The sequence below is a fragment of the Macaca mulatta genome, chromosome 14 (assembly GCF_049350105.2).
Source record: "Macaca mulatta isolate MMU2019108-1 chromosome 14, T2T-MMU8v2.0, whole genome shotgun sequence".
NCBI lineage: Eukaryota > Metazoa > Chordata > Mammalia > Primates > Cercopithecidae > Macaca > Macaca mulatta.
In genome coordinates this window covers 95,950,216-96,094,394 of record NC_133419.1, presented here as the reverse complement: position 1 = coordinate 96,094,394, position 144,179 = coordinate 95,950,216, and the positions used below count along the sequence as shown (strand labels likewise).

Genomic DNA, 144,179 nt, shown 5'->3' with positions numbered 1-144,179 from the left:
GCTTAAGAAGCAGGAAAAAGATAAAGAATTCATGAAGGGGCAGCAGAGAAATGATCAGAGTGGTAGAAGAAGAACCAGGAAAGAAATCCAGAATGTTGAAAATTTCAAGCAGATTGCCAACAATGACAAGGAAACACAAAAATACAAACCAATATAGGCCTAAAAGAATGTGCATTCCATTTAGCAATGTGAAAAGCATTTGTAATCTCTTAAGAAGCAATTTTAACGGCATGGGGGTCACAGGAGGAAGGAAGAAAAGCTATTGCTTAGATTGCACTTCTTGACTAAGAACAGGAGTTGAAGAAAATCTAAGTTGAGAGAGGACAGTTTTAAACGGAAAGAAATTAGACAGTATTATAAGATGAATGAAAAGAATCACTAGAAAGTAATATACGAAATATGTAAAGAAGATAGAAGATAGTCAAAGGAAATTCTGTTGAAATGTGATAGGTGGGGAGAATGAACTTAAGTAGAATGGTGCTCTTAATAATTTTGGCTGTATCCCACTGTAAGGAAAATATCTCACTAAATACCCAGTATATTCACAAAGATATACACATCTTCATATACATAAAGACAAGTTTACAAAGATAATATTTTCCCTTGCTACATATTTTGTATCCTGATATTTCCTTTCCTGTTCTATCTTATTTCATTAAAGCATGCTAGTCACGACCCACTAAGTTGATTTCATGCTCCACTAACCAATTAAGGCTTACAATTTTAGAGACCACTGGAATGAGAGAAAGACTATTCAATCTCTAAAACAGAGCAAAAGAGATAAAGTTGGGTAGAGATGAGGCTAAATATACACTTATAGGGAGAAAATTGAGGCATTTCAGGCCTGATGACCTCACATTTCTTGAAGTAGGACTTGAGGTCATGTGTTAAATATGAGTAGAATGGAGTCAAGGTAGAGGGTCAAATGAAAATGATGATGAATTGGAAAGGTCACTGAGGAAATTGAAGAGGACACTGAGCAAAGGCAAGGAAAAGGCTACACTGCACTGAGGCTAGCAGCACTGAGGACCCACTGAAGCCAGAAATCAATTACTTATTATAGTACCCGCCCAGATTGTTCTGCAGATCAGACACCCAGTTCCACCAGGTTTGTCAGTCTTCTTTGATACTCTTATACAGATAATCTAGTAAACTCTCAATACTTAGTTACTGAATGAATGTTGAATCCAAGATACTCCATCCATGTGAGCTGGTTCACTGCCTGAATTTGAAACCACACCACTGTCATTTCAATTCCTTTCTATCTCTCCCTTGTGTGGGAAAGGCACAGGGCACTTTTGTTACTCTCTTCCCCTACCCCTACACCATTAAGGCTTTCCTTTGGAGAATCTGAACTCAGGGAACTATTCAACTGTCAAGTTGACAGCACCAAGCATGGCACTTGGCATTCTATAGGTACAAGTCATTGATTGACATCTAGTTTGCAATGTATTGTAGAAGCATACTATGTAACCAGCTTTTGTGTTTATACAGTTTGTCCAACAGATTATGCAATTGTCCAACAATATTATGCAATGAAACTGTGACTGTTTGAAACAGTCTGTCTCCATTCAACAAATATTGATTGAGCACTGACTACATGCCAGGTACTATTCTAGGTGTGGGGACAGAGCGTGAACAAGAACAACATGGTGCCTGCACTCACATTGCTAACATCCTCTTTCAGGGAGGAATAGAGATGATTTTGTTTTGTTTTGTTTTGTTTTTTGGTGGGGTGAGGAGAGGGAAACAATAAACATGCAGGAAGAGAGAAAACCATGTGCAAACTTGAGGATGGGTACAACATGAAGCATGGTGCTGGCATGTCCCAGAAGCTGAGAGAAAGCCAATGTGGCTACAGCCCAGTAATGGAGAGGACAGGGTCCAGATTGTGCAGGGCCTTGTGTCGCGTTAAAGATATTCATTTCTCTTCTAAGAGCAAAGGGAAGCCATTTAGACAGGAGAATGATGAACAGATTGCCATTCCTGGATGTACCTCAGAGTCTGAATACTTAGCCAATTGTTTATCCTACTGAGGCATCTCTCAGCTGGCAGATTACTCAAAGATCTGGTTTCCGTTTGGCTTTGTTTGCTCTTGTCCCAAACACAAATATTGCTGAGCAGGGTCTGCATTTTGAGCCACTTCCCTTCCACCTTCACAATTCACTTTCATTGTCCGGGGCCATTTCTGCTTCTACCCCACTCCAAACTTCAAGCCAAATGGTAACAGAAAACTAAAATCCATACTATAAGAGCCTGGGGTTGACAGAACTAAAGCCACTAGGACTCAGAACAGTTTAAGAGAGTTTAAATTTCAATATCAAAAGATAAAACAGTACGAAAACATTTCCCTTTGTTAGAGTAGAAGGTTTTGCCTCTATTCTACTCCACTCTGCTGACCTAATTCCAAACTGGAAATCTTACAACTGCTAACTCTATTTTACCTTCTCAGTTTCCTTCTTGATTGCCTGTTGCCTGGAAGCCTCAAGATCCACATGACCACCTCCCTTCTTTTCCCTGCATTCCAGAGGTGGCTGTAGATCTGGACTGGTAGGCAGAGCTGACTCCATGAACTGTACCACACTGGGTGTGACAGGAGAAGCGTAAGCTTCTTATGTCATGCACATGTCTGGCAACTTGGTGTATTAGGCCATTCTTGCATTGCTATAAAGAAATACTTGAGACTGGGTAATTTGTAAGGAAAAGAAGTTTAATTGGCTCACAGTTCTACAGGCTTTACGGGAAGCATGGTGCTGTCATCTGCTCAGTTTCTGGTGAAGCCTCAGGGAGCTTTCAATCACAGTGGAAGGTGAAGTTGGTAGCAAGCAATCACACGGTGAAAGCAAGAGCAGGAGAGAGAGAGGGAAAGAGAGAAAGAGGGTGGGAGGTGGGGGTGTGCCACACACTTTTAAATGACCAGATCTCACAAGAACTCATCATCACAAAGACAGTACCAAGCCATGACGGATCCACCCCATGATTCAGACATCTCCCACCAGAACCCATCTCCAGTATTGGGGATTACAATTCAACATGAGATTTGAGCGGAGACAAATATCCAAACTATATCACTTGGCTTGTGTCTGGGAAGTGTGAATCCCCAGGCTGAATGATTAATTAGAATGACAGTAGAGGCCTGCTCAAGGTGAATGCCCAGGATTCAAGGTATGGCTGCATCACAGGCACAGGGAAGCCTGGTAGACTTGTCCTTGTGGCGTGGGCCATGGAGCCAATGCACAATGTGGATTTTATTGAAAATATCTGCCCTTTACTAGAGAGACGATAAACCCAGTGTGAAATATGCCACCCACCCCTACCTGACAATGGGGGTGGGAAGCTGTTTTTGCCTTACAAGTAAAAGCAGGAACTTGTTACTTTTGTAATTACCTCTACTTCATTTGCTGACCTTTGACTTCTACCCCTTATGCATTCCGAACCTCCCTGTTCGACCCCATTAAATCAGCCCCAATTTAAGGAAGTTTTGCATTGTCCCTCAGTTCTTTGTACTTAACAAATACAATCTTATTTAATTTTTTTCAAATCTCTGTGATGGCAATGCAATGCAATTAGCTCATCGAATAAACCTGATGTTGAGTCTAAGCTGTGTTTTCCTTCTTAAGCAGTCTAATCTCACAGAACCTTATTTTCTCAACTAGACAATAGTGGGAAGCCACCTCATTGGTGTTGGGAAAGTTAAATGAGATAATGCACAGAGTCTGGCACAGTGTTTGTGTGCAGTAAAAGTTAGCTGTTGTTATTGTTCCCACTAACCCAGGCAGGAAGAAATCACCAGGGGTTGGTCTTGTCCTATAGAAATCTTAGACACTTGAAGATGATCCAAAGTTTCTCTACTGCAGCTCAATTGAGTATTCTTTGCAAAATACAACAGACTGTATTTTGTTCTCCGCTCTAACCACCAAGATTAAGAGGCTGAATGTCACCTGCTAGACACAGCTCTGTGTTATACAGATGTTCTTTTGAACTGCATGCCCTTATAAACAAATGAATTCTGTAATGGAAGCACCAATATTTTTTATTTAGAGTCAAAATGCAGAGACAGGCGGATCTCAAGCCAATAAACCCAGGGTTCCAAAGTCCTAATTTCCTACAATGTGGTGAAATCCTCCCCGACACTGCTGGTGGGTGGGTTTGAAAGCAACATAATAATCAGTCCCATGCTTCATCTTTTGTCTGTAGCAATCCCCATGCCAGAGACCTTTCTTTTCTGTGGCTAAGCGATCTTCTCCCTGGGCTTCTGGATGCTCATTTCAAGAGTACTCCATTTCAGTGACTCATAGCTAATTTACTGAACCTTGGATGAGGTTCTGGGCTCTGTACAAAGTGTTCTGGAAACACAGTCCTTGTCCTTAAGTTCCCTTCAGTATTCTCTTTATTAGTAAAATTGTACTTCTCCTTTTCTCCAAACATACCTGGTTCTTTCCTGCTTCTATACTTTTGCTCATAATATTTACTTCCAGGAATACCATCTCCATTCCCTACCTTCCCTCCCTACCCATATCTTCTCTACTTGTCAATATTCTTCTTAGCTATTTTAGTTCAATTCAAATACCTCCTTGCAGCTTTTCTCCTGCTTTCCCATATCCCTCTTTCTCCTCCAAAGTCTCACCTTAGAGTTCTTATCTTATTCAAATTATCATTTTGGAGTGTCATTTCCTATTTACACATTTGTCTTCCCTAATTCAGGATAATATACTAAAGAGAGAAATCTGTTATTCCCCTTTGGGTCTCCTACAACATTTACAGAACTTCACAGTTGATACGAAAGTTTGAGTGATTGATTGAATTCATTTATTCATTCAACGTATACATTGACTACCTGCCCACTGTGGACCAAGCACTTTTGTAGGAGCAGGAGACATACAGACGATTAGATAAAGTTCCTGTCCCTGGGAAGCTCACATTCTATGTGAGTTAATTGCAAAATGATTCTAATAGTAGACATGCAGGATGTTAGAAAGAAAAAAATGGATGTTACCACAAAACAAGAAAGTATGGCAAATATTTAACATCTTTGTTATTCCTATGCTAATTTTTCCCATCAACTAATACTTACCTTTTTTGTTTGTTTGTTTTTTTGAGACAGGGTCTTACTCTGTCACCAAGGCTGGAGTGCAGTGGCACGACCTTGGCTCACTGCAATTTTCACTTCCCAGGCTCAAGTGATCCTCCCACATTCAGCCTCCTGAGTAGCTGGGACTACAGATGCATGCTAGCCACACTTGGCTAATTTTTTTGTATTTTTTTTTTAAGATGAGGTTTCACCATGTTACTCAGACTGGTCTCGAACCCTGGGCTTTGGCCATCCACCCTCCTCGGTCTCCGGGGATTACAGAACATGAGCCACTTTAACAGATACCATTTTATTCTATCCTTACAACCAAGTTGAGGAGCTATTATTACAGTTGAGGAGACAACAGCTCTTGCAGGCTAAATAACATATCTGAGCATGAGAGTGTAAATGAATGAGAAGGTTGAGATTTGAATTCCACTCTACCTAACTCCAAAGACGCTAGCAAAGAGCCGCAGTGCCAACAGACGAAGCAGCCTGACCCACAGCGTGCATCCGTTTTCCCCTCGGCATAGTTTCCCTGTAGCAGCCTTCATTGCCACAACTTTACACACCACTTTTGATATACATTATTAGCCGAAAACATTTTCTTCATAAATTTTAACAAATTCAGTTTCTACATTTAGAAAACTGTGTTGCCAGCCGTTCCTTTGTCCAGAGAGTGTAGGTTAGGAGAGCAGTCATCATTAATTTGAGTTTTGCCATGTCATATGCAGTGACAGCCCAGCTTCTTGAAGGTATTGCCATACCCCACACACCTAATAGGTCCAACCACTGACAACGTTTCTATATTCCACATACCCAACCAATAACTAACTTGTAAATCATCTTCTAGAAACTCACAGTTTCAACATGTGATGGCTCTGGTGACAGATGTGATTGTGTTCAAGGTCGCCCCTGGAGAAACGATTTGAATATAATCAGTTGACCTTCGAGGCAAAGTAACGCCGTCCTTAAAATAGAAAAGGCGGCCGGGCGCGGTGGCTCAAGCCGGTAATCCCAGCACTTTGGGAGGCCGAGACGGGCGGATCACAAGGTCAGGAGATCAAGACCATCCTGGCTAACACTGTGAAACCCCGTCTCTACTAAAAAATACAAAAAACTAGCCGGGCGAGGTGCCGGGCGCCTGTAGTCCCAGCTACTCGGGAGGCTGAGGCAGGAGAATGGCGTGAACCCGAGAGGCGGAGCTTGCAGTGAGCTGAGATCCGGCCACTGCACTCCAGCCTGGGCGACAGAGTGAGACTCCGTCTCAAAAAAAAAAAAAAAATAGGAAAGGCACTGCAGAGTGAGCTTCCTGAGAGGAAAAACTGTCTTGGAACTCTATCTCCACTATCTCTGGGACACACTCCTCTTTCAATAGGTGTTTGTTAAATAAAATGAATACATAAATGATTTCCTTTTTAACATCACTCTGGAAATAATTTAATATTATTATTATTATTATTATTATTATTATTATTGTTATCATACCACTGCACTCCAGTCTGGGTGACAGAGCAAGACCTTGTCTCAGTTAGTAATATAATTATTCATTATTAATGGCTCACTGCAGCCTGGACCTCTCATGCTCAAGTGAACCTCCCACCTCAGCCTCCCAGCTAGCTGGCACCACAGATGACTGCCATCATCCCAGCTGTTTGTTTGTTTGTTTGTTTTGTAGAGACAGGGTTTTGCCATGTTGCTCAGGCTGGTCCGGAACTCCTGGGCTCAGGTTATGCACCACCTCAGCCTCCCAAAGTACTGGGATTACAGGCATGACCCATCGCACCTGGCTGAAAATAATTTAAAATGAGATGTATAATGTGGCCAAAAGAATATTGACCTTGCAGTTAAAAAAAAAAAAAAAAAAAGAATTTGGTTCCTAGCTCCAGTACTTGATATTTATGCATGGCATGATGCAAATAAGTAAACTGCGTTAACATTTTTTCACCTATAAAATGAGCATAATGTTGTTGACACATGACTGTTGTGAAGAAAAAATGGGATAACAATGGAGTGCGCAACAGTGTCAGCACACAGCAGGTCCTCACAAATGTTTCCTTCCTCTGGAAAGCAAATTTGCACGATTGGTTTGCACTTTTTCGTAAAACATAGATCAAAAGAGTCAGATTAGGTCTGGAGTGTACCCTTATTATCCTTATTTGAAAAGTCTTGTGATGTGGACATAGCGGTTGTTCATAATTTTAAATGACCATTGATAGGCCAGTGGCAGGTCCTGAGTTACTGTCCTTGCCAGGAGTTGGCAGTAGTATGGTAGCACACATGGGACAATAAAGTGCCACTTGAAGTATCTCCCACAATATTCACAGGAAGGCTGTAAGTCCATTTAGCCCTTTAGTCTGAGAGCTTCATAATGAAAGGAGTTTCAAGGCACCAGAAGTTCCCATTATTCCAAACAGGTGAATGTTCCTCTAATTTCCCAGAGGTTTTCTGTCCAGTGATCTGATCTGCTATCTCCAGATATCTTGGTTGTTGATATCTGAATGAAAGGGAGTAAAGTGAGCAAGAGCTTCAGAAAGCACTCAAGAGTACTTGAAGCATGAGGTGTTGTCAGCTCATTTGAATTTTGCACCTATTTCCATAGGCTATGCCAACAAGAGTAGCTTCAAAAGCGACAGGTAAAGCTGTTGGCATATAGCAAACGATCAACAAATGCCACTTCCTCTCCTCCTAGAAGAAATCCTCCTATCACAGCCACAGTATTTAGGCAAACCCTCAAAGCTGATCCACAACAAACTAAGAAAGTATAGTGCAGTGGCTTTAGCAGCTACCAGGCAATGTGGCCTTGAATAAGGTTTTTCACTAGTGTCATCAAGTGACAACCACTTGAGTCAATTATCTCTACCCTATTATCAGTTATGTGAGACAGATATTTTCATCCACAATTTTTTTTTTTTTTTTTTTTTTTTCAGACGGAGTCTCGCTCTGTAGCCCAGGCTGGAGTGCAATGGCCGGATCTCAGCTCACTGCAAGCTCCGCCTCCCGGGTTCGCGCCATTCTCCTGCCTCAGCCTCCCGAGTAGCTGGGACTACAGGCGCCCGCCACCTCGCCTGGCTAGTTTTTTTTGTATTTTTTAGTAGAGACGGGGTTTCACCGTGTTAGCCAGGATGGTCTCCATCTCCTGACCTCGTGATCCGCCCGTCTCGGCCTCCCAAAGTGCTGGGATTACAGGCATGCGCCACCGCGCCCGGCTCATCCTCATTCTTAGAAATAAAGACAATGTCAAAAATGTTAGAAAGCTTCCCAAGGTCTCACAGCCTGTGAGTGGTTAAAACCCTAGATCCCTTTGACCGCAAATTACAGTTTCACTGTACTTCTAGATCTTCAGCTCTGACATGTCATCTAGAAAAATCTTTCCCAGTTCTAAATACCTACATTTTTATTATGCAATTTAATAAAAAATTGAAGTTCTACTACTCAGGTTTTCCTATGCTAGGTGTAGTTAGGTGATGTCAGGAAGAATAAAATGTGAAATCTATATTGACACACACATACAATAATCATAATACAAGACTGAAATGGGAACAGTCAAGAAGCACTAAAAAAAGGGCTGAGGGACTTCAGAAAAGCCAGCAATTGGGTCTTGCAATTGAGCGGGCCAAAGGAGACTTCCGGGAGGAGGAGGAAGAATACGATCTAGACCTCTCAAATGTCCACTCAGTGTTCAAAGAAAGATACTTCTATTTCATAGGCACCAAGACTTCTGTGCTTTTTCTGCTTCTCCATTTAGGTTGAGAGAACCGCTCTGTGAACTGAGAGCGTGATATTATTTTGGACAATTTAAAGGCAAGAGATTCCTAGTGCCCATAATAAGGCGTATTTCAAAATGCTTGCTTTAAAAGACTATGCTATTTAAGGTTCGGTTCATCTAAATCCTTTCACTTCATCATTATTGTCATTTCTTCTATAAATCATGCACACATGGACATCTAAATAATTCAGAGCCTTACTGTCAAACTTTTTTTCTTGGTTCAAGGTGGGTGGGTAGAGGGTTTGGATTTCAAACCTTGGACACTAAACAGAGCTCTGCTTGTTTAGAAATCATACAATGACAAGGGAAAACACAGGTTGCACTCACCGTGTGCCAGGCATGGTTCTCAGTGCTTCACATATACTATTCTCATTTAGTATATGCAATTATCTATGAGATAGATACTATTAATATTCCCATTTTACAGATGGAAAAGCTGAGACACCAAGAGGTTAAATAATTTGTCAAAGATCACTCAGCGATTAATTGTCAGAGCCCAGGTTTAAACTAACAAAGCCTCGTTCTTGAAAATGTGTTCTTCACCGCTGTTCCACATGGCCGCCTCCTATGTGTACACAAACTGATTCATCTGGTTTAAAAATCAATAAAAGGAGAAAAACTATCATGATTCCAACATTTGAGGAAAATCAAAAGTGCGTGTGTGTGTGTGTGTGTGTGTGTGTGTTTTACTGTAAATTTTTGGCTCAATGTATGATTCATAGTTTTAATGGTCTAAATTTTATAGGCTTAGATTTTCTCAATTATTGTTAAAATGTATATATTGCTATTTTTGTAATATTGAATGTAAATCAAGATCATTGCAGAAAAATGTTATACACAGTATAGTATAAAGAGGACAACAAAATCGCTTATGAGACTGCTACTTACATTTTTGGAGGATTTCCTTATAAATTTTGTTTTATATGTAGAGCTATGTATTTGCCTTCTCTTTGCACATATTGGAGACCATGATATACCCAGCTTAATATATTGATGTTTGTTCATGTTGTCACATCTTATTGAAAAATTTTTGGCCAGGCTCAGTGGCTCACGCTTGTAATCCCAGCACTTTGGGAGGCCGAGGTGGGTGGATCATGAGGTCAGGAGATCAAGACCATCCTGGCCAACACAATGAAATCCCATCTCTACTAAAAAAATACAAAAAAATTAGCCGGGCATGGTGGCAGGCGCCTGTGGTCCCAGCTACTCAGGAGGCTGAGGCAGGAGAATGGTGCAAACCCAGGAGGCGGAGCTTGCAGTGAGCCAAGATCACGCCACTGCACTCCAGCCTGGGCAGCAGAGCAAGACTCCATCTCAAAAAAAAAAAAAAAAAATTTGTTTCATCCTCATTTTAAGGGCAGAAAAATATTCCATCAAATGAATATTCTATAATATATTTAATAAAACCTCTATTTTAGGCATTCCTGTTATTTCCACTTTTCTTGTTAAAATAAATGTTTCAATAAACATCCCTGTACACTTTTATAACTGAATATTACTTTCTTAAGCTGTGTTAGGTTTATATCTAATTTAATTAATTCCATAAATTAATATATACTAAATGTCTATAAAGTACCAGTTGCAGTTGAGGGGCTAAGGACACTGTGGTGTCACTGGATCAAAAGGGATGAATATGGTTAAGAATCTTGACACATATGACTAACTACTTCACTTCAAAGTTGTTCCAGTAATTTATCCTACATGAGTTGTCTAAGATTTTGCATCTCACTAAATCCTATATGCATTAAGCATTATAGTCCACAATTTGAAAGGTGAAAAATTGTATCTCATCATTTCCTTTATATTCCTTTTACTTCTTGTGAAGTTATACTTTTTTTGTATATTTATTATTCATAAATGTTTAATTTTTAAACTCTTGTTCAGGGCCTAGTCTAATTGAAAAAAAAAAATCCCCATTCCATATTTCTTTATAGCTTGAGAAAATGCATATCAAAAATACCCCCTGAAAGCCTTAATGTTGCCTTTTAGTACCCATAAAAGTCAAGGTCAGGCTTTTAATACTTCCAGCTCTCAGAAATCTGGGTTATTGGAGAACATCAAAATGGGCTCACTGTCTGCATTGAGAGCTTAGAATGACCTGGGCAGGGACATTAAACCAAATTGGTAGAAGACATAAAATCTGTTGGCCTCAGCTCAAGAAGTTTAGCAGGCATATCAATAGTTAGAGAAGTTCTTTCTACAAAATGTTTTAAAAGACCCAAGTTTGTCTCGAAGGCAAATTGTTATTTAATGTAACTTGAAATAATGTAATAATGTTACTGAATGTAACATGTGCATCTCACTGAATCCTATATGCAAAAAGTGTTTCAAAATGAAAGTCTCTTTGTAACCTGTTCTTAGAAATAGCATCCTTTCATCTTTGCCATATTCTGTTCATTACAAGTGAATCACTAAGTCCATACACATCAAGTCATTATAAAAGGGCATGAATACAAGAAGGCAAAGATTGTTGGGGACCATTTCAGAAACTGCCAATTGCACTTTCTATCCTTTACCATATTTTATGTTCTTCATAGCACTTAGTATTCACTAAAATTATTTGTTTGCTAATATTTTTATCATCTATTTCCCTTCTCTAGAATGTAAGCTCCATGAGAGCAGGGACTTTATCTAAAGTCTTGTTTGCCACATTATCCCCAGAACCTCAACTGTATCTGGCATATAGCAGATATTAAATAAATATTTTTTAGTTGATTAATTAATTGATGAATCTGATAGAATACAATGGACTGGGAAAGCATGTTTATTGGTCAAAAGGGTCTGTTGAGTCAAACAGACTTGAGTTACATTCTTGCATTTGCCACTTACCAGCTGCGTGACCTTGGACACATCAGCTAACAATTTTCTATCTCAATTCCCATATTGCAGTTAGTTGACTTGCAGATTTAACTTGACCTTGACATAAGTCAGAGACAGAGAGAGAGAACTTGACACATAGTAAGCGTCCAATACATAGTCATTATCCTTATAATTCAAATGATGGTTCTGATCTGTGTGTAAGACTAAGCCCAGCAGGTCAGCCTTGTACTGGGACCCATTTGCAATGAGATCTGCTGGGGAGAAGTGTGTGCATCATTTCCCAGGAGGGTTCACTCCTTCCCCACCCACCTGGGGCCTTATTTGGCCAAACTGACCCATGGAGAAAGAGAAAGAGGGGTTACCAAAGCAGAGATCCACATTGCAAGGAGCCCATTACCAGTCACTACCTAGCTCCTGACCACTGCCCTCAGGCTGAGCTACTGACCAGCCTGCTGAGTGTGTGCTGAACCCTCTGTACTCTTTCACTCTGTCGCCATTCAAATGGAAGGGGAGGCCTTGCTCTTCAGAGTTTCCCAGTACCATCTAGTTAGTTCCCAGCTAACTAACCTCAAATAAGAGCAACACTGAGGAAACCAACCTTCTGCATACACTCTGACCGACTGAACTAAACCACTGTGGCCACAATCTGATTAAACAAGTCAAGTTGGTTGCGTCAGGGTTAAACTTTTTCCCTTACCTCAGATGAGTTGAAGCTTTTCACAGTAAACAACAGTACATCCAAACATTTTTAATAGTTAGAACTTGTTTATTATTTATTTGTCCATCCACACCACATTTATTTAGTTTAGTGCAAAGCACTATGCATGGATCTGGCAAGATTCACAGATGGGAGAATTGATTTAAGAAATTGTGACAGAGTGCAGTGGGATCTAGGAGGGAACACCTAACTCAGGTATTCATATTTTTAAAAAATCTTTGAAATGGATCTTGAAGAATAAATGATTCCTTTCTTCAACTCATACTTACCAAGTTTTTACTACATGCTAAGGAAAGTACTAGGTAATAGAGAAAAAAACAGTGAATTGAGGTCAGGTGCAGTAGCTTATGCCTGTAATCCCAGCTCTTTGAGAGGCTGAGGTGGGAGGATCGTTTGAGCCCAGGAGTTCAAGACCAACCTGGACAACATAGTGAGACACCATTTCTACAAAAAACAAAAAACAAAAAATTAGCTGGGTGTGGTGGCCCATACCTGTAATCCCAGCTACATGGGAGGCTGAGGCAAGAGGATCACTTGAGCCCAGGAAGTTGAGGCTGCAGTGAGCCATGTTCAGGCCACTGCACTCCATCCTGGACAACAGAGCAAGACTGTCTCAAGAAAACAAAAACAGGCCGAGCACAGTGGTTCATGCCTGTAATACCAGCACATTGGGAGACCAAGGTGAGTAGATCACTTGAGCCCAGTTCGAGACTAACCTGGGCTACATGGCAAAACCCAGTCTCTACAAAAAATACAAAACTTAGCTGGGCATTGTGGTGTGCATGGTGGTGTATGCCCAAGTCCCAGCTACTTGGGAAGCTGAAGTGGGAGGATCGCTTGAGCCTGGAAAATCAAGGCTGCAGTGAGTTGTGACTGCGCCACTGCACTCCAGCCTGGTTGACAGAGGAGACCCTGTTTCAAAACAAAAACAAAAACAAAAACAGTGAAAGAAACACGGTTTCTTTCCTCAAATTGCTCCTTGTTTTGTGGAGAATAAAAGGGCAGGTGGGAAGTCCCTAGAGAGCAAGTGAGTGTAGGATTTAAGAAAAGAGAAGTTCATGACTTAATATTTTAGTATGGCTAGAACATGTCAAATGTGGACATGAGGGGAACTGGGAGGGAGTTCGTGGGAGACAAACCTGAACAGAGATGTTTGGTCCAGATGTGAAGAGCTAGGTATCAAGCTAAAGAGTTTCAACAGGATTCTGTAAGCAGCATCAGCTGTAGAGGGGGTGTGTAGGGGAATTATGTTATCAGATCTCTGTCTACAAAGATTCCACAGGCACTTATGTTGTACCGTGAGAGAGTGAAAGCAAGAAAAGTTTTACAGTTTTCAAGGCAAGAAATAACTGGGCCCTGAACTAAGATATATGCAAGTAGAAACAGAGAGATGGACAGGAGTCAAAAGGTAGATCAGAAGGAAAGCTATAAAACACTGGGAGACACTACATGCTCTCAAAGGAGTTTAGAGTCCTTTTAAGTCACCTACTCTACTCCTATTTCACAGGTAAGAAATTTTCTTCCACAGGGGTCAAGTTATTTGCTCAGAATTACACATAGCTGGCAGCTTTTCCCAGTCTGGTCATTTTGGTTATTGCTATATATATTAGTTTGCTAGGGCTGCTGTAACAAAGTACCATAAATTGGGTGGCTTAAAATAATAGAAATTTATTGTCTCCTACTTCTGGAGAACTCCAAAATCAAGGTATTAGCAGGGCCAAGCTCATTCTGAAGCCTCTAGGGAACCCTGCCTTGCCTCTTCCTGGCTTCTGGTGGTTTGTCAACAGTCTTCAGTGTTTCTTGGCTTGTAGATTTACCAGTCCAATCCTCTGTGTTCACATGGCTTTCTTCCTGTGTGCACCTGCCTTCACACTGTCATCTTCTTATAAGGACACCTGTCATGTTGGATAGGAAGCCCACGCTACTCCTATATACGTCATCTTAACTAATTATATCTGCAGTGAACCTGTTCCCAAATAATGTGACCCTTCCAAGTAAGAAATTTATTTAACCCATGATACCATATCAAATTTTCTGACAAAAAAAGAAAAAGGACACTCTCTTGGAATGAATTTGCTTCCCTTTGCCTAAATATAGGTAAAGATCTCTTAGGCCCATATACAGAGATCCAATTACTCAAAACTAAGCAGGTCTTGCACTCTTGGTTAACGGTACTCATTTTAAACTTCTCCATTTGGACTTGAAGTGATTGGAATAATGGCGGTACTGTCTGGAGATCTCAACTTCCGGTTTCATTGTTTCCGCATTCAGTATCTCCATCCTGATGTCCTAATGTGATCTTTTGCAAGTCCCTGAGCTTACCCACAGACTGTCAGTTTATCTTTCTGTACAGCGGGAAGAAAGAGACTTTCTCTGTGTTGCAGTAAACTAAGCCTTGAGTGGACGGCGAATCTACGAAGTTATATCTTAGTCAGCAATTGCATTTCTCAGGAGAAAGGACCAGTAGCAATAGCAGAATGTTACCATTTCTGTAGTCTTCTTGATTTTTGACTAATGAGGAACCTAAGAGTCCAAAATAGCTGATTTGCCCTCACCCAGGAAATGCATCCCCTACCCGACTTCCTCCAGGAGTCTCTGGGTTCTGCAGCTGCTGTAACATCATACCTTCCCAGGGCTTTCACCTCTGTACAGACTCCTAGTCTGCTCTGCTTTGTCAAAAGTTTTTCTAAACTTCTCTGGCACCAGAAGCACCCCTTGAGGGATGTTCAGCTGAGGAAAGGGAATGGTGATAACAGCATTAGTTCAGATACTTCACATTTATGTCTTTCTTGTAAAGAGCGCCAGGGCCTTATAGAATCACTCAATGGCCCATTGCATTAATCTCAAGGCTCCCAAACAAGTGAAAGTTAGATCACACTAAAGCCACCTTCATTTAGAGTTTGTGGTCAATCAAACAGAGCCTAAACTGAAATTTAATTTTGCCCTAGCAGTGAGAATTTGCTAAGCAAATTAATGCTAGAGGGCAAACAAGGCTTCTTGAGGCTGCCTAAGAGCCTTTAAAGGACAACATGCTTTCAAGGGCTGGAAGCAGTCTTTTTACATGCTAATTACAAATCCTACAGTATTTGTGAAAGCAGGTCCCTCTGGGATTTCTATCAGCCAACAAGTTGTTTATTTCCAGTTTAAAGGAGGTGGAGGGTCTATGAATTATTGAGTAGCTACTATGTGTTTTGCTTGCGCTTGGTGGTGAGAGATTGTTTATCTTCATAACCATCCTTTGAGCTAAGCATTGCCCCAGTTTGTACCTGTGGAATGGAGAGGTGGCTGGAAGTACAGAGCTAGTAATGGGTGGAGCTGGGATTCAAACGCTGGGAAGCCTAACCTCTGGAGGCTGTGCTCTCTCCTCCAGCATATTACCAACCTTTGAATGTAATGTCAGCTTTTCTTTAAGGAATATTCTCATCCAGCATTCTTAGTATTTCAGAATAGCCCGTCCCTAATTAGTTCAAATTAGCTAGCTTTGTAAACCCTTTTTCATTTCAGTAATGAGGAAAACGAGGCATTCAGCCAAGAAGCAAACTGTGGAAAGATAGGTTGCAGCAGGTCTGAGCTAATAAATTGCAGTCCATGGTGCGTCCTGAGACCTACCAAGGACTCTGAAAGAAGACAAGATGAAAAATCACTCCCTCTGTTAGATATATATTTTCTTTTGGAAAGATGTGTTTTCACCACTCACAGGAAAGACTGCTTGCTGGCCTTAGATAGCACAGAAATTGTCCTCAGATAATGCCAGTGAGGAACCTGCCTGGGAGGTCTAATCGACCTGGGATATGTAATAGTAGGTTTAACCCTTCGATTGCACCCTTTTCCAATACTGCTGTCACTGCCTACCAAGATCAGAAAAACTGACAAAATATTGGGAAATAACTTCATGTTTTCAGAAATGCTACAAAGCCCTCTCCACTCCCACCCATGAGACAATGTCTACAAGTCACATCATACCCTTTCAGCTTAGACTTATTTTTAAAGCACACACAAAACACATTTTAGTGTAATTGGAGAATTAGCGCTTTTGCCCCAGAAATGAAACAGCTGTTGATTTCCAGGCTGCTTGTCATTAGAGAGAAGACTTGAAACATCAGAGGCAAATTCAAACTCTCTAAGAGGCAGTATTGAACTTTACTTGTAGCTCATGTGCCAAGAGCTGCCCAGCAGCACAATGCATGAAACAAAACAGGTTTCAAGCAATTATAAGACACAACATATAAATCAAGACTTCAGAATCTTTATTAATGCTGAATTTTTTATTACAAAAAAATACTTTCAGGAAAACAAATATGACTCATGACTTATGAGACTGGCTGCTTGGATGCAAATCATCTCAACTGCTTGCACACTCCTTGGTACCTTTTCAGCTAAAGAGTCATTCAGCCTCAGCTTCAAGTGCAGAGGAAGTGCAAATAACCCCTGCACTTCAGAGCACAGCTTGCTTTGCTAAGAGACAGTTGAGCAAAATCCCAGCACGCTCTGATTCATTCTGCCTGCTGATTGGTCGTTCTCCCTGGCTGCTGACATCATCCTGTTACTGGGTGGAAAACTTATGCAGCACAGCCCTGATGCTGACTTCTGATTCTTGTGAAGGGGACATTGTACTCAACAGCGAGATCAGATCGTAGCTCAAATGGAATTGGAAGATATCTTTTTTTGTGTGATCACTTCAGTCATCTTATGCCTCTTAAATTATAGAGCCCTCCCAACCCCCATGCAGTAATCTAGCAAATGCTATTGTGTGGCACTTTCCCTTCCAAGCCACCCAACCCCCAACAGCCTCTAGAATACAAGAGAATAAGAAAAAAACCTTATCGTTTGCCTTTGACTGTATATGGAAGATGTCTTACATGTCTTCTAGGTGGGGCTGGCCTTCTGATTAGTTCATTTGTCTTTACTATCAGTATTAAACTATGTCTTCACTTGCTACAAAGAATTGTGAAGCAATATTTAGGACTTTCTATAAAAAATGCCTTATTACCTCTCATTTATTTTCCCAGCATTCTGTAAGCCTTAGGTAAACTGGGGAAGTAATGGCAAAGGCCAACTTGTCTGTTGCTCTTTACAGTGTGCAAAGAACTTTTTTATATACAGTGTCTCATATGTTCTTCACAGCAGTCCTATGAATGAGGTGCTATTACTTCCCCCACCGTATAGATAAGAAAACAAACCCCCAAATATTAAATCCGTTGCCAGCCACATAGCTCGCACATGATGAAGCTGGGACGCAAACCCATGGTTTTTAATCCTAGTTTTTGAACTCTTTTCACTCCATAGAATCTTTCAACCTTGGGAAGCTAAGTGATTTGCAAGAACCAGTGCAAATTAAGGAGCTAAACCAGTGCCAGAACCCAGCAATTCTTGTTCTCCACACGAGGCCTTTTCTTCTAAACCTCTTGGTAGCTCTGAAGACAACATTAGAGATGCTCTTAGATACACATTTATTTTAGAAATCTTTGGCTTTCACAAGCTTTTACTGATTAAGTGCAGCTTTGAGGGAAAAAAAAAAAAGAAGCCTAATAATTCAGATGCACATTTGCATTTATTACATAAGGCTTCCGTAAGGGATAAGATTATCCAGTTGCAGGCTTATTTTAAGTTTTAATGGAATGATTTTGACAGAGCAGAAATAGCAGGCTTAGTAACTAGCTCGGTAACTTAGATGTCAGAGACATTTCCATGGTGGATAGAGGGGCTCCTCAGCTCTCAGGAGACACTGGATTTCTCTTGTTTATCTCTGGCTGGGATGATTAACCACTCTTAGCTTGGCTTTCATCTTTCCTGGCACAGCTTTGTCTTTCATCTCATTCATTGCTCCAAAACCTTCTTCTTTTTAACCTTTAATTCACATACAAAATATTTCAGCTTCCCTAAGTTATTTTTACATAAGCAGAGCAGAAAAACATGGATATACTTCACGGAGCCGGCCACATTTGGTTTGCTCAGGCGAAAACAATGCTCCCTTATCCATCTTTATTTTTAAATGAGACAAAGAATCCTTCAAAAAGGCTTAGGAGACTAAAATGTTGGAGGAAAGGAATGAAAGAATGGGGGGCAAAGATTAATCAGACATGGAGGTGAATATTTTTATTTTCTATCTTGATCTTTGTGACTGCAGCCCCAAAACACATAGTGGGGTGACTTATATTTCACAATGTGCATAGCTGATTCTGTGTACTTTGCAATCTTCTCTCATTTTCCCAGTAATTGCCTTTTTTCACCGTGGGGCTGTTTGTCCCCTTGACGCCCAGGTCTCCTACTTCCTGTGTATGACTTAGGCACATCTAGCTCACTCTAAATTTCAGCAAAATGTTCTCTCTGAAAGTGACTTCATTTCACACCACTCAGATCTTCACATTTTCACCGCCTGTGGAAATACAAACTTACTGATTTTTGTCTTTCTGTGTTATTTGAAGGTAACAAACAACTTGCTGTGCTGAAAAACAGAACTGTTGTCTCATGGAGTCCCCAGAGTAATGGGCAGTTCCCACATCCAGCTCTCTGCCTCCCTGTTCAGTGGACCTACCACACCTTTGCTTCTGCTATCTCTTTTGCCTGAAATGTGTGTCTTAAAATATGGCACAGTAAATGCTGAGCAAAAACAACAAAATCCTATGGTCACATAGTTAGTGGCGGTTGAAACTGAAATTAGACCTCAGCCTCACATGATTATTAAACGAACATTTTAATGATAAAGAAAGACATTAATGTAGGCTAAAAACAATGTGTGCACCATCCAATTCCAAAACTCCAGACTGGCACAGTGACTAACACCTGGAATCCTAGCACTTTGGGAGGCCAAGGCAGGTGGATCACTTGATGTCAGGAGTTCGAGACCAACCTGGCCAACATGATGAAACCTATTAAAAATATAAAGAAATTAGCCAGGTGTGGTGGCAGGAGCCTGTAATCCCAGCTACTCAGGAGACTAAGGCTTGAGAATCGCTTGAACTCGGGAAGTGGAGGTTGCGGTGAGCCGAGATGGCGCCACTGCACTGCAGCCTGGGTAACAGAGCAAGACTCCGACTCAAAAACAAATGAACAAACAAAAAACAAAAGTCCAGACATGAAAGTCCCTGCTGTGAGTCTGGGACTTGGAATCAACCCACCCAGCCCCACTCCTACTTCATCCATTTCTCCTACCTATTTTTCACTCTGGGAGATTCATTTTGCCCAGATAGTAGGAGCAAATCAGGCCCACAGCTAGACATTATGTTCTAAGCTAGATGATCTCTAAGGACGCTTCCAGTATGACATTCTATGACTTTGAGCCCTTTGCAAAATTGTGTGCCGGATTAAGAGTTCAGGCTGTGGAATCAGGTCCTATTAAAACCTCAGCTCTGCAACACACCAGCAGACTACAGGGAGAGTGGAAGAGACGGAAACCAAGATAAGAGTGGGGATGATTTAACCTCCCTCTGTCTGTTTCTTTCTTTCTTTCTTTTTAATAAACCAAGCAGAGTAACATACCTGCCTCTTATAGAAGAGGATTAAATAGGATAATACTTGTGAAATCCCTAACACAGAATTGGATGTGGGATGTTCGAAAATCCCAGTAAATGTTGCCAAGTATTTTTGCCAAACTGATAGAAACTCAGATACATTAAGAAAGAAAAAAAAAGATGGAGAAGAATTAATAAAAGCAAATTTCAAAAATCAGAATCTGTTGTCCTCATAGTTTAGGTAATCAAAGATAAAGGCAAAACATGTGGGGATAGAACGAAAACTCTAAATATCTGAAGATGGTTTACATCAAAAAGAAGAATTTTTATTTCTCTTTCAATGAGCTTTCCCAAATTAAGCTGTAGTTTTTATTATATTTATTTAGTATACCTGTTCACCATAGTTCTACTGTCAAATTCCAGGATCTTTCTACATGTCCTTCCCATGAAATTGGAGATCAGTGATAAGGGGGTTACACATCTCTTTTCTCCTGATTTCACTGCATCATTTGTAAAATCTCTGAGATAATCTGAAGACACTAAAAACTCCTATGACATATCAGGAAGTGCTCCAGAGACCAAAGTGTATGATTCTGTGGAGCCAACACCACGGCATGAACGTGGGACCCAGTTCCTAATCACATACAGCTAAACTGGGAACTGCCAGAAGGGCTACATTTTATATTTCAACCCTCAAAATTTATCAAATAGCCTGGCTGTTTTGAAAGTCCATAAAAAACCGGGTGCGGTGGCTCACGCCTGTAATCTCAGCACTTTGGGAGGCCAAGGCGGGCAGATCACGAGGTCAGGAGATTGAGACCATCCTGGCTAACACGGGGAAACCCCGTCTCTATTAAAAATACAAAAAATTAGCCGAGCGTGGTGGCGGGCGCCTGTAATCCCAGCTACTCAGGAGGCTGAGTCAGGAGAATCGCTTGAACCTGGAAGGTGGAGGTTGCAGTGAGCCAAGATCACGCCAGTGCACTCCAGCCTGGCAGCAGAGTGAGACTCTGTCTCTAAATAAATAAATAAATAAATAAATAAAAGTCCCTAAAAAATCATGCAGGTTAGGTTACTAAACAATGTTTACTGTCTGTCACGTGCAATACAAATACACTGTGCTCAATTTTGAGACTATTGTGATGAATAAAATAACAGCCCCATACTGATAGATGCATAACAACATTAAAATGTAATGTCATGAGTAGTGTGGCATAGGTATTCACAGGTCTGTGGATGCCCATAAATCAGGCACTTATTTCTAGCTGTAAAATAGGGAGAGGCTTCCCCGGGAAAAAACAGTGTATGGTACCCTACATGTACTGACCCATCAATTAAGAATCACCTGGAAAGAAATCTACTTGTGCCATGCTAAAGGGCTCAAGGACCCTCTGAGACCTGTCATCAAAATTTTTTTTTTTTTTTTTTTTTTTTTGGTACAGTCTCATTTTATTGCCCAGGCTGGAGTACAGTTGCGTGATCTTGGCTCACTGCAACCTCCGCCTCCCGGGTTCAAGCGATTCTCCTGCTTCTGCCTCCCTAGTAGCTGGGATTAAAGGCGTGCACCTCCATGCCCGGCTAATTTTTGTGTTTTTAGTAGAGACGGGGGTTTCACCATGTTGGGCAGGTTGGTCTCGATCTCCTACCTCAAGTGATCCGCCGGCCTCGGCCTCCCAAAGTGCTGGACCAATTTTTTAAGTAAGATCTTGAGTTAACAAAAAGAAGACATGTTCATCAGATCTGCATGTAGCATAAAGTTGGATGAAAGAGCTAGTAGCATGATTCAAAAAGATATAGCAGGCAGGGAGGATGGCCTGATACCAAGAAAAATGTAAAAATTTGTATTTAAAAAAATCAAACGTATAAGAACAGGAGGTGAAAAAACTGGTTCAGAAGCACTCCATGTGAGAAGACACAGGGAATGATTAGCTGGAAGTTCTTGGTTTGACTATTAGCTTCTTTAATGAAACAAAATGTCATTACTAAACTGTCATATCTTCAAGGACAGGGGTCACATCTTAAATATTTTAATATCTCTCCCTTGTCTAGCATAGGGCATAAAACAGAGTATGTGCTCAATATATCTTTCTGAAACGGAGTCAAAACTAAGAATGGCCAAAGGAACAGCCTCCACTAAAGAATGGACTGTGGTCAGAACCACCAGAGAAGGCTGTTGCAGTTCTCGGCTCATGTACAGTCTTTCTGACACTGCCCTAGGCTTTCTCCTCCCATTTTCTTCTTAAGATAAAAGTCAAAATCTTTTGCATGATGTAGAAGGTGGGACCTCTTCCCCGTTTGTCCTAAAGCCCCACTCCCCACTGCTCTCTTCCTGGCTCACATACTGCTCCCACTCTTTCAGTTCCTTCCAGTCTGAACAAGTGCCAGTCTCTTTTCATGGAACACTCCTCACCGGCCTCTCACACTCACACACATGCACATGCACACACACTCTTGTCTTTTTAACCTCCCCCTCTCTTTCTCTTTCTCCCCCTCTCCCAACTTTCCCCGTGTAGCTTCAGTGTAGGGGCCCCACAGGTTCAGCACATTTCTCCTCAAAGCAAAGAAAGGACAGCTGAGAGTACGGATGAACAAAGCCTCATAACCGCAGGGAGGGCTGTTCCCTGGAGGAACAGAGAATCACATACCAATGCGAGACCCACTGCATCTGGGGGAGGAGATTCCTAGAACAAGGACAGGGCTGAATACAAAGGAGAGGGGCAATTTTGCAGACCCAAGCTGGCTAAGAGTTACCCAAAGGATGACAAAAGTAGCAATTACTCACTGCAGCCTGAACACTAATTCCTATCCTGAAACTTACAACTATATTCAATATTACATTTACACATGATACATGATATAAATTTGGTTTACAACCACTGGTTATTAAAAACTCTTGAGTCATGCAACTCATATTTTATTAACCTGATAAGAATTCACTATTCTTGTAACAGATCAGATGACTTTTCTGCATGGACTTTATTTATTTTCTTCCAAAACATTATTGTATTGAGGATATAATGATGAGAAAAAGTGTCCTCATGAAGCATATAATCTCATGGAGAAGGCAACCAAGCAAAAAGACAAACAAACAAATAAACACAGTTGCAAAGAAGGTGAGAAGTATTGCAAGAAAATAACCCGTAACCATATTATTGTATCAAGATGTAAAATGATAAAGTGAAATAGTTTAATCAAGCTCCTTCATGACTAAATATCAGTTTTCTGTGTTAACTTGATGAAGATGGCAGAAAGGTTATTTTTACTAAAGTAAGTTTTTCCCTGGCATGTCTGAAGAGAAGGCATCTACTTACTTGGAGTTTCCAGTTTCAAACTCAGCAAAGGCACTACTGCAACACAGCAGACACTGAAATCGGCACCTTTGGAGGCACAGAAAATGTAACAGAGTAGCTCAAGTCAAACAGGTGGCTTCCATCAGTGGTTGGGTTGTAAAGAATAAAAAGGGAGAAAAGCGAGAAGATTGGCAATGTCTCAAATCCCACAACCCTCAATCCCTTATGTCACCCATAGTTCTGATGTGGGTCTTGAGTTTCACTTATTTTTCTCAGATTGATGCTTTCAGCTTTTCTAACAGGGTGTATGACCTCTCAGGTGTCACCTTTGCTGTGGATGTTCTTTTTTCCATGTGCAGTGATATGGCATATGACTTAACCTTCAGAATTTGAAGTTCACGAAAAGGTTTGGATGATCCCACTCTTCTCTTGGGCAGAGAATAGCAAAGCTTTATCTTACTTGCCTCTCCAGCCTCCATCGTAAATTTCAAGTTATTTTGCTCCTGAATAATGGCAGTGGTAGCTGAATTAGAAAGGTCACTGGAATTCTGATCTCAGCTTTTCACTTGTTTTTATTTTTATTTTATTTTATTTTATTTTATTTTATTTTATTTTTGAGACGGAGTCTCGCTTTGTCGCCTAGGCTGGAGTGCAGTGGCCGGATCTCAGCTCACTGCAAGCTCCGCCTCCCGGGTTTACGCCATTCTCCTGCCTCAGCCTCCCGAGTAGCTGGGACTACAGGCGCCCACCACCTCGCCCGGCTAGTTTTTTGTATTTTTAGTAGAGACGGGGTTTCACCATATTAGCCAGGATGGTCTCGATCTCCTGACCTCGTGGTCCGCCCGTCTCGGCCTCCCAAAGTGCTGGGATTACAGGCTTGAGCCACCGCGCCCGGCCTTTCACTTGTTTTTAAAAACGCTTCCTGTCGCTTGTTAAATCTTAGTTGCTATTGTTAAGTAGCACACTGTATTTACGGTGTGAGTTAAGAAACATCAAGAAAACTGTTCTGGATTACTTTGTCAACCCATTTACAGAAAGCACAGATGTGCTACCCTCAGGTGACCTAGGAGGCAATGGGTTCCCCTGTCATTGCTGGCCCACACTGTGTACCCAGATAGACTAACATTTTAATTTCTGCCTCTTTTGTGCCTTCCATTATCCTGGGGTCCAAGGTATAAACGTGTCTGGAATCACAATTTGTGGAAGGTTAGTAAAATTTTGAAACAGGAGCAGGACCAGTCAGTGCTTGAGATGGATTTTTTGGAGTTTCTCCAAATGTATGGGTTGTCCATTTGTGTCATGTGGCCAGACTTGAGTCTAGAATAGACAGTTAAGACAAAATTATACTTACTGCAGGCTAGTTTTACAATGGAAAAAAACTAAAGGGAGCAGTCTGGAGAGGATTGCCTCTGTGCTTTAGAAGGCTTTTTCCATAGAGGAATGCTGCTTGAACACAGTAAGGCTTTAGGATCCTTAGGAGGCCATTACTATATAAAGGATGATTTAAATGGAAAATGATGGTGAAGACTGAAAAGGCCCTGGTTGTTGGCAACTGTTCTGTCTACTCAAAAGGAAGATAGTTGGTATCCCAGCACCACCATGTATCAGCTATATGAATTTGAGAACGTTAACTTACTTCTCAGAAAAGCAGTGGTATTATGAAGTTAGGGTTAAATGAGTTAATACGTATAAATGTTTAGCACGATGCCTGACACATTGAAAGTATTCTGCCAAATCTTATAAAGAGACAACCTAAAATATTATACTTTAGTGGTTTATATGGTTTTGGGGGTTCACTTTGGGAATTTGATGAAAACTGCAGATTCTTGCTCCTCAGGAAAATATATATATATACAAATTTTTTGCACAGCCTTAGGAAATTCAAAGATCCAAAGCAGTACAGTGATAGATTTAAGATTAAGATCCTTTGTTCTAGACCAAGACCCATTCCCAAAGAAAAAATAAGGTCCTCAGTTTAATTTATATTTTATATGTTTTTGATCATTTGTAATCGTAATCTCCTTTTTAAATTTGGAAGGGATCTTATCTAGTCTAAATTCTATATTTTATTTATTTTATTTTATTTAGGAGTAATAGTACTAAGGTCCTGAGAAAATACTTGGTATCTCAGTTAAGCTGAGAACTCTTTATCAATTTTGCATTTCTATAATAAAAAAATTAAATGCATTTTCTCTTTATCCACTACCCTTCATGTCTGAGCTCTTCCTTAAATTTTACTTATTTCTACTTTGTTCCTAATCCTGTTCTCTGAGATACATTTACAGCCCTGAGAAATTCAGGTCTATTCCAAGGTCCATGACAGATATAACAATCTTTTCATTTCTGTGTATTTAAATTAGCATATTAAACTCTGCTCTGCCATATCCAGTTGATATTGTGGTATTTAATGGAAAAGAACTTTGTGCTGTGCTAGAGTAGTAACTTCATCAGGTAGGAATTTAAATTAACAAAGACTTATTGAACACCTACAATGAGAGAAGCTTCATTCTATGTCATCTGGAATACATGAATGAACAGAATCCAGACACAGTGCGTGCCCTCATGGAGCTTAGAGTCTAACAATGAAAATGGTCTTTCTTTCAGAAGAACATTCTGAGGTTAGAATTCAGTTCATGGATGGGGCCAGAGATGAGCTGCAAATTTTCAGCCATGTGAATGCCACCAATGTCTCCATTACCACTCCACAAGACACTTGCTTTCATTTGCTTAAACAATAGCTGATTCATCATGGGCAGCACAAAACACAGAATGACCGAAGTATGTCTAGGCAAAATCCCATAACTTCCCCCTGTCAGGAGCATGAACTACTGAGAGCAAATAGGACATATTTAGGTAAGTCATCTCTAGGCTTTTCAGTGCAAAAATAATTTTAAGCTCTTCTACTTTGCTACCAGGATAATTTGGGTGACTTTTGAGGAGAATTTTAACAATAGAGCAAAGGTTCCAGGGTTTAGCAGTTTGCTATAGTTAGAAGGTGGCAGGAAGTAGGACAGATGATGTGAAAAGAAGCAGATTAATAAAAAGGATGGGAGACTGGGACATGAAAAATTGGAAGTATATCAGATATACGTGACAGGGCCAAAGCAAGAGACATGAAAAAGCCTTGAAATCATGTGACATTGTTGAAACTGTTTATTCCTCAGAGCCCATGGATCCCAGTGACATGTTAGCTCTTCTGACTTTGCATCACCAGTGGTGATTCATAGGCTCTAAGGAATTCACCTAATCTCACTCCAGAATGGGGTTGAATGATGTTGCTGGAGCCCTGAAGACAAAAGGCAAAGAGAACAAAAAGCTGAGCTGGCCCAGAGCTGGTAGGGTGTGACTCCAGCCTCTACTCACCCTGGGTTGTCGCCTTATCTAGGGGAACGGACTGCTGGTCTTCATTTCAAAGCTACTATGGGAAGCACCAGGGCTATGGAAACTATGATACCAACACATAAAGGCATCTACCTTCCTTTTGCTTTTTCCACTCAGAAAAATGTTACCCTACTTGGTTACCCTCCATATCTAGAAACTTATTCTTGTTTGGCTAAATATACCCTCTGGTTCTTTGAAAAAGGGGAGAAACTCTTCCCAATGTTCTTAGGAGGACTGAACTCAGACTTTGCTTCAGCCCCTCTTACCTGAGATGCCACTGTACAATGAGCTAAGCACTATAGGTGAAAAGCAGAAATTAGGTTTATGACATCTGAGGAAGGTGAAATCAACCTAAATGAGTTGCATCATTAGCTCAAGAGAAGAAAATCATTTACTTATGACCTGGTAAAGCAGGGATTTTTCATGTGCACTCATAATTCATAGGCCGCAATATTTTTTAGCAGAGGAATTGCTTATCTCCTCTTCTGGTGAATGCTTTGATAGACAACAGTATAAATATCCTGTAGTATGGGTCTTTGGTTTTGTAAACAATAAAAAATAAATAAGGCATTTTGCCTGATGACTAAGCCAGACTTACAAAGAAAGATGCTTCTACAGACAGAAGGCAATCATAAAAGGCAAAGAAGACCTTCTAGAAGAACTGTGGTGCTTGGTACACACTTAAATACTCTTACCCATTTACCACCAAGGGGACCCTCTGAGCCCAGCCCCATATTTATAAAAACCAGACCTATTTATGTTTGGGTTCTTCCTTGAGTCGTACAGAATACATTGGACATATTATCTTCTATATTTTGTTCATATCACAAAAGGTAGTTGCTTCCTGCTGAGTGAAAACAGGAATCATTACCTATGGCCAGTAGACAAAGCTCTAGAAGTATTCCAAAGCACTCTATTTCAGAGTTCCAGCTCTTAAATGGGAACAATATCTCCTTTTCATTAACTGGAAAACTGTAATTTTTTCAGTTAAAAACTTAAAGAATGATCTTCTTAGAAAAAAGAGAATTTGTTGGGAGCAGGACACATAAGGGTAAATATATGTGTGTGTGTATTTGTGTGTGTACACATAGACTCATCTGCGTACACATAGACTCATCTGCATACACATGTAACGCCAAATTTTAGAAATCATCTGTCTTCATCTAGAGAGAGGTTAGAATGAAGAATACATTCATGTCATTTAATTTCTCCATGACCTTAGCTTCTTCATTATTCAACAGTATCACTGACACTGAGTTCTCTTAGAATCTGACTGGATAGACTAGCTAACGGAAGACAAAAATGTACTTTGCAAACACAAGTGCAATAAAGACGTTTAATGATAAACCCTGAGTGTTATCAAGCACTTGAGGCCCTTTTAAATCAAAACAAACTGTCTTGGTAAATGGTACTAGGGAACCCAAAACATTAAAATTCAAGTAAATTTCAATTGCTGTTTAAAAATATATTTTTGTATGAAATCTTTTAAAAATAAAACAAATAGTTAACATTTACTGAGTACTCATGATAGGGAATAACCTGTTCTAAGTGCTTTATATATGTCTTTTAATTTAATCCTCACAAAAAACCTGTGAAATAATGAAAAATGAAGTTTGAGGAGTTTTTGAATGGTGACTAGATTATACAATATTGAGGTAAAAAAATAACAGAAAATTTTCAATTTCACTCTTATAGAAGTCTTTAGGCAATATATTTTAGGTCACAGCTAAAGTTATACTTGCATAATGAGAATGTTTCCATTTGCTTCCATTCCTGGACACTCTAGTTCCCCATAGACATGTGGAATGTCTAGATGTTCATGTCTTCACTGAGGAATAGAAAATGCAAAGTGACAGGTCTGGTATATACAGAAATAACAGTAGTGCTAGCTCATCAAGAGCAAGGCCAGCACAACCACAACCCATCTAGTACTGCCCAGGGAGGCCATTTTATTTTCTTCACCATACCTGAAAGATGGCAGAGTGAAGTACCTCATTTATTTTCCAAAGGTTTAGTGAATCCTAAGAACTATTTCACGTATCAGGTAGAAAATGAGTTCAAGGGTTGCTGAGCTCAGCATGAGTCCAGGATAAACTAGGCGGGGAGAGAGAGCAAGAGAGAGAGAGACAGAGAGAGAGAGAGAGATTTAGAAAGGAAAGGAAGGAGCAGTGCCTTCTGCAGAGATGAGGAACACGATGCAAAGGAATGGAAAACTAGAACAGTCCAGCTCTACTGTGATTAGCTGAGGCTCCTCCTCTAAAGCTAGCGATTGACCCTAAAGAAATGTATCAATTAGTTGTCCAGGGACATTCTACCTCTGGCAAGTTGAGTAAAATTAAAACATTTACACATATTTACATTTCCAAAACTAAATGACTTCCTAGTATACACATGGTCCCTTTATAACTACCCCACAGAGACCACCACAGTGATCTTTAATTTGCATCCTGAGACAAAGTGCCCTCATTCCCTTTGTTTTTCTCCTGACTACTTCCTTCTGGAAAACGTTTGAGGAAATTTAACTTTGATTTTTGTTGTTATTGCTTTGTTTTTCTTTTTCGTTCATAAACTCTGGGAAATCATTAAACCGGACCTGCAGGCATTAAGTCTGAATGAAGGATAATGTGTGGAAAGGGAGAAAGCCTTTGTCTCTCTGTTTTCTGTGTAGGCAATTGATAGCACAGACATATTAGAATCACTTCAACATGAAACCTAGAGAGGAGAAGCACTTTGGGTAATAGATTACTGATTGCTGTTCTCTAACTTGCAACAGAAAAAAAAATTCTAAAAAGTTTGAGGTTTTTGCACAGCAGACATTCTTAGTGAAACATAGACTGTAAGAATTTTTCTGTGTAAAAACTGAAATGGGGGTTTTCTGGCCCAGTGAGTTCTAGTTCTTTCTTTTGGAATGTCCTGACTTTCACATCCATTTACTAATGAGAACTAAGGGTAATATTTCATATGTATAAGTGCTTGACATGGAAATGAAGGAAGATTATTTCCGTCAGTCTCTTTTGGTTGAAAGAAACAGAATTAAGTTACTTCACAAAATCAGCCATGGGAAGAGATTAGATCGGTGAAGGAAATTATTACAAAGATACACAAGGACTGGAAGTGGAAACACACTAGGATTTAAGGAACTCTAAATACCAATGTCTTAGCTTCTTTGCTTTCTTTCTGTGTCTTGCCCCATCCTCCTACCCCTCCCAGCTTCCTCACCCTTTACTTCCTATCCGTTCTGTTCCTTCTTCGTTTTAGTTTGCATATGGTTCATGACATCCTCTTACAATCTGACTTTGCTGCCAACTGGCTTAGTATCATAGTTTCCTGATGCCAAATTTCCAAGAAAGGAATCTGATTGGCTCAGATTATCATTTTGAGCTAGTCCATACAGATGGATGGCTAGGTTACAGAATGACTGTCTTTGAGTCAACTGTCTATTCCTCGGTTGACTCACACAGTACAGAGCATGATTATTTAGAATAAGGCCACCAGCAGAAAGATTTACTTAGAGGAGTCTGTGGATAGGACAGGTTGATATGAACATCTTGAATTTGCTGGCAGGTTATGTGGAAACCAGTTTATTCATCTTATTTCTAGAGAATCTAATCCCAGCGATAGACCTGTACTTGCCTTGGTATAGCATGTGAAAGTACCAACAGCATCTCCTTCCTCTACCCTTAATTGTTAATTTTATCAACTTTATCTTCATCATGTCTGTCGCTTTATCTCTGTGACTAGCCAAGTGCCTAGGAATCTTCAGACTTATGTCTCAGAACATTTGGAATTTTGGCTTGGGTGCCAACAAAGGTAGTTTTCTTATCCAAAGATAACCCAAATATTTTTTGCGTAATACGCCAGTGGGTAATAAAATACTGGAATAGAGAATAATGGCTATGTCTTTGCCTATTCTCATAGCATTTATTTGAATAGGTGTCCAGTGAGCTATATTTGGTAAATGTATGAGAGATTTAATCTAGTGGACCTTACAGTTTGGTAACTTAACACAGATAATTAGTTCAAAGATATTTATAAAAATGACTGACTGAATAATGCCAAAGCATGATTTTATAACACTGTAAATGCTGGTGGCATCAAGCAGATCTGGGTTCAAATCAGAGCTCTACCTTTTGTGACCTTGACCAAACTTTCAGTCCCTAAAAATCACATTTAAATGGAGATAATTATAGCTACTTCATAGGCGTTTTACAAGTATTAGGCAAAATAATGTATGTAGGTTATTGAATAATTATTGGCACGTACTAAGTACTCAGTAAATGATAGTGGTTGCTTCTATTACTATATCTATGATGATTATCATCACTACCATGAAGGTTATGGGGATTACAGAATATAGATTAGAAATATGATGGTTATCTTCAAGTGCTTTACTGTCTTAAGACAGAAAATATCAATGTACTTGTTAGAAATGGTGCACACATATCACTTGCACATACACAAATGGAAATCAACAGGGTGGGGCCTAAGTGTGAAATGCTAAAGGTTAGATAATAAAGTGATATTATTTAATTCGGAAAAATAGATTAAAATTTTGGTGAATTTTTAATAGGGATCGTGTCCCTCAGAAAAGAAAGGAAGATTTGCACCCCTTATGAAAGTTTGCCTACTGCAATGTAAAAAGCCAGGATTCATAGGAGTTTTGCAATTGGAGCATGAACTATATTAAAATGGGGAACTGAAACACTGGGAAAGGACCTACTAGGTGGAGTCTCTGGGATTTACTGTTGGAAACCAGGAGGCAGCCCACTTCTTGGGTTAACATTTCACTTCCTCGGGGAAGGCCTAGACCAGGAGAGGCCTAGACCAGGTTTGATCACCCTGCTTTATGTTCCCTCCCTGTGTTTTTCCCTACTATAACACTCGTTACACACTGGGATTATTTGTTTAAAGTCCGTCTTCTCTGCTAAGTTATAAATTCTGACTCTATCTCCATGACTAGTCAAGTGGCTGGAACATGGTAAGCACTCCACAAACATGGAGTGCTTGAATGCATGTATGAGTGAGGTAATGAACATGGAATTAGGAGGTGATTTCATCATACACTGTTTTGTATTGTTCTCTGGTATTTATAGGGGTTAATCCTATCTTCCTGTTGACATTGTACATTGCACTGAAACACAGCAAGAATTCTGTATCACATATCTTCAACACTGCCACTGAGATGTATCCAGTTATAGGCATAAATGCTCAAAAGATCTTTCTGGACTCTGCTAATAACCCTTTTACATTCTATTCTCCATTTTCTATTTATCTTCTGTAACAATGCAGAGATTATACTTCAGTCTCACTATTAGATTATAAGCCTGTCCTTTGTTACTTTTATCACCAGGACTTACTGCTTGGTAAGGGTTCAATAAATAAATGACTAAATAAAGGATTATCTGGACAGCATATACTTCAAAGCATAATTTTCCAATTTTGCAGCCTTCCAGAATCTCAAAAGTTGCTGCTGTGATTCCAAGCTTGCAGTTCATGTGAGAATGCATCATCTCAAGACATTTCATCTTTGAAATTGCTGTCTTTGCTGCTATCATTCACATATACTTTGTGAATGTGTCTTCTTGCTCATAAGGCAAATTTTACCTTTGTATAAAAATAAATTTACAATTTTAAGACATTTGGGAATTTTTTGGTTAAAACAATCTGTTCACTTGATTTCTAGCTAACAAACTCTAATATATCTAATCATTTCATCCAGTGGGTTTTTTTGAGCACCTCTTAGATTCCAAGTACTAGAAATAGTCAGATGAATCAGTCTTGTCCCTAAAGATGCTCAAAGTCTAGATGTGCCACAGTCACATCCAGAAGATCTGAAAGTAGAGGTATGAATTATTCCCTTCAGAGGTCCCCTTCAATCCCACCTCAGTCCTGTGTTGATTTCCTGTAAATTCCTTACAATAGAATACTACGTTATCTAAGATTCTAAGTCAACAAATTATAACTCCTCTTTACTCCCATTAACTATATCCCACTCCCAAAATGCCTTATGTTTGTATGACTTTTTCTATTGTATTAATCTATTCTCATTTTTAACACCCAGACAGCCAGTATATTTTACGGTAATATTTTAAATATATTTTAAAATATAATATTTCTGTCTTAATTTCCTCCTTTCTGAAAGAAGGGTTGAATATTTGGGACAGTGGATTTGGAATATCAAGAAGACTGTGGCTAACAACAACAACAAAAAATCACTGGGAGAACAAACAAAAACCAATACAACTCTAGTGATATCTGAGGATAGAGCTCCTTTTACTTTTACCCTGCCTACTTAAAAAAAATTGTGCTACTTCTCCTATATGCTGTTTCCACTAGATTCTTGTTGAGATATACTAAGACAAAACAAATCACAAAATTATAGAGTTTAAAGAGGTCTTTGAAATTCTCTACTGAGACATGGATTAATCGTGAATTTAATAAAGTTTAAACTTTAGGATCCATCACTAGCATTGCCCCCTTCTGAGGTCCTGAGAGAGGTCCAGGCAATTTACTCACATGGTCATACTTTTAAATACATTTCAAAAGTAAGCTATTATAACCACTATTGGTAAAGACCACAGTTTCTTTGTATACCAGTTTCCATCTTTCACAATCTCCCTCATGCTGAAGGCATTGGAGAAGCTGTGGGTATCTTTGTTGATCTGGCTGAGGGGAAGTTGAGATGGACATACCTTTAGCTTGAGTTTATAAGTTAAATTTATGGGGCTCACAGTCATTTCAGTATATGGTTGTTATTTCCAGTGGTCTCAATAAAAGAATAGGTTCTAGGAATACTCCCACTGCTCACTGGGCCAATTCACCAGGCATAATATCACAAAGATGTAAGGTCACAGGCTATTTCATGACACACATGTGTCCTAGGACACTCAGAACTAGGAATGTGTGCTAGGGGAAAGATTGAATTATCTTTCCATTCCCTCTAAAAAAGATAGTATTACAAAAATCATTAACAGAACAGGCATGGTGGCTCATGCCTGTAATCCAGCACTTTGGGAGGCCGAGGTGGGTGGATCACTTGAGTTCAGGAGTTCAAGACCAGTCTGGCCAACATGGCGAAATCCTGTCTCTACTAAAAAAATACAAAAATTAGCTGGGTGTGGTGGCATGCACCTGTAGTCTTAGCTACTCTGGAGGCTGAGGCAGGAGAATTGCTTGATGCCAGGAGGCAGAGGTTGCAGTGAGCCAAGGTCGTGCCACTGCACTCCAGCCTGGATAACAGAGCAAGACCTTGTCTCAAAAACAAAAACAAAAAGTCATTAACATATGAAGAGGAAAATGGAATATACAGCCCCAAAGATGTAGGGAAAAAGTAATATAGGGTTGTGTCAGGCAGTTAATAAATATTTGTTATTTTTCTGGCTTGTGTGATTTTATAGTATTTTTCATCTTTTGAAAATTTATTGTGATTTTATTGCTGATTTTAAATAAGTATTCACTTTCATAACTATTAATAATTTTGCATCCATAATTTTATATTTCTTTTTTCAAAGAAGGTTCCTATAGCCTATAAGTTTTGCCCCCACAAAACCTGGATCTGCTTCAACCCAATTTAATCACTCTTCCACATTTAATAGATAAGGAAGTGATTCCAAGTGATAGATAAGCTGTGATTCCCAGCTTGCATATACCATATAGTTCATATATGGTTCACACCTGTAACTATATATGATACAGTTCACAGTGGTTCACACCTGTAACTATATATGATATAGTTCACAGCAGTACTGAACTAAACCCTAGGTCTCTTGACTTTCTGTCCAGTGCTATTTCTATTACCCTACATTATCTTACTTTTGACACAAGTATCTCAAAATCAAAGATCTTCACTGGAAAAAAAAAAAAAAAAAGACAAATAAAAAAAATCTCCTGGCAACAGTATATAATAATAGAATTTACATGGCATTTCTTATAAACTAGGCATTGTTTTAAAGTGTTTTATGTAGAATTCATTTAATCTTCAAAAAACTCTATGACAAAGCTAATCTTAATATTTTCATTTCTGCAGATGACAAACACTGAGATGCAGAAAAGTTAAGTAACTAGACCAAGGTCACACAGTATGTGGAAAGTATAACATCTTTTATATTGTGTCAGCTCACAGCAAGCATTTATTTAGGGCTTACAATGTTTCAGTTACTTTGCTGAGCAACTATAATGCATTATTTCAGTCCATCTTTACAATTGCCCTTTGAGTTAGGTAGCATTATTACTCCATCTTACAGATGACCAGATTGAAAGCATAGAGAAATTTACTAATTTTCCTGAAGTCATACATTTAGTAAGAGGCAAAGTCAATGCTCAAATTTCTGTCTAACTCCAGAGCCAGGGCTTCCAGCCTCTATGTGATACTGCCCATCAAATAAAACACTGTCAGTGCATCAGGCCTGGCTTCCTTGCTCTTCCAATATTGCCACATTTGCTGTGGCTCCTTTATCCTAAAGCAACAATTAGAATAGGGATTTGAGCAGAATGAGGATAAGAAGTGGAGTTAGCAGGCTAAAGGACATAGTAGCCCCTTCTTAGTTAGATAATTGTGCTCCCCATTGTGAGATATATATACCTACTATATATACTGTATATATGTGTGTGTGTGTGTATATATATATAAGTTCATTTTCACACTGCTGATAAAGACATACCTGAAACTGGGAATAAAAAAGTGTAATGGGACTTACAGTTCCACATGGTTGGGGAGGCCTCAGAATCATGGTGGTGGCAAGAGAAAGATGGGGAAAAAGCAAAAGTGGAAACCCCTGATAAACCTATCAGATCTCATGAGACTTACTCACTATCAGGAGAATAGCATGGGGAAGACCAGCCCCCATGATTCAATTACCTTCCACTGGGTCCCTACCACAACTCGTAGGAATTCTGGGAGATACAATTCAAGTTGAGATTTGGGTGGGGACACAGCCAAACCATATCAATATACATATATATATACATATTTTTAGGGTACCTGACATCATCATACATCACAATATTGCTTGCATGTGACCCCTTTCCTTAGCTTTTGTTAAAGAGATGGCAAATTTATTTTTAATTAATGTTCTCTGATTAAGTTAACAGTGATAACTAACAGATCAGTAATTTAGATGCTGGAGAAGGTTTATAGAGGTCGCAAATTCAAATCCCTACAAAGAGCAAGAAGATAATGTAAATAAAATGACAAAAATGTAACCCCTAGGGAGTGGCAGGGACCTTAGTAAACAGAAGAGTGTATGTCCAAACCAAATAATAGGCCATTTGGGAATATAAGCCCAGTGTGACCAGATCTGACAATCTTTCTAAAGAAAATGGAAATCTAGATTTTTGGTTTTAAAAAAAATCCTAAATTGTGAATATTTGAAAGCAATTCAAAACTTTTTTTTAAAAGCGTCATGCTGGCTGACTGTGCAAGCCAAACAAATAAACCACACACCCTTCACATCTGTAGGCCTTTTGTAGTCTGCTTTATAGTGGGGTTAAATAAAGAACACTCTGATCTGAAATGTTAGAAAAGAAAACTGATAGGAATTTGGGTCCTGATGGAATATTTGTGTTTTGAAAAATGAGCTTCGATAAGAATAATCTCAGTGGAGGTGGGTGATTGAAGAGGTGGAATGGGGTGGGAACTAAAGTAGTGGCCTTTTTGAGAACAGATTCTCTTATTTCTCCTTTGGAGTAGTATTGGTCTCGGGCCTTAGGAAAAAATAGCAGGAATCTAATTAACAGCTCTAAGGGAGCAATCAATTTACAATTGTGTGAAGTGTAAATTCCTTTGTGCAAGAAACAAATTACAGTATTTGCAAATGTGTAAATAATGCAGCACTGTCTGAGCAATCCAAATGCTTTGGGTGTGCCCTTGAGAAAGAAAAAGAAGCTTGAAGAGACAAAATGTTAGAAAATGACCTATTGTCTCAAGAAATGGAATTTTAAAATTATCTTTAGTAACTGATTTTTCTCAATTAACTCCTTATTTTGAAACTATAGAGGAACTCAGTTCTTTGGTCAATAGAATGAGAATATCTAAAGAAGTAAACAATTTCAAGTCCAAAGTCACAGCATATTATTAAAAGGGTAACTTCAATCAAATGTGCTAAACACAAAAATATTCCTTCAACCCTTCCTACAGCTCTGGTTTGTGGCAATAACTTTCATTTCATAAAAGAGAGAATGATGCCCAACCCATAATAGTTAATACTTTCAATGTCAGAGAAAGATTGGTGACAGGTAAGAACATGAACCTAATCTCTCTGCTTCAAAGCAGTGGATTTTTTTGAACAATTCAATTCACATTTATTGGGGTGCTTTTATAGAGAGCAAAACTCATTACTTTCTATAATATTTTTTTGAGTACTTCCCTATTGCTTGAGCTAGGAGCCAAGGATACAAAGTAAATGTTACTCTATCCCTGCCTTCACGGGGTTTGAAGTCTAATGAGAAAACAGGATTTAAACCTATCATTTGCATAGTAAGCTTTTTGGTAAAGAAGAGGTATAGAGGGGCAATATGGATGTTTGGACAAGTGCTTGATTCAGGAAATGTTTCAACAGGAGAAGATATTCACCAGGCCGAAGGAAGAAGGGAACGGGATTAAGTTAGAGGTAAGTGGAATACTGATGGACCTTATGCAGAATGATAGCTTTAAATGATTGCTCTCACCTGTGTTCTTATTCAAATCTTTCCACAAAATATTTTAGCAAGTTGCACCAGGAGCCTTAAGACATATGTATACCCTTTTACTCAAAAATTCCAGGCCTAGAAATCAGAGATGCTGCCAGAAACTTAAGTATGAGGGAGTTTATTTCGTTATTTACAATCATGAAAAACCTGAAACAACCCACATACTCAACAATAGCACAAGGATTAAGTAAGTTATGGTACATCCAAGCCATGTGATTTTATGGATTTCTTGTTTAAAAAAAAAAATCACACTTTAAAAGAATATTTCAAAACAAGCAAAATGATTATAACAGTTTTGAAATGATGTGCAATGTTTAATGAAGTTATCATCCTAATTTTGTAATAAAAATTAAAATGTAGTTCTCAACATTGGTTGTAATTTTCACTCATATCCTACTTTTCTAAAGTTCTTTCTTGTTTTAAACATACCGGACACAAAAGGGGCGGAGTTTCTCCTTGTTCTATGTGCAATAAAAAGAACTGGCTTTTGTTTCTTTCCCTTTTAAGTGTGATCCTGGGTTTGAAATCACATTCTCTTTATGGTATTCAGGCTGGCTAAGAAAGGAAGGAAGGTTAGGTGAAGAATGGAAGAGAAAGGAGATGTCCAGAAACTGAACATTTCCATGAGAGAGGAGAACAACTATGATGGGAGTGAGGGTGTGAGGACAGACCAGAAAGAGTGGCTGCTGTGTTAAGAATAAGGTACTGGCATTGAGTAGTTGAGGGCAGAACATAAACACATACATAATGGTTCAGTATAAGAAATGTCACAGTGCAATACATGATTAACTGCCAAGTAAATAGCACTACAGACAATATATATTATAATAGTTTGGAGAAATTTGGTGGAGAGATCCATCATATGGTCAGATACATGTATGTGACCATGTATTATTGAAGATATTCATCTACTAAAATCTCCCTTTATCAATCTTTGTTAGAGGGTGTTATTGTATAGGGCTAGATTCTCTTGGCTTTCCTTTCTGGGGGATTTAGTTACTGGGGTATTTAGTTAGAACTTAAAGGAACTCATTTCAAAAGGATTTTAGCTGTCAAGTGAAAAAAGAAAAGAAAAGGTTATAAGAAGAATGTGCTAGAAAACAATACGAATTTAAAATACTATTTGAGAAAATTCAATCTGCACAAAAATTCACTTCATCCTTCAATTTCTCCTTTCCTTTAAAATGTACTCACATAAAAATCTGCTTTAAAAGCCAGAACCAGCCAGGAATATAGCCCAAGAAATTTACCACTAAATGGGGACACATATGTGTTTCTTAGAAAAACTGTGCCTTGCTGACTTTCTCCCTGGATTTCTTGGTTCTCTGCATCGAAGGGCATGTGGTAATTCCTTCCTTTTCTGAATTTGCTTGCTTTTACAGTTTCTTCTAACTGAATCTTAAACACCTTCCCCACACCATCGGTCTTTCATTATATATGTCTACACAGCATCAAGCGACCTTTAGCTAACACTGGAGAAATGGATCAACACCTTTACCCAACTACATCACTTAGACCCTTTGGGGGTTTTCTACTCTATTTTAATCTATTTAAACCTGACACTAGCAGATTTCCATTTCCTTTGTTCCTTGTGTAGACTTGGTTTATATGTGTTGGTCTCTAAAAAGGGACAGAGAGGAGACAGCTGTTGAGAAATGAGATTGGCAGTTTTAACCGCACAATTTGGTCTAATACCTTTGATATGCTAAACTTGCTAGCTCCTCCAAGTGTACCTTTCCGATTTTGCATAACACCACCCTGAATCCCTAAGGAAACCAGGGTTTGTTGTTGTTGTTTTTTTTTTAATTAAAAAGAAAAGAAAGAAATGCAAACCAGTGAAACTGTTCTTTTAAATCATCTCCACATAGATTTCATTCTACGAACTGCAGGACTTCACAAATCCTGGTACGCTAGAGACCTTTAAAAAAGGAGAAGCCGAGAATACTGATTAGGTTCTAAAAATCGAAAACAGGTGATGTCATAATGCATAGTCCTGTGGCCACGGCCATGGCCGGGTGGGGAGCTGGGCTCCAGTGATCACTGCACAGCGCTCCATGCCAGTAGGCGATGCAAGTTATCTCCGGGGCCCGGAGGACACGAGTGAGGACCGGGCACCAATCAGGTTCTCGCTCTGCGCCTGCCTTTGTTCTCACTCGGGAGCAGGTTGCCGGCGTCTAGCATCGGGAACCCGCATTCGACTCCGACGCGCATTGCTAGCCCCTTCGGGAGACCTGGCTCCCCTACCCGTCTGTCCCCCCACACTCGGTCAGCCTGCGCTTTCCCCAATCAAGTCTGCCTTCTCTCCGCAGAACGTGGAAGCTAAAACCCTGACTCACCATTCTAAGCTTTGGAAGAGGCAGGTTTGTCCCAATAGTTTTAAACGGCAATTTGTTCTCTGAACCTTCCTTTCTGAGCAGGGCTCTGTGCTCTGCATGTATTCGAACAGCTGCCTCAGGAAGGTCTTTTGGGTGAGAAAACAAGCCCCTTTGGCCTTTTCGTGCTGGACAAGTAAAGGAACTTACATCTCTAAGATAACCGCGAGAAGGTACTTCAGAAACAGGAGGAAACCGCTAAACCAGAGGTTTTGTGTCTCTCCCCTCAAACTCGATTACTTGCATAAATATATATATAACTCAGACATTTATCCCCTATCCGCCTCTCAAGCCTCAAGTAACTGAAGTCTTTGCAAAACACGGTTCACAATAAATGATGCATAAAGTTGTTTGAGATCCCTGGATACAAAGTCCTTCATAACTGCAGGCTTCTTTACAGCTAAAGTTAGATTTTGGTGGAGAGAAAGCCTAACCACTGCCCTGAAGGAAGGAACATTTAATCCTCCCACTCCCCTCCCCCTTTCTCGAGAGATCAGGAAATATTTAGCTCAATCTTAGACTCTCTAGCGAGCTCTAGCTCCCAACTATTTATCTCATTCAGCTCACCACTTTTGCAGGGACCTGGGGGGGCGTGGCTTATCTTGGGGGTGGGGCTTGGATGGCAGTATATTTGCATACGACACACCCTCGTCCTCTTATTGGCAGAGGAGAGCAAACTGTTCCCTGCTACCCTACTACTTAGCTAACCGCCATCTCCCTTCAGTTCCGAGCCTCGGAGACAAACTTAACTTGCCCGGAGATTCAAGGCTTCCTCGGCCCCTGCGATTGGCCGGCGCGACTCCCAAGCGGGCTCTCGTTGCTCATTGGCTGCGGGCTAGCGCCTGGGGGGCGTAGCCGGAGCTGTCCGATTGGCGGGAGGGGCGGTACCGGAGCGTCGAGGTGGTGAAGGTGGTGGGGCGGCGGAGGCGGGGCCGCACTGAGGCGCTGCGGCGGCGGCGGTGGCGGTGGCAGCGGTGGCGGCTGCTCGTCCTAGCCTGGCGGGGGCGGGGGTCTGGAGGATGGGGGCGGGTGGAACAACGGGCCGGTGAGGAGCAGCCGCCGCCGTCTCCGCCGTCGCTGGGGCAGCTGCCGCGGTGGTCGCCTCTGGCAGTGCCGCTCGCTTTCGGGCAGTCGCCTCTCCTCCCGACATCCCGCCTTGAGGAGGCTGAGGCGGAATCGCGGGTGGCGGCGGGGGGACGGACCGGCCCCGCAGTGGCCGCAGTGACAGCCCGGACCCGGCCCTCCGCCCGCTTGCGCCTCGGCGCCCGTAGCCACGATGAACCGGGGCGGCAGCAGCCCGTCGGCCGCCGCCAACTACCTGCTCTGTACCAACTGCCGGAAAGTGCTGCGGAAGGTACGGGTTCGGCCCGGTGTCCTGCCGGCGAGGGTCGCTTCTTGCCGGCGGGGGCTTGGGTGGCTCGTCCCCGGGCGCGCACTGGGGGAGGCTCAGAGGGATCCCCGGGCACCGTCCCTCCGCAGGGACCGAAAAAAGGGGGCGTGGGTTGAGGGCGGGAGGGTTTGGACTGCTGCGGCTTTTTATTTCCGCCGGGACAGACGCAAGTCCGGAGGGGTTGGGATATTTTTTTCTTCCCTTGTTCTTTTTCTTTGGTGCCTTTGCTCTCCTTTACGGCTCATTTCCCTAACTTACTACCCCGGGTCAGCTCCTTCGGCGGCGGAGGGCGGTAGGGATCGATTCGATCCTCCTCCCTGTGCAGTTTAGCTGTTGATGGAGATCGGTGTGAAATCAGAGCAGCTGGGTCGGATCCCGAGGAACCTGGCTGGCCCCTCTTTGCTGTAGCTAACTCTTGCGAGTGTTGTTTTTGTTTATTCGGTTGCTTCTGCCTTGCGCGCCTTGCCCAACACCCCTCTTTTCAAATTGTTTGGATGGTCGTCCTGTGTCTGTAGTCTCGAAAAGGAACCAGTAAAGCATCTTGAACTTTATGCCCATGGGAAATGCAATTCGACCTGGCCAGTTCCTGAGGCTGGGGTTGGGGGAGGAGGAGACTGAGGTGGATGTGGGTTATTCCTCCTTAGCACCCCCCTCCCCCGCGTTGATCCAGAAAAATCAGGCGCACCATCAGTTTATTGCTGCTTCCTAGAGTGACTGATAGAAAGTTTACTCCAGTATTGTTTAGCTCACTTGGCTTAATCGCCCCGTGGGGAAGGACGAGAGGGATGGGGAAAGGAATGAAAAAAAGGTCTCTAGAGTTTGTGATCGGATTTTAACAGCTGCCCCAAAGTAATATTGTAATCAGTTTATTCGTATTCAAACTCTATTTTTACATTTTATTAAGTGGAAACGTTAGGTGAGATGCTTCTGTTTGTTCACTACAAATGAATTAAAATTGCTGAGCTGTGCAAATGCATCGGGACTGAAAGCGGAGATGAATATGGTACCGTTTTTAGTCAATATCTCTAAATACAGTTCACTTTGGGATTGTTCTTTCTACATTTTTTTTTAAAGGAAGAAAGAAAAAATCACGTAAGTAAGCAAGCTCAAATATTTGCGCTCTTTGTCCAAAAACTGTTTTTCTTCCTCTGTGGGTCAGGCCAAGTGCCAATCAAAGTTGTTTTTCAAGCCTCTTTTCCCTGCAGTAGGGCTGCTGCTTTTTTTTTTTTTTCTTCCTATTTTATTTGAGAGCGTGAGAGCAAAGGGATTGCAGATTTGAGGTTAATTGAACAGTTAAATATGCCTTAAATTGTGTTTATTGGATATGTTTCTCTTGAAACAGATTTTTATTAAATGTGCATGTTGAGTATGTGCAGTTATTTTTTTCCATAAACTCTAGGATCAAATTACAGTTGATACTTGCTCAGCTCATTGTAGGGTAGCTTGTGAGAAATGTAATGGATCAGAAGTGCAGATCAGCTTAGCTGAATGTTAACTCTTTCACTGCAGGGCCAGATGTCATCTGAACTTAGCTTTCAAAAAAATGTATTTCTTAATTTTTAAATTTATGTTATGTCTTTGACATGAAAAAAATGTGTAGTTTAAGACACGTTTGATTAAAGTGCAGCCTGGTTAAAATGACAGCAAGTTATGTTTTTTAATTGAATAAGGAAAAAGAGCACTGTACTGACTTTGATAAAAAAATTTTTTTAATGGCTCTGGCAATTTGTCAGGCTAATAAAATGTTTGGAGGTAATATTAGGCTTCAAAATGTATTTCATTTTTCTTTTGAGAGAGCTATGGCTATGGATCCATGACACTTTGCTAGCATTTAAGATATTACATCTTTCCTTTAGCTTTTAAGAAACTATTTCTGTTTACCTAGAAAGAACATCCTCATTTTTAGCCATTATTAAAAGAAACGTGGAAAAGGAGTATTCACATTTTCATATTTTATAATTGCTGTGCACATCTCTGCCAGTATTCCAGTTTTTAGTAACTCCAAGGTATTTAATACTGATTCATGCAGTGGCATGAAATAACTTAATGGAAATAAGATTCTTTGAGCCAGTTATAACATGACTTGGCAACATTTGCAGCTTTTTAAGAGTGCCACTTTGAAGTGCTCTTAAGAGAATCAGTATGTAGCATTTTAAATGTTTCATCATTCTTAAAATAACAGTGAAAAATTTATTTCTAATAAAGACATGTTTTTCTTGTTGATATAACTCTAAGTTAAAAGTCATCTGTAACTCTCAAAATGTGATGCTTTGAATTTATCTTATTTTCCATTTAATAAAGTGTTCAGTAATATAGCCAAGTGAGTCATAGCATTTTGAATGTTTCTTCAGTCTAATTCATAATGGAAGAATGAAACTCATGCTCATCCAGTGTGAATTACTTTTGATTTTATATTTCTATAGAATGATGGAAGAAGGGTCACCTTTATATGGGGCAGAAAGTGTTAATCTCTCAGTAAGTGGCTTAATTTGTTGCAGTGTGTTGAATTTTAGGGGAACTTCACAAGGAATGGAATTCTCCTTCAAATGAAATAATTTAGTTTAACCCAATGCCTGAATATTGAATTGTTTATTGTATGAGAATCGCATTTATTCTTAGAAGTCCATTTACAGTTTTGATTTAGTATCCTCCAAAATAAAGAGACTTATTAAAATATTGAGTGCACCTAATTTGGTAAACTTAGGTAAGTCAAAAGAATGGAGAGGTAAACCATATCCATAAATAAATGAACCATCAAAACTATCCTGAAATCCCTAACTCTTAAGTCTAACTTGCTCTATTGTCAGTGATGTAGTTCAGTAAAGTTTTTAATAAAAGAGGAAATGCTTCTATTTATTTTATAAAGTTAACGAGTTTTTAAGTTGAATCTTTTACTTGAATAAATTCAAGTGATAACTAGAAGAACATAATCTTTTAATTTGAAAAGTGATGTCAAACTGCATTGAGGAAGGTAGGTAATTATCAGTCCACTCATCTTCCAGTAAATAAAAAAAGTGGCATATTGCAATGTACTTTGGGTATTGAGCAGTTAGTGCTACTTGAATGAATAGTTTTGTCCTCTAAGTTTAGATGATCTAACATTTAAACTTTTTTAATGTAAAGATAGTTATAGTGATATATCTTTGTATTGTTATTGCACTTTTCACTTTGTTATATGATCATATATTTTGACAGCTTTTTGATGGTTTTATAAACAAAGATACTGTCAAAATGAAAAATACTAGATTGAGGGCTGGGCATGGTGGCTCATGCCTGTAATCCCAGCACTTTGGGAGGCCGAGGTGTGCGGATCACGAGGTCGAGAGATCGAGACCATCCTGGCCAACATGGTGAAACCTGTCTCTACTAAAAATACAAAAATTAGCTGGTCGTCGTAGCATGTGCCTGTAGTCCCAGTTACTCAGGAGGCTAAGGCAGGAGAATCCCTTGAACCTGGGAGGCGGAGTTTGCGATGAGCCAAGGTCACACCACTGCACTCCAGCTTGAGCAACAAGAGCAAAACTCTGTCTCAAAAAAAAAGAAAAAAAAAGAAAAATAGTAGATTGAACTATATGGGCCTCATTTTTATAGTCAAAATTGTTAAGTAATAGCAACTTTATATGGTTTAGCCAATAAAAGGTATTTGCTTTATCTGTGGACCACTAGTTACATTATGCCTTGGTTAATCAGTTTTCTTGTGTTACATATTTTTGATTGTCAAAGGCAGTTTTTAACTTGGTTATTTTAAATATCCTAAGCAGAGATCAAGTAGTAAATTCGTGATGGCAAACCTTTATGCAATGGTTTTTAAACTGCTTCGTATGGACCCTTAAGATTCTTTGGGGTTTTAAAATGCTTGAGTTGCATTAAATTTTTAAGTATGTTTTAACTTATTTTAAAATTGTAATTTAAAAATATGGGTACCCCCAAATATGTACACATAATTTGAATACACTGGAATCTACCACCATTATCTTTCATTACAAAATTATTCTTGTGCAGGTCTTGAATTTTTTTTTGTTGCTGTGTCATGTATGAGAAAGATTGTCATTGATTGTGAAGGCACTGGCTTATTCAAAAGAATTCCTTGCATATTTACTTAAGTTAAATGTTTACTTGTGAGAACACAAATTTATTGTTATCAGTAGTTGTTACTTTATTACTAAAATACTTGAAAGTTGCTTGGTATATTTATATGCTTTATAGTTCAGGTTCAATAGAAGATTTAATTTGTAAAAAGTGGTCTGCTGCTTCCCCCAACTCCCCCCCACTAAATAAATACAAAACGTAACTACTAATGTAGTGATACTGGAAGCCACAGACGTGGTTGCCGTTAGGTCTTTGACAGATCTTTTGATTTCGAAGCAGAGTTTTCTCTGTAAAATGTTGATAATTTTTTACTTGCCTTACAGGTTGCTGTATAGTTGGAGAGAGATGTGTGTTAATGAACTTAGTAAACCATGTAAGAAAGAAAAGGACAAGTCTATGTATTTTTCCATTTTCCCAGACTGTCTTAGCTCTTTCTGTGTTGTGGGAATATATTTCAGTACATACTGAGTAATTTGGTTAATACTCACTTTTCTGTCCTGTTTAATTATTGCCTGTAAATGAGAGGTAAAGATTATGCTTTTAGTCAGAATGACTTTTTTTTTTTTACTTATTTTTGATGTCCATATTTCTATCTGTATTTCCCACCCCTGCACTTAAATAGTAATTCAGGGCATTGACTTTTGATTCTCAAATAATTAAATTGCCTCCTTGACACTTCAGCAGATAAGGGGAATTAGTATATTTAGTTTGTAAAGACTAAGAGTTAAGGAAAATTGTGCTTAATGAAAGTGGGGGTAAATCTAGGGTAAAGCAAAAATTTTTAATTATTTTAGTTTAGGAGAAGAGATGAAAGTAAAAGTCTCTTAACCTTTTCTCCCCATCTCTTCAGCCTTTTTATTTTCTTCCTTTGAAAGAATTGGATTATAATACCTTAAGTTTGTATTGACCTTCACAGTGTTTAGGGTGCTTTCACATTATCTCAGTTGATTCTTACAAACTGAGAAGATTTAAGTGGCCTGATCTCAGTCATACAACTAATAACAAAGAAATCCATTTAATTCTTAATACTGCCTTTGTAATAAGCTGTTTCAATTTGTCCTCTGCAATATTGAGGCTGCTAGGGAATATCCCTACTCCCAGCTTCAGCATCCGTGAATGCCCAAAGGCACCTAAGATTCTCCAGGTAATATTGGTTGGAAACATGAAAGTTAGCCACACTTTAAATACTATTGAAGATTAACTGAAGGAGTAGGAGAAGAGTAAGCTGGCTGCTTTTATCTCTCTTAACAGTTGTTTCACCAATTCCTTAGTAAGATAAAGCAGCAGTTCTCAAAGTATGGTCCGTGGATCCCTGTGGATCCAAAACCCTTTCAGAAGGCCTGAGAGGTCAAAACTGTGTTCATAATTATACAAAGACTTTATTTGCCTTCTTGACTGAGAGCAAAAGCAGTGGCGGTAAAACTATGCTAGCCCCTTAGCATCAATCAGGTTAGTAGCACCAAACAGTTATCACTGTATTCTTTACCACCGCACATTCAACAATGGGGAAAAAATTTCAGTATCACGAATGTCCTTGAAGAAGCAGTAAACATTTAAATTTTGCTGAATCTTGACCTTTTTGTGTCCATCTTTTTAATACCCCGTATGACAAAATGGAAAGTATAAAGTGCATCCACTGCATAGCAAACTGGCTGGCTCCAGGAGAAAACTTGTGCAGTTGTTTTAGTTGCAAGCTGAACTAGCCACTTTTTTCATGTAACCCCATTTTTACTGGAAATAACACCTGTCAGACAAACTTTGGTTACTTAGACCTGGGTGTTTGATAAACATTCTTATAAATGAATAATATGACCCTGAAAATTCAAGGAAACTAATTGACAATATTTGCTGCCAGTGATAAAATTCAAGCTTTCAGGGAAAAAATAGAGTTTTAAAAAATATGTATCTGTCACCAGTAGCCTTAAAGCTTCCCGATTCTTAAAGGCTGTCCCCTTGAGATCAAGTATGATATTAGTGGATGTAATTTTTTGATAATGTATAATAAAATTTGTCAGTATTTGAAAGATTTATGTAACTCATTGAGCCAATATTTTTCAAAAGACCAACAGAGAAAGACATTATTAATTGGGGTCTTTCTTTCCTTTTCTGCCAAGAGCAGCCAATTAGAGCGTAAAGGACAAGGTAATCTTTGTATCTGACTATTCTTTTTATCACTGACAATGATTATTGTCAGTTGTTTTCCTCTAGTTTTCAGGATCACTTTGCTTATTTTTGAGGAAATGTTTATCAAAATCATATATGGGTAAAATCCATTCAAACCGCAAAATGTACAAGTGGATTTTAATATGATATAAACAGTTGAGGTCATGGATATGATTTCAGATACCACATTGCAATTAGCCTTTAAGAAGCTATACTTGTTGAGTTTTAGTGTGGTATCAAAGAAAAATATTCACACTTACCTTCTTTTTCCAACTATATAGCTATGTCAGGTTCGATTTTTCTCGCATTGTTCAATCAAAACACATCACAGCAGGTTGAATGGGGAAAATTTAGCTGTCTTGTATGAAATAGACATTAAAGAGATTTGCAAAATGTAAATGTCACTCTTCTCACTTTTTATGTTTTGGAAAATACAATTATTCCTAAAAATAATGTGATTTATATTCACATGTAATAGATTTTATTACTATTTTAAATGAATTAAACATCTCAAAGTTTTCTCGGGTTTAATTTCTAATACAATAAATGTTGGCAGTTATAACCCACACATAAACAAAGGTTCTTTGGGGTCCTCAATAATTTTTAAGAGTGTGAGGGGGTTCCAGGACCAAGACATTTATGAACTACTAAGCCAGAGTTACTACTGATGCCAGTATATGGTATATATAAGTGTAGTTCTATGGGGAAAATAAAAAGCTTAATACCACTGATAGAAAATGTTGGTAAAGCCAACTCAGTTACCTCTGTTTGGTGTGTGTATGACTTGCAGATGCTGTCTACCACCCTTTCAGTGACGTCCTAGAAGCTTCTCTACTACCACAGTAACTGGCTAACTGGAAATGATCTTTCCCTAATTTCCATGAGCATCTTTTTATCTGATAGAAACCAGGGAGGGAAAAAAACAAAGTTCTTTCACTTGGAAGGAATATTCTCCTTTAGTACTGTGCAACAGCTGAAGAAAGGTCAAATCCAAAAATTATGTCCATTATACCGAATTGATTGGTTCTTGGCTGCAAGAGAAAGAAAGACCCTGAGTAGCAAGGTTAGCCTGTTTGGCTTGAAAGCTGAGAAGTGTGGGAGAAGCAGCAGCCGGAGGAACAAGAAAAAATCTGAGAGAAGAGACAGAACTGTTAATGCAGGGTACTGATAACAAGCATTGTTAAGATTAAGACAAAGGAAAACAGAACCACTGCTGTAAACAGGAGATGGGATAGTTCTGAATGTGGGAGTCCCTAAATAAATCCACAAAGGTACAGTGGACTTTCTATGTGTGTGTGGTGGGTTTGCGGGGGTGGGGTAGAGGGGGTGTGGTACACTATACACAAAAGCTATGACAGCCAGCAACTACCTGCATTCAGTGTGGTCTTGAAGGCATAAGCATAAGGGTCTATTTACTCTGTCTGACTAGATCTGGTGAGACATATAAGTGACTAGCTGTATCTAACTTGTCCCTTAGACATCACTGTGATAGGAGTAGAGATAGTGGGCAGGAAGTGGAATTCACTATATAAAGTAAATACATTACCAAGCAAAAACGTTTAGTCATGTGTCCCCATAACAGTTCCTTAAACCTATGTGATTTAAACTATTTAAAATATGTATCCTATGTAATCTAAACCTGTAGTTACCATATAGAATTACTATTTGTCTTTCAAAAATCCGAAGAAAGACTGTTCTTCAAAAGTCTGATGACATTTCCAAAAAGCCTTTTCTAATCTTCCAACTCTTCCTTCTCTTTCTATCCTCTGGACTGCCATGATATTCAATTGCACTGCATTTATTGCACTTAGCATACTGAATTATAATTAACAATTACATAAACATTTCTCCAACTAGGTTGCCTCTTATTTGGGATCTAGTTAATGGACAGTTTATTGTTAGCAAAATAGGATTTTGATTTAAAAACATTTATTTAAAAAATATCAGTAGCATATTTATATTAGATACAATACAATATAGCCACTGTATGAAAACTTTTCTCATTTTCCAAAATACGGCTGTTCTTTTATGGCTTTATTTTGTTCTCTTTATAAGAAACACTTTCAGAAGTGCCATAGCAAAGATTATTTGAGAAAATAATCTTTGAGTGCATTGGTGCCTGGACTTCTTTGCTTCTTTGTTTTTGCTTTCAAGCATTTCATCATCCTTGTGGCCATGAAAATGTTTCAATTAAATACATCACTTTTGAAGGAAATTCTAATAGAGAGCAAGAATGTCCCGTCAAGACACCAGCCTTAGCTGCTGGTCCTTCTCAGAAATGTAAAGTGGCCATTGCTTTTAAATGGACACATGCTCCACTTCTTGGAATCTGTTAGTGTTTTATAAGGAATGGCTGTTTTTGAGTAGTTAAGAGTATACCTTCAAAATTCCAAGATTCTAGGTGAGCCTAGGGTTCCAGTTTGACTTTAGAATTCTGACAGCCTTTCAGTCTTCTACTTCCACAAGCCCTTTACTTTGAAAGTCTCCCAAACCAGCTATGAACCCCTTGACCAGCAGGCACTCCCTTGGTAAATGTGAAATAGAGTTGTTCATAGGCCCAGACTACCCCATAACTAGCCTTTACTTTTTAGATCCATGCAGAAGTGAGTCATTTATTGGTCTGTGGGCCAGTATATTGGCTGCCTCTTGAGGGACGCATGAATATCATAGGATATTTTATTCCTATTTAGGCTGGTTGAAATATCTTGCCTTATGCTGCCTAAAGTTTCTAATAAGGTATGACAGGCATTTAACCTTATGTTTTACAAAGAATGTATTGAAAATATTATATGTGAATAAATAAGACCAAAAATTAAAATGGCTGATTTAGGGCTATATTATTTCTTGCACCACCAGGCACTTCTTAACAAGTATAAAATACGTATTTTAGTAAGACTTATTTTCTTTTTATTCCCTGCTAATTAATAGCTACTTGTAATGGAAAGATATGTTCTTCTTTCTAGATACATATTTTATTTTTACATCTTCCTATACTGAAAAGATGGAACTAGTCAGTTGAAGAAATGAAAATTATCTTTTCAGTTATCAATATATATGCTGAATATTTAGAAAGATCACATTTACCTCATGGGTACTAAAACTGGGTTTTGTAGAAGATCATTGTAATTATCTGAGACTGTGACTCTTACTTCCTTTTTTTTTTTTTTTTTTTTTTTTGAGATGGAGTCTTGCTCTGTCACCCAGGCTGGAGTACAATGGCGCCATCTCGGCTCACTGAAACCTCCGCCTCCCGAGTTCAAGCGATTCTCCTGCCTCAGCCTCCCAAGTAGCTGGGATTATAGGCGCCCACCACCACGCCCAGCTAATTTTTTGTATTTTTAGTAGAGACAGGGTTTCACCATGTTGGCCACGCTGGCTTCAAACTCCTCACCTCAAGTGATCTGCCTGCCTTGGCCTCCCAAAATGCTAGGATTAAAGGCACGAGCCACCCGGCCCAGCTGTGACTCTTACTTTCAAAACACATTTTAGAATATCTATAATAACAATAGCTTCTAATGAATACTGCTTGCGTGCCATAGTCTATGCTAAGCATTTAAGCTCTGCATATGTTATCACATTTAAGCATCACAACCTGCAATGAATTATTACTCACAGATTATGCATAAAGAAACTGGGGCTCACAGGGCATTCTTAACTTCTTAAAGGTTATAGTACCAGTAAGTGACAGACTTAGGATTTGCAACCAGGTTGAACTCCAAAGCCTGGCTCATTATGCAGATATAACCACTGCCTTGTCTTATATTTCATGTTTTTCTTTGTGTAAAAGGCTGTTATAAAATGTAAAACTAATGAAACTTAATAGGACCTGATTATTCAAGAGTTTATAGGAGTGATTTCAAATTCATATGTATTCTATCTTATTTTTACATTAGAAATGCAAAAAATTATTTTATAAGATTAAATCTATTGAGAAACACATTAAAGTTCTTATTGAACAGTTTTAACCTGTATAGTTATCTCTTTTATGTGTGTAAATCCTAATTATGTGACCATTCTTTCTTAACCTCAAGATTTTTTTTCCTAATTTACCAGCATACTTTGCCCTCCTCCTCCTGCCAGCCAGTCATTAATTAGTTCAATAACATTGAATCATTTAATACTGCTCTAGTGTCTGTGACAAAAGATATTATCTGGAAGCATTTTGAGTTTAAGTATGTGTCTCGCAAATTGGACCTCTAAGAAATATTCTCACTTTTTTGTAAGTTTTTTTCAGTAAAGCAATTATTTATGAAGATAAATAATAACATGAATGCCCATTTCCACTACTCGTTTGGCTTTCATTATATGTTGAGACAAAAATTTTGTTTAAAGGAACCAAAGAAACCCTTGGACTCTTATCATTCCCCTACCTACATCCCCTATAGTCTACAGAATCTACATCTCTAGATTTTCCAGTCTTACAAAGGGTTTGTGCTGGGGAGGGGGATTTATGGGGAGATGTGGTTCTGCTGTTTATTTTAAGTTAGAACTCCAATTCTGATAGTTTTGTTCCAGAGTACTATTAATATTACAGGTATGTTCAGGCATTTGTGAATTAGCCTAGAAACCTAACCACTGCGTATAATAACATTGTTTCCAGAGGAACATATATCCTCAAATTCAAGTAACTGCTTCACTGGAGACTGTCTTTTCTAACTTGTTTACTCAACATTAAAAAGGTAATGATTTTGGCAAAAAAGTATTTTTCAATATGTTTACTCCAAGAATGTGCTTGTTAATTGTGCTGTGTCTAATAGGAAAACTGTGTTAATGAAGTTCTATCCAATATTTAGGTAGGAGATGAAATGAAGAAAGAGATAAAGTTGGTTAATAAGCAGGGTGTTGGGACAACCGATGGCCAATATCAAGCTGGTTTATCCTTGTTCACTTGTACTGACCAAGGTTTGAGCCCAGCATGGTGAATTTTAAGTTGGGTAGCATATTTGTTATTATTTATTTTTGTCTTTAAGGTAACACAAATGAAAAAGAAATCATATTTTACCTACCCAGAAAGTTCCTTTTTGATATAAAATTAGATATTTAATATGTATATCTCAATTTTTTGGCGTAAATTAGTAAAGTAAAACAAGTCAGTCCAGCAAATGTGCTCCAGTAAAGAAAAAAAACCCTAAAACTAATAAAAATAAATGGCTTTTAAATGAAAGTAAGATACCTTAGCACTAAATTCCATGTAATGTTCGAATTCTTTTATCAAAACTTTTGTATGTTACTTGAAATTAGTGAACTCTCAGTTGAGGTGTGGAATACCTATTTGTGTTGTAGTTTTATTATTTTAATAGAGTATGACCTATATAATTAATCTCATGAGATTAATTTTTATATTGTATAGCTGTTAAAAATAACTAAAGCCCTAGTTTCTAATTTTTTTTTTTTTTTTTTTTTTTTGAGACGGAGTCTCGCTCTGTAGCCCAGGCTGGAGTGCAGTGGCCGGATCTCAGCTCACTGCAAGCTCCGCCTCCCGGGTTCACGCCATTCTCCGGCCTCAGCCTCCCGAGTAGCTGGGACTACAGGCGCTGCCACCTCGCCCGGCTATTTTTTGTATTTCTTAGTAGAGACGGGGTTTCACCGTGTTAGCCAGGATGGTCTCGATCTCCTGACCTCGTGATCCGCCCATCTCGGCCTACCAAAGTGCTGGGATTACAGGCTTGAGCCACCGCGCCCGGCCCCTAGTTTCTAATATTCTTTAGGCAAAGTACAATGTTGAACACTCAAAATTTGCATAAACTAGTAAGTATTCTTTTGATTATACAAGAAACCTATTTAGTATTTGGTGCTCTTAAAAATGAGGGTAAATGTATGTTTAGGTAGATAGGAATATAGAAACAGTTTTCTTTTTTTGTAAAATTATACAGATTGCCATTTTATGCTTACCAGAATTCTATGTCAAATGCTATTACCTTTTACTGGCCTTCAGATTCTTAGGCCAGAAATGTTAAGGCTATTAACATTTATAAATCACTGAGTACTATATGAATATCTTTTATTTATTTAGGAAACATTAAGTGCTCTCATCTGTTAGGCACTGAACAAACTTAGAATGAGAACATCAGGGTTTTTACCTACATAGCGTGATGACTTGCAACACATGCCTGGGTCTCACAGAGATCTTCAAGGTTATGCCTCCCAGTTGACAAGATGGTCAAGAGCAGGATTTGGTAAACTTTCTGTAATGGGCTGGGTAACAATATTTTGGGCTTACAGGCTGTACACATAAGCACAGTAGTTCTATAGTAAATAATTGTAAAGCTTTGAACTAATCGTCTTATTGTCTTAAAATCCTAATTCCCTACCTACATTCCCTAACCAACATTAGCACAGTGGTGCTCAAGAAATGTGTCACGTAATAAATGAACCATACACTTAACTCCAGAGGGGACAAAGGTGGTACCTGATGCAGGAATACGTGAGTGTTGGTGTTGGGGAGTGTTGTGAGAGGAAGACTATTCAGCAGAAACAAACCCTTCCTCTGATGAGCAGAAGTGGTGGACGTCAGTAATTAAAAAATGGAAAATCAAGTCATTCAGAATACTTTTTTGGGGGATAAGCTTTTAAAATTGCACACTGAGCATTTAATCAATGTAGTTAATATGGCACCATTATCTAGGTTGCACATTTGTGAAAGCATTAGTATATGATGCGTTCCATGGTTGGGATCTAACGATACCTAGATCAAACCATGACATAACTAGTTCAGTGTGCAAGATTCAAGCCCTATTCAGTCAGAATTCTTCCTTTGAAATGAGGATTGACAATTAAGCTTTTTTTTTTTTAGACAGCGTCTCACTCTTATTGCCCAGGCTGGAGTACAGCGACGCCATCTCAGCTCACTGCAACCTCCACCTCCTGGGTTCAAGCAATTCTCCTGCCTCAGCCTCCCAAGTAGCTGGGATTACAGATGCCTGCCACCATGCCCGGCTAATTTTTGTATTTTTAGTAGAGATGGGGTTTCACCATGTTGGTCAGGCTGGTCTCGAACTCCTGACCTCAAATGATCCAACCACCTTAGCCTTCCAAAGTGCTGGTATTACTGGTGTGAGCCACAGTGGCCAACAGTTAAGCAGTTTATTAATGTATGCTTCAAATTAGATTTGGTAGGGAATCTCCTGACTAACTCTTGTTATGGTTGTGTAGTTTTATGATTACATATGGGAGAATTAAATGCACAAAATGCATACATTGATATGGGTGACCTTTCTTATCTTACTCTCTTTTATCTTGTAAAGCAATCACTAATCTAAATGCGTGTGGTTTTAAAAAACAAATTTGCATGATGTATAAGCATGTAGTAGTGGAAAATATTTTACTTTTTTTTTTTTTTTGAGACAGAGTCTTGCTTTGTTGTCCATGCTGAAGTACAGTGGTGTGATCTCGGCTCACTGCAACCTCCGCCTCCAGGGTTCAAGCAATTCTCCTGCCTCAGCCTCCTGAGTAGCTGGGAGTGCAGGCGAACGCCACCACACCCAGCTAGTTTTTGTATTTTTAGTAGAGACAGGGTTTCACCATGTTGGCCAGGCTGGTCTCGAACTCCTGACCTTGTAATCCACCCGCCTCGGCTTCCTGAAGTGCTGGGATTACAGGTGTGAACCACTGCACCCAACCAGTATTTTACTCTTAATTGATGTTAAACTCTGTTAATCTTGCCTCCTTTACTAATTATTGCTAACATCTATGTGATTTTATCTTACTTCCTTTACTAATTATTAGATATTTATTAGAGCTGTTGTGGAGAACATATTTGTCACAATGGAAAATGGAATGAATTGATAATAAGTACCTCAATGATAACTCCATTTATAGTTAGATGTAGATATTTATAGAAACAATTTGATTTTTAAAAACAATTTGATTTTTAAAAACACTGAATAAGAAATTACCTAGGATGCTGCCATCAATGTGCTGAAGCATTTCATTTTTCATTTTAGAGTGCTACTAAAATTTGAACTCATTTTGACAGTGTATATTTAGTAAATTTTGCATTTAATAAACCACTGTGTTATCATTCATAAAAAGTACTGTGATGTCACAAAAATGAAGTAATATGTCTTCTATCACTCCTAACCTGTCCATTGCCTTTTCAGTGATAGGTATACATTACATGACTGTAAAAAAGGAGTCTTTTGTTACTATAAAAGGTCATTTCTTTTTATTCTACCTGTATAGTCATCTTAACACATTTTATTGTTTATGGATCATTTCACAGAAGGTGTAGAGCACTTAGAAACTAAAATACAGTATGCTGTCTATTGTAGGATTTCTAAAATGAAGGCATAAGTCAGTGGAAAAGCTAGACTGGATTCACAGAAACTTGATACATACCTTTTCTAGAGCATATGTGCCACATAATTGGTTTACAGTTATTTCTAGGAAAAATTCACATTCAAATACTAAGTTCCTCTTCATTATTTTATAATAGATATTTGTTTATCAAGGCCAGTTGAATTCACAGGGGACACAGACCGTGTATGACATGTCAGGTGTTTATTTTCCTGAATGTCATTGTAATTCAGCATTTCACCAAACTAGATAACAATTTTTAGGACTTAACTTCATCTTCATTGAATTAATAGCCTTCCCAAATTGCTATGATTGACTGTTCTTACTTCCCCTCCCCCCGACCGAAGCTATTGTTTTATTTAAAATATTTCATTTGGAGAAAGATTGAAATATTAACCAGCAAGGAATAACAATTCCGTAGGCGAATCAGTTTGTTTAATGTCTAGGACGATGGTTCTGCAGTGTGGTTCTAGAACCAGCAGTATCAGTATCAACTGGGAGTTTGTTAGATTACTTCCCCACCCCCCACCCCTAGACCTGCTGAATCTTCTGAAATTCTGGGGATGGGACCCAACCATCTGTAGTGTAACAAGCCTTCCAGGTGACTCTAATACTCTAAGAATTTAGTACCACCAGTCTAGTATTATTAACCAAATGCATCCACAAATGAAAATTGTTTACATCCACTTTAGTTTCAACATGCATTATCAGTTGTTTGAGAGAGATTATATCAGCAGTACCAGTGCTAGAATCAGGAAGATTCCTTTTGCCTGTTTTACAAAATACAGATTTGAGACCTTCAGATATAATATGCTCTCACTGTAAGAAAAATATGTCGTATTTTGTTGTTGCTACATTCTGAACTTTAGCTTGGGGAAAAAGGAATTGGGTTTTGAAAGCTTGTTTACGACTGGAATCAAGTGAAAATATCTCTTGGACGTGCTTGCTTACATAAAAATAAGCATTTTGGCACTAACACTGGTAGACTCTAGTAGGTCTTTCCATTTAGATTATTTTTATTTCAAGGAAGATTGATATTTTAAGCTTTCATAAAGAAAAGAACTTTTTATAATCAAAGAAGAAATGATAACATTTGTCCTGATGACAGATTTGGGATTGATATATATATATTTTTTTAATTCTTTTGAATCTCTTGGACAATATTAAATATATATATATAAATTATGGATGTTCTCTTTCACCTATAGTAGCTTACTCTTCAATTAAAAATGGAGTGTCAGAAAGTCTCCATTTGGAGACAGGAGGCCTACAAATTAAAACAAAAGAAACCCATGGCATGTGTATTATACATGAACCATAGATAAATAGAAGGTTGCTCTTTGAAAAGCAAAGATTGTTTCAGTTAGTTGCAGTTCTATCTAGGACAGTAACTATAAGTAATTTTATTTTGTTCTTTGGTTGCATCTAATTTTGAGGTAATGGGTGTTTTCCTCATATTAACTCTAAGTTAGTACTAAAATTTAACCTGTATTGATGTTACTTATGTGAATAGTGGGCTGTATTAAATTATCCCACTTTAATTCCAAAGTTCCTTATGCATGGGCTGCCCCAGAAGCATATGTAATTACTTAATTCTAAACCATGGTAGGTGACACTTTTCTATTGAACATTTTTCTATCTCCTTCTGTGAGGAAAGGGCTAATATAGTACCTTAAATAGAACTGTCTCCATGGCAATGGACAGTCAGCTTTTGACTTTGAGTCTCATGAAAAAGAAAAATGTAAAAAGCATTTTCATGGTCTAAAATAGCAGTATGGCAAAAGTAAGGTATGAGAATATTTCCTGTCAGTTATTGCATGACTGGTTAAGGCAGCAGAACTTTATCTTTTTATCTTTTTTTTTTTTACATAGGACTTTTTATTTGAGTATTTTGAAATATTACAGAATTCCTTCTCTGAATTAATGAATGATAATTATTATCTTCAGATTGATAGAGAACTTGAGAAGCTTAGATATAGGATTGGGTCCATGCCTGAGGAAAAAAGAGTTGCCTAGCTCTGGTTGTAATTTTACTCTCATAAAGAATAAAAATACTGACTAAATTATGGGTCATTCATAAGTACATTTAAACAGAACTATCTCTGGAATACTGGAAGCAATAACAAGATTAAAAATAAAAGCTTAACAAATTATGCCAGTTTTTTTTCCAGCCAACTCCTACGATTTGGGGTCTACAGATCACTTATCCTATTTAAAAGACTCCACTGGCAGCCTGCTTCCCTTCACTCTTGCATCCACACTTACTTAAAAGCAGAGCCCTTTGATTTTAGCTGCTTGTTCACCTAGCTTTCAGTAAAGGTCAGTGACAGTGCTGTATATTAGAAGCTAGAGAATAAGACCACATTGTCATCAGTAATCTTTGTATTTTTCCTTTCTATTGTTGTTTGCCCCTTGACTAAATCTTATCTCAGTATAGGGCTCATTTTCAATTGAATCAGCTGTCATCTTTAACATATCGTCAGTAAATGCTTAATGCTCTGAGGTTACTGTTAATGAGGGAATTGGTTAATCAAATTATGTGACATAAATACAGTGGAATACTGGGCAACTCATAGGATATAGATCTATGTATAGAAGTAGACAGACATCCATAATATGTTATTGATTGGAAAAGACCGAGTTTTTTTTGTTTTTGTTTTTTAGGAATATGAAGATTTTTGTTTTCATTTAAAAAAAAATAAATACAGAAGGAAGGAATCCAAAATTAACAGTATTAATTTCTGGGTGGTGGGGTTACAGGAGATTATTTTTACGATCTACTTCTCTTCATTGTCCTTTGTTTTTAACAATAAACATATTTTATAAAATTTTGAAAGCTATTACCTTTTTGAAATAATAGAGAAGAACAGATAATTTAAGTGATAGATAGTACAGACAGTAGATTCAAATGAGATGGCAAATTAAAGATGCATTGAGATAAAGACAAATGTTCACAGGTTTAATAGATATCTAAACAGCTATGGGTAAATCACCAAGGGAATAATAATGTGTGTGTAGGAGGCTAATGAGGACTCAGATGCATAGACATAGATAAATACAATCTGGAAATGAATGAAGGTACTGTGCCTATCTATAGCATATTTCTTTATGTTGTCATATCAGTCATTCTCTTTAGGAATCTGATGTACTTTATTAATATTTCATCAGAATATTAGTTCTTTTCCTTAACTATGAATTCAAGAGATAGCTGCAGTTGTATTGCTATACTTTTATACCATATGGTAGATAATAAAACTTACTGCATAAATTTTAGGAACTTAAATATATAATCTGAGCACTATATGTTAATCTAGAGATATTTTCTATTAGGAACTGAAATAGAAAAAGATGGCTACTTTATAAAAAAATGTAATTTTATAATTATTTAATTAATATGTATACTAGGATTTTTGAAGACTAAAAAAAGGTATATGGAGTCTGTCCTAGGTTTTAGAGAGCTTACTGTGTGGTTAGAGAGAAAGATGTTTTATAAATAACTATAAAGATGGCTAAAAATGAAAAACTATATACCTTTGACTTTTTGTAGAAGTTAATAGATTATTATGGATCTTCACTTGTGAAAGCATGGATAAGTTTCAATTAATTTAATACATTACTGTATGGAAAAGAAGGGTAGTTAAATATTAAATACTTGTTCTTATGTTTAAGGCAAAGGTATGTGGTTTCAATGGACTGTCTATTTTTAATGATTTTTTAAAATATATATTTTAATTCTCAAAAATGCAAAATGTGTTATAGCATTATAGAGTATCTATAACCAGTTATTTTATAAATGGGTGTTTTTTACTTAAGTGGCTTTACTTTCCAATTTTATTTTCCATTTCTAATAGGATGGGTCATTTGTTGAACAAAATATAGAATTAGGGGCCTCCTTTGAGCCAATTGATAGTTTTCTAAACCCAGCCTATTCTGTAAATCTTTTCTTTAGCTTGTGAGACAATTTCTAAACATTTTGTCTAGTGTTGTACTTAGGAACTTAATATTGCATAATTCTAATAATAACAGTTACTTTTTTTTTTGAGATGGAGTTTTGCTTTGTCGCCCAGGCTGGAGTGCAGTGGCGTGATCTCGGCTCACTGCAACCTCTGCATCCCAGGTTCAAGCGATTCTCCTGCCTCAGCCTCCTGAGTAGCTGGGACTAAAGGCACGCACCACCATGCCCAGCTAATTTTTGTATTTTCTTTCTAGTGTAGATGGGGTTTCACAATATTGGCCAGGCTGGTCTCAAACTCCTGACCTTGTGACCCACCCGCCTTGGCCTCCCAAAGTGCTGGGATTATAGACGTGAGCCTTTTATAGTTGTATAGATAATGTCACACTCTTAAGAGCTTTACAGATATTTATTCATATAATATTCTCACTGCCTGTTTTAATAGCCTTCTATTCACCCACTGCTGTGGGAGGGACTGCCACTCTTGGGTCATGGGGGTAGCTGAACATATAATACCTAACACTGTACAGATGAGATCAACAGTTTGGTTTATTAGTCACATATACACACAGCCCGGGGGAAAGGACACTGCACACCATGCAGTGCACTTGGAAGTTGTATTCTGGAACAGAATGAGCAACCAGGGGCAGTGAGACAGGCTTTGTAGAATAAAGAGAGTGAGATGCCCCACGTTTCTACATGAAACTATGATTGGCTTGTTTACATAATTGCACGAACTGGCAGTGAACTGAAACCTGCCACCCAGGAATAAGTGGGAATTACACCTGGTTCGTTTGAGAAGGTGAGCTGTTTGGCCAGGGGACCTTATGCCCATGAGCAAGGTAGGGAGGGAAGGGGAACTTGCAATTATCTTTTAAGGTCCTCCCAATTTTACCAGATTCAAGGGATCCTATAATATTGGACTTCAATTTTAGGCCTTATACCACACTTACCCTATGAGGGAGGTATGTGCTATTATCCTCATTTCATAGATGAGGTTATTAGGTACACAAGGTAACTTGTTTAAAACTATTAACAACCATTCCCCTGACTATTTTCTTCTGTATTTGGTTTCCTTCAACCCAGGTATTATAGAAATTCTTGATGTCCAGAAATAAAAGGAAAGCATTTAGAAATGTGATGTTTTATCCCATTTCTAACTCAGAAATGAACTACCTTGACATTTTTATTAATTGCCGAAGTTTTTAATCCAAGTCCCCTGATGATTCTGTTTCCATTTATTAGTCCACAAACTCTGATATAGGTAAATACATTTGCATTTCTTGATTGAGAGCTGATAGACATAATCTTTATAGACAGAGGTAAGAGATTTGGTTTCCTCTTTAAGAGCCTTTAAAAGCAGAATGAATAGTAAGATAATTTGGATTTTGCTACTTTTGGAGGGAATGGTCTCCTGATCATCATTTCTAAAGATTAGTGTTTCTGTGAGTAATTTTAACTATCTGTCTTTCTTAAAAATGTATAAAAACCTTTTGGTCAATAGAAATTTTGCTGGTTTACTTGATTACAACTTTAGAATTTGCAAACTTGGTTTGTCATTATTGTTTTAACACATACTTTTCTATGCACCAGGAAGTAATTAATGATTATCTGGGGTATTTTTTATTCTTTTCCCCCATAATTGTGTCAGAGCATCTTATTTCTCTTGATAAAACTGGGTATCTTTTTCTCTGAATTTGTTTTTCACATAATGCAAGTGTAATTGTCAACTAGCTGCTTTTGTTTTTTCCTTTTCTTTAGTCTGGCCAAACCTTTGATATAAAGAATAATAATATTTATAGAGTATTATTTGTAATGAACTCTATGTCCTAATTAAAAGCAGATTTACCAAGTTTGGGTTTTTCTCATTCCCTTTATCTTGCCTGTGAACTTTGTCAAATTAACTTTTAAAAAATATAAACTCTGTTTATTAAAGAGTCTTGAATCTAGTATATGGTAACAAGTTTCTTTAGTCTTCCTTTCTGTTTTAATAAGAACTGTGATTTAGTTCTTATTAAGTGATTTAGTGGTAGAATGCAAAATGCTCTCAGTTCTGCTATAATACATAATGCAAATTTGTTTCAATTGATGTGTTAGGGAATGATTTGAGCATAACAGTGAATTTTGTGTATTAGGATACATACTTCAAACATCTACCCTCTACCTTTAGTTCACCAATGTGTTATGAGTGCTATCCATTCATATTTGGTGTTACATTGTTCTGTCTTATTTCAGATCATCCTTCTGCTGCTACTTTATAACTTACAGGCTATAGGCCTTGCAGTAACCACTTCCTTAAACAACTTTCTTTTTCAAGGTAGAGTGCCATATACACATATATTTTAATTATACTTTAAGTTCTGGGATACATGTGCGGAAGAATGTGCAGGTTTGTTACATAGGTATACATATGCCATGGTGGTTTGCTGCATCCATCAACCCGTCATCTACATTAGGTATTTCTCCTAATGCTATCCCTCCCCTAACCCCCTACTCCCCAACAGGCTCTGGTGTGTGATGTTCCCCTCCCTGTGTCCTTGTGTTCTCATTGTTCAACTCCCACTTATGAGCGAGAATGTGTGGTGTTTGATTTTCTGTTCCTGTGTTAGTTTGCTGAGAATGATGGTTTCCAGCTTCATCCATGTCCCTGCAAAGGGCATGAGCCCATCCTTTTTTTTTTTTTTTTTTTTTTTGGAGATGGAATTTCTCTCGTGTTGCCCAGATTGGCGTGCAATGGCACGATCTTGGCTCACTGCAACCTTCGTCTCCTGGGATCAAGCTATTCTTCTGCCTCAGCCTCCAGAGTAGCTGAGACTACAGGTGCATACCACCACACCCGGCTGATTTTTGTATTTTTAGTAGAAACGGGGTTTCGCCATGTTAGCCAGGCTGGTCTCAAACTTCTAACCTCAGGAGATCCACCCGCCTCAGCCTCCCAAAGTGCTGTGATTACAGGCGTGAGCCACCATGCCTGGCCAAACTCATCCTTTTTTATGGCTGCATAGTATTCCATGGTGTATATGTGCCACATTTTCTTTATCCAGTCTATCGTTGATAGGCATTTGGGTTGGTTCCAAGCCTTTGCTATTGTGAATAGTGCTGCAATAAACATAAATGTGTATGTGTCTTTAGAGTAGAATGATTTATAATCCTTTGGGTATATACCCAGTAATGGGATTGCTAGGTCAAATGGTATTTCTGGTTCTAGGTCCTTGAGGAATTGCACACTGTCTTCCACAATAGTTGAACGAATTTACACTCCTACCAACAGTATAAAAGCATTCCTATTTTCTCCACATCCTTTCCAGCATCTGTTGTTTCCTGACTTTTTAATGATGGCCATTCTAACTGGCGTGAGGTGGTATCTCATTGTGTTTTTGATTTGCATTTCTCTAATGACCAGCGATGATGAGCTTTTTTTTTTTGTATGTTTGTTGGCCACATAAATGTCTTCTTTCGAGAAGTGTCTGTTCATATCCCTTCCCACTTTTTGATGGGGTTGTTTGTTTTTTTCTTGTACACTTGTTTAAGTTCCTTGTAGATACTGGAAATTAGCCCTTTGTCAGATGGATAGATTGCAAAAATTTCCTCCCATTCTGTAGATTGCCTGTTCACTCTGATGATAGTCTCTTTTGCTGTGCAGAAGCTCTTTAATTAGATCCCATTTGTCTATTTTGGCTTTTGTTGCCATTGCTTTTGGTGTTTTAGTCATGAAGTCTTTGCCCATGCCTATGTCCTGAATGGTATTGCCTAGGTTTTCTTCTAGGGTATTTATGGTTTTAGGTCTTATGTTTAAGTCCTTAATCTACTTTGAGTTAATTTTTGTATAAGGTATAAGGAAGGGATCCAGTTTCAGTTTTCTGCATATAGCTAGCCAGTTTTCCCAACATCATTTATTAAATAGGGAATCCTTTCCTCATTGCTTGTTTTTGTCAGGTTTGTTATAGATCAGATGGTTGTAGATGTGTGATGTTATTTCTGAGGCCTCTGTTCTGCTCCATTGGTCTATATGTCTGTTTTGGAACCAGTGCTATGCTAGTTTGGTTACTGTAGCCTTGTAGTATAGTTTAAAGCCAGGTAGCATGATGCCTCCAGCTTTGCTCTTTTTGTTTAGGATTGTCTTGGCTATATGGGCTTTTTTTGGTTCCATATGAAATTTAAAGTATTTTTTTTCAATTCTGTGAAGAAAGTCAATGGTAGCCATTTAAGTGAGGAATTACTACCTACCAGCCAACCTATATGCTCTGATAGTTATAAGCACATTTGGCACTCTGATGATCATGCAGCTCTTCTTTTAGAAGAAAAAAATGTATTTTTTGGCAATTACATTCTTTGGGAAGGAACAGCTGTATTTGAAGTCCTGTCATGATTATATGAACTCTCTACAAAACAGTTATGTAAAGTTAAACCTCACTAATGTATACAGGCCCAATAATACTTCATGCTGGAACTAAAATTATTTAATATATTTTTAAAATAAAAATATGTAAGGACAAGTCCATACGTTACTTTTTGAGGACTTTCAAATGTTATTCACACTACTAGATTATAAAGGTTACTAGTCATATAAAGATTATTTAAAAGACTACTCTATCATTTACATAAAATACCTTAACATAATCCTTGATTCATTTAAAAAAAAAAAAACTAAGGAAAGAAGAAAATCATTGAATACCATAAATCCTAACAATAAATAGATTATTATTTCTTTTTTTTAGATTATAGTATGCTTCGTCACTGGATCATTTATGAACAACATAAATTGACTGGGCATGGTGGCTCACGCCTATAATCCCAGCACTTTGGGAGGCCGAGGCAGGGCAGATCACTTGAACTCTTGAGTTTGAGACCAGCCTGGGCAACATGGTAAAACCCCATCTCCACAAAAAAAAAAAAGAAAAAAAAAACATAGAGTATAGAACATTGAAGAGAATTTTAGACATATTTAAAATTACAGTTCTTCTGCTATTAAATTATGTAAATTATGTGATATTATATGATATGTATCTACAATAGACTTTTTTTCTAATCTTGGTTTTATAACATTTTACCAAAAATCCAGAACCTATCGGTTTATCAATAGGTTAGGTAAAATTATTTTTAAAACAAGAAAACATTTTTTAAACTAGCATGGGAAAGTAATTTTAAAGCATTTAGCTTATTTTCTTTCTGAAAACTTTCTACCAGCATTTAGAATCTTTCACAGCATTCTGTATAACCACAGAATGTGCATGCAAAAAGGCCTCCTGGAATGTCTCTCATTTTTCAAATGCAAAAATTAATTCCTTAAAAAATGATCAAAGCCCTGATCCTTTCAGTGCTAAGAAGGTAAGATAACTCAGGTTTTAGTACCTTTTTCATCATATCGCCTTACCTCTAGCATTAAGTTATATATTATTTTGTTTATTACTCTTTGGGTGTCTATATCTAATTTTACAACTAGTTTGTAAACTCCTTTAGGCAGTTTTTATACTTTCTGTTCTTAAAAGAGCTATTACATAAGTTGCTTAACAATGAATTTAGTTGGTACATACTGATGGGTTGGTTGATTTCTTTGATTTGAAAGTGTTTTAAACTTAGAATGTCTAGCAGGCCTCTGGTCTTCACTGATGTCCTTTCAGTGCTTAAAAAGTAGTGATGTTGGCCTGCACAGTGGCTCACGCCTGTAATCCCAACACTTTGGGAGGCCGAGGCAGATGGATCACAAGGTCAGGAGTTCGAGACCAGCCTGGCCAAGATGGTGAAACCCCATCTCTACTAGAAATACAAAAAAAATGCCTCTGTAGCCCCACCTACTCAGGAGGCTGAGGCGGAAGAAACGCTTGAACCCGGGAGGCGGAGGTTACAATGAGCTGAGATCGCACCACTGTACTCCAACCTGGGCAACAGAGCAAGATTACGTCTAAAAAAACAGTAGTAATGTTTAGGTGATATGAATGACCCTGTTTATTTTGAGTTAACTGAAAAACTATTGATTTAGTACACTAACATTGAAACCTTAAGTACAGGCTAAGGATAACAAATCCTGTTATCTTCAGTTAAGTTACTTAAAAAAGAATGATAAAGAACAGAAAAGGGCCTGAATAGCATCTGTATGCAAACTAATCTGGAAAATGGGAGGAGATATCAGGAGAATGACAAATTAAAGGAAGTCTTTGTGATTATTAGAAGATAATTACTTTCACAGATCTTAATTATAGCGTAATTATAGCTTTTTCTTTCTATCAAAAACTGCACTCTGAGAATTTTCTTGCCAAAACAGGAATTGAGAAACTTTGGATGTTGTGAAGTAACTGTATTAAATTATGTGTGTGTGTGTGTGTGTGTGTGTGTGTGTGTGTATTTTAGGACTGGCATAAATCCAGGATGCCAAAAAACATTTTAAAGTGGTTATTGTTCAAAAATAGTTTCTAATATCATTAAATGTGTAATAGGCTGAGTAATATATAGAAATAGTGTGTTATCAAGCAACATTTATTGAGCACCTGATTTGAATTAGTCATTAAGCTGGAACACTTCTTTTATAATTAGTGAAAGAGAAGATAAACACTTTTATATAAAAGGTATATAAAAGAGGTTTACTTCTGTTTCACTAAATGATACCAGGTGTCACATAAATGGGAATCCGAAAGATGGGAAAACTCACTGTGGTTTTGAATGAGTCAATATACAGAATTTAGGAACTATGTTGAGGTTTATGTGACATGTTCATCTAAGGGAACACTTGGAAAACAAAAGTTGAAAAGTTAGATTAGGGGCCAGAATGTTGGATATCTTGCCTTTCTGCCTCTACTGTCCTTCCCCCAACACCACCCCCTCAATAAGCTAAGGATAAGATGATAGGTAAACTGGGGTAGTAGTATTAGAAACGGAAAGCAAATTAGAGTCACTGAGAAGAAGTTTGTGAACAGGTGGTGAGATAACCTAGTATAAAGTTGTTATTAAATATTAAGGTGTAATGCATAATAAAAGTTTGGGTCTTTAAATGCAAATTAAAATAATGAAACATTTGATTCTTGACAGTGTTTTCATCTCCCTGAAACTCATGTCCTTCCACATTACTGTCTTATAAGCATGTATCCCTAGATTGTGAGAATCAACCTAAATCTGAGCCACCTTATTGTGTGGATTTCTCTTATATCAGTTGGTGTCGCCATTATTCATCCATCCAGTCATCTAATTCAGAATTCTGTGAGGAATCCTAGACTTCTCTCAGTATTTTACCCTAATATTCCATTAGTCACTCAGTTCTATTTAGTCTCCTAACTAGCGATCAGTGTAATTCCTTTTCTTTAATCCATACTACTTAATTAACCCAAATCTTACTAATAGCTCATATTTCCCCCAGCCTCCCCCATCCCACTCTACTTTCTAATGGATGTCGGAAATATTTTCTTAAAAGACAAATATAATTATTTTACTATTGCCCATTGTTTATATAACATCAAAGCTCTTTAGTCTGACATTCGTGACGTGACTCTTGCCTATGTCTCTAGTCTTATTCCCTGAGAAAGTTTCAGGAATCATGTAGAACAACATAGTTCCCGCGATGTGTCACGTCTTTGTATTTTATATTTCTTTTTCCTGGTATTGTTGTATCCACATAGACTTAACTATCCTTTTCTAGGTATCCTGACAAATTTCTACTCCTTCCCAAGATTTATCTCATCTAGAAGGCTGTTTTAGTCCATACTCTTGCAGGCAGAGTGAGGCATTCCTGTTTTGGTTACTCCCATTATAGCTCCTAACATATATTGTAATTGTGCATCCATACTTATTTACCTGGCATTTCCTTGAAGTCAGCACTTGTGCTTCATTTATCTTTGTATTTTCAAGCACTTAGTTCAACACCTTCCAGAAAATGAGCTTGTCTTAGTCCATGCAGGCTGCTATAACAAAAAGCAAAGATTGGGTGGCAGAAGCAAAGAACATTTATTTCTCACAGTTCTACAAGCTGAGAAATCCTAGATCAGGGTGCCAGCAAATTATGTCTAATGAATGTCTGCTTCCTAGTTCATAGACAGCTATCTTTGCACTGTGTCCTCAACAGGGCAGAAGAGGGCCAGGGAGCTCTTGGGGTCTTTTATAAAGGGCACTAATCCCATTCACGAAGACTCTACTCTTACGACCTAATTACCTTCCAAAGGCCCCACCTCTTAATACCATCACATCGGGGGTTAGGATTTCAACATATGAATTTTGAGGGGGGGACAGGAACATTCAGTACATAACAGAGGTTTAAAAAATAATCAAATGAATTAATAATTCTTCTTTATAAAAGTTACAGTGTTTAATTTCAATTTTAGTAAGGTTTATTAATAACATTTATTTTTCATTAACTTGTATTATAAATTACAGAAACTTTATTGTAATAATTGTAATTTATTTAAATGCCTATTTATCTCAGGTACCTTGCTAGTCACTTAAAAAATTATAAAAATTTCAAGCAACACAAAACCAGAAAAAATAATGTAATGAAGCTTCGTAAACCCATGACCAAATTTAATATTGGTTAGATTTTTGTCACTGTTAACTTCATCAATCCTGTGTTGCTATTATTGCTGCTGAAATAATTAAATCTCAAAACTCATTTTCTTCTACCTGCTGTATACTTTAGTATGTATTTCTAAAATAGAAGGACACATTCTTATATAACTGCAATGCCTCCTAACTTTTTGAATTTGCAGCAAAGGGGTCACCTATCAGCAGGATCCAGTCGTACTGGATGAAGATGTCTTTGATCTGCTTCTTGGAAGCCTCATTCACATATTTCTGGTAATAGGCTACCAGGGATTTGGAGACATACTGCTGGATAGCACAAGTCTCAGCCACATGACCACTACCCTTCACATGGACACAGATGTCCACACCAGCAAACCACTCCTTGCCCAGAAGCAGAGGGGTCAATAATTTTTAAGACTATAAAGAGATCCTGACATCAAGACATCTGTGAACTGTTTACTTAAATGAGCATAAGAATGGTTTTAATTCTGATTACAGTAGGTTTTAAGTTTATCTGTGTACATTAAAGCACAATCTTGTAGTTTTCTGCTTATAGACATGGGGATTGGCAAAATAGAGCAGAAATGATGTCTTCGTGCATTTACTGTACAGATCAGATCTGTTCATTCTATTCCGGGTAAAAATGAAAACGCGACTGCTCCTTTTAAAACTAGGAATAAAGACTTCTTTTAAGTTTTATTAAAACTGAAGTTTAATATAATTCAAAGTAAAATCAAGCATACTTGAATGTATACAGTTGTTGTGATCCTGGGAGGCTGTGTGAAAGGTACTTTCTCAATTTAAATGAGAACGTGAGTTCTTGTTATTTCTGACTCAGTGCGTAAAGAAGTACTGGTTTCCATATGGCTAAATGCTTATAATTTGTTTTGTAAATCTCTAGAAATCAAATACATTTAATATATTTTCCTGATTCCTCTAAGCTGAGTAAGTGACTTGTATTTTATCATTGTGTTTTGAAAAATCTGAAAACCATCCTATCATTCTGTTCCATTGGAATAACCTAAAGCCTTTTGATTTTATAATGCTATAGTCAAGCTGGTAGATGCTGAATATGGAAGCTTGATTTAAAACTCCGCTTTTCCCTCATACACCAAGATAACTACATTCACTGCATATTTTTGTTTCTCCAAAAGTACTAGTAACTATTCAACCATCTACTGAGTAATATTAGAATGTTACACAACTATAATTGTTTCTAATGGTAATTTTACTTTCTGAAAGCTTCCAATTTTAATTTCTTTTCATCTAATTGAGACATTTTAATAAGTAAAGCTTTCTAAAATTCAAGGGGAAGTTTTATTGTTACACAATACAGAAACTGTAAAAAAATTATTCATATAGAAGTAAAGCCTGTCTTAATACTTTTTTGGGACCAGATCTTATAATTAGTGGTAGAAAAGCATATTGTCTTTTTGTTAATAAGGAAGCAATGAGTTAAGTGCTTATTATGGACTTGCATTATCTCAGCTACTGAGATTTATAGTTCTCTCCTCATTTTCTTGGGCTTTAGCTCAAAATTTTACTAGCATATTCAACAGCTATATTTTGTAGCACTATAACTCTATAGAAAGTGTTCAACACTTAAAAGCTTATACAGGAGGCTTTGTTGCCCAAGATTAGTGTCACAGCATGGAATATTACTGATTTCTAAGAAAGTGGCACAAATTATGGGAAATTACAGATACTGTTTGTTTTAATAATTAAGAAAATAAACAAATAGACATCCAGAGGGCACATGGAAGATAGTAAGTAGATTGATGTTTAGGACTGTGTTTTATATATTGGTTTAACTTATTGGTGTTTCTAATAAGAATTCAGAGAACATTAATTTCCTTAAATCCACAGGATGTTCTTGTTCTGTTCAAGGAGGAGAAATGGATGAAAGAGCCTACAGCCAGACTCCTATCTCCTTAATTCAATTCAAAAAATATATGAGAATCCATTATTTTCACTTTGCTGAGCTGTAATGCTACAGATATTGTGTTAGAAATTGATTCTACTCTTTAAGGAGCTTATAGTCTGAAAGAAGCAATAAGATAATAATATATGTTAATAGCTATAAGAGAGGGAAACAGTATAACTGAACCTTAAGAAAAATAAATTTAAGCCAGGCGCGGTGGCTCAAGCCTGTAATCCCAGCACTTTGGGAGGCTGAGACGGGCGGATCACAAGGTCAGGAGATCAAGACCATCCTGGCTAACACGGTGAAACCCCGTCTCTACTAAAAAAATACAAAAAACTAGCCGGGCGAGGTGGCGGGCGCCTGTGGTCCCAGCTACTCCGGAGGCTGAGGCAGGAGAATGGCGTGAACCCGGGAGGCGGAGCTTGCAGTGAGCTGAGATCCGGCCACTGCACTCCAGCCTGGGCGACAGAGCCAGACTCAGTCTCAAAAAAAAAAAAAAAAAAATTTAAATTCATAGGAAAGCTTGGGAGTTAGGAGAGAAGGAAGACCAAAGGGGTTGGTATTTGAGACAGGGCTTAAAGGAAGTATGGATAGCCTTTCAGTAGAGAGAAAAAGGGAAGGCAGATCCTCAGGAATACACTGGTTCAAATACATCTAAATTCCACAGAGCACAGAAAAGACAAGTCATTTTAAAACTATCAATTACCTTTTAAATTTGCAGGTGACTGTAGCTTTGATTTATGTCACTCTGTGGCATTACATGGAAAGTGGAAAAAGTGTGTTCTTTGCCACTTGCCTCTGGGTGACACTGGACATGAGTGTGATTTTAGATTTATTTCCAGTTTAAAGGACTAACTAGTAGTACAATGCTGATGGTGTTGCTTAAAGACCCTCCTACGGTATTTGTTCTTAATTATTTCCACCTTTTTAGATTTGTATAATTCTGGGGTCGTACAGGGTTCTCGGGCTACCTTGAAGTGGTCCTTTTGTTTTTAGAAGCTTGCCACTCCGTAGTCAGTGTATAAATATAAAAACTTGTTTGCACTTTGAACAAGTTCACTATGTGTTCTAATGACTAAAAATTAAGGGATTTTGTTAGTAGCCAAGCAAAAGCTTATTTAGAAATTCAGCTGTACTGCAATGCAAATTAAACTCATTAGCTGCCCTTTGCTAGATGGATATACATTTTTAATTCTTCATTCATTTTAATTCTTTTAGTGCTGGGATGAATCCATTCATCTTTAAGTACTTAACTGCTTCCACTACAATGAGTACTACTGCCAGTTTCCACTAATAATAGCAGTACTCATGGCTACCATTTCCAGAGTACTCACAAGGTGAGCTTGTGTAGCTTTGGGCTCACAGTTAGTAAAACAAGTAAAATTTATGTAATGGTTCTTACCAAATGGCACACCAAGATTTTTTTTAAATGAGAGTGCTTAATCATAATATCTCATATTATTTCTTAGAACTCATTCTCTTGGAAAAGTGAAATAGAAAAACATACTGCTATGCCAATGACCATTATTACATAAAGCTATAAAACCCAGACCAGAAGTTTACCTCACATGTACACCATTCTAAGATTGAAGTAGTCAAAGATGAACAAGGTACTGACCGACCGGCCTACAAGGAGCTGATGATTCAGTAGAGAGAGGAGGTAAAGAAATTGCTATAATACAGTTGATAACTACAGTACTTTTGAATGGAAATGTTTTGAGAATTCAAGTTAAAAATCAAATTTCATATGTATTGTTGAAAAAGGCTAGATTTCACGCTATTAGTAGCAAGATCTTTCCTATGTTCCTCAAATGATTCTACCCAGAGGTAAAACTCTTGCAGGAAGGACTTGATAGCCTTGGCTTTAATAGCTCAGTTAAAAGGAGGTCACTCTTAAAGTCTCAGGCCCTTCGGATTAGATGAGATTCCCCATTATGAAGGAGAATTTTGAATGCTCTTTGGAGTGTCAGTGAATTTCTGACACCCCTGTAATATCTGCTGGGCTTCTGATGCTCAGTGGTTCCTTGAACCACTCTAGCTTCAAGTAAGAGAAGAGATGTTGGTGTAATTTAAAAGATTCTCACCCTTGGTGCCATTGCCATTTTCTGCTTTCAGATCTTTTCTTGTGGAATAACCTTGGATCTCAGTTATTATAATCTGGTGAACATCAATACATATTTTAATATGGTATAGAAGTCACATTTTTTAAAATTGTCTTTCGGATTTTTCTTTTAGAGATAGTAGGAACAGAATTTATGTTCCAGTTAGTGACTGGCCTTTAAAGTTAAGTTTCCTACAAAAGTACCAATCCGTTATAATTAATTTAAAACCTGTTGTTTTCTCAACTAGGGTTACATCAGCATTATTTCATAGCATAGAGCTGCCTGTTTATACCTGCTTTTTGTTGTTGTTGCAGTGTTTCAGCCAAAGTGGAACATCTATAACAATAAAAGGAGGGTCAAAAACTGAAATTTACTATTTGTATAGACCATTACAATTGGCTTTCTTACATTCACACCTAAAAATTTTGTTTGGGGCATGTGTTTTGTATTTAAGATATTTTGTCATTGTAGTGTATTTAAAATATAACGTTGGCACTATTAAATTATCTTCTAAGGATATCTTTAAAAATTGTGGGGCTAGTGTTCTCTATGGAGTCAAATTTTACTTTACCAAAACATTTTATATGTCGAACAGATTTTCTTTAAAAAAGATTCTTAAGTGTTTCTCTGTAAATTAATTACACCTTTTGCTCCCCTACTGAGATAAATTATAAAATTTTATAAAATTTTAAAATTTACATTTTAATGGATAGAAGTGTATGATTTTGCTTTTCCACTTTTAATAAAAAACACTGAAAAAAGATAAGTGAAAATTAATTTTAATAGTTTATTTTAAAGCATTTAGTAGTTTAAAGTGCAGTAATTAATTTTCTTTGGAAGTCAGTCTTTTAGGGGCAAGTAATTTGCTGATTACTCCTAAAGACTCACAATTTTAAGAGTTTCTGACTTCCAAATACAAGTATCTTAATTTTCTATTGGGATCAATTCATATCCTTTAAAGGGATCTAATAAGTTGCTTAGCTGCTAAGTGTCAAAACAAGTGATTTTCTAAATGTAATTCATCTTCATCCTTTCAGTGTTTTGTTTTCTAGCAGATAATTGCTTTATAGGCATAATCTCAACTGATGAATTTCAGGCATAACTTTTTTCAGTTATAATGAGGTATCTGTAAAAATAAATTTTCCTAATGGTAACATTCTTGAGATTATAAACCTTGTAAAATAATCTCTTAGAACACATACAGGTGACACATAGAAAGTGTGAGTTCCTATTTTATAACTAGTTTTCTTCTTGACTAAAATTATAAGATTTCTTGAAAAATAGCAAATTCTGAAAACAAATCACAATAAAGTTATCACTGCTTAAAATTTTTTAGGAACTTTTATATTCCTTTTTTTTAAACTCAAGTCAACATTTTAGAGAATTTCTCTTATTCTTTTTAGTTAGTCATTTCAAGGTTGCCATCAAATTAAGACTCTGAAGAATGGTATCTCTCAACTTTTCTGTTATTAAGGTTAATTGGTTGGTTTTATTGGGTTTTTCAGTTTTAACATTCAAGTCAATCTTTTATTTCTACGAAAGTGCTTTAGTACATGTTTATTATGCTATGTTTCTTCCTGATTTTGTAGCGATTTTATATCTTTGCATTTTCCTAGGAACTGAACAATATTATGAAGCAACACTATACCGTAGAACCTTTGGCAATGGTAGAAATAGCCTAGATTCACATTGTCCTGAATGGTACCCACTAGCCACAAGTGGCTGTTCAACACTTGACATGTAGCTAGTGCAATTGAACTCTAAATTCTTAACTTTATTTAAAGTTAATCAGCTTAAATTTAAATAGGCACATGTGGGTAGTGACAGCAAAAGAAATTCAAGTCCTTGTTTTGGTTTTTCACAGAAATGAAACAAGATTTATTATTTAAAAGCCATTGTGTAAGAGTCACTAGATCTTTGACTAAATGATCAAACTCATTTATTCCCAAAAATAAGATAGTAGCTTTAGCTTAAATACTTAGAAAAAAAGCATGGCAATATTATTCCTCAAAATTAGTGTAGCCACTGCTTATTTTCACTCATAGCATAGAGCAATTCTTGAATTTTTCTAATCAAGTAGCATCTGTTAAGAAAATATAGCTGTTTTAGTCTTGGGTTTTTTTTTTTTTTTTTTGACATTGAGGAAAATAAGCAGAAGAAAAATAAAAATATTTTATTTTATATTATGCTTTATGACATTTTTATGTGGTATCTTCTCAAAACTTCCCAACAATGGGGAAAGCTACAGTCTAGAATTGATATTATTCTCACTTGTGAGGGGAAAAGGTTTCTTGGCATGAGAGAAATCTTACAACTGAGAAGAGGGTGTGGAAAGGATGACTTAAAGATTTAGTTGGCAACAGACAGTTACAGGATTTAGCAACCCTTTGAATGCAGGCCCCTAGGATAAAGAGTCAAAGATAACTGTGAATCTGAGCCAGAGTTGCTGGTATGTATGGTGATTTTATAACCTACAGAGGAAAGTGAGGAGGAACAGCTGGTTTGAGATAGAAGATTCATTTTAAACATGTTGATTTTAAGGTGCTAATGTTGCATCCAGGTTATGTCACAAAATACCCAAAGCCAGACTGGAGGGCAGAGAAGAGCTAGCAAGTTCTCTAGATAAAAAAGATTCAGGAGGCGGTTGCATGGGTTGCTCATTTTCATACCATATGCCCTTATTTTTTCCTTCATCTGCTCCTATTGTCTTCCCTACAATGTAGTGACCATAACAAATTTGAGTAGAATTTTGTTTAGTGTAAAGAGTATGGTAGCCATAGAAGAGAACATTGACTTGAAAGAATCAGTATTTATAAGGAAGGAGTTGCAAGGGACATCTAGGAAACATAAAAGTAAATGATCAAAGAATTTAGTGGGTTGGGTGGTAAAGTGTTATGGAAGCTCAGCAACTCAGGAGGCTGAAGCAGGAGAATCGCTTGAGCCCAGGAGGCAGAGATTGCAGTAAGCCGAGATCATGCCATTGCACTGCAGCCTGGGCAACAAGAGTGAAACTCCGTCTCAAAAAAAAAAAAAAAAAAAAAAGAAAAGGAAGCCCAACAAGGAGAGAGTTGCCCAGAAGGAGGTAGATTTGACTTGTGCAAAGAGGTAAGAAAGCTGAGGATTATATAGGGAGAATCTCAACTGTGATCTAAAGACTGTGTTTACATAAAAAGCAAAAAGTAGAATGGTGGTTCCTAGACCTGGGGGCAGGGAGAAGTAGGAGTTGCTGTTCAATGGGAGTAAAATTTCAGTTATGCAAAATGAAAAAGTCCTAGCTCTTCTGTACAACATCGTGCATATAGTTAACAATACTGGGGTTGTACACTTAATTTAAAAAGGTAAACCTTGAATGTTATTTATTTATGTATTTATTACCACAAGAAAGAGAAAGAAGGAAGGAAAGTGAGCATGCCCTTAATACTTTTCTGGGGACTGTAATGTAAGCAGAAATTGTGACAAGGGTCCTTGGAACTGGCTGTTAATTTTTTCTCTTCCTAATTTGCCCAAATAGGATGAATAGGTTGATTGGTTGAGAGCATTTCTGCAATTACACTAAAATGCTTGGGTCTAGGATTGAGTAGATGTGACCATCAAATGAATAACTCTGCAGAGCAGTCATTTAACATTTCAAAAACGTATAAAAATGTCTGAAAATACAATTTTAAAAAAGCAAAACCAAACGAGTCCAGAGCAACACTGTCCAATAGAACTCTCTATAGTGGAAGATGGAAATGTCTGCACTGTCCTGTAGAGTACACATGGCCCTGTGTGGCTGCTGAGCACCTGAAATGTGGTTAATGTGACTGAGAAATTGTGTTTTTAAATTTATTGAATTTTAATTCATTTAAATTTAGCCATATGTGACTGATGCTTACCATGTTGGGGAACGTAGGTCTAGAAACTTCAGGAAAACTAGTATGAGTGAAGTAAGAACTTGGTCCTTGGACATTTGGGATTTGAAAGAAAGGCAGAGGAAAGGCATTATAATTTGACCGGAACTCTAGCTTATGGTCTTATCTTAAAAAAAAAAAAAAAAATCAATCTTTTGGATATAGTCCTGTCCTATTTTTTTGTATTTGATCTTACTGACTTTAAAAGCATGCAGAGATAGAAAAGTGGGTGGAAACAAATTTTCAGAATGAAATGTGTTTAGAGTAGAATTTATGAACTGTTTTGATCATTTTTAAAGTTGTTTTTCACCTTCTTGTGAATAGACAGAGCAGCCAACTGAGACAATACAGTAGTAGAGTCCTTGCCAGAAAAGATTCTCCTTATGCAGAAACTAGGCTGATCATTTCGAAACTGGCAACATTAAAAAATATAATTGAGGAAGAATACATGATGGTAAAACTTAAAAGTTGTGTTAGTTTTCTTTTATGTTTGGTATATAAACAAATATTTTAGGTCAGGCCATATTTTATCTCTCCTGGACTATTACCAGAGCTTCCCAGCTGGGATTTTTCCCTCTCAGGCCCAGGAGCTACATCACCCTCAACACTATTAAAAACACAGATCTGATCACATCTCTGCTTAAGAACTTTTTACTACAAATAAGCATACAATAAAAAGCTTCAAACATGTTTTTGGATGCTGCTTTTTACTTTTGAAATTAGTGAGTTAAGTGGACATTTTCTCAGCTGATGAAAATAAAATTGGTAAGACATTTTTGTTAGTTTAGCATATTGGCAGTAAGCAACAAGAAGTTTAAAGGTATTTATAACCCAAACCATAGTAAGTCCACTTCTGGGAATCTTCTGAAAGAAACTATCGTAAACACCACAAAATATGTCCCAACTGTCTTTATATGAAGGTGTTCATCACAGGGTTGCTTATAATAGTGAAAACTGCATATAACTAAAATGTTCAACAATAGGAAAATGACTAAGTAAATAATTGCTAAAATGATGTCTTCTTTCATCACTTTTTATATGCACCTGCTATGGTATATGTCATATGTCGTATGGTTGGTTGTATGCATTCTGCCAGTCTAATTCTTATTTGTGTCCTCACTGTGCCTAGCACATTGTTAATGCTCAATTAATGTTTGCTAAATAAGTGAAAAAAATCAATGTTGACACAAATGAAATTGAGTTTAAGTTGCTTCTTTTCAATTGCTAAACACTTAAGAGATGTTATATTCATTTAAGTGCAGTATCTTTCAGTTCCATTTATAATGAAAATGTTTTTGCAGATTTAAATCTCTCCTGTTCTGGAAAATATTTAAAATAATAATATAAAACATTTAAAGGTAAATTTAGTTACTAACTATATCAAATTATGATTTTATCAACAAATTTAATAAATCATTCTTTGTTTCCAATATCCCATTGTCCATCTTAACATAAAAGAGTTTGTATTTTGCTCCCGCTACATGTTCTCCAAATTTTGTCCTTTTTGTTATTTAAAGATACCGACATCTCCCTGTTGAAATTTTTTTCCTCAAACCTTGTAATCGTAATTTTTCCTCATAATCAGTTTTTCAGCTGCTTTGTTCATTTGAAATGAATAGTTGTCCAGAAAATTGCTTTTCACATACTACTTCATTAAGTTTTTTGTTGTGATGGTTTTGTGAGATGAGGTCTCACTCTGTCACCCGGGCTGGAGTGCAGTGGTGTGATCGTAGCTTACTTTAACCGTGTAGTTCATTGAGTTATAGAGACAGTGTTCGAAATTTTTTTTTGTCTATATCTTATGGAGGCTAGCAAAAGGAAGAAACTTGTTATTTTCCTTTAAATTCTTTCTGGTTAAGTCTAGATTTGGTTGACATAGACAAGAAATACCAATATTGGAATTCTGACTTCATCCTTTTAACATGCAGTCCTCCAGTGTACTTGACCAGGAGACTGAGGCCTTTGTCATCATTTTGTAAATATAACCTAGATGCCTACTTATTTCTGAAACTGTACCAGGTTAAGAGTATTATTGTTTAATATATTTATTTCAGCAGGACCCCCAAAATTGATGAAGATTGTGTGCAAAGCTCATGAGGGCAGAGAGCATATCTGTTTTCCTCACCCTGTATCCTCAAAGTCTATCACAGTATCTGATTAGGCTCTCAAAAAAATCATGTTAAATGCCTGACTGCCTGCTTTCACTAATTTGTCTTGTAACTGCTTCCTAATGAAGTAAAGGATTTAAGAGATTTAAATAACTATTTTGTGTTTGATAGGCTGTTTGATTGTAAGGATCAAAAAAGACTCAGGTTACCTAGTAATGGGGGGAGAAAAGGAGGGAGAGAAGAAGGACCCTATTCTCTGATTCAAATTTTTATGACTTATATCACACTTAAATGAGGATACTAAAATATTTTTCAATTTTAAAAAGTTAACAAATTTTTAAAAGCTTAAAATCAGCATTCAGGCATACCATTGGCAGTCTATCAGTTGTTAATACTACCAGTAGAATAGCAAGTGGAACAATAAGAATTACTATGTTCTTCATTCCTTATATTGAACTAACCTTTCTTTTTCTAATTTTTACATTTTTCTTAAAGTTTCAAAACTTCATGTTAGATATGCTGATTGCTATTTTAGGGGAAAAAAATGGATTAGGTAATTGCTTTGGAGAGTTGTTAGGTAATCCTCTTTGGATTTAACCTTTTCTTTAGTTTTCAAATTGATGTCTAACAGTGTACTACTATAAAACACTATTTTATTATGGAGGTTAATGGTTTTCAGGCATGTCAAATATGGGCTTAAAGTCTATGGTGTAGACTATGACTAAGGGATATGACATTTTGAGGAGGCTGTGCTGCACTTAGCACTGTGGTAGGCATTTGCCCCATTATCTCATCCTTGCAGTGGCCCTATGGGTTTTCTTTGATCAGAGACCCAACACTTATTCTGGTCTCACATAATTTTATTTAATTATTTATTCTATTTATTTTTGGTACCTTAGCAATAAATGTGTACAAATTTAACATTTCTTAGAAAGTCATCATTAATAGATAAAACTTTTCTTTTAAAAATAGGATAAAAGAATCAGAGTATCTCAACCCTTGACAAGAGGACCAAGTGCCTTTATTCCAGAGAAGGAAGTAAGTTTATCTGTCTTAAAATATAAAGTATGATTTTAAAATAACTTAATTGTATCAAAGAATATCTCTTTTTAATATGGAAGTAGGAATGAATTTTTTTCTTGAGTTTCTTATTCCATGTCAGAAAACCATAGAGATACTTTCTTTTCAGCTTCACAAATATTTACAGAGCACCGATTATGTGCCAAGCATTGTCTTAAAGAAGGGACTAATAGAAATAGAATAATGCCAGATCATTGCCAGAGTCAACAGTTCTTTCATCATCAGATCACCTTTTTAGTGACCTTCCCACCTAAGTGCAAATCCAAAGTGACAGTAACATTTCGGGAGCTCAGTGACAATAGCTGATCTGGGTGAGGACCATGCACTGGAGAATCTGCCCTGCTTATGCCTATTTTCCTCAGATAGCTTTATATGTATATGCCTACTACATATAAAGACTTCCTGAAGCACAGTCATTTTTCACAGTATATATTGGAGGATAATCTGGTTTTTAGGATCTATTGCATCATATGAATCTATTAATATATCTTAGGCATCCAGTTAGAAGAAACTTCTGCTGGGGAAAGCAAAACAAAAATAACAAATATTCTATTTCTAATTATATGTGGTTCATCTGGATCCCATTATATTTGTAACTATCTTGGTCCCTGTAGTTGACAAAATGGTGGGGAAGTGAGCAAATCAAAATATACTTGACTCCATAATGAGTTACACCATTGTAATTAGCATTTCCTCACAATTTATACTTTTCAAACATTGTATTTCCTTTGGGGTTAAATTTCCCTAAGTCAATAGTGCCTTTGTATAATGCGTACTTATTTTTCAGACTGTGAAGCCAGCTCTGAAGAGTAAACAGTTTCTTAATAGCAGTGTGGATGTTTGGAAAGACTGTTAGTCTGGACGTTAGGGAATCCGGATTCTAGACCAGACTCTGCTATTAATAAAGTGCATGAGCTTGAATTTAATCTTAATTCTGTTTCCTCATCTCTAAAATAAGTCTAGAACTCCAATTCTGAAATACAAATAAACAATGAACCACTCCTAGAATTATGCAACTCATGTCCATTAACTCCAACAATGTTGAGTCTTTCTACAAGGTGCTAATAAACTCTTAACACCTTCAGAACCAGTTCTTGGTGTGATGCCCAAACTGTCGTTGTGTTTGAAGCTATATATAAATAATCTATTTTTGAGACAACTCTTTTGATTTCCTAGGATGAAGAATGTCCATTTTAATAACTTGCCTTGTTTTTAGTAATTATTATTGTTAGGCTCAAAATAGGACAGTATTCTAGTGTCCTCATTAATTTTTCAATTAACACTTTTCTACAAATTATTATATATTCCTTTGTCCCTGAAAAGACTTCAGAAAGCTTTTTTTATGTTGAATCACAAAAGCAAGCAAAGGATTAGACTGAAAATATTTGTCTAAAAATGATGTGCTTATCTTCATAGGCTAATAAATGAAATTATAAATGTATGTAATCAGATGCTGCTGCTTGTGCTTTACCACACATTGGTGTGACAATGGCCAGACAAATGGGCCCTGAAAAATCTGCCTAATATGCCTAGCAAAACAGATGGAAGCTTCTTTTCTTCATTTTCGTAGCTGTGTGTATAATGTTTGATAATTTAACATTTGTTGTTTAATAAATTGTGGTACCAGAGCCAAAAATGACTAGTGCTTTCTTTTTTTATTTCTGTTTCCAGTATGAGCAACTGCATAATTTTGTGTCTGTTAATATCAAATGAATATTCATTTGCTTCAATAGTGGCATAATTTATGTAAACCAAGGGTGTATTTATGGCTCAATAGTCATTTTGTTTTGTGTTTCTTGGTTATAAGGTTGTCCAAGCAAACACAGTGGATGAACGTACTAACTTTCTTGTGGAAGAATACTCTACATCCGGTCGTCTGGACAACATCACACAGGTCATGAGTTTGCACACTCAGTACCTGGAGTCTTTCTTGCGGAGCCAGTTTTACATGTTGCGCATGGATGGTCCCCTTCCTCTACCATACAGGCACTATATTGCAATAATGGTGGGTACTTATTTTCCTATATTCACATAACATCTTCCTCACTTATTCTTTCTCCCTTCCAAAATAGGTGTGTGTGCATGTGTGTGTATAGATCTAAGTATAATTTATGAACATAAGAATTGAAGAAGCCTATGGCCTTTTGGATACCAAGTTTCTTGGATATGTTTGGAATATGTTAAGCCACTTAATGTGCTGAATGTTTCTCATTTAATTTTCAGTAAAATCATTTTTCATATTTAATCTCTTACAAATAAAGATGCTTATAGCATGCAAAGTAATACCCCACAAGTTTTGTCTTTGCTCTTAATATCTTGTTTTTATAAAAACACAAGTTGTTTGTGACATTTTTCTTAGTAATTTTATACATAAAGAATATCACTAATTTGGCCAAGTAAGAGGAAAGTATCAGTCAGCATTCATGGAGAATCTGAATGAGAGAAGAATTATTGAGTTGAATTATTATAACACTTCTAAGTATAGTTCTGATTACAAACTGGTTAACTAGTTATTCACAGGCAATAGAGGTCAGGGAGGAGAATTATAAAGTTGTGTGTGTGTTGGACTTTAATGGAGAAAAAGAACAACAAGAACATGATGAAAATGCTATATATGTGGAGAAGTTGGGGAAGAAACCGGGCTGACAGGGCTGGCATAACTAGCCAGAAGTTAGCAGGTTAAGTTTGACCACATTTGATTTGATTGTCTTTTTTATAGTCTCACTGAACTTTTAACAACAACAAAAAGCAACATTCCTTGTTTTATTGAATGATGAACCTCAATGAGGCTGTAATTTTAGCTTAAGGTTTTGATGACAGTAAGGCTGAAAGCAGACTTAGAATGCTTGTAAACTACAGACAAATAAGATGTAGAGAATAGAAAGAATAAAATAATACTGTTTTACTGAGAAGCAGCCCTGAGGAAAAAAGAGGTCAATTGAGGGCTGATTCTGACTGCATAGGAAGAAAAGGGTCAGTGAGCTTCCATGTCATCTGAGTAGGAAGATGTGTACAAATATGACTGAAGTCACATTTATCTTAAAGAGGATAAGAGAAGTAATCAAATTAGGATGAATCCTGAGTTATTAGAATATAAGTTAATGACATTTTATTATGTTTTAAGTAGAATGTGGTAGGTATATTTGTGATATTGAAAGGGACCTGTATTTCCTATTCATAGCTAGAAAGTGGCTTAAGGTATACCAACTTCCAGACAAGGAAATAATTGGCTTCAGGTGATATTATTTGCTTATACAAGTAATCAGCTTCATGTATTGAATCTATTACATCATTATGACGGATGTTTTAGAAAAGAGATTCTGTAAGAAAAGAGGTACTGGCTATAAAAATCATTAGCTCCATCTGAATTATTTGTTTAGAAATAGTGGAATGAAACTCTACTGTGATTCTTTTATCAATGAACTTTTTCTTTGTGCTTCAGGCTGCAGCTAGACATCAGTGTTCTTACTTAATAAACATGCATGTGGATGAATTTTTAAAGACTGGAGGTATTGCTGAGTGGTTGAATGGTTTGGAATATGTGCCACAAAGACTGAAAAATCTTAATGAAATTAATAAGCTGCTAGCACACCGACCTTGGCTGATCACAAAAGAGCACATTCAGGTACTGAGTGTTTCTTTGAAATAAAAAGGAATTTACTTAGGACTTAATTTTAAATATGTGTATATTAGTAACTTGGAACATAAATAATAGTGTCTTAATATGTGTAGAAAAGATAAGTTTAGAAAGTCAGTGGGTTTAATTTAAGGACAAATGAATACTTCTCCTCTTTAAGTAATCATTAATTATCTTGTACAAATACTTTGGTGAATGGCTATGAGAAAATTTCGTTTCTATTTTTAAGTAGTAGATAGACTGAAGAAAATACACTAGCATGATAGGATGCCTCGGATCTAGTCTGTACTCTGTTACAAGTTTGTGTCCTTTTAGTAAATTAACTTCTATGGGTCTCAATTCTCTCCTCTACAGAATGAGGGAGCTAGATTAAATGAGTTTTAAACTTTTTTATAGTTCTAACATTTCATAAGTTTTAGATTCTCAAAAAATGATTTTGCAAATAAAAAAGTGATTTGCCAGCTGGTGTGTGAATGCTTAAATGCCTTTTAAAACTAGAGCTTAGATGAGAAATAGAGTTGTCGTGATTAACTAAGAGCACTTGTCTTTCTGAAGGTGCTTCCATTGAGGCCTACAGGGTGAGGTCATTATTCAATATGCTTAGCACTATTTTTGGCACATGGTAACTATTCAATAGATAGGAACTGTCATCTAAATTATCAGTGGAAATCTTTGTTACTTAAAATATCTGTTCCTAATGCATAGAAATGTCCTTGGTTTTTGGATCCTCTTGTTAGGCTACATTTTTGTTATTTGCCCTTTCAACCAATCATAGTGTTTATCAATCTGCATACTCTCAGATTTTGATGAAGTATCTGGGAAACTGTGAAGCACGATGCTGCCTTTAGATTTATGTTCTGATTTGATAATATGTTAGCTAGATAGGGGAATTAATCATTGTTTTTAATGTCATGTCTTAATTACTTTGTGCCAGATACTTCGGTGGGTGAAGATAAAGACCCTGCCCATAGATTTGCTTGGAGTCTAGGGTAGAAGAAGAACAGGGTAATAACAGTAATCACAGCACAACAGTGTATGAATGTATGAATAAAGAGAATGGAACCAGAAAGTTTCTTTTCTGAAAGAGGTAACATTTGAGCTAGGTCTTGAAGAAGTGAGAGTTCTCAAGTAGAGCAGAGCATTTCAAAGAAAGAATAGAGTATTTAATATTATGGTATACTGGAAGAATAGCCAGCAGTTTCAGATGATTGAAGGGTAGCGATGTTTATGTAAGGTGGGAACTGGGAAGAATTGAGATCATATTGTATGACCCAGTGAATACTGTATTAAAGGATTTGTATTTTATTCTCAGAAAGTTATGGTCTTCAGGGTTATGTTATAGTACTCAGGAGGTACACAAGAAAAATTTCCAAAATATTAACAAAATATTTGTGTATGTGTGTATATTCTTATCTCATTCTTCTAAATTTTTGTATTTGTGTATTTTATGTTATTACGGTACACATATATATTCTATATAAAATATATTTTATGTGTATAAATTCACAAATAAATATACATAATATCTGGGGTTGGACCTTTCCCAGCTGTTACTTTTGGAAGTACATTTGATCACAAGAACTTGGAGATCAACGTGATAGAGAATCGAGAATCATTAAAGGTTTTTGTGCCAAGTTGTAATATAAATATATTAGGTGATTTAGAAGATGAATTACAGATTGTACAGACTGGAAGCAGTAGACCAGTCATAGTACTACACCTGAGAGGTGATTTTTTTTAAAACCATGGGAGAAACATAGGATAAGATTATAGTAATGATTCTGCATGAAAATAAGTAGGACTTTGGTGACTGACAGGATGTGAGGATGGAGAAAGTGGGTGGGACAAGAGAATGACTAAGGTGTCCTTCTTCATGACATGAGCTGACATGAACATATACAGGCTGACAACAACAAATAATGACATCCACAAAGTGATGCCCACTTACTAAAGGAAATACAGATCTGTAACTCAAGATAAAGTGTGAGTTAAAAGTAAAATTGGATAGTTGTTTACAGATAAGCAAAGGTCAGGTTGAAGTAATGAATGGCCCATCCAGGGAGATACTGCCCAAGGAAGGAAGATTGTGGATGGAATACAGCAATAGAGAAAAATCTTTCTCAGGGTAGCAAGTGTACTTCCCTCCCCAAAATGAGGAATTGTTGAAGTCAAGAGAGATTAATGTCAAGAAGGGAGAAAGTAAACAATGTAAAGTCTGCAGAGATCAAATAAAATAAGGACTAAAAAGAAATAGTCAAATTTGGCCATTTGGAAGGTCATGTGTAATCTTAGTAAATGTAGCTTCAGGAGTTTGCTTGAAAAAGAAACCAGATTGTAATGAAATTTTAAAAGTAGAAATGAATGTGAGGCAAGAAATTAGAGATAGTGAGTGTTGGCTGTCCTTACAGGTTTAATGATAATCCTGCAAAGATTAGTGAAGGCATTGTAAATTGTAACAATCCTTTTGCAAAGCTCTTTGGCAGTATTATTGAAAGTCATAAAAATATTAATACTCTTTGTTCTAAAAATCCCATTAGGAAATGTTTCTAAAATAAGAACAAAACTATAGTATGAAGATGCTGCTTATAGAAGCAAATAAACAAAACAAATTTAGAATATGAATAATGGTATAAGAAAGGAGTAGTTATATATATCCATTGATATACAGGAGAGGCCTTGCTTAAAAATTAATATGACACTGTGGCCTCATGAAAAATGAACCTGTCAAAATGTCTGAAAATCAGAAAAATATAGGTATATGTGGTTATAACTATATAATTGCTTGCTTATAAAAAATAAAAGAAAATATGTAAAAGAGTGGTAGAATTTTTTTCAGTCTATATTGCAACCATTTAGTATATTTTGTGGCTACAAGGTTAGGTGCATACAGATGTAAAGCAAGTATATTTTTCTGGTGTACATTCTTTTATTATTAATTAATGACCCTCTTTATTTACATTATTGCAGATTGTAATAATGATATTTTTGTCTTAAGGTCACTTTTTAAATTTTATTTTTTAATTAACAAATAATTGTACATATCCATTGGGTACATAGTGATATTCTGATAATATATAATGTACAATGATCAGATTAATTAGGATACCCATATCTCAAACATTTATTATTTCTTTGTTTTGAGAATATTCAATATCCTCCTCCTAGCTATTTGAAACTGTATGTTATTGTTAACTATAGTCATCCTACAGTGGTATAGAACACTAGAATTTATTCTTTCTATCTAGCTGTAATTTTGTTCTTTTAACAGATCTTTCCCTATCTCCCCCCACCATAGGATGATAGAATTTGACTGATTTTTTCTTTTCCCTGAGCTTTTGGTAATATATTAAATTGTATATGGTGTGTAGTTAAATAGTGGGGAGTAAAGCAAAATAAAGCAGTTTTTTTGTTTGTTTGTTTTGGTTTGGTTTAGCCATTAAGTAAGCCAAATGAAAGTTCTAGATTTGGAAGGAGAGAAAAAGAGGGATGAGATTCCCCCTCACACACACCTCTCTCACACACACACACAGAGTGAGAGAGAGAGAGAAAGGGAGAGAAAATGAACACCGATGGGAAAGAATGCCTGATGGATTAATTGGTGGAATTCACTCTTGGACAAAGTGGAGGAATTACTGATTTTAATGACTTCATTTGTGATCCCATCATTCAGCTGGAGGGTCAAGTGAAATATGAAAAAGTGCTTGGAAATTTTAAAAATTCTTATTCAAATGTGATGTATTATTCTACAATTTCTGTCATCTCCTGCAGGCTCTTTCTCCATTAGAAGGTATCTAAAGGATAACTGAAACTTGACTTGTTGAATTGGGGTTTTTCGTGATTTTGTGAGATGAAGTTTCCAATACACCTTAAAATGAATGGTTTTGTTCAATAATCTTTAAAGTCCTATCAAGCTCCAGTGTTCTTTGATTCTCTGAAAGTATTTCATTAAAATAGCATACTATATAAAAAATACTTTGGAAGCAGAAGATCTATTGTATAATAAGGGATTTAGAAGACACTACAATGTAATTACATTGTTAGGTATGATAGTTTTAATGGAGCATTGGCCAAAATCATATTTTTAACATGTGAAACATTTTTTAAAGAGAGTTTTAAGTTTTGTTACTCTAAATGGATATATGAAAATTGGTAGATTTTCATTGAAATTGCTTTGTAGCATTCTAGAATTTTTATATTTGCTCTGATTTGCTTTCTCATTTCAGAAACTTGTCAAAACTGGAGAAAATAATTGGTCTCTGCCTGAACTGGTACATGCTGTGGTCCTCCTGGCACATTATCATGCTTTGGCAAGCTTTGTTTTTGGTAGTGGTATCAATCCAGAGAGAGATCCAGAAATCTCCAATGGATTCACGCTAATATCAGTCAACAATTTCTGCGTTTGTGATCTTGCTAATGACAACAACATAGAGAATGCATCTCTTTCAGGCGGCAACTTTGGGGTTAGTTTTCTTAGCTATTTTTCTTTACTTTTTTGCTTTGAACTTCTAATATTAAAAATATCTAGAGAGAATTTTTCTCCAATTAGATAGGATATTATATACTTAAAATATTTTTGCATAATTTTTATTACTGTAAAAATTTGGTACCTGAAGTTCTGATTTATTTTAAAGAGGCTTTTAAAGCAAATTCATATTACTGCAAATCATGAAGACTCAACAGTGATGCATTCTAGTGATCATAGGCTTTTAATGTTAGACCCTTTGGACAGTAGATCCCAAAACATTATACTTGTATGTATAAGATGCTGGAACAACCAATGGAAAACATATCGGACAGCAAAAAGCAAAACAATTGTGTTCCCTCATTTTTTAAGCTAAACTGTAATATTTAATGTATACCAAATGCTGGAATTCTAGATTTTATACACACACACAAACACACACACACACACATATATACTTAGAAACTTTTATATTTGTAACTGAAAAAAATCATACTTCTGAAAATGTTGGAATCTGTCATGATTTCCTCTGAAATTCGTGAAAAACCGACTTAAGAACTTCATAACTGTGCCTGTGCCACTGTACATAGTAAGGTGACATTGGGAGATGGAGATATTTACTAGAACACGTTTAGTATGAATAGCACCCAACATTATCTTATCTGGTTCCAGATTGTGGATTCTCTAAGTGAGCTAGAGGCCTTAATGGAAAGGATGAAAAGACTTCAAGAAGAAAGGGAAGATGAAGAGGCGTCTCAGGAAGAAATGAGCACTCGTTTTGAAAAGGAGAAGAAAGAAAGTCTTTTTGTGGTCTCTGGAGATACTTTTCATTCATTTCCTCATTCAGGTGCTTTTTTGTACTTTTTGCCTTTTAGTTGTTCTTAGAACCCTGACAGAGCAACTTCAGTGTTTTCCATATGGATATGTAAAAATGATTCTGCTATCCTCTTTCTCTTATTTAGTTCTCCTCTTCTATCTTACCGTCATGCTATTGCTTTCCCTCAGGCTGGTTCATCCTTGCATGTATTTCAGATTGAGTTGAGAGGACCTTTCAGCTTTGTAGTTCATACTCTATCCTGGATAAAATGTTACTTAAAGCAGATCAGTTGCTTGTAAAGTTAGATAGGCATATTTAATTTATCCTACTTTTGTGATTTTTTAAAATGATAAGTGAAATATTATTTCAATAGTTAAAATTTTTTTTAAAACTTTGCCTTTTTTGTGGGTGGGGTGTGTGGGAAGATTATTCTCACACTGCTGCTTTTCCAGATTAGTTCTAAAATTACACTGCACTTGCATTTACATTTCTTTGGAATTCTATAAAAATGTATTATTTAGGTCATTTTCTTTGATTGAATTTGGAGGAATTCATCCTGTGTAAAAGCTGAGATTCTTTGCTGTAGTCTTGAAAACAGTTTATCTAACACTCGAAGAGCCTGAAATAGGAGGGAAACTCTTCAATTACAACTAAAAAGATATTGAGCACCACATAGTAAATGCTATTAAAATAGCATAGACTCAATACAAAGCTTAAACCCTTTAAAAGTAATCCATCTGCATAACTTTTTTTTTTTTTTTTTTTTTTTTTTTTGAGACTGAGTCTCGCTCTTTCACCCAAGCTGGAGTTCGGTGGCGTTATCTTGGTTCACTGCAACCTCTGCCTCCAGGGTTCAAGCAGTTCTATTGCCTCAGCCTCCTGAGTAGCTGGGATCACACATAACATAACATATTTTTTAAAAATAGAGTTCTGTTGATCTAAAAGAGACCTTCAAAACTACTGCCTGTCTTAAAACTCATCAATCTCGTAAATTTTGAGAATTGTTTCAGCCGTAACTTGTTAAACATAAAATATTGATCAGTAGTTCTGTTTTACCAGGAAGAACAAGAACCCTTTCTATCATTTCTCCTGATGATCTTTTTTATGAAAAATTGTATCTACCAAATTGAGTAACCATTTTAATCCTTTCAATTAATTTAATCCATTAAAGATTACTGTCACTAAAATCAGAGCCTGTAGTCAGCAGGAAATCCCAAACAGAGAAACCTGGTGTTTGGGCTATTGGTTTAATATTCAGTCTGCAAACACTTATTGAGTACCCCATAGAGTTTCAGCATGATGTTAGGTACTAAGGTTTTAAGGCTAAATAAGATGTGATTGCTGCTCTCAGGGCACTCTCATTCTAGTAGCAAAAAAATAATTGTAACGCATAGCAGAATGTGAAAGATACGAGCCTAGAAGAGGGCACTGAACCCAGTCTTGATAGGCAAACGGTGTTGGCAGAAAAGGAACCTAGAGGAAGAATGCCTGCAACCCTTGGCTCTAGAATAAGTCTTAACACAGTTGAGTGTGAGGAAGTCAGGTAATGACTGAGGGGCACAGGAGGACCTGGTAAACGGCATCCAGGCCCGAGCAAAGCCACGATGGTAAGGAAACAGGATGCTGGGTCCAGGAACAAGTGGTTCTTTGTTGTTAGGACGTACATCATGAAACAGGTAGTGTAAAGAGAAATCTGGTTAGGTAGGTAGAGGCCCTACTGTAAGGATCTTGCTAACCTTAAGAAATATGTAACCTACCATATTTTGGACATTTTGAGTAGAGATGTCTATAAAACAACCAGTCTGGAAATGTCTTGCACAGTGCTTCTCAAACTTCAGTGTTCGTGAGTCACTTGGGGAATCTTGTTGAGATGCGGAAGTTGAATCAGTCAGTTTAGGGTAGGGCCTGATAGGCCACATTTCTATCAAGCCTCCAAGTAATGCCAGTGCTGCTGGTATGCAAACCACTCTTGGAATACAAAGTGTAGAAGAGATGGGAAATCAGGAGAGGACTTTAAGGTCAAGGTAAAATTTTAGAAGTTACCAGCATATAACTGGGAGCAGAAATTAAAAGTTGGTTATAAAATTCATCCAGCGAGAACAAGTGAGGGTGAAGGAAAATAATGAATATATGATGAACCTTCTAGGTAAACTGATGTCTAAAAATGTAAACATTTTTGTTAAAGTTAGTAGTATCTGTGTTTTCAGAAATTAATTTTTAAGAGCTTCATTAAGTAACTAAAGCTTGAAAAATGTCAATGTTTTATTTCTCTTAGGTCTTTTGCAATATTAAAAATATACTTTGGATTTCAGTCTCTACCTTCTTGGAACTTTAAGCCGGGACTACAGCCTTCAAAAGTGAATTTTAACTAGCAAGTCTTGGACCTTAGCCAAAAATTATGTTCTAATTTTAATAGAAGAGGCTATTTTAAGGAAATAATGTCAATATACATACATACACCCCTCCACATACATATATTTTTATATATCTACACACACACACATATATATAAATACATATTTTACTCTTAATCATTGCCAGTACCAAATTTGCTGACTGCACAAAGAAAATATAGAAAAAAGACTCAGTACAATAGCTAATTGAGTCATTTGTGTAGACTTACCATGTTTTAAAATAGAAATAAAAAGGTTTTTGGTTTGTTTGTTTTTTTTGGTATAAAAAAAGTCTTGGTTTGACCAGTGTTATAAAGTATTCCAGATTCTATGTAAGGATTCTAAGAATAGTTTTTCAAGTCTTTTGAAGAAAATAAATGTTTAAAGTATTCTACAGGTGTCATATTCTGTAGCTTGGTAACAGGGTTAACTAGCTTTTACTGTTTTTTGTTTTTTCCTTTAGGCATACCATTACTGCAACAGAACGTTTCCTGTATTATGTCAGTAACTACTTCTTAGGGGCAGAATAATGCAGATAATGAACAAAATACTATTTCTTTTGAGTACAGACTTCGAAATATTTGTTTAGATAGAATTAAAACTAGAGTTTTAGATTTAATAAACAGAATGCTAATTTTAACGTCTTAAGATAAATTTAGGAAAAAAGTATTTGTGGATTGAGGGACCTTTGTACATTTCTTTCTGTGAATAAAAAATGTCTAGGAAACAGGTGTTAATTGACTCCTAAGTTAAAAATTAATGCATAGAGATTTTTCCTAGGATCACTTCTCTTATTTGGCTGACTACTTACTTTTTACTTACTTTTTACTGTTTATTTTAAAATGTTTAAAAGTCATACAACTTGAAAATGTGTATCAGCAAAACAAAAACTAAAGAGCCAACTATGTAATGGTCAACTCCAGTATCAATATTTGCCCAATGAAACTACTTGGTTGTGCAGTGTCAAAGGAAGAATCGCTTCTAGAGAGACACTGTTTTATGGAGTTTAGTTATTACTTACTATTTTTGGCTTTATTTTACTTTGCAACCCATAAACTTTGCACCCTATAAAACTACTTTTCATAGCAGCCTCAGTGATTGCTACTACATTTTATAATTTTTGCTTCATTCATATTATTATGTAATGAACTGAATTAAGGAAAGTATAAGCTGGTTTGTAAATGTTAAGAGATAATTCATTGAAAATGCCATTTTAAAAGTATTTCTGTTGACCTGAATAGAGTGCTGGAGCACAAGGAGAAAATAAAGTAGTTATGGGATCAGGCTGGGAATAAGCCTGAAAATTCTCTTCACAGGACTGAAAAATCACTTAAAAACTTCAGATCAATTTAAGCATTTAATTTTAGAAGTTTTTCACATCATCTTATACTTAAACATCTATGCATTGTATTTCTTACTGACACAGTACTGACCATGGTATTAGTAAGATACAGTTCATTTATTTCTTAAATGGATATTTCTTTCTGTATTAATGGAACAAAAAATAGATATTAAGTGTGTAGTATAGTACTTGTGTATGGTAAGTACTCAATAAAGACCATCTGTTTTCTTTATATGTAATAAAGAAGTTTGGTAAGAATTTTTATAAGATTTATCCGAAATTGGGTAGCCAGAGCACTTAATCTTTCCTGCCATTATCAAGCACCCAGTTAGTCCACAGCAGTGACCTAAAGACAGCTGAAAACTTGTGAGAAAAGAATACTTAGTGTCAGGATTTTCATGCAATAGCAAAGATTAAAGATAATGAAGTGTTACTACCAGGCCTTTCTTTTGGAAGAATTAACATAATTATACTTGTTTTTTAAGTCTCTCAAAAATTTTCACAGTTAAGAATTATAGTTTGTCTTTTATTATGCCATAATACTGTTTTACTATTATTTATGAAATATGATATTTAATACTAAAATACTTATAATGAAAATATTGTTCCTTTCAGGGAAATAGCTAGGTTGTTCTTTTATTTTGAGAAATATATGTTCATTTTCTAGACTAGAAGCTAGTAAATGAAACTTGTTCATCCCCTTTTAATGGTTAAAACCAGAAAAAATAATAAAGACAGACCAACCTAAAATAAGAAGTGAGATAGAATTATTTTTGCATAAATTAATATGCATTGGATATTTAAACTTTTTCAGTGGCAAATTGTTAATGTCATCAAGTATGCAGAAATCAGTTTTCTTAAAATATTATTATTGCCTTGCTATCTTCCTGAATGCCACTTTGGTAATATTCTAGTCACAGTCTCATTAGGACATTGTTCAGTCCATATGTTGCATACTTTTGTTTTCATATGCATAGAAAAGTGCACATACCTTAGGCATAAAGCTCACTGAATGTTCACAAACTCAGCCCCCCTATTTAGCACTCAAGTGTATTAAGATAATGATAACGGCATCCAAAAGTCTGCTCACCTCCCCACTGAGTGATCCTTCTCCCTATGTGCTTTTTTGCAAACTAAATATAAACTATATTGAACTAATTTTTATTGTGAATACACCCAGGTAAAACACCATGTAATTTTAACAAAGTTTATCTTAAACTCAGAGTGGTCTTTCACCTTCATCTCTTCTTCTTCCTCTCATCCCACTTCATCCCCTGGAGAGATAAAAACAAAACAAAACAAAAAATGGTTAAGCTGCACTTCGGGAGGCCAAGGTGGGTGGATCACGAGGTCAGGAGTTTGAGACCAGCCTGGCCAACATGGCAAAACCCTGTCTGTACTGAAAATACAAAAAATTAGCTGAGCATGGTGGCACACACCTGTAGTTCCAGCTACTCAGGAGGCTGAGGCAGAAGAATCACTTGAACCCAGGAGGCAGAGAGGTTGCAGTGAGCCGAGATCGCACCACTGCACTCCAACCTGGGTGACAGAGTGAGACTCTGTCTCAAAAAAAAAAAAAAAAAAAAAAAAGGTTAAGCTTTATGCTTACAGGCCTGTGCTATCTTCCATTCCTAAATTAGTAAAACTAGCATATTGATCCTTTGCTACTACTGTTTAGATAGTTTAGTCAGTTTACCTGGAAAACTAGTTAAATGGTAAGATTGCCGGTATTTGGTAATGAAATTATATTTAAAGCTTTAGCAGTAGATATTTTATATAAATTTAAGTCACGGAGTCAATGTTTTCACTTTAGAAATTCATGGAAATGCTAAAAAGTGGAAGAAAATGGAGTTCCGTTTTATTGTCTTAACCATGTACAGTATCCTTAACACTAGATTGTTCATTATTGTCCTTAGATTTTGAGGATGACATGATTATAACATCTGATGTCTCTCGATACATTGAAGACCCTGGTTTTGGTTATGAAGACTTTGCGAGACGAGGAGAAGAGCATTTGCCAACATTCCGAGCTCAGGTATAATATGTCATTAATTCAGAGAAACGAGAAAATACTGTCATTTTAACTGTTAAGTGTTGAAATTTTTTAAATTGGCATCTAAAGAATTTTTGATAGGATCTATAAATCTTTGTATCTAACCTAGTTTCAGCCTAGTCTAATTGGAGTTCCCAATAGATGTATAATTATTTCAACGTTTTTCTCCCTAAGAAGAGAAAAGGAAACAGTTTGCTTTATTCAGTTACTTCTGTTATTACATGGTATTTGCATAATGTTTATACCATTTTTTTGGAAGGGAACAGAGAGGAAAACAAGTGACATCACTTTTTCTTGGAATAAAATCATACACCAGTAGTCATGGGCTTACGGGCTACTCTAATCTTAACCCCTAGGAAATAGCCACAGCAGTGATGTGACTCCTAAAGAGGGTATGAGATTGAATTATGACAAACTCCTTCATGGTTATTTTAGATGATCTGTTAACTGTCCATGTCACTGGGTAGGTTTGTTCACGTAGGAATATTCCAAGATCTCCTGGGGCCCTTCCAGATAAGGGGATAGTGTGCATAGTACCTGAGTGTAGGAGATGACCAGAGTTCATCTCTAACATGGCAAATCCCATACCCTTTGAAGAAACATCCAGACACTCTGATCTACTAACTGATGTGAAGGGTTCTTGGTAAAGCCTTAGTAAAGCTACAAACCTAGAACTAAATTAGAAATAGCCTCACTTACTTGCTTCATTAGTTATATTTAATAAATACATAGAATTTACATGGAAAATGCCCACTTTGTAATTAAATACATTTTATTCTTTTAGGACTATACCTGGGAAAATCATGGGTTCTCCCTGGTGAACAGACTTTATTCTGACATTGGACATCTTCTTGATGAAAAGTTTCGGATGGTCTACAATCTCACATATAACACTATGGCCACCCATGAGGATGTTGACACAACCATGCTGCGCAGAGCTTTATTTAACTACGTTCACTGTATGTTTGGAATCAGGTATGTTCATTGTAGAGACAGTTTTATACATTTCTAAGTGAAAATTCAAGCATAAGTCTTATTTTTGTCTTGTTTGGGGGTATATGACTCTGGGAAAAAAATATTACATGTAGACTTCTGATTTTAAAAATTAATTTCATTTTAAGGAGAAGCATTTTTCTTTAAGTGTCATGAATCTTAACATTGATGCACATATAAATACAGTGGTAAAAATTTACTAAGGAGGGAAAAAAGCATCAGTAATCATTGGGGATAGGATAGAATTAGACCAAATCTGAGAATCCTTCCTGGAAGAATAGGTGAGTTTTAAAAAAACAGTTGTCATGTCCCTTTAGATCACTATAATAAATTCTGGTTTGTTTAGTTAATTTGGTCTTTTTAAAACTTATTTTTTAAGGAATGGCAATTACGGTATAAACAAAACTATAGTAGATTGTGCCTTCGTAAGCTTACATAACGTCACATAACACTGAAATTAAATATATCGGCCCATATAAATTAATGACCTTTAAATTTAGAAAATTGGCATTGAGAGGACAGTAAGTAAATGAGATTGAATAGTCTAATCAAGAAAGCACTTTTTGAAGAATGTGCCTTTTTGACTTGCGGTTTGAGGCTTTCATGGAAATAGATTAGCAGACAGAAAAAATTTCCAGTTACAAATTATTCAACTTGACTATATATCTGATATATATCAGAAAGACTTTATGATAATTAGAATTTAATCTGTTAAGCAAAGTATTTTCCATAATTTTAGCTAAAGAACCCCAAAATTTACTGATAAATCAACTAATAACATGATATTCCATGTAATAGATTATGGTTGTATGTAATAACTGAGCTATTTGTCCATTTACCATGCTAGACAATGTTATCAAAGAATCAACACATTTTAAAACACTTATATATCATATCTACCTACCTAAGAAAAATAAACACTAATAGAACTCAATTTAAATGCCATAAATATGTATTGGATACAAGGCAACAAATGTAGTAAGTATATTTATCTGTTGGATGCTACAAAATAAAGCTTACATAAATGCATCGAGATACTCTTTTTATTAAACTAAGCATTATATGGGTTAAAAATTAAATGAAAATATAACAGAGAAATTCCACAAGCTCCCAATACCACATTTACCTACCTATCTGCATCTGTGCCCATTTACTCTGCTGTCATTACTGTCTATGTTCCTATCCACTTATGCACAAAATCCCATTTCTCATTTTCTAAAGATCTCAATTCTAGCAATACTCCCTTCTCTCTCCAGCATAATCAGCTTTACTCTCTTTATTGGACCTTTCCCGTCAGCATAGAAACACACTTAATTTCTCCCATCTTTAAAGAAAATTTCAGTTTCACCTTTCATTTCCCTCTGGCTACTGCCTCATTTTTCTGCTTTCGTGCAAAGCAAATCTCTGACAAAATTGTGTATATTTACTGTCACTATTTTCTTATCTCCAATTCTCTCTTGAACCTATTCACAGTATCAGGCTTTTGTCCCTATCAACCGACAAAACTGTTCTTACTGAGGTTGCTAGTGACGTCCATATAGCTACTTCCAGTGGTCGGTTCCCAGTTATCTTATTTGACTATTTGGCAGCATGGGACTCCGTGATTACTTCCTCTTCCCTGAAACACTTGACTCCTACCTCAAGTCCTTTACACTTGCTTCTTTACCACCATCTGGTATTGTTCAAATATCAACCTTTCAGAGAAGCCTTCCTGCCCACCCTATTTAAAATAATAACTCCTCTCCTCCCAGACCAAGCTCCATTTCCTCTCCATGGCAGTTATCATCTGACTAAGTTTATCTTTTTAATTTTTTTTCCTTTTTACTTCAACAAAATTTAAGCTCCATGAGACCAAGGATTTTTGTCTATTTTGTTCACTAGTATATCACTACTACTGAGTACCCATGGCACATAATGGGTACTCAGTAAACATTTATTGATTCAATTAATTAACGAGCTTTTAGTATTTAATTACTAGACAATAAATGTCCTTAGTATAGCTTTGGAAATTAAATATTTGGATTTTGTCATTATAAAGCTATTGTTGTGTTGCTCATAGGTATGATGACTATGATTATGGAGAAGTTAATCAATTACTTGAAAGAAGCCTGAAGGTTTACATTAAAACAGTGACCTGCTATCCTGAGAGGACTACAAAACGCATGTATGATAGTTACTGGCGGCAGTTCAAACACTCAGAAAAGGTAAGCGTTTCAATGTCAAGCATTATACCAAGGACAGTTCTTCAGTATAAGAAGTAATAGTTATGAAAAAATAACACGTGAAAGTATTAATAAATTATTGCCATTGACATGGAAGTGGCATCATCTAGCTATCTGGGGTTTTTTTGTTTGTTTTTTTGAGATGAGCCTCACTCTTGCCCAGGCTGGAGAGCAGTGGTACAATATCGGCTCACTGCAACCTCCACCTCCCAGGTTCAAGTAATTCTTCTGCCTCACCCTCCCAAGTAGCTGAGATTACAGGTGCCCGCCACCACACCTGGCTAATTTTTGTATTTTTGGTAGAGACGGGGTTTCACCATGTTAGCCAGACTGGTCTCAAAGTCCTGACCTCAGGTGATCCACCCACCTTGGCCTCCCAAAGTGCTGGGATTATAGGCAGGAGCCACTGCACCCAGCCACTATCTGGGTTTTTAAAATATTTTTTTAATTCAGATTTATTGAATAGTAACCCAATTATGGTTATATGCTGTGTTCAACATAGTGTATAAAATAAAAGTTTATCATGGGCCTTTGAAATACGAGATCTAAGCATTGATATCTTCAAAGTACATTTGGAAAACTGTCTGCAGTCCTAACTGTTAATAAAAATCAGACGTACTGAAATGTTGTGTTAGGTGTAATTGTGTTTTGGCCCAGAAGGCACATCCATTTCGAGATTTTTTTAACCACTAGAATTAACCTATTAAGACAATGGTTTCTGCTGAGCACGGTGGCTCACACCTGTAATCCCAGCACTTTGGGAGGCCGAGGCAGGCGGATCACTTGAGGTCAGGAGTTCGAGACCAGCCAGGCCAACATATAGTGAAACCCCTTTTCTACTAAAAAATACAAAAATTTAGCTGGGCATGGTTGCACATGCCTGTAGTCTCAGCTACTTGGGAATCTGAGGCAGGAGAATCGCTTGAACCCAGGAGGCGGAGGTTGCAGTGAGCTGAGATCACTCCACTGCACTCCAGCCTGGGCAACAGAGCAAGACTCCATCTCTCAAAAAAAAAGACGATAGATTTTTCCCAAACTTGGTAATTTAGTGTTTTGACAATATAATTCAGGACTTTTGTGCCAAATATACTGTTACATAAAAATATTTATTTGAAAGAAATATATAGGAAACATTAAATTAGAAAACCTAATAAATGTTAAAGCTTTTCACAGGATAAGCATAAACTGTCAAAAAAAAAATGAAGGCTTATTTTTAGCCATGTAAAATTTTATAACTAGAAATAAATATAATTTGTAGGAAAATTATAATTTATAAAAATTAGTTTTATTTTATAACCCAAAAGATTGACTTTACAAGAATAACAACTTTAATAAAGCTATCAGAATTTTTTAGATTTTATGGGTTATTTTTACTGCTCGCAGAGCCATTTTTTATAGACACAGGTTTGAGTGTTGCATCATGAACATGGATAAATATGCCTAGGTGTGTGTGTGTATATTGCTCATATAGACATTAAAAAACCTTTGTGAATGTCTAATAAGATATTTTAGGTGTTTATAATGGTTACTAAACTGATGACATTTTCACTTCTAGGTTCATGTCAATCTACTTTTAATGGAAGCACGAATGCAAGCTGAACTTCTCTATGCTCTTCGTGCCATAACTCGGCATTTGACCTGAAGTATCACCCAAGGAAAATGTCATACATGTGTAAAGACCTTTCACATAAGATAAATATCAGAAGCTATTTGTGATATAACATCAAAAATTATTCAGTTCTCTAATGTCAAAGTTTAGCCGTTTGTTTTTTGTTTTTGTTTTTTGCGGCTGTAATGTGCAATGATGTGTTTTATTTTCCTTGATGCTTAACATTACTAACAATTGCAAAAATAATACTGAGGAGCACTACTTTGCATTGTTTATAGTTGGAGTTTTGGATACTGATCATAAATCATGAATCTGGCTTATTAATGCTTAACTTCAGTGCTTTTGAGTTGTGTGTATGTGTATTTTTTCTCCCTCCCAACCCCGCCCTTTTTTTTAAGAATAAGGACAAGTGCTTACAATCTGCTCAAGCAATTGTTTTTCAGATGTTGGAATTCAGCAAAGAGTGACCTCTCTGGCCATTCTAAAATTTTAATGTTGTGTCCTAAATCTGGTGGAGGAAAAGCATGCGCTGTTGAACCAAGCTGCTCACTGGACACGTATTTGTGTCCCCAGGAGATTATTTGTCAGGCACTGTTTTTTTTGTTTGTTTGTTCATTTGTTGTTGTTTTACTGCTATTGGCGATAACATGAAATGTGATACAGCCATTGCCCATAATTTAATGTGAAATTAATCATGATGAATTCTATAGCATGCTACTGAAATGCCAAATTCAGCTATTTTCTTTCTCTTCTAAAACAGAAGTTTCAGTTTTCCATATCATATGTATATATTATAAGTGGAATTATACACAATCCTATCACTGACAGTAATCCTCAGTCACCTTAAATAATCAGTGCTCACAGTGCTGCTTACAGTTCATTTAGTTGGCACATATAAACCTATACCCACACATGACTGACCAAAAATTTTCTTTGCACATTTTTCCTTTCTCATAGTCTTTTTCTATATTTCGTTAAGCAAAGGAAGGTTAATATGCCTATTTTTTTCCTGTTAGGCTTTTAGCAATTATTTTCCATGACTTTTGTTCTTATAATAGGTTAGACAGTTTATTATTCAAAGGTAAAAATTGTGTTTCTATGCATTAATGTGATTGAACAACAAAAACAGAGTGCAATATGTTCAAAAAATACTCAACTGAACGTTTCCCCGTCATATCACTGCAAAAGTGTCCTTTTCAACAGAGCCATAAAGAAATTTTTTTCAAATTTCTTTATTGCACAGGCTTTTTTCAGTTTTACCTTACTGGGATTGAACAATGTTCCTTTCATAATGCCAAAGCATTCCCTTCCCCAGAAAAATCTCCTTGGACAACTGGTTTAAAAAAGTTATCAAGTCATAGGGGAGGAATAAGCGGCCAAAAAGTCACATTTTTGCATTGGTTTACGTTGCTTGCTTGATTAGACTATCTTCAGAGAGCACAACATTATGTGTTTATAGCTTTAATTTGTATTATGTCAACGAACCAGTGAAGTGCCTAAAGAGATGCTTACAACTATCCAGTAGGACACAACTGCACTGCTTTTTAAACACTTTTTGGTTAGTTAAGGGTGACTTGAATTGTACACATACATGCTAATTTTTGAAAACATATCCATTTTTCACAGTAAATAATATAGATACAATTTTCTGTTAGTTCCAGCAAAGATTTCATTTTAGACTTTGTGATATAAGATTTAACTTTTCTTTTGTGAAAGAATCGTGAACTAGTGTTTCATTAAATCATTTTCCTCTTCCATTTATCATCCTCTTCTGGTACAATATATTGGGTTGCTTTCTTTTAGATTTTGTTCCAGATAGGAAAACAAATATGACTGTACACTTATTAACATAAAGTAGTTCTGCATTTTTGGATTCCAGGATCCTGTTTGAAATCTTCCATGTGAGGAAAAAATTACTAATATTTTTGAAGACAGGGTGGTTTAAAGAGATTATTCAGAGAACTTGTGCCATCTCTCTTCTGTTTTATTGCATATGCCATATGTTTTATTCAATATTACATTATGTAGATATGTAATACAAAGAAAATATTTAGGAGAATGGCAAAACACAAATGGCAACATAAATGTCCATTTGACTTCCCTAACTTTACAACTTTCAAGTTGAGGATGTCTTTTATTCTTGAATTTGTTTTTTTACCAGATGCTTTCAATTAATAGCCCTATATTTTTGTGCAGGTGAACTGTATAACAGGATAAAAAATGATTTGTATGTATTGAAAGGAGGAGAAATTCTCACAGAACACCATATGAGCTTTAGACCAAAAGGGGAAACAAGGTTTAAGTAACTAAAATGGCCACTTAGTTTTTGTTTATTTTTTTCCCTGGAAATGTAAGTAGTTGGAGTCTAGGCTATGGAAATATTAGTGCCTTTAATAGATCTCTTTTCCTTGCAAAGTTTCTTTTTAGCTCAGCATTGATCTATTTCATCAATAGTCAGGAAAATAAGTTGACTTGGAACTATAAACAAAAACAAAACATTTATGAACCTCAGTGAACCAGCCTAGAAAAATTGACATCTGCAGGTGCTAAAGCACCTACTAATACGCAGCATGCACAGCATTTCAGGTTGTGAATACCATTTTACAACGAGTTTGCTGTTAATTCTCTTTATCCAATGCAAACTTGAAATTCCGATGCGGTTTTCCAGGGTGGTATTTTTTCAGAGTATTGAATTTACTATTTAGTAATTTATAGTATAGCTTTTTATATTAAAATGTAATATTTTTAAAAGAGATGTCTGGTTCAATTGGTATAATGATGTGATTATGCAATATGCTGATCTACACCTTGCACTCACATTGTGCCAAACTTAAATGTGCAAGTGTACGTGAGAAAAGCACATGTGAATGTGAATTCTTTAATTCTTTGCTTATTATGTTAAAATTAGTCTTAATAGTCCACTGATGTGTATGCTTGAATAATGTCTATTTACTTTGGAATTTCAAGATTTCCAGCTTCAATGGTAATTTGTAATTTCTCAGATCACCTCAAGAAATATTGAGATACTCCCCCATCTGAAAATAATCTGTTCTTTAATCCACCTGACTATGGGAGTAGCCAGGCTGGTGCCTCACTGGCTTCTTCAGATGAGGCTTCCTCAGGTGGATGCATGACCATTAGGGGAAAAGAGGCTTTTGAGACAGCTTATTACCTCCTTCACCTTTTTGAACTAAGTACATTGTCTCAGTCCCAGTATGAATTTGTCCCATTTGGGGTATTTTTAAAATAAAAGATGGCTAACATGGAATCTGGGGCATAGCCTTGGCCTATAATTATGGTTGTAAGCCCAAATAATGGCAGAGAAACACAGGGCTGTTTTTACAACAGAAAACTCAATATAAGTTTTATGTAGGAATCCTATAAAATTTGAACCACGTCTCCTATTTAATTATTATAATGTCTCCTAAAGATTTTAAATGCTCCTAAATGCTAATTATTATTCCAGAGCGACTTTTTCCTTTTCCTCCTTATAAAGTTATTTTAAAATCCAAAATCTTAGTTTTCTGTGCCACAGCAAAATAAAACGATCAACAAACAAAGATCTGTACTTAAAATAGTTCACCATTTTTAGTGGAGGGAGGGTACATGCCTATTTGATGGTAAGATTCTTTTGAACTCTAAGGACAATTCCTTATGGAAAAAATAAATTACAGCGCATGTTATAAAAATGATTTGCACTGTGTTAGCAAAATAAGGTGTTTTAGGTTGTATTTTAAAGACAATTCTAAATCATTTCTCTGGAAAACAAGACCTTAAATTCTTCTCTTTAATAGGACTGCTTTTATGCAAAGAGATAGTCTTACATGGAGTAAACAGTATATAACAATAATGTTATGTAAATAGTATGTCACATTTGCTTAGTAGTACAATTCCACAGCAAACTGAAAGTTGTGGCTCCTCTGCTCAGATTGAATTTTAAGTTACCTAATATGTGTAATCAGAATCTATTCTAGGTAGCTGTCAACATAAACTGTGTTTCCCTATTATATCCCTCTGGAGACTGAGAATCAAATTAAATAGTCTTTCTTCAAAACAGTACTGTAACATGAATGTATTTATCTCAGTCAACAGAACTTATATGCCCACTGTATGTGGAGCTTATTTCAATGCTAATTTGGCTTGGTTAACAGACCTAGAATCTGCCCAGGTGAGACCTAGAACTTAAAAATAGCTGGGGTGAAATGGATAATAGAGGTAGAGGTATATGTCAAGGCAGAGCCCTATGAGGAAGGAAAAGTTTTCAAAGAATACAAGGAACATAGTGCTGAGAGCGTGGCTGCCCTCAGCATCGTACACCTAATCTAGAGAAAATATTTCCCATGTGGGAGCTCCTATCTGCATTCAGTTCACCCTTTCCTGCCTGCTTCTTCTTCCTCCAAGTGCCTCAACCTCTACATGCTTACTCCCCTCCCCTTCCCTCAGCCCATCCTGGTCTAAGCAGCTTTCACAATCCAAACCAAACATCACCAGCCACCTGCTGATAAGTCACCAGCATTTACTTTCCTGAGTTACTTTTTCTGCATTCATTGAGACTATGGATTCATCCCAACTCCTTCTAAATCCCTCAACCATCTAGCTATACTTTGGCTAACCTTTGCCCTAGACACTCTACCAGATGTTATGCAGTATCAGTGTAAATTTTGTCACCCTATTCTGTTCTACCCTTTTCCCAGCTGCCGAAATATCTTGCTCTCCTCTACCTCATCCCCAAAGAGCCTATAAATTCAGAGTATCCAACCTTTTCATGGATTCACTCACTGTTGTTCAGTAATACAACTTCCATATTTTAAATAAATCATAAAAGATATTTGCCTTCTATCAAAGTAGGAATCTTTATATTTATACATGATACAGAAATTGAACTATTTCTATCGTTCAGAATTTAGCATATAGCAGGATTTTAAAGTGATTGAATTGCCATCCTAACTTGGATTTGCATTAGGTTATGAATACTGTTGTTAGTCCAAGCTATTTGAATGTAAAGTTAAAATTCTCCAGCAATCCAGAATGACTTGTAACCCTTCAGTGGAATGGGAAATTTCTGGCATGCAAATAGGGTGGTGTTCCAGACATTTGTTTTATTGGTGGTGTTTGGGCCTTGAAACACATTTCTAATGGAAGGACATACGGCAAAGGGTATTTAGATGGTCCCATGGGATCACAGAAGCCCATTTGATTTATAATATAATAAAATAATACAAAATTGGGTACATAAGGGTTTAACCAGGCTTTCCTGGGTTAGACTAAGCCTCTAACAGCTCTGTTGCTATCCTATTCTTATGGGAGGAAAAAAATGTTCTATGGGATGAAAAGAAAATGCATTGACTTTGTAGTCTTTATTCTCCTAGCTGCACTTAGGGTATATCCAGAAGGAAGAGGAAATGCAAAGAGGAAGATGTAATAGTTCTTCTTCTCCAGCTAGGTGCACTTGAGGTTGTTCATAAATGTAAAATTATGTCAGGTTTCTAACATGGGACACTGCACACGGTTGTCTGACCTGATGAACCATCCCATTTGCAAGTATAGATTATTATTATTTCTTGTGGTATTTGGATGTTTTCCATCTCATTTATGAACAACTCAACCTGATAGTAGATTCCAATAAATGCCTTTCAGGGCTCAGGAATGAATTGATGTCCTAGTTAAGAAATGAGACTTAATAATGGAGACTGAGGCGGTTTGTATTAAATTATATGCCATGAAGTGTTCATTTTAGCTTTAAACTAATTATGACTGTACCACCATGAAGTACAGAATGAAAAAATATATTTATATATATATATTATATATATATATATATGGGGGGAACAGAGAATGAATATCTGATTCTTTTGAATGCTTGTGGAAATCTTTGAAATAGTGCAGGGCATACCACAAAATAGCCTTTAGAACAAATACCCAATTTTACAGTTCATAGGACAACATCAAACATTAGTAAGTCTAAATATGATGAATAGAATTTTTGTTATGTAAATTTTGCTAGAACAGTCTATTTTCTTGCACCCCTCAAGTTAACCTCTTAAAAAAATGAATGTATAATTTCTACCGAAAGAGTATCAGAGAGAATCTCTCTGGTCTATAGTGTTAAAATATTGTTCACAAATCCTGATTAGTTAAGGGCATACATTATGAAACTTACAGAATAAAACTTATTGTACATCTCTTTCTTAAATTCATATCTTTACACATTTTCAACCGGCTCCCCAAGTCTGATAAGGAAGGATTAAAAGGTAGAAAAAAGGAAATGTATTAGTTGGGTGGCCAAGAAGCTTCCTTTGTAATGTTGAGAGACTTCCGCTTTCTGAATTTCACTGGTTCTCTAAGGTAAAAGAGTTAAATGGTACCCTTGTTCACCAAGGAAAGTGATCCAAACTCTATATCTAGTGCAGATATTTCCTTTGCATTATTTAGTCTTCTCTGGAGAGAAAATACAGTTTCCCCTTCCTCTTTCTCTTCACATTTACTCTTTTCAATCCAAAATAAGAGACACAGAAAGCAAATCACAGCCAGTTTGGCATCTTCTCAGTGCTACTAGTATAGGCACATACACATACACAGTCTGAGCAAGGTAATAAAGAACCCTGTCAGGTCCACTTGGAACATGGCCTTGCTACTTGGATTAGCTCCTTTAAGCCTGAAAATAACTTTCCTGGTCATGGAAGAACTGGATGCATCTTTTAACTTATGAAATAGAAGTTGAACTTGAAAACTCTCTTTAAAAAATCCTGGTTTTGCAGGACAGCTACATAATGAATGTATATATTAAGACTTTGTAGCTGAATTGCACATGAAATCAGATTGCCAACTTCTTGACTTTCAACGTTAGACATTTATCCTTAAGTTGTGAGCGATATATGTAGCATGCTGTGAAACGTCTATTATAGTTCTTTAATTCATCAGTATTAATACAGAATTATCTTTTGCGTTTCTTGGTACTTTTTATTCAGTGTAATCAGAAGCTGTGATGTTTTGCCTTTGTAGTCCTGTGCTTTGTTACTGTAATTTTTTTTTTTTTTTTTACGAAGCACGTGACTGGACTAATGTAAGGCAGATGACGTGATCTTTAAGACTGCTATATATATCAGTCTCTTACTCTATAAGGTTTTAAATTAGAATAAGCTTTTATCAAATAGATAATTGATGCAATTTAAGATTCACACAAGTTTCAGGGTCAAATGGCGGTCTTATAGTTTCAATTCTGAAGATAGCAAACTTAATAAACAGCCACTTTAAACTTGTTCTGGCAAACCAGACCCTGCTGTAGATATAGTCTAAGGTAGTTAACCATATAAGCCTTTTCAACTCTTAATGCCCTCCACATGAGTCAGCAGTTAAGAAGGTTCTAGAACCCATGAAAGCTTTTGTATGTATTACTAGGTTTTGTTTTTCTTATGTTGCTGATTTTACAGTTCTGACTAAAGCTGACCTAAATGGATCAGTTTATGTGTAATATTCTAGTGCTTTAATGCCTCTTTTTTTTTTTTTGGAGGGATGGGTAATATTATTTGGACAGATGCAGAAGGAACTGTTAGTGAGTCAAGACAAACACATTTGAAATAAAGGAACTGTGTATTAACATGTTAACAATTCATAACTGCACTTTTTATGACATTTTGAAAATCTATTTATAGGTACAGAACAATGGGTTTTGTTAAACTGTATCACATTTATACTTGCAGAAATTTATTTCATTGTTATTAGTAGGAATTTTATTGGTTCAATAAAATTGGCAAAACTGAACACCAATCATTTGCCTACTTTGTTTATATTGGAGTAGCATTCTCACTTGGTTTATTTCTGCTTGATTATTGAGACATGTATTCTTAAAGATATCACAAATATAGGAGTCATGGCCGGGCGCGGTGGCTCAAGCCTGTAATCCCAGCACTTTGGGAGGCCGAGGTGGGTGGATCACGAGGTCAGGAGATCGAGACCATCCTGGCTAACACGTGAAACCCCGTCTCTACTAAAAAAATACAAAAATTAGCCGGGAGCAGTGGCGGGCGCCTGTAGTCCCAGCTACTCGGTAGGCTGAGGCAGGAGAATGGCGTGAACCCGGGAGGTGGAGCTTGCAGTGAGCTGAGATCCGGCCACTGCACTCCAGCCTGGGGGACAGAGCGAGACTCCGTCTCAAAAAAAAAAAAAAAAAAAAAAAAACAAAAAACAAATATAGGAGTCATTATTTTCACTATTTTTTTCCTAACCCAGTTTCCTGGTGATATTTCTTAGCACTCAATATTCTATTTGTGGAATATTGCAATAGTGTAAGTTGTGCAAAATGTATAGTCATTGTTACCTTTTAAAATAATTGTGATCTTAGCAAGAGACAAATTAACTTTATTATTGTCTCTTGTTAACCAAAGCCATAATTAGAATGAGGAAAGGGGCATCGGACATAAGGTTGGGGCCTGGATTTAAAAACCCAGTTTTTTTCATATTCTACTAGCTTTGCAGCCTTGAAAGTAAATTAATCTCTATGATCTTTGATTTCTGCATTACATTCTATCAGGAGTAATACCTTCTTGAGATGGTTGTTTAAGAATTAGGTGATGTGTACTAATGTATTTGAAATACACAGCACCATAATGAATTTGAATGGATAAACAAGCCCAGAGAATACTGTTACTCTTTGATATAAAGTAGAAAAAAATTAATGGAGAGAGGAAGATGATATATGTGTAATTTGAAGTGGTGATAAGACTTCTAAGTAGGCATGTAAAATCGGCTTTTGGAAAGCTATAAGGGATGTGCAGTCGTTTGTGCAAGTTTTCTAAGGAAGGACTTGACTTTTCATTTATCTTAATTCACATGTTACGTAAAAATTCATACCAAAGGCAAGATCTCTTCCTTTGTGCCGTGTGTCTAGCTGTAATGGGAGATGAGTGGAAACCAGCTGCTTGCTGATTAGAGTCTATCTTTTGGCTAGGGGTGGTGGCTTATGCCTGTAATCCTAGCACTTTGAGAGGCCGAGGCAGGAGGATCTGCACCTAGGAGTTCAAGACCAGCCTGGGCAACACAGTGAGACCCTGTCTCCCAAAAAAACAAAAGTCTTTTTTTCAATAATATGCAACCCCAGGGGGAGACAAAGGACAGGGTCTATCAGGTCAAACTCAGCTAACAACTCAGTCTTTCTATAAGTTCTCCCCCAATTCAAAATCAGGCTTTTGACACTAGTTTCCCCATGAATTTATTAACAACTTTGAGCCATTTTTTAAAGTAAAATAATACTTCATGTTTATGTGTGTACTTTGTCCTTTCACGTACACAATTTCATTTAATCCTCACACCTTTGTGAAGAACAAATCCTCACAATAATTTTGCAGTGACGGTTTCTTCCTTTTATAGATGAGGAAATTAAGTCATAGAAAGCTTTATTTGCATAAGAGTTGGTACAGTTTTTAGAACTGACACAGTGGAGATTCGAATTCCAGTCTTTCTGACATTTTTTTTCTACTGAACTTCACTACCTTAATTCAGCTTAAGTTTCTTGTTGAATGATACAAATGACCATGCTATCTGCCTGACATCTTACTGAAAAGCAAATGGATGATCCATGCTCCAGACAAGGTTAGATAACTTTCCTTTCTGGCTTACTTGCAACAATTTTAATTTTAAAAAATAGATTTTTTTCCCCTCCAGTCCTAAACGGGTTTTTGATTCAAAAGATGGTCCCTGAGGGGAAGGTTCACAGACCAAGAGATAAAAATCAGCACCTGTGAATTTAAAGGCTAAAAATTCTAAGAGAACAATGGACCTGATCCTAAAGAAGACTCAGGAACTTAAAACTGTGTTGCATTTCTATTTTAGGAACATTCTACTGTATGGCAAGAATTAGGAATTCAAGTCATGGTTTTTAATGCATGTAACTTTCTAATATGGGCTTCCCTTGCTGTGGACTTAGAACATCTCAGAACATGTCTCTTCTCCCATAATCTCACATACTTGACATGTTTCAAAACACAAATGAGCCCAAAACCTTCCCATAAAACTCTTTAAAAGGAATTTGAGGCAAGAAATTTTTTTTTCTTTTTTTTAGATGCAGAATCACTCTGTCGCCCAGACTGGAGTGGAGTAGCCCAATCTCGGCTCACCATGACCTCCACCTCGCGGGTTCAAGTAATTCTCCCACCTCAGCCTCCCAAGTAGCTGGGACTATAGGCACTGCCACCACGCCCAGCTAATTTTTGTATTTTTAGTAGAGACAGGGTTTCGCCATGTTGGCCAGGCTGGTCTCGAACTTCTGACCCCAGGCGATTCACTCACCTTGGCCTCCCAAAGTGCTGGGATTACAGGCGTAAGCCACCGCACCCAGCCTTGGCAAGAATTCTTAATACTCCTTCCTACACAGGCATGCTCCTAAAATAAACATGAACAAATCCGTCATCTTCACATCAAGATGAAATTCAGGAAAACTCTCCTGGTTACAGCACTTTTCAGCACACATTGACTCTACTAGCTAAGAGGCATGTGGTGCACACCTCTTCTACACCCCTTCACAGTCACCTTGCCCATCTCGAACTTCAGCGCTGGTGTGGTGGCAACCAATTCTCTGCAAACTTTTGCCCAATTTTCACTGATACTTCTCTCGTGGTCCTGGACTGCTTGCTTCTGGCCTCCTGCCTCGGGCCTTCCCTGAGTGCTTTTGGTAGAATGCCAGAGGGTACTGCCTTTCCACTAAGTACGAACAACCAAAAGTGCAAGAAGTTCACTTGGGTTAACCTTTAACTGGGCTTCCTTTCATTCCCCAAGCCACAGTTTTGAAATGTAGAGGACTTGGTGGGATCGAGCACCAGTTCAACTCTATCAGTTGTCCCTCCTTTCCTATTTCACTCCACCTGTCCTTCACTCCTACCCGCCTCTTTCAACCCAGTGGCAAGTAAACCTTGCTCTCAGGCTTTATTTCCAGGGGGAAGCCAGGCTAAGACAAGGCAGCACACACAGCGTAGGGGTTTAGAAAGTAGTTCCTAAAATAAATTCAAATCTCAACTCCAGTAATGCTAATTATCTGCCTTTGAACAAATTACTTAATCTTGTGGTTCTTCAGTTTCCTCATCTGTAAAATGCAGAGAAAAGCAATAAGAAGGAAGGCATAACTCTTGTCCTTAAGAAGAGGGAAGCTCAGGGAGCAAAACTGTAACAGAGGCATTGGCTGGGCATTAAACAATATAGAAAATAAGAAGATAATGGCTTTGTAAATGGGGTCATAAAAAAGCCATCATTTATCAAGGACCTTGTAAATGTTAGAAACTTTTAATACAGTATTTTTATTATAACCATCCTGGAGGTGGATATTATCCCCATCTTAGAGAGTTAAGAAAAATAGGCTTAGCAAAATTAAGCACCATGTCTAAGTCTAACAGTAAGTGAATGATAAAACTGTTCTCAGATTTGTCGGAATTTACTTGCTATTTTTTACCTCTCTTTGCAACATAAAGAGGAAACAAGCACACTTTTGTTTGGGGTTATCAGTGAAGGATTTTTTAAGCAGAAGGCCATATTTAAGCAGACACTGTGTGAGTGTTAAGATTTGGATTTGCAGAGACTGAGGAACATCATGTTGAAGGTAAAAGAGACAGAGGAAACAAAAATCCAGAGTGTGGTGTTCAGGCCATATGTGTGGTACTTCACGTACAAGATGAATTTGGAAAGTATAGTTTGGTCAAACAGTGCAGTGACTAAAGGTTACAGGCTAAGCTATTTGTATTTCTTCACTTAGAAAAGGAAGTGAAAGCCAGATTGAGGCAGATTTTAAAAGGAGCCATTTTCAATGAGTTTTTAGCACAATGATTTGTCCCACTTTGAAACAACAGCATCTCCTTGGCAATCAGAGACTGTCTAGAATTTCAGGGCAGCATAAAAACAGGATATTCAAGGTAACCATAAGGCATTCTTTGAGTATGTAGGAATTTTCTGAATATCTTGAATAATTTCCTGAATACATTACACATCCCCCTTGATGTACATCATTGATAAAGTATAAGATACTCAAAGCAAACTGTTGACATGCAAGGCCTTACCTTCCCAGGTATGTGCACACAAACTCTTTTGATACCTGGGAGCAATATAATAACCTTCAGAATTTGATGCCTTGTAACCTGTTAGGTAAACAGGTAAAGCTTGGGTAATGGATGTTGCTGATTGTTTACATAACTGGCCCCAGTGGATGTAGCTGATTGTTTGCATAAATCCATACTCACACATTTTGGAATGTGACTTTACAAGTTCTTCCATCAAGAGGTAAAGTCTATTTCTCCACTCTTGAATCTGGGCTCATCCTGTGACTTGAATTGGCCAATAGAATGCAGCAGAAGTGACATTGTATATGCTGCAGACCTAGGCTTTAAGAGACTGCATGCTTCTCTCTTTCTGGATCCTGCCATGCCTGGGCTAGTCTGCTGGAGAATGAGCCACCTGGAGCAAGCTCAGTTGTCCCAGATGCTCTGGCTAAGGCTCAACACACGTGAAAAAACCCATCCAAGAACAGTAAAGTCAACTAGCTTACCTAGAACTGACTGCAAACTCATGGAGGTACCCCATCAAACCCAGTTAGACCAGCAGAATCACCCAGTCAATCCACTGACTCATGAGCAAAATTTGATATTGACTGTTGTGCACCATTGAGGTTTTCTGGTTGTATGTTACAAAGTACAGCATTGTTGTAGCAATAGATAACTGACAGAATGTAAATGCTGGAGGTGGCCAGTGCTTTATCCATAGAGAATCTAGATTGGAAAATTTCTTCTTTATATCACAGTCTATTAAGGATAGCCTTGGATAGTCTTGGGGATTTTTACTTATATCACTAAACCAGAGTCACTATAGTCGGTAACTTAATAATCAGTCCTTTGCTCATCTCTGCCCTCAGAATGTTCACCTTTGTGGAGTTGTGTGCACTTGAAAGTGTGGCATATGGGTTATGTAATATTTTTTGAAATTACACTCTTACCTATAATTGGCAGTGAGAATGCTTGTCTAGTATTTTAGATATTTCTTGAATGCATGAATCCCATGTGACATACAATATTCCATCAAAATAAGATCTAGTAGAATTTCTTAAAAATGAAACAGCCTATGGTAGATTACATTCTAAGCTGTGATTATCAGACCTCTATCTGAGCATCAAAATCTAAAGGAAATCTTGTTAAAAATAGACATTCCTGGAAACCACCGTGACTTGCTGTATCAGAACGGGAGGTGAGGGGCTCATAAAATGTCCCGTTTTACAAGATCCCCACACAATGTTTATTCACTCAGCACCACACCAGTCTGCTTTTGGAAACCATATGTCTTTTGGGAGCAGGCTCTCTCTTTGACAACATTATTCACAGAGTTATACAGCCTTAAATCCACCTTGACTGCCTACACGCCCTGTGTTCCATATATAACTGGGAAACTGACAGAGTTTCATGACGTTATTAAAGGAGCAAATCAAATAGAATTCAGAAGACGCGACATCAAAGATGGGTTTCCCAAGGTGAAAACAACTCCCCATTACAAACCTGTTAGAAACTGCTTTTGAAATGGAAGTTACCGAAATGGAATTTCTCAAACGGCAAAAAACACCCTTAATACTCTTGATACACATTTCTGAATTGCTTTTCAGAAAGATTGTGCCAATTTACACCAATGTGCATGAAATGCCCCTCCCCATGGTCAAGAGCACTTCAGATAAATTGCATCTCCTTCATGAATTTAGACAGTGCTGGCCGTGGTGAGATGCGAGAGAAATACTCTGTGAATGGACCAACGACTCAGTGAGGGGCAAGGCCCAGACAGCCATGGGACTTCTGAGCAAGAGAGAAGGACCCTTCTTACCCCTTGATTGAAGTGGAGATTCTGGGTAGTGTTCAAGAGAAGTGTGGCTGTCCAACCTGGCCAGGGCGCAGCAGCACTTACATCTCCAGTTGTGGCCCAGAGTTGGGTGATGCCTCTTGTAGAGTAATCTCTGACAGAAGCAGCTCGTCTAGGCTGAGGCCAGAAGCTATCCCTGGGGAGGGCCCCCAGATGGGGTACACAGAATGACTGAGAGAGTAAGAGGTAAAAAGGAGTGGGGCCAAGTTAGGAGTTTCAAAAGACCTTTACTCTAACTTCAGGCATCAGTCATATCAGCGAAGGAGCCAAGTTAGTCCTTATGCCCTTGCATTCAGCTTCCTGGTGCTGTTATGATGCCTCTAACTGCTCAGGACTGGGCCCACCCAGCTTTTCCAAAAGGAACATGCCCTTTCTTGTCTGAAAATGGTAGATTCTAACTGACTTCTTCCATCGAGTGAGCATCTTCTCTCTCTAAAACAGGATTCTGTAAATAGAACTACTCAGTGCTGGCCGTCACCCCAAAAGGATTCATTCCAGAGGTGGCAATGTGTTCCCAAAGTGAAATGATGGCACATTAAGGATTTGCAAAAGTGGTGATCCCAAATCCATTTTGTGAACTTTACTTCAACCCCACTCCTGGCTATGAAAGAGTAGAGGTTGAAGAGGCAAAAATAGAGGGTTTGTTTTAGAAAGGGCTATGCTTTGAGTTCCAGCTCCCTTCAAAGAGTTCATTCTGAGGCATTTGTACAAATCTTGTGGAGTTTAAGGAACAATATAGACTGGCATTCAATTCCAATCTAAAAGAAAGCATTCTTTTTTTTAGATTGCTTTATAAAAAAAAAGATAGGCATGCAAACCCATATAGGCATGCAAACCCAAGAGAGAGGACAGCCACAAGAACAATTGCCCTCCCAGTATTTGGCACGGCAAGGATATATGAGCTCTCTGTAGGTCAAGAGAAGACCTTGGAAGGTAATCAGGCTGGAGCTGTCTTGAAGGAATACTGTCCAAGAGGGCAGCTTGCCAGAGTGAGGTGCCTCCCAACACAAAGGCCAGAGACTGGGGGATCATACGAGCTCAGCCAGAGAGTGCATTGCGGAAGTCAGCCTACTGTATGGTCTGGGCTACAAAGCCTTTAAAGCTAACACAAACAAAGGACGTTGGCTTTTTTTTTTTTTTTTTTTAATGGAGTCTTGTTCTGTCACTATGTTGACACCATATTAACCACGTTGATTCAGGCTGGAGGGCAGTGGTGCAATCTCAGCTCACTGCAACCTCCGTCTCCTGCATTCAAACAATTCTCCTGCCTCAGCCTCCCGAGTAGGTGGGACTACAGGTGCACACCACCATGCCCAGCTAATTTTTGTATTTTTAGCAGAGACGGGGTTTCACCATGTTGGCCACGCTGGAATCAAACTCCTGACCTCAAGTGATCTGCCCATCTCAGCCTCCCAAAGTGCTGGGATTACAGGCATGAGCCACCACGCCCAGCTGGATGTTGGCTTCTATTGTAAGAGCAATGGAGGCTGTCAGAGAATTTTGCATTGTGTGTATGTGTGTGTGTGTCTGTGTGTGTGTATGTGTGTGTGTTGGTGGGGGGGTTGTTATGATGGTGAAATCAGATTTGCATTTCAAGGATGCTCTGGCTGGAGCATAAATAATGGAGGGGAACAAGAACAGAAGCAGGAAGACTCATTAATAAGCTAGTCAGGTGAAAAGAGCAGGCAGTGAAGACTACAGCATGAACTGCAGAGATGGGGAGCGGTAGGTGGATTCGAGCAATAGATAAAAATCAACAAGTCTAAGTGATTGGCTTGCGGGGAGGGTAAACAATAAGGACGCATCAGGATGACTTCTTGGTTTCCATCTTGCCCATACTGGTGCCTGATGGAGCCATTTACTCAGAGAACACGGGGAAGGGGCCAAGTTCTAGGAAAAAAATCATGTGCATTGCCTTGCTAACTTGGGAATCTGAGCTGCCTTTGAGATATACAAAGATGTCAGGTAGACTAATTGAAGCTTTATACCTGGGCGAGCATTTAGGAAAAAGCGAGAGATAAAGGTAACCTAAGAGCCTTGAGGAACTCCAACGCTTAAAGGCCAGGAAGAGGAGAAGGCACTAGAGGGGATGAAGGAGAGAAAAGAGGAACTGTCAGAGTTGCAGGAAAAAAGGCCATGTGCCAGCCACGCCGGTCCTCAATGCTGGCTACAACAGGAAATAAAATGGATGTGACCCCTGCCATATGGCGCTCACAGGGGAGTGAGAAGGTGGATAGTAAGCAAGAAAACCACAAAATTATAAAACTACAAATTGTAGTCAGCGTTATAAAGGGAAACAGAATAAAAGTGAATTGTGGGCTAGGCGCAGTGGCTCATGCCTGTAATCCCAGCACTTTGGGAGGCCGAGGTGAGCAGATCACCTGAGGTCAGGAGTTTGAGACCAGCCTGACCAACATGGTGAAACCCCATCTCTACTAAAAACACAAAAATTAGCCGGGCGTGGTGATGCACGCCTGTAATCCAAGCTACTCGGGAGGCTGAGGCAGGAGAATCTCTGGAACCTGGGAGGCGGAGGTTGCAGTGAGCCAAGATTGCGCCACCATACTCCAGCCTGGGTGACAGAACAAGACTCCATCTTAAAAAAGAAAAAAAAAAGTGAATTGTGTGGTAGGAAAGAGCTCATCGTGGATCTGCATTAGGATGCTTATGGGCGGCAACTGTCCCCAGGGAAGTGTTTGGAGAAGGGAAATTGTCTGGCACCTGCTGTCTGCTTTCCCACTGTAGCCCAGTTCTTTTCTCCCCAGTTACTTCCCAGGAGGTGCCAGGGACCTAAAGACTAAGTGTCCTTGAGCAGTGAGTGTCTCTGAAAAGAAGGGAGTGAGGACCTTCAGAATGGACCCAGGACAAAAAAGCCCAGCTGACCATTAATGGGTTGGAAAGATGCTATCACAGGGCCTGGTCCCATTGGAAGATGTTTGGGCTTTTCTCCAAGGCCTGGTGACCTCCACCACCTGATCTGAGACTGCCCCTATAACAGCAAAGCCCTTGATCAAAGCAAAATGACCCAGAGAGTTTCAGGTATCGCACAGCTCTGCCAAGCAGATTTCAAAGAAATGCGAACTGAGGTTATCATGGGGATTTTGTGCTAAAGGAACCAGGGTATCAGGTGGCCATGCCTTCTCAGGACCTGAGCCTTGGGGATACCGCACAAGTTCCCTATCCAGGCTTTCTGAAATACACTCCAGCCTAAGGGCATATTTATTCACCCAAGGTCCGTGTCAGATTCCTTTATTAGGTTCTTTTATTTCTCTAAAAATAAACAGTGCAGTGTAATTCATATACAATCCCATTTAACAAGGCAAATGGAAAGAGCTGTTTTAAAGCAGCAGCCATAGGCATTGTGAGAAAGCACAAAGTCAAGGTGCGGGGCTCTGGAGTCAGACACACCCTGGCTCAACTTCCAGCTCTGCCCCCTACTAGTTCAGTGATGTTGAGATGGAGTCTTGCTTTGTCGCCCAGGCAGGAGTGCAGTGGCACGATCCCGGCTCACTGCAACCTCTCCCGAGTTCAAGTGATTCTCGTGCCTCAGCCTCCCAAGTAGCTGGGATTACAGGCGCCCACCACCACATCTGGCTAATTTTTGTATTTTCAGTAGAGACAGGGTTTCGCCATGTTGTCCAGGCTGGTCTCGAACTCCTGACCTCGAGTGATCCGCCAGCTTCTGCCTCCCAAAGTGCTGGGATTACAGGCGTGGGCCACCACACCCAGAAAATTACATAACTTTTTAATGCCTTCCTTCTTCATCTTTATGGGGATCATAGATTTATATGAATGAATTAATGACACGGAGTTTAAAGCCTTTCCCGGTCTAGCCTGAACTCACCTTTCCAGACTCAGCCTATGATTTTACTCCCTTCCCCCAAGCCACATGAGAGTCCCAGGCTGTAGCCACACTGACGTCTCTGCTACTCCTTCGAGCCATCACCTTCTCTCTTACCGACCATGCTTCCCACTGCCTGGGTTCCTTCACGCCACCCTTGTCAACTGAAATCCCACTCATCTTTCAGAGTGCAAAGTAAATGTCACCTCCTCTTTGAAGCATCCGCTGCCTCATCCAAGCAGTCAGCTGCACCTTGCTCTCTATGCCCGTATACTTCCTCTACATCTTCTCGATGATAGTAATAAACACTCAAAGTATGCACTAAGCTTAAGTACTTTAACTATTTTAACTCACTAAATCCCCACAGGAACCATATAACATAGATTTTACCACTCACCCCATTTTTAGGATGCAAAACATAATGCACAGAGAAGTTAAGTAACTTGCCCAATGCCACACAGCCCACAGCAGAGCCAGGGAACAAGCTAAGCCCTGTGATGACAGAGCTGGTGCTTCTAACCACAGTGCTACACTGTGTACTCCTTATTCCTTATCCACAGGGTGCGAAGTTCACTTCCCCCATCAGGTGGGAGAGCCAGGGATTGCATTTTCTTCATTTCTGCATCTTCAGATCATAGCACAGTACCTGGCACATAAGTTCTTGCAACTTTCTTCCTCTCACACACCAAAACTAAACTATTGAAGGAAAACCACTAATTCAGTAACATTTACCCATGTGTTCTGGTCTCCTCTTCTTTTTGGCCATAATTTCTGATTAAAAAATACTGCTCTGTAGTCCTGGCCAAGGGGCCTCATATAGTCTCTTTGAAGTTGATGAATAACAATGAACTTCTTCCAGTTCCTTCAATTAAAAAAGGAGAAGCCATTTTTTCCCATGAAGAAGTTTGAGGCCTAAGGGTAAAATAGAGACATGGATCTGTCGTGACACCTTGTTTTCCCATTGAAATGAAGAGAATCTGTTTATAAAGAAAAAAAAAAAGAGTAAAAACAGAATTCAAAAGGCAACCGGGCTTCCAGAAGGGCCCTCCCTGGCCCAGCAGCTCCTGGAGGCAGTTGTGGAATCTGGAGTTGGAGGAAGTCTTGAAAAGAGAGCTCTTTGAAGGCACAGCTGGCTATAAACCAGTCCCGGAGCCCCAGCCCAGCTCAGCATATCTCAGCCAGAACATAGCTAGGCAGGCCAAGGAATCATAAGAAGGGGAGGATATTTTTAAAATCTTTGGCGTTAGCAAAACTGAAGGTTGCCTGACCAGTGCTTGTCTCTTTCTTTTTCCCAGCTCAGTGTCTAATTTGTGTATTTCCAGGATTCTGAACCTTTCCCCAGCAGATCAGGTCTGGGTGCAAATGGTCCCTAAGTCACCCATGTTCCTCAGGCTTTATCCCTCCTTAGAAACAAAAGGTGGAGCTTTGCCAAGATGAAATGGCATTCCATTCAAAGCTCCAAGTCTGGCTCAGTTCAATATGCTTATGAGGAGGACTTTGAAAGTGCTATGGATAATTTTCTAATAAGGCACAACTACCCAGCAGGACTGAGGCCAAAAAAAGAACCATCTTTCAAATGTAAGTTCTTATCAGCTCTGAAAAAAAAAAAAAAAAAAAAAAAACAGATGTTATTTAAGCTAAAGTTTAAATTTGGGCTAAAGCCTCAGACTTGAAAAATGCTTGCAATCAGAATTGGGAGGTGACAGAGGTGAATGAAGGATAGGTGGGGGTGGGGGAAGCACTGGTTTGTGATTTTACTTCCAGTCTGCGGTCACTGAGTTCATGAGTGTGTACACTCTTGGACCTGTCAGTAAGAAAGTATATATTGAGCATGGATGTTATAGCAAAGCTCAATATAGCATTTGGAATCGTATGAGACAGGGTTGTTGCCCTTGAGTACTTCACCATCTCACTAAGGAGAGAGAAAACAAAAATAAGCAAAGATCTTTTTTGAGGACTTGGCATATGGTAGGGGCCTCTCAAAGTCACTTCCTGTATTCCCTTTCGGGTGTTGGAGAGAAAAATGATGTGACCACTAAAGATGTCCCTGGGACAGAGAGGAGCCAAAATTGACCATGGAAAGGGAAAGATCACTGTGGACTTGAGTGGCCTGTGAGACTGGCATGGTAAGAAGACAGCTATGGGTAAGGGAGGCCATCCATGATGAGCTGGTGGAGGAGAGATGGGAGGGCCCATGGTGGAGAGTGGTGAGAGTGAAGGGCAGAAAGCCCAATCAGGGACCTCCAATTCCAGGCCAAGTGGTTTGGTTGAGCCCAGGTTTCAGATTGGAAGCCAGACTCTCTGATGGCTATGGATCTGTGAGTGTGAGAGTGTGTACGTGTGTGTGTGTGCGTGTTTCTTTTTTGCTTTTATTGGAGTTGATTATTTATGTTTAAAGTCCGAATTGGAATGTCTGGGGTCAGGGAACATGTGCTCTTCAGTTTTTAATTTAGCTTCAGGCCCCACTTACCCAATTAGTCACTTAATTTGTATGTGTATGTTACCTACCTGTAAAAATTTGAGCTTGAGTCCCCAGTCCTTAGGTAACAGAGAACTAATGGATATTTTTGGAATGATGGAAATGGTATTTCATGATTAACAGGGTTGCCAGACAAAATACAGAATGCACAGTTAAATTTGAATTTCAGATAAATAACAAATAATTTTTAATATAAGTATGTCCCATACAATAAAAATTATTCATTTTTAAAATTCAAATGTAACAATGTAACTGAGTATCTTGGCTTTTTGTTTTTGCTTTTTGCTAAATCTGGTAATCGGGCTCATGTGGCATATATAAAATTAATGGGAAGAGAGAGAAATGAGATTAAATGAGGAGGTTGTACAATAGTCTCAGAAAGACATGGATAATCCATTCCTTTAACGGGATGGATGACTGGATTGGAGGTGAGAGACATTCACAAAAAAGAACGAGCAGAGCATGCAGCTTGATTAAAGATGGGGAACAAAAGAAGAGAAGTAACCCCAGGGTTACAGAAACACAATTCACACTACAGCACTGCCGCTTAATTACACAAGATACTCCCAGCCTTGGTTTCCCTGTTACCACTTCTAATGTGTCATGAGGAGTAATGAAGATGCCTTATAAATGCTGCACAAATGTCAGTTGTTGTAATAAATGCCCCAGCCCCATTCTTTTCCACATACGCTATTACTAAAGCCATGTCTCTTCCATGCTGTCCTTGTCTAATTATTTTGAACACAAAGGTAAAATGCCCCTTTGTTCCATTTCCCTATTGTCCCACACAGCTCAAACTTGTACAGTTCCCTGTTCTCCACATGGGCACTTGCAAACGCTCAGAGCTTCCTGTCCTTGGCAAATTCACTGACCTTTCCTCTGTTTTTTTCAGCAAGCCATTGGTAAAAATGTGTATTAGGACAGAGTTGGGGACACAATAAGCCAGAAACTCTGACCCTCCAGGTGGCCATTAGTCCATGCATAAACACCCCTCTGGGTCCTAATGCACTATACCTGGACTTTGTTTCTCTGTGCCCACACATCAGACAGAGATCCCCCGTGCCGATAACACGAGGCGATGGACCCCGATACTGACCTACCCCTGCTACTTTCTAGCTCGGTGTCTTGCGGCACATGGTGTAACTTTTCCTGTAAGATAGTTTGTTATTTACTGTCCTTTTATTTCAATTGCTTTTTCCTTTCTTCAATGTCAATTGTATGACTAATTCTTACACTAAAAGTGCCTAAACCTTTTCTTTCTGGATTACAAATGATGGATGCATAAAATGCTCCCTCTGACCTGGCTTTCTTCAAGTCACCTTGCCCCTGCCCTCAGGGAGCTGAGCTTCTCATCTGTCTCCGGAACTCCTGCCAGAATGCTTCACCTTTCCTTGGCCTCTGTTGCCACCTGCAGGAGCATTTGGAGGAGGGTTCCCGGACCCTGGATGCCAGAGAGGGAAGCAATAGGCGGGTGAAATCTTGGGGTTCACCAGACAAAATCTCCTCACCTCTCTTGAGCTCAGGCTCCAATATTATGTATTTATTTATGTTTATTTATTTGAGGCAGAGTCTCACTATGCTGGCCAGACTGGCCTCTAACTCTTGAGCGCAAGCGATCACTGCCGCCCACCCGCCCACCGCCCCCACCTTAGCTTCCTGAGTAGCTGGGATTATCAGCGCGCACAATCATACCCGGCAAAGCTCCAATATTTAATCAGTTGAGTGACTTTGGGCAAATCATTCCTCTTAGCCTATTTCCTCATCTCTAAAAGAGTATTTGAAATCCATAAATTTGCTTTGATAGTGATTGTAAATGGGTCATTCATGTATGTATTCATGAAGCAAACAGCATGTTGGATAAAAATATATGAAAACATAAGAACCTTTTTGAGAGAAAAATCACAATCTTACGGGGGCACCAGTCAAACCCACAGGAAATTGTCAGTTTGTCTTGATAGACCTATGAACAAAGTGTCACATGGTCTAAGTCATGCCTCTTGTCGGGTGCAAGCAGGGAAAGCTTCACAACAGAGGTGACATATTAATTGGACTTGGAAAACCACATAGGAGTTCACCAGGGCTTAGAAGAACACACAGGAGTTCATAAGGCAGAGAGGAGGGGAAAGGACTTTCCAGAAAGGGGAGCAATAAGCCAAAATGTTTTCACCTGCAGACAGTTCCCAAAGAGTGACTGAACTCTTGTATCCTGCAGCAAGCAGGCTTTATAGGAGAGCAACGTAATGAGAGAGGAATGTTGCCAATGTCAAGGGAAGGAGTGGAGAGGCCTGGCCCTCGCAGGAGTCTAGTAGGGGGATGAAGAAGAGGAGTTACCAGGCTGCGAAAAGAACATTGAACCAGGATGGGGAGGTCTGCTTCATGACCCAGGCTCTTCCAACCACTCACTATGGGACCTTGGCTAAGTTAACCACCCTCTCTATGCTTCGGTTTCCTCATGTGCAAGTGAAGATAATAATCCCCACCTCGCTGTGTTGTTGCCAGATAACACATGCAAAATCATTAACAGAGCGCCTGCCGCAGATGTGCTCAAATAGGTCAGCCAGTGGTGTTACTATTAGATATGCAGCTTCAGGGACTTATTTTGTCTCACCAAACCTACTTTCCTCGTCAATAAACTGAGAACAAGAGTGTCTGCCTTGCATGCATCAGAAACTGAAGATACAATCAAGTAATACAAGCTGCACAGAATGAGATAATGAAGCCTACACTTTAAAAATATACAAGGCGTCTACTAAACAGAAGGCAGTTTCACTTTCATTACCGTATTTAACTTTTTCTGACAACAACCTTATGAGGTAGGATTATAATGATGTTTGTTTTACATGTGATGAAAGTTGGGTTCCTTCATTTAATAGATGCTCTTTGAGCAGGTTCTGTGAACAAGACAAGACCATGGGAACTGTAGTTGAGAAGAGGAAACAGACTGCATGTACAAGTTGGGGGAACCGGATCTCAGGGCTTCGCCGGCTCTGTGTCTACTGACTCTCTAATGATCTCTCCAAGCTCGTGGCTTTCAGTCCCATGCCTGTATCATGGCAACCCATATTTCTATCTCCAGCCCAGCCCTCTCCAGACCTGCGTGTCTGCCCAATCAACTTCTCCACTTGTTTTTCTAATAAACACCTCAAGCCTAAAATATATAACATTAAGCTCTCCCCTCTACCCCAACACCTTCCAATCTTAGCCAGCAGCACCTCTGTTTTTCCAGCTACTTGGAGTCATGCCTGATTCCTGTCTTTTTCTCATACCCCCACAAACAATCAGAAAAAAAATCTTATACATATATATATTTGAGACAGCGTCTTGGTGTCTTGCACTGTCACCCCGGCTGGAGTGTAATGGTGCAATCTTGGCTCACTGCAACCTCTGCCTCTTGGGTTCACACAATTCTTTTGCCTCAGCCTCCCGAGTAGCTGGGATTACGGGTGCACACCACCACACCCGGCTAATTTTTTTTGTATTTTCAGTAGAGACAGGGTTTCACTATGTTGGCCAGACTGGTCTCGAACTCCTGACCTCATGATTCGCCTGCCTCGGCCTCCCAAAGTGCTGGGATTACAGGCGTGAGCCATCGCGCCCGGCCTTTTATCCTGCTTTCAAAAAACAAATCCAGAGTCTGAGTGCTTCTCTCTACCTCCAGCGCCACTCCATGGCCCGAGCTCTCTTTCACCTGGTTCACACCTGGATCGCGGCCTCCAGTTTGCGCAGTGACCCCTACAGTCTATTCTCCAAACTGCAGCTGGCGTGGTCATGGTGAAAAGTAATGTCCATCTGCTGCTCAAAAACCCACGAACGGCACCCCCATTTCTTTCCCATTAAGGCCAAAGTCTAAAACATTTACAGAGTCTTATACGATCAGTTCCTATCTGCTTTCCTTATACTGGAGGCTGTGAAGCTCCTTAATATATAAACAGTTCTCAGGAGAAGGAATAAAAGGACAGCCACCTCGTCAGCAGAGCCAGTTCACACTCTGCTAGAGACAAGACGAGCTGGGACCTTCTCCCCTAACCCTTACTGCATATGCGAGAGAAGCCAGACCTGCTGGATCGACTGGAAATGCCCAGTGCCTGAGACCGGGAGGAAAGAGAAGCCATGGGGAGGAAAAGACTGTAAACCTGGAAGACGACGAAGTCCCACCTCACCAGTTAGGCAGGGAGGAGAGAGAGGCCTAGGGCGCTCAGGAACTTGGAATAAGATTGCCCTCTGCGGGTGAAACTGTGAAATATCTCACAGTGGAGGAGCGCGGAGACTGTTCGCACAGCAGCCCAGCGAAAACGTCACCCGACTGGAGGTACGAACGCTTTGCAGACTGGGGGCGCCCAAGCGCATCCCAGACGCGAGGGCAAAGGTCCAGGAGGGCTGTGGGGCTCTCGGAAGTATCCGATCACCTTGAGAGGAGTCCGCCGGGTGTCCGAGCCTGATGTCACTGCACCTTCGATTCCTCCGACGCCCCTGCCCTTACTTCCCAGTCTTCCGGCAACTTCTCCCCTTTGGCCTCCCGTAGGCCTTGCCCCCAGGGAGGGGACGCGCTCCACAGGTGGATTCGCACGTGTGGACCCTCGGCAGCACTTTCTCGTGCAAATTAACAAGTGGCCCTCAGGGTGGAAGCACCGCCCAGCCTTTCCTGGGGAGGTCACCAGGGTAAGGCCGTTCAAGGTCTGCAGGCGCCCGGCGTTGCCGGGATCCTCCCCGCGCGCTGGTCTGGGGAGGCCAGGAGAGGGCGAACCCGTCCCCAACAAGCGGCCCTTCCGGGGGTGGGCTCTGACCTCACCGAGTGGTCAGCGGGTCCGGGAGCTCCAAAGGGTAGGGCAGAATTGGGTAGAGGAGGGTGCATTTTTCTGGGAGGAGTCTAAGGCGTCGCTGACTCTGAAAGGCCCGCATCCGGAGAAAGGGAAAGAGCCCCCTCCCGGGAGGAAGGACGAGAGGCTGGCCCGCGGGAAGGAGCCCTGGCCGTCCCTCCAGGCCTAGGTTTACCTCTTTGATCTCACCCTCCCCGTGGCGGCGAGTGCCACCAAAGATGTGAGAGGCCAGCGGGTATCGGGAGAGAGCTGAGAGTCCGCGCCGGCGGGACCCCAGATTGGAGCCGCCGTCGTCCGACGGGCAGACCCTGCTGTAATAGCTCCCGGCAGGCCACGGGAGGCAGGTGGGGCCCGCCGCGAGTCCTGGTGAAAAACACCTTCCTCTTGATTCTCTCAAAGGAGCCCGAGCCCTGGGAAGGGACACCAAGGCACTCCCGGGACTCCGGAGAAGGACAACAGCCCCAACACAGAGTACTCGGCCATCCAACCGCCCTTACCCAAGCGGAGAATCTCTCTCCACCTCCGCCCTGCCGGGACTCAAAGTTGTTTGTCAGAGGAGCCGCCAGGTTTCCTTGTAGCTGGGCACGACATGCACTGTGCGCGTGGGCGCGCGCGCGCACACACACACACTCACACACACACACACACACACACACACACAAGTATATATATTTTTCCAGTTGCCACTGCAGGACTGCCAGCTTTCTGAAATAAGCATCCGCTCCCTCTCCCGGGACTGGGCGTGGGGTTACCGAGAGGAGAGGAAGAGACCTTGCGTTTGCGCTGGGCCTGCTCGGTGCCAGGCCATCCCAGGCTTCTGTCTATCCTGGTTTCTGGTCTGTGCGTTGTGGGTAGCAGCATTGGCGTGTTGCGCCGGAGGGAGCAGGCTGAGCGAGGCTCCAGAAGGTGCGCAATAGCCGGAGAGGAAAGGGCGATGCTGTCACCTGGCCCCCTCCCTGAGACTCCATCCAGCCCAGAAAAAGGAGCTGCTTTCTCCCCCACCTACCCCAGGAGAAAATAAACGGTCGCTGGTATTTTCCTGCGTCTTTTAATTTTGACAGAACTGTTTTGGGTCGGCTATTGTGGGCCGGGATGGAGGTCTTCTCCTGCCAGGAGCAAACCTGCCCACACCCAGGCCGGCAGTGGAGTAAGCCTTGCCCCAGCCTGCCCTCCCGGGAAACAATGCCCCTTTGTCGCTCGCCCTCCCGGGGCTGATCCAGCCCCTCCCCTTAGCTTAGGGCTCCCTCCCGTTAGAGCATTCCAATGATAGCCACAAGTCACACTCTTCTTTGAGGTCTCTGCCTGCGAAGAAAACAAAGCAGCCCTCCTAATCACACGGAGGGAGTGGAACTTTTCCTGTCCTCTGACTATGTGCCAGCCTTGGCTCCTCCCTGAAGCCCTGTCGAGAGGGCTTATTAGGTCACTTATGTTTTGTACCTCGCGTGAAGTCCCACAATCAGTAGATTATAGAGGGGGGCACAAACCCAGCAAAGTCTGACATAGAGAAATTACACATACACACATACATACATACATACATACATACATACATACATAGTCTTTCCACCACCCAGGATTGAAAATTAATGCTGTTTTTGGCATTGTCCCTTATCCACCCAAGCCCTCCACAAGGCTGGCTGGCATTTGCTTGACTCTAGTTCTACCTTCCTCAGTAAATAACATCTTCCCACTCCATCTTTTTTCCCACTCTTTACCTGTCCCACCTCCTTGGTTGCTTGGTGGCACCAAGGGTCACAGTGAGACTGTTTTGGGGGACCTGGCCTCATATGCCCCCTGCCTCCTCGTTCAGTTCTGAGAGGACAGTGCCTGCCACTTGGGTGTGCCTCCAGGATGGTCCTTTTCTTTTAGACTTTGACTTGTTAATCCTCCCTCAATGCTCCTGCCAGAGTCTCAGTCCCACTGCCAGGACCCAGGCGGACTCTTCCCTCCCATCTGTTCTGCAGAAGGGCAGAACTTTAGGAGTGCTATGAATAATGGCATTTTCCCTTGATGAACTGTTGGCAGCACCGATAGGGGTCCACACAGGCTAGAGCCAGTCCTGGTTTGAGTGTGATCATTAAAGGCGCAGGGCAGTGGATGCTGGCTGTGAGGTCACTAAGGGACCATAGTCCTGGGACTTGGTTTCTCACTGTTTGGGTGCAGCAGGAGGGAACATGTGTTTTGGCAGCTTGCAGGGTGCTTTGGCAACATTTTAAAAATTATTGCCCCCCTTTCCTGATAAATGTGCCCAATTCCAGTTCCCCCTTCCCTCTTCCCTTCATTGTTTTTCTTCTCTTTCCTGTTTCTTCCCACATCCATGGGTTTTCAAGTGGTCCTTTGGCATCTCAATTTCCTCTTCCGAAAAGCTTAGGATTATAGTAATCCATAGTGTGGTAATACAAATTAAGTGACATAGCATGTATTTATTTATTTATTTATTTTTTTTTTTTGAGACGGAGTCTCGCTCTGTCGCCCAGGCTGGAGTGCAGTGGCGCGATCTCGGCTCACTGCAAGCTCCGCCTCCCGGGTTCACGCCATTCTCCTGCCTCAGCCTCCCGAGTAGCTGGGACTACAGGCGCCCACAACTGCGCCCGGCTAATTTTTTCTATTTTTAGTAGAGACGGGGTTTCACCGTGGTCTCGATCTGCTGACCTTATGATCCGCCCGCCTCGGCCTCCCAAAGTGCTGGGATTACAGGCGTGAGCCACCGCGCCCGGCCTCATAGCATGTATTTAATAAATTAGTTCCATCTCCTTACGTTTTCTCATTTTTTCCTCTTCCCGGTTGACTTCGAATTCTCCCTACTTTTGCTTCTGCCTGTTCACAGAGACTGGAGATGAGGCTGCATCAGGCAGAGACATAAGGGATGGAATCTGGGGAACGTATGGTTCCTTTATTTCATTTCACCCTCTTTGGACTCTACCCTTTGAAGATGACTATCATTATGAATAGCTGTTAACGTCTGATTAGTTAACTTTCTCCCACCACTGACCTCCATGAGTGACTAGCTCCTGAATTATTTACTTTTTGGAACTCATCATTGGGTATATGGTCACACAATTTGGAATCCTAGAGTAAAATATTCAATACTGTAGGTTGATTCCATTTGGGGCCATGTCTGAACTCAATGACATTAAAAATGTACCAGCCTGCTCTGAAGATTCGTCCGGCAGGTTATCTAGAGGGACTTGCAGCATTCGTCTTAGCGCTTTGTCTGGGCTAAGAGACCTGGCTTCACCTTTTGAGGATTGTATAGTAGTGAGGGCCCTGAACATCCTAGTCTTTTGCAGGAAAGAATCTTCTTGTCGAGAGCCTAGACTGGCTGCCCTTACATGTCAGTGCTTTCTCCCCTCTGTGATACTCCCTCCCTTTACACTTCAGCCTTAATCCGGCAACCATTTACTATGTTGCTTTCTACGTTGAAAGGGGTGGAAATGAAAGTGCAGACTCTGCATCCCTGGTAAGACAACTCTGAAGGGCTATCCTGGCTTCAGAGCTCTCTGGGGGCCTGCTGAATTACTGTTTGCATCACAGCCCACCTTCTCCTTTGCCTGATCCTGCATTTTCCCCTTCCCCACATGTGTTCCCCCTGAGCACTTTTTTGTTAACTTCCTGCATGCTACTGTCATCTCAGAGACTGATTCCTGAGGAGCTCAACCTACAACATGGAGCTCAGTGGAAAGCACATGGAATGTGGACTGAGACATGACTGTGTTCAAACCCTGGCTCTGTTGCTAAGTGGTTATGTGGTTTGAGGCAAGGCATTTAATCCCTCTAAAGTTCACTTTCATCTGGGGGAAAAAGTTAACTGTGAGGATTAAGTGAGTTTATATATAGTGTATGAGTGCCTGGACCACTGAAGCAGTGCAGCAGACGTTAGCTTCTCCTTCAGTAATATTTATTGGCATCCTAAGTGTTACTAGAATTTATATTTCTACTTTATAAATTTTACAAGAATTTATATTTTCATATTCTTGATACTAACACTGCATTTTGAAAGGGGTGACTCCTTCCTTATTAAAATTTTAGAACACTATCCTAAGTGAAGTATAATGGTTACCAAATTAGAAGGCATCTGGATCTGGTTGATCTTGAACAAGCAGGTTAATCATATAACTTAGCTAAGTCATTGTGAAATTTCCTCATGTGTAGAAAGAGATATTAATAGTAACTACTGTGGCAGATGGCATTTTCCATAAATGCCTACAAAATACTTTCCATCTCAGCTGCTCTTCAGAAATGACCTTGCCATTCCTCCATCAACAGATGAAATCTAATTCCCCTTCCTTTGCATCTGGGCTGGCCTCAGGGACTTACTTGAGCATTGGAATGTGGCAAAAGTGACGGTCTGGGACTTCCAAGGCTAGGTCATACAAGCTAAGTCATTCTGTGTGGGTCTTTTGGGATGCTCCCTCTTCAAACCCAGCCACCATACTGTGAGAAGCCTGAGCACTTGGAAAAGCCATGTGTAGGTGCTCTGGCTAACAGTCCCAGCCAACAGCAAGCATCAACTGACAGCCGAGTGAGCTCTCCTGACATCCAGCACCTTTGGGCCTTCTGACAACTGCAGCACTAGCCCACATCCGGGACCCCAAAAAGAATGGGAATATACTGAGCCCAGTTAGTATACAAACGAAGACAGATAATAATAAATGGTTGTTTTAAGCCATTAAGTTATGGAGTGGATGTCATGCAGCAATAGAAACTAAATCACTAGCTCCTAGGGTTATGTGAAAATCAAGTAAGACAATGCATGCTAAGTGATTACTAAAGTGCTTGGTAAATGATTAATACAGTTGCAGAAAAAGTAAGCTGATTATATGGGGAGATAAAACATGGGCACAAATAACTGCAAAATTAAGCAGGCATGATCTGAATCAATATTTAGTGGGCACCTATCCCATGTCAGGCTCTCTATATAATCATAGAATCTCCAAGTAGAACAGAATTTGGGAGCTATTCTAGTTCAACCTCCCACTTTGTGAGGACATTTTTTCTTGAATGCTTGTTTAATACAACAATTATTTATTAAGCTCCACTCTGCACCAGAAAGTGTGGTAGATGGTAATGTCAGGAAGTGGGATAGAAAGAACTAAGACACAGCCCAGTGCCAGAGGCAAACACATGGACAGCTTCTGCCCAGTGTCATATGTGCAGGGAGAAAGGATACGAAGAAGAGGGATGCATTTCCCCTGCATGGAATGGGGTGAGTCATCTCACTGTTAATTCTCACTGTTAATCAGCTCTGCTGATTCAGCTTCCTGGTGCTCTGGATCCTGCTGATACATTTTCTGTGCATCAACTTGTATTCTGAGTGGCAGTTCTCCAGCTCTTTGCCTTCTTGCTCCATATCCCAAAGTTGGCAGTTTACACATCCACTTATCCATCTCTGTTCAAACCTGCACCTTGTCAAGGAAGGAAGGGTTTACCTGGCTCTTGAACACCAGCCTGTGGGCTCTTTGAGGCCAATGCCTGGATCTGGTTCATCATTGAGGCCCCAGCTCCTAGAGCCAGCAAAATAAAACAAAACAAAACAGAGAGAGAGAGAAGAAAACAGCCACCAAACAAATGCATCTCATTTTGTGTGGGTTCAGAAAAATGCCGGAGATTCCTTTAATTCAAGCTTATTTCAAACAACTACATCAGGGAAAATTAGCAGTGTAAGCTGCTTTCTCAAGCTTCATGAGCAACACTAAGTGTTTAATAGGCTAAGGGTTTAATAGGCAAGTAAAATCAGTTAACAAACAAACAAACAAACGCTGAAGAGTTCGAGTCCATTACAGCCAAGTAGTTGGCAGCTGCTACAGTTATGACCTGTCGTAGTTACCCACATACAGCCATGTTTTATGGCTTCTTAAAATTATTTTTTAAAATATTTCACAAACCATGGGTTTCACACAAATATAAGGGTTAGAGTTTCAATTTTAAAAAATAAACTAAGTATGGCGTCACATCAGAGAAAGCTCTGGATTTCTCCTTTTAAGAAACAGAGGAGGTGACTCACCAGAGCAGAGGAGTCATCTGAATTGGGCCCTTTATTCTCAGCCTAACCTGCCGAGGAGCATCATGAACAACTCACAAGGTACTGGGAGCAGGAGAATTTGCATGGATAGACAAAAGTTTGCTTCATTGCTCAGTTTCCCTATAATCACTTCTCCTCCTTCTTCTCCTCTTTCTTATTTGAAACATATTACTTGTTTGTATTACTGTTTCTCTGCAGGGCTGTAACTGTAGTTTAGACAAAACAGTAGAGTACAGGGCTCTTTCATTTAGCAGCTTAGTGTAGTTTTTGTTGCGACAGTGTATTCGTATCATAGGGTGGGGGGCAGAATCTATTTAATCAACTCTGGGGTCAGTACGGGCCCCTATACAAAATCACCAAAACTCCCCTATGGAGAAAAAGATGGGAAATTAGAAGAAAAAATAAAGCTCGAGGGGGAAAAGGGTAGAACTTTCATTTGGGAAAAGAGGAGGAATGGGGAGTTGAGAATCAGTGTGTACTCTTGGGTCATTGGGCGCAACCTAAGAGACTGGGGTGAATCCAGAAGCTGTTGGACCCCTGGGACCTGGGGGCAAATTGCAATGGTTGGTGGGTGAACTTCTGGGCCTGGGTGTGAAAATCAGCAATGAAGTGCAAACACTAGATATTGGTAGTAGACCCCGGAAGTTGGTGGTGGATTCCTGGTGCTGTTAGAACCAGAGAGCTGCAGACACAACAGAGTAAGAATAGCTCAGGGCTCTGAGGGTGTAGGATCACATGTGAGGGTGGCGGCAAAAATTTAGAGCAGTGATGGCTAAGGAGGAAACCTATTTCTCAGTAGGAGTGGAGCCTCTTCACGCCAGGAGGTCTGGTGGCGGTGCCACCCTCTTAAAGTGGAACTGGAGAGAAACTGTTCCAGTGTGTTTGAAACTTGCCTGGTCAGCCTCTCTGCTCAACACCCCGAAGGTGATGGTCTTGTGAGACTCATTGCATGTCAGTGGTACTTTTGGCACCTGTCCAGGAACTTTTAATACTGTTCCTAAGCAGAAATGAAGCAATGGCAGGGCATGGTGCCCCTGTCAACCTCTAAACAGTCAATCTGGAAGAGGAGGAGACTCTGCCATTCGCCTCCAAATTTCTCTGTTTAGTCATTGTATAGCCTAAAGAGATTCTTCTTCATCTCCACCTTGTCCGGCATTGGCTGGGATGTATTCCTTTTGGTTTATCTTTGACCTATTTTGTTTGCTTTTTTCCTTGAGTATGTGTTGTGTAACTCACCTTCGTGTTCTAAACTTGCATTTTTGAGCCCAAGTTATTGCTCATAAAATGTGGGATCTTGTTGATGTCAGTGGTCTTTACAGCCAACTGCCAGACATGCTGTCTGTGCTGCTGATTGCTGTCTAAGAAAGAGAACACTCCCCAGTTCTGGTCTTGCGTCTACCCCCTTCTTAATGCTAGAAGTACAAATTAAGGGGCTTTGTACTTTTTCTAATAAATATGGATATGTTCAGCTACAGAAAGAACAGTAAAATAGAGAAAAACTCTAAGAAGAATAAACTCTAGGTGTCCTCAGGGTACTGAAAAATCAGTGTTTCTTCTATATTAGAATAGCTGAGAAGTTCAGGGTGTCGCTAATTAGAATTTCCAGCCCCAAATTCTCCTAGGACCAAAGTTGGTGCCCAATGAGTTGCTACTGATCTGGGTAAGCCCTGGTTGTTAGCCAAGATAGATGTAGCAACTGAAGGTCCATCCCCCATGCCCATACCTTCATAACAGTGACTAGCTTCTTGCTTGCATGCCTGCAAATTGCCTTCGGTCAAACACACCGGATCTGTTCCCTCCATCCTTGTGGTGTCCCAGCCAGACATTGAATCCATTGGAGGGAGGTGCAAGACCACTGTAGTGAGTCCTTACTTTCTTATCTCTGATCTCCTTAGGCTTATTCTTCTCAATCAATTTGGCCATGGGATTCTTCTCTCCTGTCCCCTGAGCATTCAGTCCAAGTGTTCATCTACATAGCTGTCTAGGGGCTTTGGCACCTCCACACTCTTATTCTGACTGGCTCCGGGCCAGCCCCTTTCCCCACTGGGAGGACTCCTCATCTTCTCTGCATTTCTCCTTTGGTCTAAATAATCCAGTTTAAAGTTACTAAAATATGGTTTTGGCATTTGGAATTCAACTTCAAACTCTGTGGTTTCTTTGGCTCACCTAAGCTCCTAAGGTTTCCACTGCATGTCAGTTTGGGCCCAAGAAAGCAAGTACTCAACCTTATTTGCAGGAACTTGACCCATCTGGAGCGGGATCAGATTGGAATCAGAAGAGTTGCTCCCTGTTTCCAGAATCAGAGTTTCTTGGCCAAGGTCTATTCCACAGAGAGATGGATCTGAGTCAGAGGGCTTCCTGTGCTCACTCTGGTGGTAAGGAGATCCAGAGTGTGACTTGCAGATAAGGAGCTTATCTGAAGTTTGCTACGGCTGGGGAAAGAGCCTCTGAAGGCATGCTACTTCTTATTTTCAGAATGGGATTTTGTTTGCTTTTTTTTTTTTTTTTCATGGTGGAGAGAGGTCTGAATTATATTAGTATTTGCTGCTTTTTGGAATAAATGAAAGGTTCCTGGGCTCTTCCAATGAGGAAAAGACTTACTGGAGGCTCTTTTTCATATCTCGCTCATTTTGGTTCTGGGCAGAAAGTGATAGATATTGGAAGCCAACCTGGAAAATCATGGAAGGTCTTGCTGGATGGAGATGTCTCCACTGTAGAGTTAAGATAGGTCTTCCTGAGGGACGGAGGGGGCAATGGATCTGGGAAGTCATGATTCTTTCTCCAGCAAGAGATGTACCTGGAGAGTATCGATGTGCTTTCCTACTTTGCACTGCTTTTAAGGAGTCAATAGCCCTCCTAGATTGATAGGTCTGGAGGTTCATAGTGGACCCTCTTCAGGGCAGACAGGTCTGAGGAGTTTTGCTATCACTCCTAGGATGAGAAGGATCTTGGGAATAATGACAGCATTCCTAGGGAGAGATGAATCCATGGAGTCATGGCAAGAATGCCTGTGGAAGGACAGGCCTTCATTCTTGCTTCCATGTCCTTGGTCCAAAAGGGCTCCATCTGTGTCCCCACCCATCTCATATCCACAGGAAAATTTCCATCATCATCATCTTCATTTTCCAGTTTAGTGGTGAAGACAGATCATACCATGGTCCACACACATGATGGTCCACAGCTTCCATCTTCCTGCCACTGGCCCTGCCATGCTTGCTACTGAATCCGAAGCACTCATCAGCACCAGTGACAAGTGACATGTCAGATGTGTGATGGCTGAGAGTGGTAGAGTAGCCACCAGAGCAACAGCATGTCAGGGTCTGTGACTTAGCGGGCAGGGAGGAGAAACCACATCAACAGGTGCACCCTGTTTCTTGGGTCCCAGATCAGCACTCTGAGGAAAACATAGCAGGGAGAGGTCCACTCAAGGCCTCACAACTTTGGGAAACTCCTTATTCAGGTCCTAAGGGGATACTTCTATTTTTTGCAAGCAATTCATGTAATGGAATTAAGCTTAGTCATGTCTACAGTGTTTATGCCCAACCAGCTAAGCCTGACTACATCTGGGGAAATGCCCAAGTGGTTGATGATGCTACTCACTCAAGGGAAAGGGTATTTGTGTGATGAAGGTTAAAGATAAAATAGTTTTCAGGGGTAAGGCCTGCTAAAACAAAACCTAGACAGAACCTGAGAGCTCCTTCACTGATTAGTTATATTTTCATTATATTCAAAACACCATCTCCCTCAGTGGTGATGGATGTAGTTTCCCACTATTTAATAGTTGATTTTTTTCTGTGCTCTTCTCATATGATCAACCTAAGCCAAACAAGGAAAATTGCTTTTCCTCTTCCTTGTGAAGAAGGCAATGTCATGTCCTTACATAATGTTAGCATTTGGAGACAACATCTATACAGTATCTAATTTCTCAAAGTGAGTAACTTTGTGAGTCTTCTATAAATGTACTGAAGAGAGATGTGTGTTGGTGATTAGATCACCTCCCCTGTCTTCTTTATTCAACCCACAGCTTGGAGTTGGAGCTCTGAGTGGAGCAGTGTGAAACTCTTCTCCAAGGAATAATATAGCTCAAGGGGCTGTGGGATGTGAGCACTCTTGACAGTATCAGAAATCTGCAGCTGGACATCACACCCTGCCTCCACAGCCTGCCAGTAGAGTTAGGAAGGAGGGTGGTGACTGCCAACAACACCACTGGCATCAGAGCAGCTATTACAGAAGCACTTTTCCTATATCCTCTCCCTTCTCACCACACAATGCAGTAGCTGGTCCTAAATGAATCATTCTCCAGGGCCACATTGTTCTGGGAATGTAGAAGTAAACAAGCTAGAATACAATGACACTTGAAAAACTGATCAAACAGAGGGACAACTTGATCACGAGTTCCTCAAGGATGGGTTCCTCATCTGACTCAATCTCATCCCTGCTGACCAACGTACTGGAAGATCAATGGATGGCTTCTGGGAAGTTGGTTAAACAGACTTCGAGGATGACGGGAGCAAAGGGAGCTGCAGGAGGCAGTTCAGGCTGCCAGTAGACCCAGAGTCCTTGATCCTTCTCCAAGGAACATTGGACATTAACCAGGATCAACCTGAGCAAGAGAGAGTGCAGTTTTCCTGTCTGGACCATTTTGCTGTCAAACTGGCAGGGCTGTGAGACTCCCTGGGCATGCCCCCTAGAGGGGATCCAGCTCCAGCAGCTTGTGATCAGCATTGCTCGATCTCTGTTTTCCTGAAAGAGACTCTCCACAGTCCTTTGAAATCAAACCTCTCCAATGGGGGCTGGAATTACTCAGGGAAGCCAGGAGTTGAGCATCTATCTGCAATAATGGTATTGCAGGCCAGGGATTGCAACAGATAGACACCCGCATTCTACAACCTCACCTCTAGTCAGAGTGGCTGAATGCATTTGTAAATCTGAATTCTTTCCTAAAGATAAGTTTTTTGGTAACAACTTTGCATTTTCCCTTCTCAAAATGAGAACTCATATTTGGAAACCCTTTGCCCATGAAATTATTTTTCTGGCGATAAAAAATACACATAAAGAAAAATATGTCATATGGGAAAGATTACATTCTTAATCTGCCTTTCTATAAACTCGTTCTCTTCAAAAAGATAAACTGTGACTTTATATAACAAAAACACAATGGTGACAGTTTTCTTCTTAGGCATTTCTGTGAGCTCTATGTATATATTAAGGACATTAGTTCTTTGTCTATCATATTATTTGCTTATCAGTCTTCTCCCGACCTCCCCAGCCACAGTATATAGGCAGTTGGTACAAGCACTGTAATAGCGGGTACATGACTATGCTTTTGGTCTACTCTTTGTGCCTAATATACAGGCTGGTGGGCATGAAGGTTGAACAAATGAATATTAACCATAAACTCTACAAGGCAGATCATCCTAGGTTCTGCAGCCTAGCTGATAACCCTACTCTTATTTCACTAGGTTTGTTTTTAGAAGCAAAGGAAAAATATTTGCATTGAAAACTCAATCATAAACACCCTCTGTCATATTCAGATAGCACAGAAAATTCTAGAACAAAGCACCTGTCTCCTAGCAGAGCTTTGTCTGCTTTGAGATTGAGAATACCTGCAGAAAACACCTAAGTCATTTATTAAAATACTGAGCTGAGAGAGTCATTCCCTTGTAGGAGAAGGCTCATTTGGTTATTGCTGTGGGCTCTGGAGCAGGACTTTGGTATGTCAAGACCCAAATCCAATTACTGGCTGTGTGACTTTGGACAAGGTAGTTAACCTCTCTAAGCCTCAGTGCCCTCCTCTGTAAGCTCAGAATAAAATAGATGTACAATTTAGTACAGTGTATACACCTAAGTGTACAATTCATTGTAGATATTCTTATCATTATCATTATGATTATGATATTACTCAAGTCGTGGAAACAGCAAATCCAGTTTCTGGAGACTGCAATGATGTCATTCCTCACACCCACTCAGACTCCAGGAGGCTCATCCAGTTTCCCACCAAGTAAGTCTACGCCTTTACTGCTCCCTTCTATAAAACACTAGGATAATCATGGTACATAATAATGCCTTTGTGTTTATAGGGCATGATCACATCCATTTTCTTATTTGACCCCCACAATAACCTTGTTATGGTAAACAAGGAAGATCATGTTATCTCCACTTTAGAAGTGAGGAAATAAAGGGAAAAAGAGCTGAAGTGACTGGCTTAAAGTACTAAGAAGTGGAGTAGAATTTAAAACAAGATCTTTCTAGCTGTGTCTCTGGGTGGAGTAGAAAGACCATTGGCCAAAAGGAGCAGCCCCCTATTGGTCAAGTTTTGCTGCCATCACTGGGACCACCAGAGTGGGGAGTATTTCTCCTCCACTTTTCAGGATTTTGGATCTGCAGTTTGCTGCCTTTAAGCTGCTGATGTCAGTGTCTTATCTTGCCCAAGATTATACCGACAGGTGTTACTAGGAGATGTCTGGCTGGAGCAAGTCACACTATTTCTACAAATACACACTGACATCTTTATATAGTTTACATATCATTGACATGCTCACCAGAGGCAGCTTTGAAGGGAAAACGAGGTCTCGAGAGGGCATTAGACCAGCTGGAGTAGACAGATAGATGGCAGGGATGGAGGGGGCTTTTGCTCTGTGAAAGGCCAAGTAGCTCCATCTTCTAGAGGCCAGGTCTGAGCCTTGAGCACTGAGGTGACTGACTGGAGCACTTTGCATGCATGAGCAGCAGCTCTTGTGGGTGATCCCCTTTTGCTCTAGTTAAAAAGTGGGGGAGGTTTCTCCCAAACTACCTGGCCCAGGGCAGTTATAATGGTCTAAAATCACAGAACCAACCCTGGCTGTACAATAGAATCATAGGTGATGTTTTTAATACTTACAGATGCCAAGGCCCCACCTAAACCAATTAAATCAGAATCTCTGTGACTGAGATCTAGGCATCAGTATTGTTGTTTACAGTTGTACTGAGGTATAATTGATATACAGTAAACTGCACATATTTAACAATCAATTGGATGCACAGTGACATATATCCTGACTCTTCCATATAATCAAGATAATGAACATATACAATATCTCGTAAAGTTTCTTCATGCCCTTTGTAATCTTTCCCTACTTCCCCATCCCATCACCAAGAAAACATTGATCTGCTTTGTGTCACTATAGATTAATTTACATTTCTAGAACTTTTTACAAATGGAATCATATTGTATGTTGTCTTTCTTTTGTCTGGCTTCTTTAACTCGGCATAAGTTTTTTGAGCTTTACCCATGTGGTTATATATGTCAGTTCCTTTTTATTGATAAATAGCATTCATTGTATACCATACTTTATTCAACTGTTGCTGGACATTTTTTTTTTTCTGGTTGTGGACTGTTACAAGTAAAGTTGCTCTGAACATGCACATTGCATGGTATGTCTTTGTATTGATGTATGTTTTCTTTTCTCTTGGATCAATACCTAGGAGTGGAAAGCCTGAATCATATGGTGGACATAAGTTTATCATTTTAAGACACTTCTAAACAGCTTTCCAAAGTGGTTGTGCCACTTTACATTTCCACCAACATTAAATGAGACCTCCGGGTGCTGCACATCCTTGCCATTCTTGCATGGTCTACCTTATACTACATAGTGAGTACAGTTGGTCTCAATGTGATTTTAAATTGCATTTCTGTAATGACTAACGAGGTTCAGCACCTTTTCGTATACTTTTTGCTATTTGTATATCTTCTTTGTTGAAGCTTATATTAAAACCTTTAGGGATGGGACCCCAACATTAGTTTAAAAATCAATAAAACCTCCCTGGTGATTCTAACATGCAATCAGGATTAAGCATCATTGTCTCATTAGAAAACTGAATGCAAACCTCTCATTTTAATCACATGGAAACTGGGAGATTAAGGTTATTTGTATAGCAAGAAAAATTTCAAGACAATAAAATCACTCCTAAAATAGTTGTGGACATTACAGGTTGAGTTCTCCTGCAGACCTAACTATATTACTTGCATAAGTCAGACAAGTTTTACTATTGTCTCTGGTAAGACTTAGTGATATAATTAACTGAATTATTTGTTCCAATCTGATCATTTATCATTTCACTTAGTCACAAGCACTTGTTCTACAATAAATTTTGAAGGAAGTGCATTATTTCAACTAACTTTGTGACAGTATTATGACTATGGTGAAATGGAAGGGAAAATAGCCTCAGGGCTTCCACATATAGAGTTGACTACACAACCCTAGAGGGCTCCCTTCACATAGCAGATATGAAACTTGTGCATAACTGTTACAACCGTGTGCGGGTAACTGAACAGCCTCATCTCTAAAATCTAGATTCTGGGTCTCACCTTCTAATTGTGTGACCTTAGGAAAGTCAGTTGAATCTCTGAATCTTGGTTTAAAATAAAATGGGAATAATTAGTGTTCACAGAATAGATGTGAATGACGTGAGATCACATTGGGGATCAGCAAACCCAAAAGGCTACAGGAGCCAGGTAAGTAAGTTAAACGAGCAAAGTGGGCTCTATCTGCCTCTTCAGAGAGGCAATAGAGACACGATGGAGACTGTGACAAACTCTAGGGTGCTTGCCCTGTCTACTCAGCTCTAGCTTGTTATGGCCTTGAGGAAATGCTGGCCATAGCTTCTGTTCTTAAGAGAAACCAAGCACATCTGTGGTTCTGATGCGGTCCACTGAAACATGAAAGAGCTTTGCAAGTGAAAAGCCACCTAATAAATTTAAAGGGCATCATTATATGTCTTAAATAAAGCTGTAAGTCAGTCTATGAGGGACTATTGTGGATGTCTATCTTGCATCTTCTCCTCTGTCCTTCTGATGAGAACTAGCAACACCATCATATGGATCCATAACCCAGTCTGGGTCAATCATCTTATTGCACCCACCCAGCCACAGTGATTGACCCAATGATTGCATGTACCCTGCTAGGAAAAAGAACCCTTCCTGGGGATTCTCCTAGCCAGAACACAGGAGCTTTCCTTCTCCAGATACAAGACCATCAGGGTGAATATTCAGAGCTGCCTGTGCTTCACAGTGTATGAAGAAATGTCATTCATTCTAGGTGAGAATGAAGACAACACAGAGTTGTTGATGACGGATAGAGTTCTGTCATTATGTGAGTACCTGATTCAAGAGGCCCCTTCTAAATTCTTGTTACATGATCCAGTAAATTTGGGACAAGGCTAGTTTGAGAGGGGTTTCTATTGCATGCAAGCAAAGGTATCCCAACTAATGCATTCTGCCATCCAATGGCAGAGGATGAGTTTGCATTGATTTTCAACACATCCTGTGACATCTGATTCACAGATAGAGGTTGCAGAGCTTAGAGGTGAGTCCGAGACAGGAGATGGAAACGTGGTATTTCAGGGAAAGCTAACCAAGGCTGTGCAGAATTCTCTCTGCTGATTTGAATACCACAACCTGAAATATTTTCCAGATTTGAAAGCTCAGATGTGGGCTCTGCTGAGCTTCTGGAAGCAATAAGGCTCTAAGAAAAGGATTCATGCTAGGACACACAAGAGATTAAGGACAACACTACAATGGCATTTTATTAATTTATATTAAAAATAGAGCTGATATATAGACTGCAGCACTCCCATTATCATCTTATGTACATTATGTTCTTAAGCTACACAGGAAGCCAAAACATAATCAAAAACCACTTGTTCAAGTTGCTTTAGTATAGCATTGTCAAGAGAGCTTGAAATCCGTATGTTCAGTGTACTTGGTCCATAGAGGCAAACTAACATAGAAAGCCAGGTCATGAGTGCTAGTCACAACAGCAAAGACTTGGAACCAACCCAAATGTCCATCGATGACAGGCTGGATTAAGAAAATGTGGCACATATACACCACGGAATACTATGCAGTCATAAAAAAGGATGAGTTCATGTCCTTTGCAGGGACATGGATGAAGCTGGAAACCATCATTCTCAGCAAACTATCACAAGGACAAAAAACCAAACACCACATGTTCTCACTCATAGGTGGGAATTGAACAATGAGAACACTTGGATAGACGGCAGGGAACATCACACCCTGGGGCCTGTTGGGGGAGTGGGGGGCTGGGGGAGGGATAGCATTGGGAGAAATACCTAAAGTAAATGACGAGTTGATGGGTGAAGCAAACCAACATGACACATGTATACCTATGTATCAAACCTGCATGTTGTGCACATGTACCCTAGAACTTAAAGTGTAATAATAAGCAAGAAAGCAAGCAAGCAAGCCAGGCCATGAGCAGAAGCTTGTTTGACTGGAACAGGATGGAAAATGAGGCATTAGATAAGTTATTCTTTAATGGCACTGAGCTAAAATAACCTTATAAATTTATTTTACAGGGTTGGGGAGGTAGCCTTTGGATTTCAAAATATGTAAAGTTCAGATTGTCAAGCCTTCCTCTCTCCTGGACAGTACTCAAAAGGGCAGTCTCAGTGATTTTCCTTCCTCTGCCATACTATAGCTGTTCAACTCCTTTTCTGTTGGAAATATTCCTTCTGTGTATCTTATGCACTCAATTGGATGATGAAGTAGTGGTATGGGTGGTACCAATGATGACATTCCCAGTGACTTGCATCAGCTCAGGAGCACAGGCTGTGTACCTACCTTCCCAATGCTGCTTTCAGTGATGTCACATTGGCAGCTTGACATCAGCCATGATGGAAATATTGACACTACAGAAACTGGCAAACATTACAAATCAGGGTGCTCTCCCCGCAAACACAGAAAGCTGGTGGTTCAACATTTACCAGCACACCACTGGTTATGAGTGCAATAGGCCCAACACCCTTGTTGTTTCTTTCAGGTGTACATTTCTACTTTGATATGGACTGATCTAATATTAGACATTTAGAGAGAAATTCTGTGGCCTTATTTCTAAGATCTTACAGGGTCCTTCACTTTGTCTCCGGCCCTTACAATAAAGGGCTCACTTGGGGTAAGGCTCCAGTTCCACAAGATGCTGGTCTAAGACAGGCACCTCCTGACTCTCAGTATGGTGTTCCCACCACACCTCTTACCAATCAAAACAATGACTTGCGTGTAGAACTGTTCCCAGCTAGTATGAAGGATTTCATAAAATCATTTACCCTAAGTTGCTAGCATTGACGCAATGTTAACTTCTTTCAGATTATTTGTGTTTTCCTAGCCTACAGGAAGAGTGATAAGTGGTGAAACTTCTGGCAACACTTCAGGCTACTGAGGGAGTTAAATAGAAGCCAGGAACATTACTAATATTTCTTACTCTTAGGCTGGCCACCACCTAAAGGCAACCCTGCTAATTAATTCTCTAAGCCTGGGGAGAAGAAATGCTGATGATGATAATAATAAAAATAATGATGTTTTTAGGACCAATCAGTCGCTGTCCTTCCTGATAATGTCGCAGGGAATTTCTCTGACTTTTGGTAACTCTCAGATATAGGAGAGATAAGTTGATAGAACTCAATCAGAATCTCTGTGACCCAAATATATGAAAGTACTTGTTGAAAAGCAAGGATTTGTTGCCTGAAATTTGAGAAGACCCTAGAGATGGTCCCTCTCTTCTTGTTTTGCAAATAGACCAATGATTACATCCAGAAAATGTACAGTAACTCAGAGGAGGGAAACGCAGGGCTCCTGTTTTCCTGGTGCACTCTCCCTTTTACACAAGTCTGCCTCTTCCTCACTTCTGAGACTTCAATCTCCCTGGAAGTTTCCTTCTAAATGCAGTAAACATAACACATCTGGATATGCCAACTCAGCACGTATGCTGGAGAAACATACACTTGGTACAGCCTAAATAAACTAAAGCCCAGAAGCTGCTGTCTGATGTTCTCAGGGACAGATGTCAGTGGCAGGCCTGGGCTGGCCTTCAGTGTGCAGGCTGCCAGGGGCGGTCTAGGCAGCTTCTGCCAGTTCTCAGAGACTCACCAGGACTGTTCACTGTCTCACACTTGTTTCTTTTCAGGTTTTACAAGACTCATACGGTGTCTTTCGTTTCAGTGCCTATTACTCATTTCAATGATTCAGCCGACCCAGACAGGAGGAAAGCAAATGGACATGAGGTGTGTGGAGGAATCTACTGAAAATGGGATTGATTGGGTGTTAAGAAAGTAGGACTTAAAGTTGGATGAGGCAGCATTCTGAGGATCTTAAGTTCCCAAGGCATAATGTTCAACATTTATTGTCAAACCCAATTTCTGACTAAGCCATTTATGCTTTCTGAATAACCACTTTAATTTTTATTCACATCTACTCACCTTTTAAAAAATGGAAGTATGCACCAATTTTTAAAGAAATAGGACCAACCTTGGAAACTTATAATTATGAATCTTTATATTTTTATGATAGTTGATAGTTTACAAAGCTGATTTCACTTGATCTTCACAAAAGCCCTATGGGGTGATATTTTTATTACCCACATTTTACAGATAAGGAATTAAATCTCACAAAGGTTTGAAGACTTCCCCAAAAGCGTCATAGGGCAACTAAAACTAGTTAACCCCAAGGCCCTGTACCAGAATGATCACCTGCCTTTCCCCCACCAACCCACACTCACTAGGCACAGCGTCCAAGAGGCTCTGCCTCTTTCTCAATACCATCTTTGGGTTGCCTCATCCTACCTGCAGTGCTTACCTTCAAAGCAGATGCTGACAATGCGTTTGGATTTTGGAGGTTTGATTATGAAATAAAATTGAATAAATAGTGCTGGACACATGCTGAGTTTCAGTTTTCTGACCCTCCTCTTTTGAGACTCCAGGTCCAACCCTCACCTGTACCTTCAGATTCATGGACACCACTGATGAGGTTCTGGCTTGTTTCATTTTCATTCATGACTTTGACTCCCAGACCGTACTTTGATCCTGGTTCTTACAGCGTTGTTCTAGAGACATCCTGACCTCTAAGGCACCATCAAACCAATTTTGTCCAAGTAGTGTAAATATCATTGCCCACCACAGATCTGGCAACAACAATTTAACATTTGCTGAGCACTTACCATGTGCCAAGCATGGTAAGTGATGAATGCTTTATGTTCATTAACTCATTTAATGCTCATAGCAACCCTCTGAGGTAGGTACTCATAATTGTATAGATGACAAAGCCGAGGTGAGTAACTTGCCGAAGATCACACAATAAGTGGGGAAGCCAGGATTTGTGCCTACATCATTTTGACTCTGCAGTGTGGGCTCTTAGCCACAAGGAAGTACTGACCTCCGGAAGTCATCTTACATCCACCTCCTCACCATGGATAATTGAGGATGACAAGTGGTTATGAGCACTTTCTTTGTTGAAATTTAAGCTTAAAAATTGACTTGGAGGGTAGTGTTGTTAGACATCAATCCATGCCCTGGGGGGAAATACCTACAGAGAGAGACGATGGGAAGACTGAGAACCCATTAATGAAAGGCAAGCAGTCCACACTACATTGCTGGTAGTGTAACATTTGAAAAAACACATATTTTGTGGTGAGCTTGGGCAAGATGCTGCCCACCCTGGGAAGGCAGCCAAGAATTACTGCCACCTCCACCCCAGAGGATCACCCTACTAAAGGCCACAGAGAGGACCAGCCCCCATCAGAGACTGCTTGTAATTTCTCTCACTGTGGGAGTTTCCAAATGAATAAACAAACAAATAAAAGTGGTTCTATAATTTTCTCTGTGATTCAGATTCAGTGAAGCAGTAAGTCTTTAGTGCTTAATTATGAAAGATACCAAAAACACTTATTGTCCCAAATACTTTGCAGAGCAATAACATTGAAAAATAGTTCTAAGGCCTGTTTCACTGATCTAGACTTCTCTCTGTTTTCTCATGTATGATGCAAACATTTAAAGAAATGAACAAAAGTCAGATATGACTGGAAGCTGCTTGAATTAATGTGGATCAAGAAGAAAATGGCAAAAATTCACAGTCCCCAAGCCTCATTTCAACCATTAGGATTCTCCCCTTTTAGATATTTTACAGAACTGCTAAAAAGTTGTCAATAATTACTTTATTGAGCATCTGCAAGGTGCACAGCATTGTACATAGCTTGAAAATGTCAAATTGAGTTTTGTCACACCCTCTATAAAGGCTTCCCTAATTTCCATGGTTTTGTGGTTTCTCTTCCTCTGTTCCAAGGAACATGCTATTAGTACCTTTACTGCAGCACTTACTTGTTACAAGTACAACTGTATTATGTGTTCTCTCCACTAGGCTTTGAACTCCTCAAAGATGGAATCCATGCATTGTTGATCTCTGCAACCTTGATGTCCAAATACGTGTTTGACAGATGAACAAATGACTGAATAAATGCAGGGTGCTGCACTTTGGTTCCTTCTCCCAACTCCCTAGTCTGCATTTACATGGAAATGGTTGATGCTGAGTGAGAAGCCAACATTCAAAAGGCACAATGAAAAAGAGAAGTGTCCAAAGGCATAGCTGATCCACAGACTAGAAAATCAGCTCCATAATGAGGAAGAGGCTGATCCCAAGGCCTCAGAACATAACAGAGCCACAGCAAGATCTTTAAGCCAGAGCTGGGGTTCGTCAACCCCAGCCCCTACCTGAAAGCCCAGCGTAGCTCATTAGGAACAGG

General features: G+C 38.7%; 1 protein-coding gene and 1 long non-coding RNA gene across 3 annotated transcripts; one reads left to right on the top strand and one right to left on the bottom strand.

The window, feature by feature from the left end:
• Window positions 1-40,486: 40,486 nt before the first annotated feature.
• Window positions 40,487-106,348, top strand: SESN3 (sestrin 3). 2 transcript variants are annotated; one of them, XM_015115454.3, is made up of 12 exons: window positions 40,487-40,912; window positions 71,092-71,210; window positions 71,343-71,533; window positions 78,946-79,011; window positions 80,861-81,058; window positions 82,496-82,678; window positions 86,914-87,150; window positions 87,825-87,999; window positions 93,621-93,739; window positions 94,542-94,732; window positions 96,810-96,954; window positions 98,528-106,348. In XM_015115454.3, the coding sequence occupies exons 5-12, from the start codon at window positions 80,951-80,953 to the stop codon at window positions 98,612-98,614; spliced, it is 1,245 nt and encodes a 414-aa protein (XP_014970940.1). In that variant the 5' UTR covers window positions 40,487-40,912; window positions 71,092-71,210; window positions 71,343-71,533; window positions 78,946-79,011; window positions 80,861-80,950; the 3' UTR covers window positions 98,615-106,348.
• A 9,349-nt stretch (window positions 106,349-115,697) lies between these two features.
• Window positions 115,698-124,183, bottom strand: LOC144334448 (uncharacterized). Its single transcript, XR_013404265.1, has 2 exons — window positions 124,088-124,183; window positions 115,698-117,206 (listed from the first exon to the last, which is right to left on the bottom strand). It is a non-coding gene; the product is annotated as an uncharacterized LOC144334448 (long non-coding RNA).
• Between the last annotated feature and the right edge of the window lie 19,996 nt (window positions 124,184-144,179).

Bases quoted from the DNA above. Each gene is read 5' to 3' on its own strand.
- SESN3 (XM_015115454.3), top strand. From the start codon at position 80,951: ATGAGTTTGCACACTCAGTACCTGGAGTCTTTCTTGCGGAGCCAGTTT. The intron at 82,679-86,913 runs GTACTGAGTGTT...TTCTCATTTCAG, and splicing joins TCACAAAAGAGCACATTCAG to AAACTTGTCAAAACTGGAGA. The intron at 93,740-94,541 runs GTATAATATGTC...TTATTCTTTTAG, and splicing joins TGCCAACATTCCGAGCTCAG to GACTATACCTGGGAAAATCA.